Source organism: Nuphar pumila, chromosome 17 (genome assembly GCF_984573655.1).
Source record: "Nuphar pumila chromosome 17, dmNupPumi1.hap1.1, whole genome shotgun sequence".
NCBI lineage: Eukaryota > Viridiplantae > Streptophyta > Magnoliopsida > Nymphaeales > Nymphaeaceae > Nuphar > Nuphar pumila.
In genome coordinates this window covers 13382942-13527120 of record NC_143265.1, presented here as the reverse complement: position 1 = coordinate 13527120, position 144179 = coordinate 13382942, and the positions used below count along the sequence as shown (strand labels likewise).

The 144179-nt window shown below is 38.1% G+C and overlaps 1 protein-coding gene across 1 annotated transcript; it reads right to left on the bottom strand.

The window, feature by feature from the left end:
- Positions 1–64008: 64008 nt before the first annotated feature.
- LOC149811673 (lysine-specific demethylase JMJ705-like) lies at positions 64009–142573 on the bottom strand. Its single transcript, XM_089992537.1, has 7 exons — positions 141349–142573; positions 141154–141232; positions 140933–141000; positions 106106–106256; positions 96775–97478; positions 86964–87851; positions 64009–65564 (listed from the first exon to the last, which is right to left on the bottom strand). The coding sequence occupies exons 1-7, from the start codon at positions 142187–142189 to the stop codon at positions 64267–64269; spliced, it is 4029 nt and encodes a 1342-aa protein (XP_089848663.1). The 5' UTR covers positions 142190–142573; the 3' UTR covers positions 64009–64266.
- Between the last annotated feature and the right edge of the window lie 1606 nt (positions 142574–144179).

The window sequence follows — 144179 nt, the reverse complement described above, 5'->3', positions numbered from 1 at the left end:
AAACATAGAAAAAAAGGTTTCTTACTTTTCAAAAATTTCAAAAGGGCGGTTCCTTTCTTTTCTGTTAAAATCAGGAAATCTCTTAATTTCGAAAAGGCAATGATTTTTTATAAAATTATAGAAAGAGGATCAAACCTTTTTGTCTAACTCAATAATTTTTATTTTAAGGTTTCTATTTTCAATTTTGCTTAAAAAGACTTTTGCCTTTCTGGAAATTACAAAAAAAAGTGTCTAAACTTTCTAATTAACTCAGAAACTTGCAAAAACAGGTTTCTGTATTTTTGTTTACACAGAACCCCTCTTAAATACTTTCTAGAAATTGTAGGAAAGTAATTTTGAGTTTCAGAAAACCACCTGTTACTTATTTTTGTCAAAAAGTACTTAAATTTAGTAATTTTTGTGAGTTTCTTGCCTACTTAAAGATCATATTGCATGATAAACTAGTTTAGAAGGATTAAAACTAGTTATATTTACAAATATTAGTTGGAATATACTTTATTAATTCTTATATTTGTTTATAATTAGGAAAATGGCAAATCGAATAGTCATGGCCGAGTTGTCCAAAATAGAAAAACTCAATGGGACGAATTTTGGAATGTGGAGAAGAAAAATAGAATATCTATTGACACATGACAAGACCCTATATGTAATTGAACAATGCAAAATCTTCATTAACTGATAAATCAACTGAAGAAGAGAAGAAAGCTTATAACAAGTTTATTGAAGACGATCAACTTGCTCAAGCAACTCTTCTAACATTTATGCAAGATGATCTCATCCGAGTATTTGAAGATTTTGACACTGCGAAGAGAATGATGGAAGATGTCAAGAAAAAGTATGATATGACTTCAGAAACCCATATTCAACTTCTTCTAGAGCAATACAACTTTTACAGAATGAAAGAGACAGATAATGTAGTCGATCATGTGAATCGAATATTGGTAATGGCTAAGGATTTAGCCATAGCAGGAAATGATATTCCTGAGCGCATGCAAATCTTCACCATATTAAATAGTCTTCCTCCAACATGGAACATGTTGTCGATTGCCATGAGGTTAAACCAGAAAAGCCTTACTCTAATAGATCTCCCTTTGCAATTAGCTCTTGAGCAAGAACACATGTCAAAAGACAAAAAGGGAGAAGTTATGAATACTCAAGAATCCTTCCCAGCAAATTCTTATAAGTTCAAGCCCAAAGGCACATTCTTCAAGAAATTTAAGAAGAATAAATTCAATAAGAAGCGTCCAGTGCAAACCAAGAACTCCATGACTGCAATCAGAGGAACATGTTTCTCTTGTGAAAAAGTTGGGCATTTCAAGAATAATTGCCCAAATAGAATCAAGAAAGCGACTCCAGAAAAGCAAGTAAAAGGAGAACGAGAATTAGTATGCACTGTATCTGAATCATTGATCGCAAATAGTGATCTTTCAGGATGATGAATAGATTCAGGAGCGACACTACATGTGTCTAAGACAAAGGAAGGACTTGTGGAAATGAAGGAGTTGAAGCCTGGAGATCATAAGGTGTATATGGAAAATAATTCCTATAGTGATGTGGTCGGGATAGGGACCTATAGGCATCAGGTAGAAGGGGTCAGTCTCGTACTAACAAATGTACTTTATATACTTTCCATGAGAACGAATCTTTTAGTAGTGGGAGATTTTGTTAAAAAAGGCTTCGAAATCCGCTTTCGGGGTGACAAAGTCACTATTGGGAAAGATAGAAAAGTGAAGCTCAGGGGTCGCTAAGATGTTGACCATGGTCTTTTTCGTCTTAATGTAATGCCTTCTACAAGTAATGCAATGAATATTTTTTGTTATATTGATTATGCATTTAATATAGATGCATATTTATGACATTTAAGGTTAGGGCATGTAAATGTCAATAAAATGAAAAGAATAATTCGCATGAGTTTATTACCTTCCCTTAAAAATATAGAATTTGAAAAATGTGAACTATGCATATCAGAAAAAATAATAAGAAAACCTTTTCCTAAGGAAAGTAGGTCATGTGATTTGTTAGTTCTGGTACATACAAATATTTGTGAACCTTTAACCGTAGAAACACATGAAAGAAAATCATATTTTATCACATTTATAGATGCTTACTTTAGATATGGATATGTATACCTAATTTCTATGAAATCAGAAGCTCTAGAAAAGTTTAAGGCATACAAACATGAAGTTGAAGGATTAATAGGAAGAAAAATTCAGGTTATTAGATCTGATAGAGGAGGTGAATATAACTCTGATGAGTTTAAGATCTTCTGCACTGAAATTAATATAACTCTTCATACAACGATGCCTTATACGCCACAACAGAATCATATAGCAAAACAAAGGAATAGAACTTTAATGGATATGACAAGATCTATGTTGGCACATGCAAATCTTTTCAAGAAATTCTAGGGAGAAGCAATTTACACTGCCATGTATATCCTGAATAAGGTTCCTTCTAAAGCTGTAGAGCTTACTCCCCATGAATTATGGACTGGTAGGAAGCCAGACTTGAGTCATTTATGAAAGTGTGGGTCACCTGCTCATGTATTAATTCCTAGTCAAATGAGCGACAAGTTAGATAGTAAAACTATCAAATGTATCTTCATGGGATATACAAAGGGATCAAAGGGATATCGACTAGATAATCCTCAAAAGGGATTTATAGAGAGTAGAGAGGTAGAATTCTTGGAAACTCAAGAAAGTGTTTTTGATCCTAAAGATGATGATGTCTTTCTGAATATCATAAATGATCCTGGGATGCCCATTCAAGACTTAGAGCATAACAATCTAGATGTGAATAATGAATAAACTTTACAACCAGTAACTGGATAGAAAATAACAGGAACTCCTCCACCGTATTTGAATGATTATTATAAATTCTTGGGTGAGAAATTATGTTATTCCATGGATTTAGATGAAACTCTTGATAACTTGAGTTTTGAAGATGCAATTGCTTCTAATGAGTCTGAACTCTGGAAAGAAGCAATGAAAGATGAGTTGGACTCTATAAAAAAGAATGGAGTTAGGAAACTAGCTACCTTGCATAATGGATATAGGGCAATTGGTAGCAAATGGGTTCTCAAGAAAAAACTCAAGGCAGATGGATCTATTGATAGATTCAAGGCCAAATTAGTAGCAAAAGGCTATACTCAACGATAAGGGATTGATTATGAAGAAACTTACTCTCCCGTAGCCAAATTGACATTTATTCGTATTATTTTGGCATTGATAGCTTATTTTGATCTTGACCTATATCAAATGGATGCGAAAATGACCTTCTTAAATGGTAAATTAAATGAAATTATTTTCATGCAACAACCAGAAGGTTTTGAAATTAAAGATCAAGAAGATGAAGTATACAAGTTAAATAAATCCTTGTATGGACTTAAGCAGTCACCAAGACAGTGATATTTGATTTTTCATAATGCTATAACCAAATTAGGTTATGAGGCAAATAGTCTGGATCACTGTGTATATGCCAAGAAAAGTGAGAGTAAGTTTAATGTGTTTTTTCTTTATATTGATAATATATTAATTGCAGGGAATGACATAGACATGATAAATATGACTAAATCATGGTTAAGTTCTCGATTTGAAATGAAGGATATGGGTGATGCTTTATATATTCTTGGAATTAAAATCTACAGAGATAGAAAATCAAGATTGCTATGTCTGAGTCAAAAAAATTATTTTGACTACATTCTAAAAAAAATTAGAATGGAAAGTACCAAGGCAAAAGGTACCCCTATAATAAAAGGCCAAAAGCTAAGTAAGAATGACTGTCCAAATGATGGACAAGAAAGGTTGAATGTTCCCTATGCTCAGGCAATTGGAAGCCTGATGTATGCAATGCGTTGTACTAGACCTGACTTAAGCTTTGCTGTAAGTCTAGTAAGTAGATATCAAAGTAACCCTGGGCTCTCTCACTGGGAAGTAGTGAAGAGAATTTTTCAATATCTAAAGGAAACTAAGGAACTTAAGCTATGCTATCAGTCAGATAGTTTAAAGCTTGTAGGATACTCAGATGCTGACTTTGCTGGTGATAGGGATGAAGCAAAGTCCACCTTTGGTTATGTTTTTTTGTTAGGAGGTGGGGCAATTGCTTGGTCTTGCAAGAAACAAGGGTGTGTGGCACAACATACTCAGGAAGCTGAGTATATAACCTGTAACATGGCGGTCATATTTGGTGTGTAAATAAATCATTTTTTAAATGAGTTGAAATTGGACATTCCAAAAGATCCAGTTCAATTACATTGTGACAATAAAGCTGCTATAAGACTAATACAAACAGAAGCAGATAGCTCTAAAAGTAAGCATATTGAAGTGAAATATTAATATATTCATGATATGCTCATGAAAAATGAAATAGCAGTGCACTATATTTCTTCAAGTGACATGGTAGCAGACCCGCTAACCAAGGCAGTCACTGAAGATGTTTTCACTAGACATGTAAGTCAGATGGGACTCAGATATGTCTAAGTGGTAAATGAGTAAAGATTACTCTGAAAGTGTGTATGTAAGGTTCCAGTTGAGAACAAGCATATAAACACAGGGGTGAGTAAAGATTACTCAGAAAGTGTATATGCAAGGTTTCGGTTGAGAACAAGCATATAAACACAAAAAGTCTCTTATGGCCAAGTGGAAGATGTAAGGCCATATGGCCATAAGTGATTGTTGGAGTGGCTATTCCAACAGTCACATTCCAAGAGAAGTGTCTCTTGAGGTTGGAGGTCATTTCAACAAACATATTTCAATATAAGAGTCTCTTGAGGGATGAAGGGATTTCTCCCAGAGGTTGTGTCCCAAAACTTGAACCCTCTTCGTAGTCTATAAAATGCAAGTGAAACGGTGTATGGAATATACAACACAAGATACACAAGAATTCATAGCATTAAGAGAAGAAGAGAGTTGAGAGTTCGGACTCCCTGGCAATTTCGAGCATAACTGTGAAGCCTTCATCCCGACTGCAAATTCAGCCCCGTGTAAGGTCGCTTCCCAACACTACGACCCAGCACCACCGTCCTTACTGGTGGTGCTGCTACTGACCAGACCACTCCCAGCTTGGTCTGACTAGCTCAACCACCGGGCCACCCTCTTCATTGCACCCACCGAGCTCGGTTCCCTGCTAACCCGCCTGACTCGGTTCCTTTGTTGGCCCAACTTAGTTTGGTCTAGGCCTTGACCATAGTTGGGCCACTTTCCTTACCCAGATCATCCACTTGACCCAATTCAACCCTAGCAATCTGGTTCACTGCTAACCCGGTTCCTCGAGTACCAGGTTTTCTGTTGCACCTTTGAAAACTGGTTCCTTGAGCTATCCTGATCGATTGGACTACGCCCCTCACCGCCTCAATTCGGTTTAGTTTCAGCTGACACCGCCTCAACCCGGTTCGCATGAGTCAACTCCCTCAATCAAGCTCATCGATTCAATTTGTTCTCATTGTGCTCACACGTCGCACCACCTGCATTCGATTCGTTCTCTTGGAAGAAAATTCCAACTGAATATTTTTTGGGAATTTTTCCATCTCTTTTGTCGTGGTCTACGAGATAGTTACATATATCAAATGCTCATAACTTTTAATAGTGGAATACATTCTTTTAATGCATGTGTTTGTCTATGATTAAATTATATATTAATGTCGCATGTGCTCGTTTATAAGTGAGTTATGTTTTAAATAGTTTCACATGAGTTTCACTATGATGAAATTATGTTGTATCTCATATGCCTCGTATTTTGAGTAATTCATATGTTAATATCGCATGTAAATCATATTTTTTGCATGCCTTATGATACGAGAAACATATATATCTTCATATCTCATGTATTCGTCATAGATAAAATAATATTTTATTCACATAGATCGCTTTTGATGATACTTTTGATATTGCTTTTCGATGATATTTTTGATATGGCTTTTCAACGATATTTTTGATATCTCATGTATTCGTCATACATAAAATAATATTTTATTCACATACATCGCTTTCAACAATACTTTTGATATCGCTTTTCAATGATAATTTTTATATCGCTTTTCAACTATATTTTTGATATCGCATGTGTTTTGCTACGCATAAAGTAATTGTTTATCACATGTATTGTTTTTCCTGGTTTCGCATGTGTTTTGATTATGCATAAAAATAATTATTTATCACATGCATCATTTTTCGTAAAAACTCTGGTTTCTCATATGTTCGCTACACATAAAGTAATTGTTTATCACATGCATTATTTTCCCAGGTTTCACATGTGTTTTGCTTATGCATAAAAATATTTATTTATCAGATGCATCATTTTTTGTGAAAACTCTGGTTTGCATGTGTTCGCTATGCATAAAGTAATTATTTATCACATGTATCATTTTCTACAAAAACCCTAGTTTTGCGTGTAATTGTTATTCACATGCATTGCTTCATGTACAAAATGATATTTAAGTCACATGCATTATGATATTTGCATACATCATTCTACATGCAAAATAATATTTGCATGCATCACTTTGGGCATGAAATTATTGGACTCGTGTATAAATGATACACACTCATATAACGGACATACGCAAGCATTCATAAAAGTGCAAATGTACTTATATATGATAAGCATGCATAGGAACTTGCAATTATAGCTCGATGATAGAGCTAGAGTTTTGTGAAACCCTACAGGTGATGAGTTATTCTGACATAGAATAATATTTTGTATGAAACAAACACGTACGGCTCAAAAGAGGCCAAGGAAATTTTTTGGTGCCCTAAGAGCACAGAGGTGTATGACTGCCATTGTACTGTAAGACGTCAAGACATGCTTGTACATTCTGAGCCTGGCTTATGCTTGTCATTGTACTTTAAGACGTTAAGACATGCTTGTACAATCTGAGCATGGCTTATGATTGTCATTGTACTGTAAGACGTCAAGACACGCTTGTATATTCTGTGCATGGCTTATGACTACCATTATATTGTAAGACGTCAAGACACACTTGTACATTCTAAGCATGGCTTATAACGTCATTGTACTGTAAGACGTCAAGACATGCATGTACATTTTGAGTATGACATATAACTGATATTGTAAAGTAAGATGTCAAGGCACACTTGTATATTCTGTGCATGGCTTATGACTACCATTATACTGTAAGACGTCACGACACACTTGTACATTCTAAGCATGGCTTATAACTGTCATTGTACTGTAAGGCGTCAAGACATGCATGTACATTTTGAGTATGACATATAACTGATATTGTAAAGTAAGATGTCAAGGCACACTTGTACATTTTGAAGGTCAATACAAACCCTTCAAGTACAAAATAAAGCACTATTTGATAAGTAAAACATGCCTATACACAAACATAAGTTTTTGGATTCAACTCGCTGACAAAGTGTTCGTGTATATAAAGCAATTATTGATTGAGTCAGATACACAGAACTTTGGCTATCACCCTAAAAATGGGTACTGGGGTTACTAAACACAATTTTGACTTACCAAGTATAAAACACATAAAATAATGATCCATGTAATAAAGATAACCCTTTTAACATATTTTGTTCTCTACCTTGGAGAAGGTAGATGGTGCAACCTTGAGTGATTTTGTTTTGGTTTTTGAGAGCGAGGCATCCCAGTGGTCTCCACTCACTTGTAGGTCTTCAGAGGCCGGGGCTATCTATGAGTCCTAGGTGATAGATCCCCAACTACTACAATAGTCCATGATGCATCTTATTTTCTGTTTTGCCTTAGCGGTGACTTCTCTCGATCACGGACCACCCACTTTGGGTCTGCTCAGTTATGCATCCGGGTTAAAATACTTGAGAATAATATACCCTCGAATGCTTCAGTTGTATGCAATGTTCTGTCACCCCACGTACCAGGGTGGATAAAATATCAAAACAAAGACCTCTAAATCACACAGTTTGAGATGAAAATATGCCTTTATAATATGAAACAACAAAGTATATTCTTTTTGGTGTTTTGGTCTTACCATTCTGTGAATAACTCTAGTCCTAGCTATGGATGAACTCTGACATCAGAGTTGCATAGTAGACCTAAACTATGGCATTTGAATATGTTTTAATATTATGAGTTACTTAGAATTGGTGTATGCACCTACTAGACTGTCACAACTATGATTGTTTTTATGGGCAGATTATTGCAGGTAAAGAATACGATGCAAAGCGGATGCAGATGTTGTGACGCTGTCGATCGAGCCAATTATTTTTCTTTCCCGGGCACTAAATTCAGACACATGACATTGTATTGGGTTTTGTAATATTTTAAATAATACACCATTCTTTTGATTGAAAATATTATATTTGTGTCATGTTATCCTCTTTTGAATTCAGTATAATCATTTTGAGTGAGATGTAACCCGCTCAAGGTTTTTAACCCTTGTTTGAAAATGTTTTCACGGACGATTTAATATATTTTCAATAAAATTTTAAATTTTCATGGGTCTGAGATCCTGGGGCGTTACAATAATTGCAAATGAACACTGGACAATCCATTTTGACCCATTTAGCATATTTCATTTTGTAGGTTTTCATCTCTCTCTCTCTCTCTCTCTCTCTCTCTCTCTCTCTATATATATATATATATATATATATATATATATATATATATATATATATATATATATATATATATATATATATATGAAGGTTCCTGTACCATGATACCATACAGTGGTACACTCTTTTTTGTATGGATCTAGCCACCAAATGTTAAATCTAACCATACAATGTGTTAGCATTATTTATTTATTATGTTAGAAGGTTTTATGATATCTAATAGACCATACTATTCTATTTTTGAGATGGTGAAAATCAAAGGCTCGCAATTCATGAAGATAATGGTGGTTTAAAGTTGGTATAAAACATCATGTTTGAATATTCTTTAGCACATAATCATAGTAAATAAAACATCTAATGGTTAGATTTTGCTTTTGAAGCTTAAATCTTTGTAAACCAACAATAGAACCACCCTTATATATATTGTACATACTTGATTTACATAGACCTTTGAACCATCTTTAACATGTCATATTACTATTTTGCTATGTATGTGTTAAAATTGACTCTAACGGGATGTTTTTATACCATTTTTAAACTGATTTATCTCCATGGATTTTGAGCCATTGGTTTTTGACGATCTGAAAAATCAAAGTATGTTGTGTACCAGACATGATAAAACCTCATAACATAGTAAATAAACCATGTTAAATGCATCCTTATGGTTAGATGTAAATATCTGCTGGCTAAACTCATACAAAACAAGAGTGCGTACCAACTGTATGATATCATGGTATAGAACCCATGTCGTATACTGGTGAAAAAAGTATTTTTTGAGAATTAACCATTGTTATTGGAAGTCAGCTTGAAGCATTAAAGGTAGAAATGACACACACACACACACACACATATATATATATATATATATATATATATATATATATAGAGAGAGAGAGAGAGAGAGAGAGAGAGAGAGAGAGAGAGTAGGTGCTTGAATACATAGTGACAAACATTAAAAATGGCAAAATCTCGTGAGAATTTGAATTTTTTTCATAAATCTCATATTTTTTTTAAGCAAAATCTCGGTAATAAAAAATAATTAAAAAATATATAAAATATTTTTTTATAAGAAAATATTAATAAAATTTATTTTAAAATACAAATACATGGTTTTTATGATAAATAGCCATTTAAAATGTAAATATCATGTTTAAATGATGGTATTTATGTTTTTTAAAACTCTCACGATATTTTGAAAATCTCACAAGAAATTGTCGTTTTAAACTTTCAGGCAATTTCTCGCGAGATTTTCATAAATCTCACACTATTTGTCGCTATGCTTAAACATTAGGTGCTTCTTATACGTGCTTAATGAGTTTTTCTGCTCTTTCGCTTTTTTTTTTGCAGATTCGACCCCATAAATGTGTTGCAAATGGTCCATTTACGAGAAATCTACACCTGGATCATATGTTTTCGATGAAAAATGATATTTGAAGCCTCAAAATTTTACAAAGATTTTGAACCGCTGATTTTTTAAACCTTATAAAAACCCACCCGTGTGTCAGAATCGAACACTTCAAAAGCTGACCTCTATAAAATCATAACATAGATCACATCTGTACGGTCAGAATTTAAAAATAAAATGACAAAAATCTAAAACCCCATCAAGCATGTATCACAAGCACCTACTCTTTCTCTCTCTCTCTCTCTCTCTCTCTATATATATATATATATATATATATATATATATATATAAATGTGTGTGTGTCTCTATAGATATATATATGTGTGTGTGTCATTTCTACGTTTAATGCTTCAAACTGACTTCCAATAACTTTGGTTAATTCTCAAAAAATACCTTTTTTCACCATATACGATATGGGCTTATAGTTTTATTATCATTACGTTGGTGTGCATGTAATTTCATTGATAATCTTCTTTTATAAATAAATGTATATATATTAAAATCCTTAATTAGCTTTTTTCCTTTTCATTTTGATAGCTTTCAAGGGATATTCGTGAGCTCGTTTGAAGAAAAATGGAAGTCCATACATGTATGAAAACTCGGCTCCATAACTTCAGAATTCCCACAATGACAAATTATGAATTAGTTTAATGTACAGCCTCTGAGTTAAAATGGTCCAGTTTCTCTTTATTTTCTTTATCTTTTAAATACAAGTCCTTCAAGAGATAGACCAATACATTGTGCTGGTGAAAAATCATTTAAGAACTTAGTAAAACCTGTGGGGCATTAAAGCCCACAAGGGCTTCACTTCATCAAGTAGTAGCAACTTGTAAACATCACTAAGTTCACAAGTTCGAAACCCATAGGGGCGGATCCTTGTCACAAGGTTCAAGTTTAGTGTACTATAGTGGGTAGGGGTGGCCTCAGGTGTGATGCTCTGAAATTTTATCGAAAATTTTGACTTTTTTTTTAAATATTGACAACAAAAAATGATTTAATATTGAGTTTGGATTTGAAAATTTTGAGCGAGCTACATCGATGAAATAAGACAAAGTTATTATCAGAGTGAAAACCAAAATATTATTTACATCATTTTTGACAAAATATGCAAAAAGTTCAAAACTTGAGAATACAAAATATTATAAACAAAAGTCCCAAGCTGGGCCCCGGATCCTTCAAAGAGTACTAGTCCTCGATGTCGCTCCTACCCCACTACATTCACTGACCTTTACCTGAACAAAACTCATTAAAGGTTCAGACTTCTGACAATCTCGTAAGTCTATATCAATTTCAGTAATTCAGAATATTAAACATATTCAGTCAATTCAGATAAAGCATTTTTACAGAAAAGTAAGACATAATACAGATATAACTATTTTCATAATTAGAGCATATTTTTTATTTTAAACTGTGAAAAAAAGAGTCTTTGTTTCGATAATTAACCATCCACCCTGGTATGTGGGGAAAGACCATCGGAGACAGTTGATGCATTCTAGGGGTGTATTATTCTCAGATGTTTTAATCCCGCGTACCTGACTCTAGTGGACCCAAAGCGGGCAGTTTGTGACTGAAAGAATCACCGCTAAGGCAGAACAAAAAGTAAGATGCATCCTGGACTACTGTAGTAGTTGGAGATTTATCACCTAAGACACGTGGATAGGCCCGACCTCCATAAATCTACGAGTAAGTGGAGAACACTGGGACGCCTCACTACCAAAAATCAGAATAGAATCACTCAAGGTTGTACCATCCATCTTCTCCAAGGTAGAGATCATATTAAAATGGGTCAGCAAAATTATCTTTATTATAGGAATTATTTTAAGTGTCTTACACAATATAGGCCATAATGAAGGTTCAGTAATCCACGTACCCATTTTTTGGGTAATAACCAGAGTCATGTATATGTACCCGACCTAATCAGTATTTGCTCTATATATACGAGTATTTTGCCAATGTGGCAAATCAATATCTTGAGTTTTGTGTGTAGGCATGTTTTATTTATTAGATAGTGCCTTGTTTCACACTTTGAGAGTTAATTTATTTCAAGCTCGTACACGAGCCAATCCCAGAATGAAAGTATTCACTACACACTACTGTATACTAGAAAGGTCTATCAGAATCTTGGCCCCTTTTGGTCAGCAACCTTTTTCTTTTTTTATTCAAAGCAAACTATTCTATTGTCAGTAAGGCTCTCTAAACTCATAGCTCTATTCTTGAGCTAAGCAGAGATGCATGTTGTTCTTTGCATGCTTCAAATATTTTATCTTCACAAACCAAAAAGTATTATTTTATTCAAAATATATGCATGCATCTTTATAATATTTTATTCAAAGTATGAAACGTACCAAGAACTACTATTTTATTTAAAACACAATGCATATGCTTATATTATTTTATTTGATATATTATCATTTTCCTTAAAGTATGGTACATACAAAAACTATTTGAAGTATGATTATTTTATTCCAAGTAGGATATGTACTAAAACTTATTATTTTATTTGAAATATATTTATTTTATTTGAATATTAAAACTACTTTATTTGAAAACCAATGCATATATACATATATATTATATTCATGAGACAAAACAAATATGTCATGCATAACAATTTGAATATAAGCTAACATGTATGTTTCTAAAATATATTTAAATATTCATAATTCACACACATTTGCATATAGCTTACCTCGTATAGTGCTTTGATAAGATACAAAAAAAATCTCAAAAATCTTGGCAGAATTTTCCCTCCAAGTTGAACCTTTGATGTGTGAGAGCGAACCGTGTTTGAAGAGTTCGGTGTTGCAACATGGAAGGAAGGAATACAAGTACATCGTAGTGAGTAATCAAGTTCAAATGAGTAGGGCTCGACTGGGCTGGAGCAGAGATGAACTGAGTTTGGTCTAGGGTGAGCCAAACTCGAGTGGGGGTCGATCTGCACCCAGGTGGGTTAGGTTGTTGGGTCACCTCTAATGGTGGTGGTGACAAGCTGGACAACTTGCTGGATGGATGAGATGAGCAGCACACCACAATCCTTGGTGGTGTGAAAGGGGGCGAAGTAGAGGAGGAAGAAGATGGAAGGGGAGGAATAAATGGAGAGAGGTGAGAATGATTTCCGCAAAGGGGGAGATGACCCTATTTATAGAGCCAAGGAGCTCCCTTGGTGTTGCCAAATGACCCCGAAATCCACCTTCCTATCTTCTAGGATGGCCAATACTCTAAAAACCTTTTTTAATTTTCTGGGTCCATGCATCAACGACCTCGGGAACTATTTTTCCAAAAAATGTTGTGGGACCCAACTTCAAATTTTTTTCGTAAGTAACTATTTTAGGGTTTTGGCATGCTTCTGGAGCATGTTTGGCCTGCGTCTGGTCTTTGCTCGTGGTAGCCAGATTATTGAGGGTCTTCATGAGGAACCCTTTCAAATTGTCATGCTCGTTAGACGGATCCTAATTCCTTCTCATATAGTGAATATCATCCTTTACATTCGAATGACCCAAAAATAAATATTGGATATTTGCGAGAAAATAACAAAATAGTATTCATAATATCCACAATAGTTACAAAATTACTAGCAAGTCTGGTTAATAGTACAAAAAAGGCCATCTAACTATTTGGAGTTTAAGAGGCTGACTCCAAAACAAACCTTCCTATTTCTTCCTAAGGTATCCCTTTGAATTGTGCCATATACTTCCTTGCATTTCCTGTGCATTTTGGGACTGGAGACATAGGATATCTAGGAATTGTCGGTGTGTACGGTGATCCAACCTTAGGTCCAGCTGGTCCAACCAATTGAGTTGGCTGAACTGGTTGGTCAACCACTTAGTTATATTAAGTGAAACTTAGTTAATGTGACTATGTTCATACCTTAAGCATGCTTATATATATATATATATATATATATATATATATTATATCTATTTATGTTTTTATTTATAGAATTATACTTCATTGGCATAGTCAACGGGGGATGAACGAGAATGACCTTATGGTCATAATATCCCAACAACATTTATAAAATGACCATTTTACCCTTAAAAGTTGTTGAGCATGTTCTGAATGTGTTTTTACTCTGATTTCGACGAAATCAAGATCAACTTTCTTAAAATTTTGATACGAATGAAATAATGTGTTCGAAACTTATAAAATAGATCTTAAAATTATGATTTTGTCCTTAGAGTTGTTGAGCATGTTTTGTGAGCATACAAGCTTCGATTTCAACAAAATCACTAGTGTTCTTTTCAGAAATTTGATGCGGTAACAACCGTAGATTCAAAAATCATAAAATAGGTTGCCAAAAACATTCCTTACCTTAGATATTTATATTCATACAAAAATCTTTGAAAATTTGTTGGGTATTACATCAAGGGTTTTATTAATTGGAGGCTTGCTAATATATGGTCAATGATTTTGAAAGAAAAGGGTTTCTTTGGTCCAGCTAAAAATAAAAAAAAAAAAAAATTGGGGGCATGCAAGAGTTAAGTTTATGGAGAGTGAAATAAAATAAATAGACCATCTTAAACCAACAAAATACAAGGCAGAAGGACATAAACACATTGTGGATTAAATAGGGATAAGAGGCAAGAATATTGCAATTTTTTTTAAAACTACTTTACTAATTACTTTTGCAGGCCCCAACAATTAAAGTCAAAATTACACATTGAGTAATTACTGCACAATTTTTTTGGGAATGCAAAAATAACTTAAAGTATAAATATTATACTTTAAATTTGTAAAGTACAATATGAAAAATCAAAATTATTTTTTTGACCTCAAAATAATTACATATTTTAAAAAATGCAATTACTTTTAAATTATTTCAATAAATTGAATGCATAATGTTAAATACACTTTATATATATATATATATATATATATATATATATATAGAGAGAGAGAGAGAGAGAGAGAGATGATCCACCCCTTGTCTTCCCCTTCGAAATCATTGTGTTTAACATAGTTTTTAGCAAATCTGACCATATGTATGTGATCTCCATGGCTGAAAATATATGAATAGACTTTGGGATCAAAGTTTTTTAATATGAAGATAAAATTTTACAAAGGTCCAAAAAATCAATGGTTATGAAATTGTCTATATTATAAAATCTTACGTATACATAAAAAAAAACTTTAATCAAATAGTCTATTTATATGTTTTCAACAATGAAGATCACATTCATATGGTCAGATTTGTCAAAAAATATATGTAACATACAGATTTTGTCGGGGGACAAGGGGTGGATCATTTAATGGGTAGATCATATCTATAGTGTCTGATTAAGTAAAAAAGTTAAAGAAATTTGACAATCTAAAGCTTCTATTAGTTGGGAGTAGGTACTCTGGGAGCACCCTATCATTACCAATATAGAGTAATGATGCGGTGCTCTGGGAGTACCTACTCTCACATACTAGAAATCATGGTTGTAGATTGTATATACTCAATTAAACCTTATGGATATACTCAACATAGTTTATTTGATAGGAATCATGCTTTGGATCATGCTTTTTGACATAAAAATAGGATTTTTTAAGTCATGAAATTTTGATACATTGTGAGCTATTGATTTTTAAAAGTCTTAAAAAACATACATATATGCTATAATCACATGATCCAAAACTTATTTTCTACTAAATAATGCTTATAGATCATATCTGTAGTGTATGATCAAGTAAAAAGTTTAAGAAATTTGACAATCTAAAGCTTTTATTAGGTGAGAGTAGGTACTCGGGGAGCACCCTATCATTACCAATATATATAAGGGGTTAATATTGGCTACTAATGAAGGTACTCTATTAATGAGTAAAAATCATTTTTTTCTTCAAAAAATTTCCAATTTTTTGTAGATCAAATGTTACCCATGTGATCTACATAGTTTGTTTAGTAGGAAACTTGTTTTGAATCATGTGATTATGATAATTAATTAGGTTTTTAAAGGGATCCAAAAATCAACAACCCACAATGTACTAAAATTTTCTAACTCAAAAGATCACATTTTTACATAAAAAAGCATGATCCAAGGCTTGATCCTTAGTAAACAAACCATGCCGATATAGCTTGCACCTATGATTTTTAGCTCATTAGTTTTCTACCTTCATTAGTATATATATATATATATATATATATATATATATATATATATATATATATATATATATATATATGTGTGTGTGTGTGTGTGTGTCTGTGTGGTTTATGCTAAAGAAAGGCCCTCCCTTATCATCATCACCAATTGCTCATTGGCAAGCTTTGGGTTGGTGACACTCTTGAGGTCTCCCTTGTCCACTGAGAGATACACGTAGCTTCAACCTTCCAAATGGTGATATAGCATCCTACTAGGTGAGCAGAGTCAATGTGGTCAAACAAATATACTTCTGCTAAGTTTTAGCTATTATCTTTAATAAGCTTATCTCCACTGATCCCCCAAGCAAAATAAGCAAGAAAATGGACAGAGCTAATGAGCAAGATATTTTTCTTCAAAAATCCTGAAAAAGAAAGAAAGAAAGAAAGAAAGATGAAAGAGAAACCTGGGTGTAGTTCTTACCATTAAAAGTTCAACCTCGGAGCTGGACCTAAACTTGATCCTAAGTAAGCCAGCCTGCTCGGATCTAGACTAGGAGCCCCCATATGAGCATCTAAAAAATAGTGTGTTGAGAAACTCTGTTTTGATGTCACATAATATGATACACTGTCTTATTTAATTTCATATGATATGATAATATGTCTTCTTGAAAAATGTTATATAATGACTGGATATGTTTTGCCATATATCTAACGAGTATTTGATGCAAGGATATCTCACTCAAAAAGGATGGAAACCTCTTGTTCAAGTACAACTATGATGCAATCATACTCCTTGAAGAAAAAGCTTGTTGAGCCATGCACTCCTAAAGACCTTCTAAAGAGATCGGCTTCCTCAAGTTGAAGATTTTTTTCTTCTTTAGAGTCATTTGTAACAGAACCTTCAGAATGATGCATATTGCATATTACATACTCACTCATAAAAGCTATTTCATAAAAGTATACGATAGTTTCAAAAAGCTCCTTTTTTTAAAACAAATAATTGTACCTTCTTACAACCCTTTATGAAAAAGGTATTTTGACATGATTTCAAAATGTAATAATTGTACCTTATATCATATACAAGACAACATGAAAAGAAATGATTTCAAATATAGGAAAAAGACAAAACATGAAATCGGCTACACAAAGAAAACAAATATAATATGTTTTGAAAAGACTCTAGTTACCTTCTTTAAAGAAATGATTTCAAATATAGGAAAAAGACAAAACATGAAATCAACTACACAAAGAAAACAAATATAATATGTTTTGAAAAGACTCTAGTTACCCTCTTTAAAGAAATGATTTCAAATATAGGAAAAAGACAAAACATAAAATCGGCTACACAAAGAAACCAAATATAATATGTTTTGAAAAAGACTCTAGTTACCTTTTTACAAACTCATAGAATGTCGACTTACTTAAAGTCATCATTCTCTTTGTATAGCATTAAATACCTTCTGTAAAGAATCCTTGTTAAATATCATTCTCAAGAATGTCGACTAACTTGTAGTCTTTATTCTCTCTGTAGACTTTGAAAAACACAACATAAAGAAAACACTTGACATGACTATGTACAAATAAATATCTCAAAGCACTCATTGTACTTACACTCATTTAAAGTAAAGAAGTACCTATGTACCACAAATCATTAATTAGGATAAAGACAAAACCACATGACAACCTACAATCCAACATTCAATGTACTATTGTAAGAAATAAACTTTTTACATAAAATATGTATTACCTAAAATATTACAACGACTAGTGTACCCTATATTTTACTTTTATGGAAAGAAGACTTTCTCGAATTTCTCTAAAGATGTTTTTTGAAATGACATGACATTTCACATCTCAAAAAGGCTACGATTTCAAAAAGACCAACAACTATTTTTTTAAGCTATAAAAATACACTAAAATGAACTATTCAAACGCAGAAGGGAATGGAATAAACAAGTGAGCTTACAACGAGAAAAACACCTATTCGATATTTGAAAGAGAGCCTAGAAAAAGAAAGAGAAAAAGTCAAAAATAACTCTTTGACAAAGAGTATCTTCTGAGTGACAAACAGAACATTCTGAGAATCCTTCATTCGTGCATTCATATCATCTTGAAGGTTCTATAGGAAGTATTGTAACTTTCTGTTATTCACTATATTCCTTCTTTGTTGAAAGAAGTAGACCTCTGTGAAAGAGGGTGTTGTCCTTCTCTGTTGAGAGAAGAAGACCTTTGTGGAAGAGGGTGTGCCCCTTCTCTGTTGAGAGAAGAAGACCTCTGTGAAAGAGGGTGTGCCCCTTCTCTGTTGAGAGAAGAAGACCTCTGAGGAAGAGGGTGTTGTACTATTTATCCGGTGACTCAGATGTTATAGTGGAAAGCTCAAGTGGTTTGCTTGGGGACTGGATGTAGGTCAGGGTTTTGACCGAACCAGTATAAATCCTGTGTTTATGGTGTTGTGCCTTATTGCTTTATTTTTTATTATATCAACTTGCATCGTATTTCACTATTCACCCCCCCCCTCTAGTGGAATTTCATTTGGTATCAGAGCAGGTTTGCTGGTTTCGACATAACAAGTCTTCCAACACATATGACATCTACCTCTTATGCTCGTGATATTGAAGGTCAACACGCATCTCGTCCTCCTTTCTTCAACGGCTCCAACTATGGATACTGGAAGTGCAGAATGACTATATTTCTCAAATCCATAGATTTTGCTGTATGGAAAATTGTTGAGCATCCATACACATCTCCTTCCGCAGACTATAACTTATGGTCTGATGAAGAAAAGAAAATGGCAAACCTAAATGCAAAGGCTATGAATGCCTTATATTGTGCCATCGATCAGAATGAATTCAATAGAATATCTATATGTGAATCTGCATATGATATTTGGCATTCTTTCGAGGTTATTCATGAAGGAACCAACAAAGTGAAAGAAGCCAAAATCTCATCTCTTGTCAGAAAATATGAGTTGTTTAAAATGAACAAAGATGAACCCATCACAGAGATGTTCACCAGATTCACCAACATCACCAACGATCTGAAATCTCTGGGTGTAACCCACTCTCAGACAGAAAAGGTGAAGAAAATCTTGAGATCTCTCACAACTGATTAGGAGAAAAAGACTACTGCTATTGAAGAAGCTCAAGATTTATCCAAACTTTCCCTGGACGATCTAATAGGAAATCTTATGGCATATGAAGTCCACATGAAGGGAAGAAGAACAACCTTTGAAGAAAACTCTAGCCTTCCCAGCCCTTTCTGAGGATGAAGACTCAGAAAAAGAAACTGAGATTGCGCTACTCACCAGAAAATTTCAGCGCTTTATGAGAAGGAACCGGCTTCCAAATAAGCACAAAGAAAGAAAAGACCCAAAAAAAGATTCTATGTGCTACCGGTGTAATAAGCCAGGTCACCTGAGACGTGATTGTCCTCTTCTCAAAAGAAAATCTAAGACTGAGGAACCAAAGAAAAGGTTCTTCAAGAAAAAGGCTTTGCATGCTTAATGGGATGATTCAAAACCATCCACCAGTGAAGAGTCAAATGATGATGAAGCAGAAACCACCAACATGTGCTTCATGGCAGAAAGCTCTGTAAGTGAATCTCTTGATTTCTCCTTTGAAGATCTTCAAAATGCTTTTCAGGAACTTTTTGAAGAATCAAGGAAAACGATTCTAAAAAATAAACAATTGAAATATGAGAATCTAGAGCTCCTTTTGAAAAATGAAAAACTCAGTATTGAAAATTCTGAGTTACAAAAGAAAAATCGTCTTATTACTTCTGAAATCTCATCTACTAGCTTCAAGACTAAAAATCTGCAAGTAGAAATTTCAGAATTAAAAAGTAAAACTGAGAACATTATGAAAACGATTTTCAAGTTTACTAAAGGAAAAGAGAACTTGGATAAACTCTTATCCTCTCAAAAAGTCTCTTTCTACAAGAATGGTATTGGCTACTCTCATTTCAACAAGCCTTCTTGTATGAATCAAAAGACCACTTTTGTGAAAAGTTCGTCTGAACCAAATAAGGAGTATTATAATTTTAATTTTTTTAACTTCTCTAAGGCTGTAGACAAACCCAAATCCAAATGAATATGGGTTCCAAAGTCTAACAAAAAGGGACCCGATTGGGTACAAAAAGAAATTTTACTTAATGATTTGCAGGCTCCAAACAAGAAGAACAGATGGATTCTAGACAGTGGATGTTCAAAACACATGACTGGACATTCAGACCTCTATGTTGTTCTTCATAAAAAGGAAGGAGGAACCGTCACCTTTGGAGATAACAACAAAGGTTTGATAATAGGTATTGGTAATATTGGAAATATAGATAAACCTCTTATCAAAGACGTTCTCTTGGTTAAAGGCTTAAAACATAACCTTCTAAGTATTAGTCAAATGTGTGATACAGGTTATAATGTTAGCTTTAATCATAATGCTTGTCTTATAGCAGACACCAACGAAAATATTATCTTAAAAGGTATAAGAAAAAATAATATATATGAACTATACCTAGAAAACATCACAAAACATTGCCTCATAGCTAATAATGACTCTCAACATCTATGGCACATGAGAATGGGTCATGTCAATTCTAAGTACATGTCTAAATTAGCTAAAGATAAGTTAGTACGTGGGTTACCCAAAATATCTTTTAAAAAGGATTACTTTTGTGATGCATGTCAATTAGGAAAACTGTCTAAATCATTCTTTAAATCAAAAAATATCATTTCAAGCAAAAGACCTCTAGAGCTTCTCCACCTGGATCTCTTTGGTCCTTCTAGAGTAGCTAGTCATAATCACAATAAATACATTTTTGTCATTGTAGATGACTACTCAAGATTTACTTGGGTAATATTTTTGAAAAACAAAAGTGATACGTTTTGTCAATTTGAAATTTTATGTAAAAAATTACAAAATGAAAAATCTTGTTCTATTGTTAAAATCCGTAGTGACCATGAAGGAGAATTTGAAAATGAACTTTTTGAAAATTTTTGTAACTTGCATGGTATTTCTCATAACTTTGCCTTTCCTAGAGCTGCACCTCAAAATGGTGTAGTAGAAAGAAAGAATAGAACCCTTCAGGAATCTGCTAGAACTATGCTCCAACACAATAATCTTGCTAAATCTTTTTAGGCAGAAGCTGTTAATACTGCATGCTACATAACAAATAGAGTTCTCATTAGACCCTTATTAAATAAAACTCCCTATGAACTATTTTATGACAGAACTCCAAGAATAGACTATTTCAAAGTCTTTGGTTGTAAATGCTTTATCCTAAACACAAAAGATAGCCTAGATAAATTTGATGCTAAATCTATTGAAGGCATATTTTTAGGATATTTAAGTCATAACAAAGCATACAGGGTTTTCAATAAGAGTTCTAAGTCTATTGAAGAATCTATGCATGTTAGTTTTTGTGAATCTATTGATCAATCTGTTCATAAGCAAACTAACGATGATGATGTTGAAAGTACAAATTTATTTTTAGATAACACAGCTAAGTCTAATGAAGATGATCATCAAAGAACATTCGTCGATATCAAAGATCATCCTCAAAAGCAGATTTTGGAAGAACTGACAAAGGGGGTTCAGACTAGAGCTCAGCTAGAACAGATTGCAAATATGGCATTCATTTCTCAACTTGAACCAAAGAAGATTGATGAAGCCATCATCGATGAGTTCTGGATGCTAGTCATGACTGAAGAACTAAATCAATTCCAAAGGAATGAAGTTTGGGATCTTGTACCAAGACCAAAGGATCATCCGATCATTGGGACAAGATGGATCTTGAGAAACAAGCTAGATGAAACAGGTAATGTTATAAGAAACAAGGCCAGACTAGTATCTCAAGGATACAACCAGGAGGAAGGTATTGATTTTGATGAAACATTTGCTCCTGTTGCTAGACTTGAATCTATTAGAATGTTTTTAGCATATGCAAGCTATATGGATTTCAAATTATATCAAATGGATGTTAAAAGTGCCTTTTTAAATAGTTTTATAAATGAAGAAGTTTATGTAAAACAACCTCCAGGATTTGAAAATGAACAATATCTAGATCATGTTTTCAAACTAAAACGTGCTTTATATGGCCTAAAACAAGCATCTCGTGCTTGGTATGATAGACTCAAAACTTTTTTATTAAAAACTGGTTTTTCTGTAGGTAAAGCAGACTCGACATTATTTGTGAAAATAGTAAATAATCATACCCTAATTGTTCAAATATATATAGACGATATCATCTTTGGATCTACTAACAGCACTCTATGTGAAGAATTTTCTAAGTCCATGCAGAAGGAATTCGAAATGAGTATGATGGGATAACTCAACTACTTTCTTGGACTGCATATTAAGCAAACCAAGGATGGAGTTTTCATCAATCAATCTAAGTATGCTCGTGAACTTCTGAAGAGGTTCAACATGAACTCAACTGCTTCAAAAACCACTCCTATGAGCACTACTACTGTTTTGGACAAAGATGAAGATGGTAAGTCTGTGGATACAAAGGTATACCGAGGTATGATAGGATCACTACTATATTTAACTGCTAGCCGTCCAGATATTATGTTCAGTGTTTGCTTGTGTGCTAGATTTTAGTCAAATCCAAAAGAATCACATCTTAAAGCTGTAAAAAGAATAATGAGATATTTAAAAGACACAGTTGATTTTGGATTATTCTATTAAAAATCTTCTACATTTGATTTAATCTCATACAACGATGCTGACTTTGCTGGAAGTAAATCTGACAGAAAAAGCACAAGTGGAACATGTCATATGCTAGGGCAATCACATGTATCATGGTTCAGTAAGAAACAAAACTGTGTATCCTTATCAACTACTGAAGCCGAATACATTGCTGCTAGCCTAGCTTGTACACAAGTTATCTGGATGAAACAAACCTTAAAAGATTTTGGTTTAAATTTTGAAAATACAACTATTTTCTGTGATAATACTAGTGCTATAAACTTATCTAAGAATCCTATTTTACACTCACGAACTAAGCACATTCAAATAAGACACCACTTCTTAAGAGAACAAGTCTTAAACAACATAATTAAACTCGAATTCATCCCCACTAATCAACAGTTAACAGACATATTCACTAAACCATTGAAACATGAAGACTTTACACGAATTAGAAGAGAACTAGGAATATGCAAACTAAGTGACTTATAAATTAATCAACAACAACAACAACAACAACAACAACTATGCCTTCATCCCAAAACAATTGGGGTCAGCGATATGAACCAAAAAAGAAATTCATTTTGGATCTTCCACATGAATCCTTTTCCTTCAATCATTTCTATCCAATGCCATGTCCTCGGTGAGGTTCAAAGCATTCATATCCTTTCCTATCATCTCCATCCAAGTCTTCCTAGGCCTACCCCGACCTCTTTTAACTAATATATTTTCCCATTTCTCTAACCTTCTAACTGGAGCATCATTAGGCCTTCGCCGAATATTAATACTTATAAATTAATCACACTTATTAAAATTAATACTTCTTATAAGATTAAAATTAATACCTCTTTTAACTAATAATATTTTCCCATAGAAAATTTGTTATATATATAGAAAAAATTATTTCGAAACTATGTCCTTCTTAATATCTTCACTAATATAATACACTATCTTCCGAAATTGATTTGATTTGTCATTCACAAGTCTCTTATTTTACAACTCACGCATTTCCTCTTTCCACTAAAATCTAAAAATCCTTCACTTCCAATATCATTCATTTCTTATCACCATTATTTTTCTTCTTTTATTTATTAGATTGATTCATATCTCTTTCCCACGATGTTCTCTATTCTCTTACAAACCCTTACTCCTTCCAAGATCTTCTCTCTTGCTCGGCTCTTGCAATGGCATTCTCTTGCACATCCGACGTACTCCAAGCTTCGGAGTTGAGATTTCCGGATCTCATTCACACTTATCACTACATAAAATCTTTGACAATTCTACCAGGCAGCTTAGTTCACCTTGAAGCCTTTCCAGCGTTTGACTTACAAACTTCTCTTTCTAAACTTATTCATGTTCTAGCCTTTCCAAAACAAATGCCCATCTATCCTCACCTTATCAAAGTTTTCTACACCAACCTTTCTATCGACCATGATCACTCTTCTATCACTTCCATGGTACATGGAAAAATTTTCTCCTTTAACATATCTCAGTTAGGCAATATTTTGAATATCTCTTCTTACGGTATTGAACTTCCCAACATTGTTCCTCTCGGCCACTCTGTGTTTCAGAAAATCCTCCTCTCCACTCGCTCCACTCACTTCCCATGGCATAAGAGCAATCTCAAACTTCATGCTCTATTGTTATCCAAAATTCTTTCCTCCAATATCGTCCCCAAGTCGCCCTCCAGGGGATTTATTGCAAATGAAGTCTTCTTTCTTCTTTATGCCATCTTCTCTGCCTTTCCCATCAACTGGTCCAGTGTCATATTCCACAACATGATCAACTTTCGTTCTTTTAAGTCTCTTCCCTTCGGATATTTCATCACACTCATTCTTGAATTCTTCCATATTCCTCTTGCAACAGATGTTGTCTACTACTCAAACAATATAATTGATGACTCCTCTCTCCATGAAGAAGAGTCCTCTCCTCTAAACTCTGACGACGAAGGCCCTCACGAAGCAGATCAAGCAGCAACTTCTGACCTTGACATCTTCACAGCTCTTGTCACTGTCCAGAACACCCAGGATCTCCTTCTGCAGAATCAAGCTTCACTACAACTCGGCCAAGATGCATTACTCCGAAAGTTTCACACTTCCTCCGGCTCAAAATAAACTTATTTTTTTTGGGACTGTAATAACTTTAATCACTTTTGGTCTGTAATAACTCTGATACTCTGATCCCTTCCTTTTTGTCTGTGACAAAGGGGGAGAAAACCTGTCTCCATTATTGGAGAAATACTCTCTCTTTAAACATTTTTTTTAATATTTATGATATTATTATTTCTATGCATAATGTCTTTTTGACAAGGGAGCATATTTTGTCATCATCAAAAAGGGGGAGAATGTTGAGAAACTCTGTTTTGATGTCACATAATATGATACACTGTCTTATTTAATTTCATATGATATGATAATATGTCTTCTTGAAAAATGTTATATAATGACTGGATATGTTTTGCCATATATCTAACGAGTATTTGATGCAAGGATATCTCACTCAAAAAGGATGGAAACCTCTTGTTCAAGTACAACTATGATGCAATCATACTCCTTGAAGAAAAAGCTTGTTGAGCCATGCACTCCTAAAGACCTTCTAAAGAGATCGGCTTCCTCAAGTTGAAGATTTTTTTCTTCTTTAGAGTCATTTGTAACAGAACCTTCAGAATGATGCATATTGCATATTACATACTCACTCATAAAAGCTATTTCATAAAAGTATACGATAGTTTCAAAAAGCTCCTTTTTTGAAAACAAATAATTGTACCTTCTTACAACCCTTTATGAAAAAGGTATTTTGACATGATTTCAAAATGTAATAATTATACCTTATATCATATACAAGACAACATGAAAAGAAATGATTTCAAATATAGGAAAAAGACAAAACATGAAATCGGCTACACAAAGAAAACAAATATAATATGTTTTGAAAAGACTCTAGTTACCTTCTTTAAAGAAATGATTTCAAATATAGGAAAAAGACAAAACATGAAATCGACTACACAAAGAAAACAAATATAATATGTTTTGAAAAGACTCTAGTTACCCTCTTTAAAGAAATGATTTCAAATATAGGAAAAAGACAAAACATGAAATCGGCTACACAAAGAAACCAAATATAATATGTTTTGAAAAAGACTCTAGTTACCTTTTTACAAACTCATAGAATGTCGACTTACTTAAAGTCATCATTCTCTTTGTATAGCATTAAATACCTTCTGTAAAGAATCCTTGTTAAATATCCTTCTCAAGAATGTCGACTAACTTGTAGTCTTCATTCTCTCTATAGACTTTGAAAAACACAACATAAAGAAAACACTTGACATGACTATGTACAAATAAATATCTCAAAGCACTCATTGTACTTACACTCATTTAAAATAAAGAAGTACCTATGTACCACAAATCATTAATTAGGATAAAGACAAAACCACATGACAACCTACAATCCAACGTTCAATGTACTATTGTAAGAAATAAACTTTTTACATAAAATATGTATTACCTAAAATATTACAACGACTAGTGTACCCTATATTTTACTTTTATGGAAAGAAGACTTTCTCGAATTCCTCTAAAGATGTTTTTTAAAATGACATGACATTTCACATCTCAAAAAGGCTATGATTTCAAAAAGACCAACGACTATTTTTTTAAGCTATAAAAACACACTAAAATGAACTATTCAAACACAGAAGGGAATGGAATAGACAAGTGAGCTTACAACGAGAAAAATACCTATTCAATATTTGAAAGAGAGCCTAGAAAAAGAAAGAGAAAAAGTCAAATATAACTCTTTGACAAAGAGTATCTTCTGAGTGACAAACATAACATTCTGAGAATCTTTCATTCGTGCATTCATATCATCCTGAAGGTTCTATAGGAAGTATTGTAACTTTCTGTTATTCACTATATTCCTTCTTTGTTGAAAGAAGTAGACCTCTGTGAAAGAGGGTGTTGTCCTTCTCTGTTGAGAGAAGAAGACCTCTGTGGAAGAGGGTGTGCCCCTTCTCTGTTGAGAGAAGAAGACCTCTGTGGAAGAGGATGTGCCCCTTCTCTGTTGAGAGAAGAAGACCTCTGAGGAAGAGGGTGTTGTACTATTTATCCGGTGACTCGGATGTTATAGTGGAAAGCTCAAGTGGTTTGCTTGGGGACTGGATGTAGGTCAGGGTTTTGACCGAACCAGTATAAATCTTGAGTTTATTATGTTGTGCCTTATTGCTTTATTTTTTATTATATCAACTTGCATCGTAATTCACTATTCACCCCCCCTCTAGTGGAATTTCATAGTGATGTCAATGGATCGGATTTAACCCGATATCTGACCAAATCCTATTCCGTTTAGTAGGGTTTGGTTAGGCCAAAACAAAATCCGATTATAACAAGATATGGATTTGATTTTGATTTTGATTTTTTGCTAGGAATCTGGCGAATATTCAGATTTGATGGATATTGGAATACGATTGCATGTAAAAAAAAAAAAATGGTATGAACTTTTTATTATCCAAATCCGAACCCGAATTTGAATCTATTTAGCCCACGTTCAATTAGCTGAATCTGGTATCTGTTATATTCAATCCGAATCCGAATCCGAACCCGAACCCAAACCGTTTACATCCCTCCAAAATGAGGTAGGGTCAGAGTTGGTGGCACTGAATTGGTCTAAACTGAAGGGCATAAACGTAAATGGGCGGCATCAGCCTTCATAGAACAAAATCAACAAAACCATGCGTACGGAAAGATGGGGGACGTTGCACAGTTTGTTTATTTGTGTGTGTGGTGTGCACGCACAAACATGTTACTTATGCAGTCGAGTGAGTGTATAGCGTAGCCTTCCCCTTTTATTTTATTTTATTTGGTTTGGTTTATCATACGCTCTGTTTGTGTAGTTATTTTCTCATCATTCAATTTCGATATAGGATCCTCATCCCATGGTGTTTTCTTTTCTCTCTTTCTTTGGTACGTAAGCCCATTGGGTTCGACCAAGGTGGGTCCGGATGTCAACCTTACACTATCTAAATTCGCTCTCGGCCACGCTAGGCCTTTTTAAGGCATGTCACAAAGACACGTGAACACAAGGACTCGTGATTCCACGTGTTTGACTCGCAAGCTGGATTTTTTTTATAAATTAGAAAGCAAAGACGTGACATCTTTTTAATCTTTTAATCAATAAAAAATTCATTTTTTTGATGTTTTTGTTAAGGAAACTGATTCACCTCACAAGGCAAGTGAGTCGTTTCCAATGAACTCTATCTAAGTTGACAAGGATAGAATACAACGAGAGTCATCCAACACATCAAACATGATTTAAGGAAACAAAAGAGGAAGGGATCATGTTTTCACAATTGATGTCTTTCCTTCTTGTAATTTCTTTATAATTTGCTACTTTGTGTAAAACAGACTCCTTTCCAAACTCATCATGTAATCCACGACTATATATTTATCAAAGTCTCTATTCTCTCGATGTACAAGAGAGTTTGAGAGTTTCCCAAACTGAGTGATCCGCATTCATTGTACAAGAGCCCTCCATCTTCAACGAGTTTTCCATGGCCTCCTCCTCCTTCACAATGACTCAATGGAACGCCATAGCTAGCCTTGTCTCAGTTAAGCTAAACCGAGAAAATTACCTTCTCTAGAGGTCCCAAATTGAGTCTGTTATGCTCAATGAGGATCTCTTCAAGTTCGTTGAGGGGTCATCACGTCAATCCGAGCAATTCATATCAGTTGCGAATGGGAGCAAAACAGAAAATGTAGATTTTCTCACCTGGCATTGTTCTGACCAGCTGACCCTCTGCTGGATCAAAGCAACAAATTTTTAGCTTGTCCTAGGTCAAATTATGAGAACGAGGAAAACACGTGAAACTTAGCTCGTGCTGAAAAAAGCATGAGTCTCAGTCACCACTAAAACTCATGATTTTGAATAAGGATCCTACATTCATAAAGAAAGAAAGTATGAATATGTTATTATACTTAGATCACATTAAGTTCTTAGCTGATTCGCTTGATGCTACCAATCATCTTGTGGAGGATAGTGACTTTGTCCAAATGGCCTTAATCGAGCTTCCTATTGAATATGAGAGTTTTGTCACATCAATCACCACTGGTGCTTCGACTCACAAGTTTGCAGATCTATATAATCTCCTCACCAATCAATAAAAAAGAGTTCTTATGCTTCACCCAAAACCAACCGTAGTGTAGGAAAATACTCACTTTGCCTTCAATGTCTCTAGAACCCGAGGACGGGATCATGGTTTCTACATAGGCCAAGGCAGGGGCCAAGAAAAAAATCCCAGCCAAAATTTGCCTTATTCCAATGAAGGAACAAAAAATCCTCCAAATCAAAGAGGACTTGTTACTTGCCAATATTTCAAGAAATGTGGTCACATAACAAAAAATTGTTGGGATATACCCAAAGCCTTAATGACTACTAGTATCATGACACCAATGCGACAAATCATCTTACCATGGGCGATCAACAATTTTTTAACAAGTCCCAATACCAAACGGGGTGATTCCATCATGATTGGTAATGGTAATAAGCTTCCTATTTTCCACACTGATGATCTAGTTTATCGTCCAATCACTCTAAATTTTATTTAAAAAATGTTCTACATGTTTCTGACATCGCAAAAAATATTTTATCTTTGTGTCAATTTTCAAAAGATAATCACTATATTTTTGAATTTATACCCTCTAAATTCCTTGTTTAGGATCAACATACAGGCATGATACGTCTCAGGGGCCCGAAAACCAGTGTGAGTTAAGGCTTAAGATACTTAGATGATGGTGGCGTATGCATGGAGAAAAACATCCTTTGATGTTTGGCATCAACGTTTCGGGCACACCAACAATAAGATTGTTTCTTTTTTAAATTCTAAACATGATATTTAGTAGGGACAAACAAATAAAAGTGTATAAAAGATGTTTGGTTGGGAAAGCATACAAACTTTCATTTGATTGTTCAATTTCTTGCACGTCTCATCCTCTTGAGCTTCGATACACCGACATTTAGGGACCAACTCCAATGATCTAGCGTGAAGGTATCTTGTACTATCTTCTCATACTAGATGACTTTACACGCTTCTCATGGTTTTTTCTATGTTTTTTAAATCCCAGGTATTTGATTGTTTCAAGAACTTCAAGCAGATAGTTAAAAATCAATTTGAGTTTGTTATTAAATCATCGCAATCAGACAATGGTGGTGAATTTACTGGTTGCGATTTTGAATTTTTTTACACAATCATGGGATCCTCCACATATTCTTATGTTTGCACACACCTGAACATAATGATTAAGTTGAGCATAAACACCGACACATAGTCGAAACCGACTTGAGTATGATGAATGTTGCCTCTCTTTCCTATGATTTTTGGGTAGATGCTTTTCGCACAACAACATATGAGATCAATAGGCTGTCGACTATGGTTCTTGCATGTAAGTTGCCTTATGAGCTGCTTTTTAAACACATACATGATTATTTGGCTCTCTTTGTTACCCGCTTATACCTCCCTATAATACATAAAAGTTTCAACCAGTAACACCGCAAAATATCTACTAAAAAATTTGCATTTTTTTTTTTAAATCACAGTGAAATCATTTAATACAGCTCGGAGTGAATATCTTGGGCGAGTTACAAACATCTGATAAAACCTTTCATCCATAAACAATATAAATATTTTTCTAAATAGTTCTTATAACCCTTAATAATTCATCAAGTCTTAAAATAGCTAAATCAACAATTCGAATAAGAGTTTGACAGGACATCCTCAAGAAGTTATGGTTTCATTTCGCCACCCACAGCGATGCCCGCAATTTCTCTAGGAACTTTCATTCGCTTTCTAAAAAATGGTAATATAGAGAGGGACAGATTACTCATAGTCTTAGTAAGAAACACAATATTTGTATGAGTGTGCATGGTGTCACGTGAACAAATATATGTGCAGAACATCTGAATTTTTCTGTTGAAATACTAAAGTTCATTCAGATCACATGTAATTCATTGTTGCAACTGTCATATTACTTGGCATAAGAAAACGATTTTGACTAATAGGCAACATAAAAATTGAACCATAGCATAATTTAAAATAATCACAACATTAAACTAGTCAGATATCTCAAACAACAAAGATAAATTTAAGTTTTTCTTTTTAACTCGCTTTGTGGGTACGCACAGGCTCAAGCATCATAGCAGACTGAGACCCCACGGGGGTTTGTTATTAATATCTCGTGTGACTAGCCGTACGGGTACCTAGAGGGGATGGTCTGTGACCGAGAGAGTACACTTTAGTGTCAAAACTAGAATAGAATGCATCATGAGAACTTCTGCAGAATACATGGATCTACCACCTAGAACACATTGGTAGTCCTGACCCTCTAACTCCAAGGACTGGGGACCGAGTGAGACACCTAGCTCTCACAAGAATAGAAATATCTCACGGAGTTTGTACCATCTACCCTCTCCAAGTTAAACCATGGGTCCGATAACATACATCATCTTTCAAAAGTACCCATAACCCTGAGAAACTGGTAACATATATCGTCTTTCAGGTATACCCAGAATCTCACAACTTAAGGTAGTCCGATAACATATATTATCCTTCAGGTATACCCAACACCCCATATCTTAGGTTATGTGTGAAAGTATCAGTTTATTTCTTGGTGTGAATTATAGCACCTCAAGGATTTTATCGTAAAACTTAATCTGCATTCGGGTGATTCAGGTATATACACAACATCAAACCTAGTGCACCTAAGCCACCACCCCGATTTTTTTTCAAAACCATAGGCTCACATACGAGCCGAGCACCTGTGCATAAAAACTTAATTTATAAGTTTGGGCTATGCGTATTGTATCCCATTTGCCCTTTATCAGCCGCATACCCAATTTAGGGTAACCACACAGGTATATGCATCAAGATCCAATCGTGGCATATCACACAAAATTTATTTTCATGAGTGATTATATGACACCACAAGGGTTCTGCAGAACCGCGTGTTAGATTTTGTTCTTCGCACAATAATGTCCCTGCAAGTAATTATCAACAATATACATCTATTCATATTTGGTTCATGCATTGAATGATAGTTGGGACATGCACATACATCTAACCAAACCACCTGCGAGACAAGGTACATTAGGGGTATTTCGATCCTCCACCATGTTCATGATCAAGTATTATTCTTTTTATATGTGCATAATCAAGTTTTCACTACTTGAATTTGATAGGTGTACAAGAGTGAATCCTGCGAGAAATTTGTGTGAGTGTCATGACGAGTTTCAGACTTACATTGAACAAATGCACATAATTTTTCTCGTTCTATCTGGCATATATACAACACATGCACAAGAAATGTTTGCTTACCAAAATTTATTTGTTACTTTTTTTTTTAACACAAGGTGAACTGGCTGAAACAATGCAGCAATTGTGCCTATGCATATGCACAACACACGTATTTCAGTGTGCTAGTGCATGTGCATAGAAGAAAGCCAATCCTACCCATCTATACCTCTACCAGTTAATACAACCATATTCTTGGGGTTTGAAACTGCAACGTCCCAATACATGGTGACATGCATTAGCTACTCCCACAGGCAAGTGGTGCTCGCTGCTTGGCCATCTACTATGGTTGTGCTCTACAGAGCGCAATACTTGTTGTGCAGCAAGAGAGGGGCCACCGGTTGGTAGTTAGTAGACTCCAGCCAACCCGCATCCTACCATCCTATTTGTTTATATTATTATTTATTTTTTCAAAATCAGATATGGCAAAGACCTGACATGCTCGACCAGCATGCCGAGGTCCTGCACCCCATAGCCGGCCAGCCAATGGTCCGCTGCCATGAGTTGCCACAACACCCAGCAGGATGTTGCACTACCCGCAAAAATCAGGGCATCTCATGTGCCCAGCTCGGGGTTTGTGAAACCCCCGGCAATGCCAACACAGTCCGACAGTCAAGTATGGACCGACGAACAAAAATTCAGCTTTCGATAGGTAGGCATTTACAATTTCAAATTTAACATGCTTGAAACATGTAAGCATTTGCAGATTCATACATATATGAAAATGTAATTCAGATTTACCTGAATATGCAGACATAGGCATAAACAAACTAATGACTAGATTCACATGAACAAGCACTAGTTTGTATAAGGATACCTACACATGAAACTTATAACTAAAACAGATTCATGTATGCATTTACAGATTCATAAACACACACCCATATGCATTTGCAAATTCCTATATACATACAAATGCATTTGCAGATTCATAATTACACACATATGCATTTGCAGATTCATAAGTACACCCATATGCATTTGCAGATTCATAAACACAACTCCATATACATTTGCAGATTCATTAGTACATGAAAAATCAAACTAGATTCATATGGGTATGCTGCTGCAAAAAATTGGTTTATAAGAACAAACGATTGTATGATTATGTCTATAAGAGTAATTAAATTTTTTCTCATGCTTAATGACAGGCGCATATGTTGTACGATCAGATCTACATGAGTAATTAATTTTTCTCATGCTTAATGACACACATATATGTTGTATGGGCAGATCTACATGAATAATCAATTTTGCACATGCTTAAGACATACGTATACGTAGTATGACCAGATCTACATTAATCAAATTTTTTTTTACAAGCTTAATGACACAAGTATATGATGTATGATCAAATCTACATGCTTAAATAAATTTTTACATGCTTGATGACACATGTATATGTTGTATGATAAAATCTACATGCTTAAATAAGTTTTTACATGCTTGATGACATATGTATATGATGTAATTTATGATCTACATGCTTACATAATTTTTTACATGTTTGATGACACATGTATATGCTGTATGATTAGATCTACATGCTTAAATAAATTTTTACATGCTTGATGATACATGTATACGATGTATGATCAGATCCACATGCTTAAATAAATTTTTACATGTTGTATGACACATATATATGTTGTACGATCATATCTTCATGCTTAAATAAATTTTTACATGCATGATGACACATGTATGTACTGTATGATCAGATCTTCATGCTTAAATAATTTTTTACAGATCTACATGGTTAAATAAAATTTTATATGCTTGATGACACATGTATTTGTTGTATGATCAGATCTACATGCATAAATAATTTTTTACATGCCTAATCTCACACATATATATTATATGATTAGATCTACATGCTTAATCTCACACGTATATGTATGGAAACATTAAAACATACATACATATGTTGGGTCAACCTTAGCTAAGGCTAATGGTTGAACTATACGAATTTGAATTTTTGGTGCCTCTATTCAGATGATCTAACACCTATACATGCATCTATGGCACTATGCACATGCATAGAGAGGTTGTGCCCCTACCTCTTAGGAACAATAAAACTTGAACATGCCTGGTCTAAATTCGTTTTGCTCCCCTCCGGCTTGTACTCAAACCTCCTTCTCCTTGCAATCTTTTTCCTCCCTTGCACGGTCCACAATGGTGGCTTCCCCAAGGTATGAGTGAAAGAGAGAGAAAGTGAGAGAGGAAGATCCAACGTGAGGTAGAGAATGGGGAAGAGAAAGTCCTATCGTGTGGGAGAGAGAATGAGAAAGTAGGAAGGTATGTGGAAAATGGTAAGCTTCATACTATTTTAAAAATATTGTCAAAGGTGAGGGCATCACCTTAGGGAATGACATTAAATTTTGTCAAACCAGCTTATCTAATTCAAGGGGAAGAATTTCTTTCCAAAATCACTCTCTCAAAAATGTGTGGGAGAGATCTACCTTAATTTTCTTTTCATTTATTTTTTATCTCTAATTCACTCTTTCCTAAAGTCCCTCTTATGCTAATTAAGATATATGAGAGGTTAAGTGTAATGGCCCCACAAGAAAAATGAAAATAGTGGGGGTGACACTCCCTTTCCTTTTTGTGTGGGTATAGTTTTTCAAAACCAAATACCCTAATTAAACTCTTTGTCTCTTTCATTTTTTTTTTCTTTTTGACCTCTCTTGTTATACTCATCTTATACATTTTCTTCTTCATTAGTTATCATCTTTAAAAACGTGTGGAATTAATCCACTTGCCAAAACCAGCCCATCTCTCTTTTATTTCCCACATCTCATCAAAAGAGAAAATCGATTTTGATAAGTGGGTCCCACTAGGGAGCGACCCACTAATTTCATATTTAAAATTAACCCTTGGGTTAATTTGGATTCTAACCTAATTTGGATAAACTAACGATCCAATAGAAATCTTGAATTCAACTTTGGATTTCCCCCCAAATCCAATAGAAATCATTGATGATTCCACATATCGCTCGCCAACCTCATACCAATATATTGGTGATCTGCATGGTCATTCGTACAAGGTTTCAAAAGGAGTTATTCTAATGCTTTCATGCTAGCTGTTATTGTATGCAAACTCTGCTAGTACCATGTGAGTATCCCACTAACCCTTCTTGTCCAACATGCAAGTACGTAATATATCCTCTAAGGTTTGTATCATTTTTTTCAACTGACAGTTGGTTTGAGGATGAAAAGGCATTTTAAAATCCAGTTTAGAGCCCAAAGCCTTTTGTAATTGACCCCAAAATTTAGATGTAAATTATGGGTCTTGGTTAGATACAATTGAGACATGAACTCTATGTAGTTGCATGATCTCTTTTATGTATAAATCTGCAAAACTTTCAAGGGATTGTCCCTTTCAAATAGGCAAAAAGTGGGCTGATTTGGTAAGCCAGTCGACCACAACCCAGATGACATCATGGTGTTTATGGGTTCATGGTAAACCCATCACGAAATCTATCATAATATCTTCCTACTTTCACTGGAGAATCTCCATCAACTGTATTGTTCTCCCATGTCTCGGGTGCTCGATCTTGATTTGTTGACAAGTCAAGCATTTCGAGACATATCTAGCAACATCTCGCTTCATGCCATTCCACCAGTACCCACATTGTATGTCCTTAAACATCTTTGTATTGCCTGGGTGGATGGTGTACTTACTCTTGTGTGCCTCTTCTAACAATTTTTCTCTCAATTTTGAGTTATTTGGCACCCAAACTCTCTCTTGCATCCATATACTTACATCCTCTTTAATTCTAAAAGTGGTATTCTTCTATTGGGTAAGCGCCTTTATTTTCCTATACTAAGGGTCTTCTATTTGTCTAGCAATTATCCTGCCTTGTAGTTCTGGTTGGTTTGCCATACTTGATAGCCTCACTGCACCTTTGTCACTTGAAAATGACTTTCACTTAACCAAATATGCTAACAATTTCCACTCTATACTGACCAAACTAGCTCAAGTACCTCCAACCTTATGGTTAAGAGCATCAACTATTATGTTCATCTTTCCTGGGTGATAAGAAATAGTGAATTCATAGTCTTTTATGAATTTCAGCCATCTTCTTTGCCGCATATTTAGTTATCTCTGCGAGAATAGGTACTTCAAACTTTTGTGATGTATGAACACTTCGAATTGTTCACCGTACAAGTAATGTCTTTATATCTTTAAAGCAAAGACTATTGCCGCTAATTCTAGATCATGAGTTAGAGAATTCCTTTCATAAACCTTCAACTGTCGTGACACATAGGCAATAACTTTTCCATGCTGCATTAAAACATAGCCTAGTCCAGTACCAGATGCATATGTATAAACTATAAATATACCACTACCTGATGGTAAGGCTAGTACTAGTGCCATTATGAGTTTTGCCTTTAGTTGCTAGAAACTCTCTTCACATTTTTTATTCCATTAAAATTTTACTCTTTTTCTTAGGAGTTTTGTCATGGGCATAACGATCCGAGAGAAATCCTGTATAAATTGCCTGTAATGACCTCTCAAGCTGAGAGAGCTTCTGATTTCGCTTACGTTCTTTGGGTGTACCCAATTCATTGCTTCAACCTTCGTTGGGTCCATTGAGACTCCATTCTTTGAGATAACATGCCCTAAGAACGTGACTTCATCGAGCCAAAATTCATATTTTGAGAATTTAGCGTACAACCAATGTACTCAAAGGGTTCTCAAAACAATCCTTAGATGTTTTCGTTGTTGCTGGGGTACACCAAGATGTCATCAATAAAAATAATTACAAAGGTATCCAAATAAGGCCTGAATACCCGATTCATCAGATCCATGAAATCAACTAGGGTGTTTGTTAGTCTGAATGGCATCACCACAAATTCGTAATGCTTGTATCTCATTTAAAACATCGTCTTCGGAATATCTTCATCCTTCATTCTAAGCTAATGGTACCCAAATCTTAGGTCAATTTTTTAAAAGACCTTGGCCTTCTGCAGCTGGTCGAATAAGTCTTTTATGCGGGACAAAGGATACTTGTTCTTAACAGTGGCTTAGTTAAGCATCCTGTAATCGATGCATAACCTCATGGATCCGTTCTTTTTGACGAATAATATTGGTGCTCCCTAAGGTGATATACTTGGTTGCACAAATCCTCGTTCCATCAAATCCTGCAGCTAGCTTTTTAGCTCCTTTAGCTCTACTAGTGCCATACGATAAGATGCCCTGGAAATCGGGAACATTCCCGGCATCAACTCGATCTTGAATTCTACCTCACGGTGTGGAGGGAATCCTGAAAGTTCCTATGGGAATATATCTGAAAAATCATGAATGATGTCCAAATCCTCGATCGGTATTAGTTTGGTTTCCATTCCCATGACACTGACTAGGAATGCAATATCTTCTCTCTGTAGGTACTTCTCAGCTTTAAGGGTAGAGATTACTCAATTTTTTAGAACCGATCTCGAAAGTCTGAATTCGACCTCTAGCATACTAGGATGAGACCGGATGACCTTTCCTTCTCTACAAAGAACCCTGGCATAATGTTCTAATAGCCAGTCCATGCCCAATAAGATGTCATACTCAATCATATCGTGTAGGACCAGATTCGCAGGTAAACTTTGTTCTCCTAGTTTTATGTCTACATTAGGCATATAGTTCACACAAATCTCATTAACACCAATCAGATTATATACTATCAATTCATGTTTCAGTGACTCGATATGTACCCTCAATTGTTTAGCAAAATTGATAGCTATAAATGAGTGAGTTGCATCATTGTCAAATAAAATTAGATTCGCCTAACCAGAGATGAACACCGTACCTTGCACCAAGTCACCCTTTTTCAGCTATTCTGTAGAAGTAGCATAAACTATGCCAGCCACCTTCTTCTGTGTTGACCTTGGTTGTTGCTGTTGCGGTTGTGGTTGTTGCCGCGATCCTCTCGTTGTCCATCTCGCTTCATTTGCTTGTTTCTTTCGGCACTCCTTGATGTAGTGTCCCATCTTCCCACAGTAGAGACAGACACCGGTCTCTCGGGAACACTATTATTTGAGGTGGAAGCGATTGCACTTCTAGCGGCATTGACTTTGTACTTGTTGCAGCTTGTTTCTCCCATGTTGTTCATGCTTCTTTGCTGATGGGGTAAACTTGTTTTTGCCAAACCTCTTTTTAAAGGTTGGTTTCTGGACATTGGTCTTACTCTTTTAAGACTTTTGTCCTTCATTTCAATCACCATCCAACAAGGTTGCAACTTGCTCAAAATTGACAAGGGTTTTGATTGTTAAGTTGATGATTTCTATAGTTATTCTAGGATTTATCTGACTTAATTGTATTCATTACCTGAATGGCCTCATTAAATGATTTCAGCCCTCGGTTTCTCAGATCTTCCTTTAAACCATGGGCAAATTTCATTGTCCTATCCTCCTCAGTCGTGTAGACATTCGGACAATATCGTTTCATACTGTGGAACTTGGTGATGTACTCGGCTAAGGTTAAGCTACCATGCTACAGGTCTAAGAACTCGTGTATCTTCTTGGTCTGTTTGTGTTTTGGAAAGTAGGCAGTGTTGAACACCTCCATGAACTCGGCCCAGGTCACTGGTCCATTTTGAAACTGGACCTCGTGAGTGGTCTCCCATCACTTCTCTGCATGCTCCTTGAGTCTATAGGTCCCAAAGTTGACCTGATGGTCCTCTAAAACCTGAAAGATCGGTTTGATCTCTAGTAGCCAGTTCTCTGCCGCCTTTGGATCCATGTTTTCCTTAAAAGCACGTGGATCCATGTCCATAAATTGTTTGAAGGACAGACCACCCTCTGTGTTCAGCTTGTCATGTGCAACTTGTTGTAGATTTGCTCCCATTTGTTGCATAGCAGCAACATGTTGTCCCACAACCTCAATTAGGTTGTTCAGAGTATTCATGAGGTTGCTACAATGATTTGTCAAGGCCATCTATACATGATAACCCAAAGTAAGTTACAATTTTATCCAGAGCATGCATTTGCTACATGTGAAACCCTATTAATATTTCTAGGTTCTCATGTACACAATAAATTTGTTTGATTCCTTTTCAAGCAACAATAACAATTTAATTATTTTATACTTACATAGCTCTTGCAGGGTCGCTGAAAGGGCCATGAACCATTATTTCATATTCTGCTCTGATACCAAAGGTGTACCGCACCAAAATATCTACTAAAAAATTTAAAGATTTTTTTTTAAATCACAACAGAATCATTTAATACAATTCAGAGTGAATATCTTGGGCGAGTTACAAACATCCGATAAAAGCTTTCATCCACAAACAATATAAACATTATTCTAAATAGTTCTTACAACCCTTAATAATTCATCAAGTCTTAAAATAACTAAATCAGCAATTCGAATCAGAGTTTGACAAGACATCCTCAAGAAGTTAAGGTTTCATGGTGTCACCCACAACGAAGCCTGTAATTATTCTAGGAACTTTCATTCACTTCCTGAAAAGCGGTAATATAGAGGGGGGCATATTACTTCCAATCTGAGTAAGAAACAAATATCTGTATGAGTGTGCATGGTGTCACATGAACAGATATATGTGTCGAACATATGAATTTTTCTGTTGAAATACTAAAGTTCATTCATATCACATGTAATTCATCATTGCAATTATCATATTGCTTGGCACAAGAAAACATTTTGGACTAACAGGCAAAATAAAAATTGAACCATAGCATAATTCAACATAATCACAACATTAAACTAGTGAGGTATCTCAAACAACAAAGATAAATTTAAGTTTTTATTTTTAACACACTCTGTGGGTATGCACAGGCTTAAACATCGTAGTGGACGGAGACCACATGAGGGTTTGTTATTAATATCCCATGTGACTATCCATATGAGTACCCAAAGGGACGGTCTGTGATCGAGAGAGTACTCCCCAATGGCAAAACTAAAATAGGATGCATCCCGAGAACTTCTGCAGAAGACATGGATCTACCACCTAAGACACATTGGTAGTCCTGACCCTCTAACTTCGAAGATTGGAGACTGGGTGAGACGCCTATCTCTCATAAGAACAGAAGTGTCCCACATTGTTTGTACCATCTACCCTCTCCAAGGTAGACCACGGGTCTGGTAACATACATTGTCTTTCAGGTGTACTCAGAATCCTGTAAAATCGGTAACATATATTGTCTTTCAGGTATACCCAAAATCCCACGACTTAGGGTAATCTAGTAACATATACTGTCTTTCAGGTATACCCAGCACCCCGTATCTTAGGTTATGTGTGCAAATATTAGTTTATGTGTGCAATTATACCCAACACCTTGTCTTTCAGGTATACAATCTGACAGTCAAGTCTGGACTGACAAACAAAAATTCAGCTTTTGATAAGTAGGCATTTACAATTTCAAATTTAACATGCTTGAACCATGTAAGCATTTGCAGATTCATACTTATATGAAAATCTAATTCAGATTCACCTGAATATACAGACATAGGCATAAACAAACTAAAGACTAGATTCACATGAACAAGCAGTGGTTTGTATAAAGATATCTGCACATGAAACTTATAACTAAAACATATTCATGTATGCATTTACATATTTATAAACACACACCCATATGAATTTGCAAATTTCTATATACATATATATGCATTTGCATATTCATAAGTACATACATATGCATTTGCAGATTCATAAGCACACACCCATATGTATTTGCAGATTCATAAGTACACCCATATGCATTTGCAGATTCATAAACACAACCCCATATGCATTTGCATATTTATAAGTACATGAAAAATCTAACCAGATTCACATGGGTATGTTGCTGCAAAAATTTGATTTATAAGAACAAACGGCAATATGATTAGGTCTAGAGGAGTAATTAATTTTTTTCTCATGCTTAATGACACACATATATGTTGTATGATCAGATCTATATGAGTAACTATTTTTTTTCATGCTTAATCACACACGTATATTTTTTATGGTCAGATCTACATGAATAAGCAATTTTTCACATGCTTAATGACATACATATATGTTATATGATTAAATCTACATTACTATTTTTTTTACATGCTTAATTAAACATGTATATGCTGTATGATAAGATCAATAAGCTTAAATAAACTTTTACATGCTTGACGACACATGTATATGTTGTATGATCAGATCTACAAGCTTTAATAAATTTTTACATTCTTGATGACACATGTATATGTTGTATGATCATATCTACATGGTTAAATAAATTTTTACATACTTGATGACAAATGTATATGTTGTATGATTAGATCTACATGCTTACATAAATTTATACATGCTTGATGACATATGTATATGTTGTATGATTGGATTTACATGCTTACATAAAGTTTTACATGCTTGATGACACATGTATATGTTGTATGATCAGATCTACATGCTTAAATAATTTTTTACATACTTGATGACACATGTATATGTTGTATGATCAGATCTACATGCTTAAATAAATTTTTAGATGCTTAATCTCACATGTATATGTTGTACGATCATATCTACATGCTTAAATAAATTTTTACATGTTTAATCTCACACGCATATTCATGGAAACATTAAAACATACATACATATGTTGGGTCAACCCTTGCTAAGGCTAATGGTCGAATTATATGAATTTTTGGTGCATCTATTCAAATGATTTAGCACCTATACATGGCTCTATGGAACTATGCACACGCATGAAGAGGTTGTGCTCCTACCTCTTAGGACGAATCAAACCCGAACACGCCTGGTATCAATTTGTTTTTCTCCTCTCTGACCTATACTCAAACCTCCTTCTCCTTGCAATCTTCCTCCTCCCTTGCACGGTCCACAATGGTGGCTTCTCCAAGGTGTGAGAGAGAGTATGAGAAGAAGATCCAACGTGAGGTAGAGATTGGGGAATAGAAAGATCTATTGTGTGGGAGAGAGATTGAGAAAGTAGGAAGGTTTGTGGGAAATGGTAATCTTCATACTATTTTAAAAATATTCTCAAAAGTGAGGGCATCATCTTAGGGATTGATATTAAATTTTGTCAAACCAGTTTATCTAATTCAAGGGGAAGAATTTCTTTCCAAAATCACTCTCTCAAAAATGTGTGGGAGAGATCTACCTTAATTTTCTTTTCATTTATTTTTTTATCTCTATTTCACTATTTCCTAAAGTCCCTCCTATGCTAATTAAGATATATGAGAGGTTAAGTGTAATGGCCCCACAAGAAAAATGGAAATAGGGGGAGGTGACACTCCCTTTCCTTTTTTATGGGTATAGTTTTTTAAAACCAAATCCCCTAATTAAACTCTTTGTCTCTTTCCTTTTTTTTTGTTGGCCTATTTTGCTATACTCCTTCTCATATGTGTTTTTTTCTTCATTAGTTATCATCTTAAAAAATGTGTGGAATTAATCCACTTGCCAAAACCAGCCCATCTCTCTTTTATTCCCCACATGTCATTAAAAGAGAAAATCGGTTTTGATAAGTGGATCCCACCAAGGGACCCACTAACTTTAGGTTTAAAATTAACTATTGGGTTAATTTAGACTCTATCCTAATTTGGATCATCCAAAGATCCAATAGAAATCCAGAATTCAATTTTGGATTTTCCCCGGATCCAATGTCTAATTTCATATCCAATGTAATTGGATCAGATCTTATTTAATTGGGTTGGATCAAATACAATTGGATAGGGTCCAAAATAAAAATATTTTATTTACCTAATTTACTGGAATGCCACTAATAAAACAACTTTAATTAAATTTACCTTCTACTTTAAAATTTGAATTCAAACCCTAAATTACTTTGAATTACAATTCTACTAAAAGTAAAGTTACTTTCGCACTGTATGTGTATTTTATTATTTATTATTATTTAAATGTGGATCAAACCACTTAGATTTTTATGTAAGGTTTGGATTATGAACCGAAATCTAGTCCAGTATGGATATGAGATATAAAGAGCCGATCCCACCTTCAGAAATATTGACCTAGACGTGAAATCAACTAAATATTCATATTAAATTAGTGGAAAATTTTCTAAAATTTTATAGATGTTAGACAACCAAAAACAAAAACTTGTTTATTTCTTGGCTATACTTCTCGCCATAAGGAGTACATATGTTTCAATCCTAAATCCCACCGAACCTATATTTCTCATCATGTTTACTTTAATGAGATGTCATTCTTCATAGGTAGATCATCTTTATCACCCTCCCAACCTAACCTTTCTCAATGAGGCCTGTCTTCTCTGGTTGTTCTTCCACCCCTCTATACTGAGTCTAAGGCCCTGCAACCTACCGTTGAATCCCCATCTCATCCATGTTTGGATGCCCCCTATCCCACCCGCACCTGGTCCATCTGAGTTCTTCTCCTCGGCATCACCTGCACCTCCTCCACTCGAGCAAGTCTCGTTGTACAACTTGTCTCCTACTACACCCAACACATCTGATTTTGTCATCCTCTCCTTCTCCAATTTCATCAATCACATTTGATGTTGATCTTTCTCTCTCTCAACCTGTTGATCACATTCACCCCATGGTCACCTGGTCTATGTCCAGTTCTCTCAAGCCATGGTCCTTCCTTAGTACCATTTACTATATCTCCTTCGCTTGTTTTAATACCGTGTTACTTGAACCTGATCCCATAACCTTTAAACACACTAATCTATATCCCAAATGGCAGGCATCAATGGAGGATGAATTTTGAGCCCTTATCCAAAACCGCACCAAGAACCATGTACCTCCTTAGGATTACTATAATGGCATTGGCTCCAAATGGGTGTACCATATTAAGCGTCATGTTGATGGTTTTATAGCTCGCTATATGGCTCATCTTGTCTCCAAAGGTTTTCATCAAGAAGTGAGTTGATTTTTTTGAGACATTAAGTCCAATTATTAAGCCTACCACTATTCGGGTGGTACTTGCTCTTGTTGTCTCCCTGCAATGGCTTGTTCATCAATTGGATTTCAACAATGTCTTCTTAAATGTGTTAGTTTCAAAAGATGTTTACCAAAGATTTTGAAGATGCACACTATCCTCACTATGTGTGCAAATTAGATCGATCCCTCTATGGGCTCAAACAGGCACCTCGTGCTTGGTACCAACATCTCAGCTCTTATCTTCTCTCTCGTGGATTTTTTACATCATTGTCCGAAGCCTCTCTTATTAGTTTTAAAAAAAATGGGCTCAGACTATACTATGTTGATGATATCATCATCACGAGCAGCTCTTCTTTAGCCATCAACAACTGATTACTTGCCTGGGCATAGAGTTTTCTATTAAAGATCTCTGGCGACTTAATTATTTTCTTGACATTGAGGTCACCTACTTTCCCACTGGGCTTCATCTATGTCAGTGTATTTATGCCCTGAACCTCTTGCAGAATGCGTTCATGGCTGACGCAAAGCCCATTTCAACTCCAATGAGCTTAAATGCCAAACTATCTCGTGATTACTCGCCCTTATTTCATGATGCCACCTTATATCACAATATCATTGGGGGTTTACAGTACCTCACTATCAAATGTCACATTTGCCTTCAACAAAGTATGCCAATATATGCATCAGCCCACCGTTGCACATTGGTCTGCTGTTAAATCCATCCTACGCTTTCTCAAGAACGCGCGCTCTTCATCATGTGCTCATGTTCGAAAGATGAGTGTCCCTACAAATCAGTGCTTACTCCGATGCCAACTGGACAGGCTGCACATATGACTGAAAATCTACAAGTGGATTTGTTGTTTTCCTTGTCCCCAACATAGTTTCTTAGTCTTCTCACAAACAGAAAACAATAGCGTGATCCATCACGAACACAAATCCCTAGTTTGTGTTGCCTCTGATCTCATTTGGCTCAAGTCATTGCTTCAGGAACTTGGCTTCGTTGCTCCTGCCTTATCAATTCTTTGGTGTGATAACATTGGTGCACCATACTTAGCCGTCAATCCTGTTTTTCACGCTCGCACCAAACACATGAAAATTGATTTTCACTTTGTTTGGGATCAGCAAAGGCCACTTTCAAGTCTGGTTCATTTCCTCCTCAGATTAACTAGCAGACGACCTCACTAAACTGCTCTCGTTTGACAAGTTTTTAGCTATTTGTGCCGGCTCAACATGAGGGACCCCATGCTGAGCTTGCATGGGGGCATTAAGGAAACTGACTCACCTCACAAGGCAAGTGAATCGTTTCCAATGAACTCTATCAAATGAGGTTCAACCACCTCAACATGATTTCAGGAGATGAAAGAGGAAGGGAACACATTTCCACATTCGATTTCTTTCCTTTTGTAATTTCTTTGCAATCTGCTACTCTGTGTAGAAACTAGAAAGAGCTGGACTCTTTTCCAGATTCATCTTGTAATCCATTACTTTATATATTCTCTCGGTGTACAAGAGAGTTTGAGGGTATCCTCTAGGGGTGGCAATAGTGTCGGGTTGGCGGGTCAGCATACATCAACCCGAACCCGACCCGTTTAATAAACGGGTAACCCGACACGACCCGCCAACCCATTTAATAAATGGGTTGGGTCGGGTAAACGGGTTCTCAGGTTCGCGGGTCGGGTTGACGGGTCAACGGGTTGGCAGGTTGACGGGTCGGGTTGGCGGGTTGGCATTAAACGGGTCAGCCGGGTTGGCGGGTTGGCATACCCCCAACCCGAACCCGATCTGTTTAATAAATGGGTTACGCGGGTCGACCCATTTATTAAATGGGTTGGCTTAAGCCCAACCCGAACCCGCCTAAGAGGCGGTTGGCGGGTCCTGTCAGGTTTTGCCACCCCTAGTATCCTCTTTCAGTTTTAATGTTAAAAATGTATTTTTATTAAAATTATACTTCAAAACATTAAAAATAATAAAATATTATCCGTACGTGTTAGTATCTGAGTTCGCTAGTCTGCTCGTGTGACCAAACACACCTCTAAAATGGTGTGTCCCTATGAGATGGCCTTTAAGTGCATAGATACTCTACTTGGTTGAGTACATTGGATAACAGGGGAACTACTTGAAATTAAATTCGTAGAAAGGTGAACCCATCAAGCGACCCATGTTTCTAGGAAGGTTCCTTGCCATTAAAAAAGAAATAGTGGTGTAAACGAGCCAAACAAAGATCTTGAATGGATATTTTTAAGTTTTTTAGACTTGGTTTGCAAAGAAATATGGTTCACGCTGGAGCTCGAGCTTGCCTCGAGTCTAAGCTTTGATTTGGTTTGTTTAACGAGGAGAAGGGATGGGTCCTAAAGGTAAAGGAGTGGCTATGCTCGTCGGTGGTGGTCAATGTGCACATGGTGCTCTCTGGCAATGCTGCAACAAGCTCAAACATGCCATGGAGAAACTCCTCGAAACTCTGGACTCGATTGAAGAGCAGTAGGACCCTGTTGAGTGCGTGGTCGGGGGTACTTTTATTTATTGCTTGTAGCTAGGGGTGGCAATTGGGTCGGGTCGGTGGGTTGGCGGGTCAGAATACTTCAACCGAAACACGACCCATTTATTAAACGGGTCGGATGTGGCAAACATGAACATGGCCCATTTATTAAACGGATAACCCGACATGACACGGTTAACCCGTTTAATAAATGGGTCGGGTCGACACGACCCGATTACATTTAATTAAAGAGTATAGACTGTCTAGGGCAGCTTAATTAATATGACTTTGTTAACCAACAAATTAAGTGTACAACTAACAGGCAATATTTAATGATACCGTGCTCCCGAGTCCCGGAGCACCTACTCCATCTATACCGTTGGATTATTTTTCAATTCAACGGTTTAAATGAGCCTCAAATTTGTATAGCTTACCATCTTTAATAGCTTTCAAAAAGTAAATGAAAGAGGGGGTGGAGGCATTAATTTCAATTATTTTTCTTTATTAATACATTCTGAAAGCTGAACGAAGGAGGCATGTGTGGTGGTGTGGGCAGATTTCAAAGTTATAAATTAAATGTGATTGACTTATTAATTCTCTCTCTCATAGTTATCAACTTATCTTCACGCACGGTATCATTAAATATTGCATGTTAGTTGTACACCTTTTTTAATTTGTTGGTTAACAAAGTCATATTAATTAAGCTGCCCTAGACAGTCTATACTCTCTAATTAGGTTGACGGGTTCATGTAAACAGGTTGACCCCCCCGCCTAACCCGTTTATTAAACGGGTCAAATGGGTTGGCGGGTTAGCATACCCCTAACACGAACCCGACCCGTTTAATAAACGGGTTAGGCGGGTCAACCCGTTTATGACACGAACCCGTTTTCGGCTAAGAAGCGGGTTGGTGGGCCGGGTCAGATTTTGCCACCCCTACTTGTAGCCAATGAATAAAAATGGTTCTCATAAAAATAACTTTTGGTATTGCTTATAAAAATACTAAGGGTACTTTTGGTTGCTTGTAGGGTGCCGTGCAAATGAGATTCACATTCTAAATCTCACGATCACTCGAATATCATGAGGTCTCATTTGCAAAGGCTTGCTTTTGAGGTGATGTGCACAACTCATTTTTCACTTTTGGTTGAGTGCAAATGAGATTTACTTTGTAAATCTCATGAGATCAAACCAAACATGCCCTAAAAGTGTTTGCAAGTAAGACTCTATAATCTATATGATCTTATGATTAGAGTTTTGCACTAAACTAAGTTACTATCAAAAGACGATATTTGTTAATTAAGTTTGGCTCAACTTATTCAACCAATGTGCACAAACATGATAGCTCCAATCCATCTAGAAGCTTCTATGGATCCTAGCACGAGGAAAGGGAGAGAGAGCATATTTTTTAATAATCCAAAAAAACCTCACCCAGGATGAAGACCTAGCCATGCTAGCTCAGCCTGCCATACCTATAATTGTGAAGCAGGTTATATGTTCCCCGCCGGAACATGCAAGTGTGTGTTCTCGGGTCTGAATGAGCGCCATATATGTAAGCACGTGGGGCTCATTTTCTCGTGTGTGTCGGCATCACTTAGCATTGGAGTCTGGTTTGTTTGCAAAGACTTAAGTACCCTTTCCCGCCATTAGTGCCATGAAACGATGTTTTGAGTAAAGGACAAAAATGTCCTCCTACCATAAGAGAGAAAGGGTTAAAATCATCATCGTTTTTGCCCTAAGGAGTAAACGATTATGCTTTAACAGGAGCTCCTCACAATATGTCACCCTAAACATTCTGTCTCACCCTTTGACGATACACCATCTGCTGTAACAGGAGCTCCCTTTGACGACACAACCTTTGACGTCATCTGTTGCTGCGGGATCACCCTTTATTGTCGTCTGCTGCCGCCGGAGCACCCCTTTTTGTCGTCTATTGTCGTCGAAGTACTCCTTTTCGTCGTCTATTGCCATCAAAGCGTAGTCAGAGCACTGTTGCCACCATCGGCTGCATCTACTTTCTAGGTGTTTCTACTCCACTGTCAGATTAACAAAACTTGTGTCCTTTCGGTGAGTTTTGTGTAAGATTTCGTTATGTAAACAAATCGATTTTCGTTATGTAAATCTGAATGTTAAATCTTATAATTGGTTTGACTATTCATGCTAAATAACACCTATTTTCATACTGAAACAAATCGATTTGTACCTATCCACCTTTTGGGCATCGAAAAACAGTTAGCACGATTTGTTCTTATGAAAGCCAAACATTACAACGATATGTACTTATAAAGGCTAAATTTCTATAATGATTTGTAAGTTAGAATTTAACAATGATTTATACATTTAATGCAGTAGTGATTTGTTTGATGCAGCAACGATTTATACATTTAATGCAGTAGCAATTTATTATTTACAACGATATGTACTTATGAAGGGTTTGATTTCTACAACGATTTACTGTTAAATTTATGTGTTGTGCAGGTTAGCAATGACTATAATTCGTAAGACAAGAAAGCCTTCGCCGTTGGAGGGGATGACTCTTGGAGAAATCATCTGTCAATCTGATATATATGAGGGTTATATAAAGTACCAAAATATAATGAACATTGACCATGAAAAAGATAGGAACAAATTGTTGGATATTTATTATGTGGAGCTTGATCCATCAGCTATTGAAGATGAAAAGCAAATGAAGAAAGATGAGGAAAAACTAAGGATGAAGAAGAAAAATAAAGATGATAAAGACAAGGAAAAGCAAAGGAAGAAGGAGGAGGAGAATGAAAACTAAGCGCACTTATGAGGCAAAAGGATTTCTTCCTGCCGACCATGCAAAATTAAATCTACATGAACATCATTCTTCATGTTATCTGTCATGATCGTCAGTTGCATCGCACTATACTATGCATCAAGTTGTTATTTATTGTGCCAATTAAACAAACGACTTATCCTATATGTGTGTTGACGATAGAGATTCACATGACAGTGATTTAATGACAACTACGATGTTGTGAAGTGATTTCAATTTTAATCGCTAAATGAATAACGATTTGAATACGCAAATTGCCACCGCAATCGTGCAACAATGTAAATGCCGCACGCACATGTTTCAATATCATAATACCAATATCTTATAAATCAACACTAGCAAACACATAATATGTTACAAATTGATATACATGTCGCATAATATATTACAAATTGATACGAAAAATCAGCATAATAGCTTATAAATCGTTATTTGCATTATATTATTCCAATATTTTCTATACAAAGGCAAATCGTTGTGGTTGACATATACGTCATTGCGTAAATCACATAAATCATCAACCAGAGTCCAGGTCTCACAAAGCATATCGATTTTTGACAATGAGCGGGATGTGGAATTACGTTTACTGTTGAAACCCAAATGTTACAATGATATCTACTTATGAAGGATGTGATTTCTATAATGATTTGTACGTTTGAAGCAACAATTTGTATGTTTAAAGTAGGGACAATTTATACGTTTGATAAAATAGCGATGTATACTTGTTGACCATAGCGATTCACGTGACAGCTATTTAATTACAGGTACAAAGCTTTGAAGCAATTTCAATTACATGTTATAATATCTAACAAATCGATACTAGAAAGCACTTAATATTTTGCAAATCAGTACATATATCCCATAATATATTACTATACCTAAACCCATACTCTAAACCCTAAACCCTTAATATCTTACTAAACCCTAACCCTAAACCCTTTAATCGTAAACCCTTTAACACTAAACCCTTTAACCGTAAACCCTATAACACTAAACCCTAAACTCTAAACCCTAAACCATAAACCATAAACATAAACCCTAAACCTAAACCCTAACCTAAACTAAACCCTAATGCCTAAACCCTAAATCCTAAAACCCTAAACCCTCAAAACTCTAAACCCTAAACCCTAAAAACCCTAACCTTAAACCTAAACCCCAAACCATAACTCTAAACCCTTAAGATATTGTTTTGATTATTAATATCGATTTAAGATATTGTTTTGATTCTAAATAGCGTTTTTTAATATATCAATACGAATTTATAAATTGATTTAAGATATTGTTCTGAATCTTAATATCAATTTCTATGTTGATTCTTAATATCGATTTAAGATATTGTTTTGATTATAAATATCGATTGTTAATATATCAATAGGAATTTTCATATCAATTTAAGATGTTGTTTTGATTCTTAATAACGATTTAAGATATTGTTTTGATTCTAAATATAGATTTTAAATATATCAATACAAATTTCCAAATCGATTTAAGATATTGTTCTGAATCTTAGTATCGATTTCTATGTTGATTCTTAATATCAATTTAAGATATTGTTTTGATTCTTAATATCGATTTAAGATATTGTTTTGATTATAAATATCAATTTTTAAGACATCAATAGGAATTTTCATATCAATTTAAGATGTTATGATTCTTAATATCGATTTAAGATATTGTTTTGATTTTAAATATTGATTTTTAAGATATCAATACGAATTTCCAAATCGATTTAAGATATTGTGCTGAATCTTAGTATCGATTTAAGATATTATTTTGATTCTTAATATCGATTTAAGACATTGTTTTAATTCTAAATATCGATTTTTAAGATATCAATACGAATTTCCAAATCAAATTAAGATGTTGTTTTGATTCTTAATATCGATTTAAGATATTGTTTTGATTCTAAATATCGACTTCTATCTTGATTCTGTATATCAATTTATAAGCTATCAACAATAATTTTCATATCGATTTGTATGATATTTGATCATCGAATTGCGTTATACTATGATAATATTTTTTTAACAAAGGCAAATCTTTGTGGTCAACAAAGACGTTATTATAAAATCTTTTATTATAAAACGTGAACTGCCAAAAATGTGAACCGACAAAAAATCTTTGGCAGGTCCCATAAGCATTAAACTTCTTCACTATAAAAGAAGCTCTTTGCAATATTTCCCCTTAAACGTTCCACAAAAAATCTAATGCTTTATCTTCTTTTGTTGGAGCACCCTTTGCCGTCTCAATGAGTTTTTGTGTTGTGCAGGTTACCAATGGCTTACATTCCTAAGAGAAGAAATGCTTCGTTGTCAGCGGGGAAATCTCTTGACGAAATCGTTGAACAATATGCTTTGTATGAGCAATTAGAAGCATACTACAGAATAATGAAGATTGAGAATGCTAAAGAAAGTGAGCAATTGCTGGTAAAGTATAGAGCGAAGCCTAATCCTTCAGATATTGAAGATGATAATCCAACGAAGAATGATGAAGAAAAAGTATAGATGAAAAAGAAGAAGAAGGATGATGAAGAGAAGCAAAATGAAAGGAAGGAGGAGGATAATGAAAAAAAGCAAAGAAAATCAAGGCAAAAGAAGGATGTGAAGGATAGAGGAAAGCAAAGAAATAATAAGGAGAAGGAGGAAGAGAAGTGAAGGTAAAAGGAGGAGGAGGAGGTGAGGGAAAAGCAAAGGAAGAATAAGGAGAAGGAGGAAGAGAAGCGAAGGCAAAAGAAGGAGGAAGAGGAGAGGGAAAAACAAAGGAAGAATAAGGAGGAGGAAGAAAAGTGAAGGCAAAAGAAGGAGGAGAGGGAAAAAGCAAAGAAAGAATAAGGAGAAGGAGGAAAAGAAGCGAAGGCAATTGAAGAAGAAGGAGGAGGAGGAAGAGAAACAAAGACAATTGAACAAGAAGGAAGAGGAAAGGCAAAAGAAGCAAATTCAGGATGAGGAAGAGAAGGAAAGGCAAAGGAAGGAGAAGGAGAGCACGGAAGAGAAGGAAAGACAAAGAAAGGAGAAGGCAGACGAGGAAGAGAATGAAAGGCAAAGGAAGAAGAAGTAGGATGAGGAAGAGAAGGAAAGACAAAGGAAAGAGAAGGATGACGAGAAAGAGAAGGAAAGAGAAAGGAAGAAGCAGGACGAGGAAGAGAAGGAAAAAGAAAGGAAAAAGTAGGAGGAAGAGAAGGAAAGAAAAAGAAAAAAGCAGACGATGGTTGTTAATACCAGAAGGAAGGAAGAAGTACAAAAGCAGAGGAAGAGAGGGGATGAAGAGGAGAAAAGTATGACCAAGGTACGTTAATCGCTATTGTATGTCACGATGTACTATTGTAAGTATTATTATGAATAGTGATTACTATGAATAACAATTACTCTGTATAGCTATTACTGTGATAGTGATTACTATGTATAGCAATTAACTGTGATTTGATATTTTATGTTACAGGCAGGTCAGAAGAGAAGCAAAACAACAGGTGAAAAGCTGAAATGGCGGTGTCAGTGGCCTGTAGTTCTGTCGTGGTTCAGAAAGCTGAGTGAATATCAGAAGGACTGATTACGAAAGATACACTTTGGCGGCCTTCTAGACCAACATTATTTTGAAAATTGCTGAAACACTTTGACCCACCTGGTCAATAAGTGGAACCTTAAGACGAACACATTCCAGTTTGGGGGTTTTGAGATCACCATGACCCTAGAAGATGTGGCACAAATTATGGGTCTTAAGTGTCATGGAAGTGCTGTCCTATCATGAGATTCAAACTATAACCCAAGGGACAATTGCACGAGCCTTCTAGGAAGGACGTGAGTGTATTTCTGGTGGAAGCAATTCCTCATCGATGAAAGTTCATTTTTTTCGTAATAAATAGGAAGGTCGGTCTACTGCATGTGCATCTGAAGTAGCTGACCAAGAGTTGCGTAGCTTCCTTCTTTATTTTTTTGGACTTACTTTATTTTTTGATTGTTCTGGTTCGAGAATAAGTTACTTATGGTTGCAGTTCCTGGAAGACTTAGATGAAGTCGACAACTAGGCATGGGGTGCTGCTATGCTTGCATACTTGTACGATCAACTTTACATTGCAAGTAGGGGTACAAAAACCGTTGGGGGCTTTTGGCCATTTGTTCAGGTATTTGTTTATTACATATTTAGTGCTTATGGACTAAGCTCGTTGAAGATTGTAGTCTTACTAATATATTGTTTTTGTAGGCCTAGACGTGGGAGCATATTATCGTCTTGCATCTTCAATGTGGCCCTGTGGTTTATAGTTTTCCCAAGATCGGCCAGTGAGCTTCAATAAATGTCAAGGAGGAAAATGCTCAGTTTATTTTAGATGGGCTGCAATTAAATGAGGTAAATGGTTTAAAATCGTTATAATGTTTAGCATTCTTAAGTAATCATCGCTTTAGGATTTTGTCTTCCTTAGTACAAATCGTTATCTCCTTAGCATCTACTTTTGATTAGCGTAAATTGTTGTAATATTTAGCATTCTTAAGTAATCATCGCTTTAGATTTTTGTCTTCCTTATTATAAATCATTATCGTATTTGCATCTAACTTTCATTAGCATAAATCGTTATAATGTTTAGCATTCTTGAGTAATTAGCACTTTAGGATTTTGTATTCCTTAGTATAAATCGTTATCGCATTTGCATCTAACTTTCATTAGCGTAAATCATTGTAATGTTTAGCATTCTTAAGTAATCATCACATTCAGCATTTTGTCTTCTTTAGTACAAATCGTTATCGCATTTGCATCTAACTTTCATTAGCGTAAATCATTATAATGTTTAACATTCTTAAGTAATCATCGCATTCAGCATTTTGTCTTTCTTAGTACAAATCGTTATCGCATTCAACATTTTGCATGAATAATTATATCTATATCTAAACCACAATCTTGATTGTACAGGTTGTGTGGAGACCTTATGGGGATGGAGAGGACGCGGATGACGAGGTTATTGCCGAGGTTGTGAGAGTATCTGTCTGCGATATTTGGCGCTTTAGCAAATGTGAAGCCGAGTTGCAGCATGGTAGTTGAGTACTTCTACAAGCTGGCTTGAGACAGTCGATACCAAAATTGCCTGTGGTATTGAAAAGGAAGATGAATAGTGGTGGGGTCAGGAACGTGAATTGGCACGAATGCTTCAGGAAACAATTGGATAGCTAGAACAAAGGAGGTGTTCGTGTCATACCATATTATTATAAATAACGACAATATGACCCCAACTATTTCAAACAATATTGGCAACTCATGTGTGGAAATCGACAGATTGAGGAGAAGCAACCTGAAAGTGAGTTTACTCTTGTCACCGAGCATGTCATCCTCCAGCATAGATGCAACGTCCATCGTGTCCATTTGGCGGATACTACAATTCTCTTTGTTACATTACACGATAAAGAGCAAACATAGCTCCCAAAAGAGAAGGTATCGTCCGACCAAAAGAGCAAACAGGAGACGTTTCATTTAAAGAAGAAAATGAGCCTTTCCTATAACCTACTTCGTGAGCAACAAACAGAAAAACTGACACTTTCTTTAACCTCCTTCGTTGCAAAAGCTATATCAATATCGAAGAAGGACGCTGAGATTCATTTGAACGTCCACAAAAAAGGGTACCTTCGATTCCTATAACCTGCTTCATCTTTTTTATGTCATTTAGAGTTCGTTTACTAAATATAATGCTACAACTCGTTTAGTGAATATTCAGCTAATTTCAGTGCAATATCTACAAAACAGGTGTCAGAAAACTCAGCAAAGTTCTTAAAGAGAACATCGACCGGATGCAAGATGAATTTGTAGAAGGACATACTATCAGTAATTTTATACGTATGAAACCACTATTAGTTATACATTTATGTATGCCATGGGTATGTATATTCACAAGTGCATATTTGTTGTAAACAGACTATACATGATTTCATAATGTATATTCAAAGCAAGGAAACAACCATGTCGGTCTGAGTCGTCACCCCTTATTTTATGGTATATCAGTTATCTTACATGTTTATTTTTTTTTTATTTACTAATGTACCTTCGTATTTTAACCTTACTATTATTATTGTTCCATTCAATAGAGTATTGTTCGTCGAATGCTATATGCGGCTGGATTTCTAGACGGACTACAATATTGGGGTAACGATGACCAAATGACAAACTTTTATTCAAGTGAAAAAATTTGTGACCATATCGATTTGTAAGATGTTAAATCAATTTAAGATCTTGTTTTGATTCTTAATATTGATTTCTATGTTGATTCTAAATATCGATTTTTAAGATATTGTTTAGAGTCTTAATATCGGTTTAAGATATTGTTTTGATTCTTAATATCAATTTTTATGCTTATTCTTAATACCAATTTTTAAGCTATCAACATATCGATTTAAGATATTGTTCTGATTCTTAATATCGATTTCTATGCTGATTCTTAATATCGATTTAAGATATTGTTTTGATTCTTAATATCGACTTAAGATATTGTTTTGATTCTAAATATCGATTTTTAAGATATCAATACAAATTTCGATATTGATTTAAACATTGTTTTGATTCTTAATATCGATTTAGGATATTGTTTTGATTCTTAATATTGATTTTTAAAATATCAATACGAATTTCTAAATCGATTTAAGGTATTTCTCTTAATCTTAATATCGATTTCTATGTTGATTCTTAATATCGATTTAAGATATTGTTTTGATTCTTAATATTAATTTCTATACTAATTTTTAATATCTATTTTTAAGCTATCAATAGGAATTTCTATATCGATTTAAGATGTTGTTCTGATTCTGAATATTGATTTCTATGTTGATTCATAATATTGATTTAAGATATTGGTTTGATTCTTAATGTCGATTTATATGTTGATTCTTAATATCGATTTTTATGGTATCAGTATGCATTTCCATACCCATTTTTTAAGATATTTTATAATCGATTTGCAGATATTGATTTCTATATTGTGGCAATCGGAAAAGCATTGGGTCTTATATGTGTTGGATATACGAGAACAAAAAATATGGTAATACAACTCCTTAAACTATGACATTGGTGTAGACCATAACATTGTGCATTTGGTAAGTTTCTATCTTTAAGATTGTCGTATCTTTTACCGTGGCCTAGAATTTACTTGTTTTTGCATAAACCACAGGTTGAATTTTTCAAAGATATGTTGGGTGTCGATATTGGCTCGTGGAGGCTTCACATCGCAGATGATGCTTCTTTATAAAATAATGGTGTTGATTGTGTCATCTTTGTAATGAAGTATATTGAAGCAATATACTATGAACGAGCACCAGAATTCACTGTTGTATGTTGTACACTTAAAGATGTTTTATTATCCTATATTACTGGTGACTACATTTTTATATTGGTCCGACTTTCAGATTTTTTTTTCAGGATGATATACCTGGATTCCGCACAGAACTGTGCAAAAAAATTGAAGGATTTTCTAGTTATGCAAGATACAAAAATCTAGACTGCAAGATTACTTAGAAAGCTACGAAGGACGCGAGGCCCCCAGGAGTAAGAGAAAGTTCTTTTAAACGTCTACTTGTTCTCAAGGATAATGTGGAGAGGGTTACGTTCTACTGCTGAGAGAGAGCAATTTTTTGTTTGACTTTCAATTTCCATTTTTTTTGTATAGGCATTTGTAACAGATTTTGTAGACTGTGTACAAAATTCATATTGATCCATAAACCAAAATTATGAACCTGGCATACATGTGTTGAATATGCAAATCGCCACCTCAAGCATCCAAATCGCAACAATATAAATTATGCAGGAACATATTGTAAAATCATAATACAAATATCTTACAAATCAACATATCTTATAATTTATAGGATATTATATCGATTTTTGTGAGATATTATTTTGTTTGTTAATATCGATTTGTAATATATTATGATGAATTGCCATATATTGATTTGTAAGATATTATGTGTTTTCTAGTGTCGATTTGTGAGATATTCTTTTGTTTGTTATTATCGATTTGTAATATATTATGTTGAATTATTGTACATCAATTTGTAAGATATTATGTGTTTTTTAGTATCTATTTGTGAGATATTGTTTCGGTTGTTAAAATCGATTTGTAATATATTATGTTGAATTGTTGTATATCGATTTGTAAGATATTATGTGTTTTTTAGTGTCGTTTTGTGAGATATTGTTTTGTTTGTTGATATCGTATTATAATATATTATGTTGAATTGCCGTATATCGATTTGTAGAATATTATGCTGAATTGACGTATACCGATTTGTAATATATTATGCTAAATTGTCATATGTCGATTTGTAAGATAATATGTGTTTTCTTGTATCGATTTGTGAGATATTGTTTTGGTTTTTAATATCAATTTGTAATATATTATGTTGAATTGTCATATATCAATTTCTAAGATATTATGCTGAATTGCTTAATATCAATTTGTAATATATTATGCTAAATTGTTGTATATCGATTTGTAAGATATTATGTATTTTCTAGTGTCATTTTGTGGGATATTATTTTATTTGTTAATACTGATTTGTAATATATTTTGTTGAATTGTCGTATATCGATTTGTAGGCTATTATGTTGAATTGACGTATACTGATTTATAATATATTATGTTGAATTGTCATATATCGATTTGTAAGATAATATGTGTTTTCTAGTATCGATTTATGAGATATTGTTTTGGTTGTTAATATCGATTTATGAGATATTGTTTTGAATTGCCATATCGATTTGTAATATATTATGCTCAATTGTTGTATATTGATTTGTAAGATATTATGTATTTTCTAGTGTCGATTTTTATGATATTTGTAGTATGATTTTTATTGTAGAATTACAACAAAGAATTATAACATTACAACAAAGAATTATCGATTTACTACAAAGAATTATAGAATTACAATAAATAATTATCGATTTACAACAAAGAATTATCGATATGGCAAGTACAAAAGAGATGCTAATGGTGAACGTGGGGGCTCCTGCAATCTCAGAGACCGCCTTCTTGGAGGCTCCTCCAACATGGGTCTCCTCAACAATGAGGCGTCATGGTATGACAATCTTGAAGGAGAAGACTGAAGTGGGGAAGATGGTGGCTCTAATTTTAACTGCAACTGCTTTCTTAGTGGGGTTGGCTCCTTCAACATGGGCTTCTTTGATGATGTTGGTGTGTCGCGATAAGACAACAGTGAAACAGAGGGTAGAGAAGATGGAGGTTCCTCGATTCTTACACGCGATCGCGTCAATGGCACTTCGTATTCAAAATCATCTTCCCTCTGTCTTAAACTGAACATTAGCTAAAGCAAAAGATAAAAAAGGTTGACGAAACACTACAAACTAAAAACCATGCAGATGAACAAATGCATTGAGCAAACTATGTTCTAATTCACTATACCGCACATGCATTGTCATTGTCGTTCTCCTTTTCACCTCACAAGTTAGTTATTGATAAGTTGCACGTAATACAATTTACATGAGAAGCAATATACTCTATTACATACTTGTTCATGCGAAGGGCTTGGTTGCTTAGGGCTTTGTTGTTTGTTAGACATTTTCTTGCAAACCAATTCTAGTACACCCGTATATCGATTTGTAGGATATTATGTTGAATTGTCGTATACCGATTTATAATATATTTTATTGAATTGTCGTATATTGATTTATAAGATATTATATGTTTTCGAGTATTGATTTATGAGGTATGGTTTTGTTTGTTAATAGCAATTTGTAAGCTATTATGTTGAATTTTCATATCGATTTGTAATATATTATGCTCAACTATTGTATATTGATTTGTAAGATATTATGTGTTTTCTAGTATCGATTTTTATGATATTTGTAGTATGATTTCTATTATAAAATTAAAACAAAGAATTATAACATTACAACAAAGAATTATCGATTTACAACAAAGAATTATAGAATTGCAATAAAGAATTATCTATTTACAACAAAGAATTATAGAACTACAACAAAGAATTATAGAATGCTAAACATTACAACGATTTGTAAGATATGAAAGTTAAATGCTACAACTATTTTGTAGCTGAAGAATCCACACATAATTTCTGTGTTGCGTTGCTCACTTTTGAATTGAACTGAGTCTGTCATTAAACAAAACAATATCAGACACTACATTAAGTTCAAAAAGAAATGCAAACATCCTCCCAAAATTGTTACATACCAAAAGACTTGTCAAACTCATGCCTTCGTTCCACTCAAACAGGTCGGGAGGATTGCAGGTTCCAACGTTGTAGTGCATGTCTATGGGGTATTGTTTCATGTCAAAAATTACACAAGTTAGATATTGATAAGTTACACGTAATACAATTTACATGGGAAGCAATATATTGTATTACATACCTTTCATACGAAAGACTTGGTTGTTTCTTAGACATTTTCTTGCCAACCAATTCCAGTGCACCCTTTGTCCTCCGACGACTGTGATTAGAGGCAAGTTTCCTTTTAATATCATTCGCTAGGTGAATATTTCCATCATAATCTACAATGTTTACTCCTGACTTGTCGAAGATAATGTTTACGCTTTAGCGCAACTTCTCATAAGGGTCAGGGGAAGCAAGATTTTCACCGACGTTGTTCGATACCATTTTTTTAGATTGGTTTTCACGAGCTGCAACAAACTCATGGTGAATTAACTGCACTTTTTCAAGTAATTCCCTTGACACTTTTCTTATACATACATAGGCTTCTTCACTTTTCGATGCTAAATCTGCAACATGCATAAGTGACCTACATAGTTGTTGGTAACGGGAGGCTATGTGGCACTTCTCATCAACACTAGATGGATTGACATTATTTGTATCCAGTAGTTCAATCTTTGTTTGTTTCGTCCATCTTCGTATTTTATATGACTTAGGTATTTCTTGTATCTTCTCTTGATTAAGTGCATTTAATGCATGACGACATAAAATACCTTTGAATTCAAACATTTTACATGTATATTCAACTGTTATGTTGTCAACATTGTACGTAACATGTGCTTCTTGCCTTTTTGGATGCTCTTCGCCCTCCTATACAACATGGTATTTGTGCATATTCTCATATTGCATATGTACTTATATGTTGTAATTTGTGACCTGTATAATCTCTTTCTTAGTCCATTCAAATACAATTAGTGTATACAGATCTACAAGTCGCATCAATATTTTAATGCCCAAAGTTACAGAGCGGGTGTTGAAGCATTTCACATCTTGTTCAAGCTCATTCTATCTAAGACCGTCTACAAATAATTCATACTGTTACATGAAGCGAAATATTGTTAAACATGAATATAAGGTTTTTTCAGTGTGGCATGCATAGATTCAGCTCTTTGTATGCTTATCATACCTGCACAAAAGTATTGTCTTCCATATGTCAATGCCCACTTTTTTTTGTCTGCATATAAATATTGTAACCACACACAGTCTTCAAGGTCGTACATCTGAATCATTTGCTTTCAATCAAATATAAAGGTGACATCGTCTATGCTCTCAAGTACACACTGTCTAAACTTTTTATAAAACCCTGTCTTCTGATTAAAAATGTGTCCTATGTTCTTTGCTGCATTTTGAAAGATATGCCACAAACATAGGCGATGATGTGCATATGGCCATACATGAGACACTGCAACCGCAATTGCATGATCACCATCTGTAAGTACATCTCCAGGGTGCTTCCCATTCATTGCATGTATAAATACTCTGAACAACCACTCAAAGATTTTCTTGGTCTGGTCATACAAAAAAGCGTCGCCTAATATGCAACTCCGTGAGTGATGGTTCACTCTGACAAACTACGCAAATAGCCATGGTTCCATATTAATCTTCACTGTCGTATAAAAAACATGCACATCATTGAAGCATTCATAATCTACTCTTGAATTTAAATCTGCCCAAAACATATTCACAGTATACCCATCTTCATCCAATTGTATTGCACTAAAGAAACCAGAGTCATTGCTTGAATGCTTCTATAGGTAATCAACCAAAGAACATATTCCTCCATTCTTCATGTTTTCTGACATCTTCCTTCTCAAGTGGTTTCTTAGATCCATAGGTGTAAATGGTACATTCTCGCGACCACTATCTACGTGCACGCATAAATTGTATGTCTTTCTTGGTGCAATGTCGATGTTATCAGCTATTTCAGCAATTGCAGCATGCGCTTCGGTTACTTTACGATGTGACCTTAACATAGAAGTCATAAATGAAGTGGCTAATTTATGGTTATGATCATTGATTAAAGTACGAACTACATATTTCCCATTCGGAAGTCTTATTAACACCATTCTCGCTGGACAGTCGCATTTTGAATCTGGCTTGCACCTTGTTGGATTTTCACTTGACTTCTTCCAACCTTGCTTAGAACAAACATATGCCTTTCTCACCACGACACCTTGTGCATTTTTTGCCCAAGAATACCTTCTAACACTGAAGCCAAGTGTACTATCATGTAGACTTGAGGTGCTTGCACCTTTGTCAAGTGCACTGTCATGATCATCTACCTCATTATCGAATTACATTTTGTCTGCTGGAATATTCAAGTCAAGAGTGAATCCAATGCTTGCACCCTTCTTATCATGTGCATCATTAGTGCATATATTCAATTCTTCAGGTGCATCGATAGTACGGATGTTCGTTGCTCCATGACTTCCCAATGATTGAGATACACCATCTTCACTACAACTAGTTGATATGTTCAACACTGTCATGAGTAAAATATCAATTTGTGTTAGCCAGCGCATATGTTTACTATAATTTATTCAAGATGCATATAACAACGGCTACCGATTAGTTAAGCAAGTCAAAGAAACGATTGAATGAATCACAGTATCAAAAATTCAACATAATAGCTTACAAATCGATATTAACAAACAAAATCATATCTCACAAATCGACACTAGAAAGCACATAATATCTTACAAATCGATATACAACAATTCAGCATAAGATATTACAAATCGGTATACAACAATTCATCATAATATCTTACAAATCGATATACGATAATTCAGCAAAATATATTACAAATCGATAGTAACAAACAAAACAATATCTCACAAATTGATACTAGAAAACACATAATATTTTACAAATCGATATACGACAATTCAGCATAATATATTACAAATCGATATTAACAAACAAAACAATATCTCATAAATCGATAATAGAAAACACATAATATCTTACAAATCGATATACGACAATGCAGCATAATATATTATAAATCGATATTAACAAATAAAACAATATCTCACAAATTGATATACGACAATTCAACATAATATATTACAAATCGATATTAACAAACAAAACAGTATCTCACAAATCGACACTAAAAAACACATAATATCTTACAAATTGATATACGGTAATTCAACATAATATATTTCAAATCGATATCAACAAAAAAAAATATCTCATAAATTGACTCTAGAAAACACATAACATCTTACAAATTGATATACGATAATTCAGCATAATATATTACAAATCGATATTAACAAAACAATATCTCACAAATCGATATACGTGTTACTACAACCGTAATTTGCGTTATATTGCATATACTGAGTGAATGGACGATACTGGATGTGGTAGAGGCTCTTTCTCGCATCTGTAACCAAGCATTCTTGTCAACAGGTCCCAGCGTCTTACAAATATCTTCAAGTTTTCAACCGTCGAAACGATAAAATCTACCTGCAATAACAAAACAACACCTTAATGACACTCACGACAACATATGTTCATCAACAATATCATGATGACATGGAAAGGTACTCACCACACTTTAATGGCACTTGTTGCAATGTTTGTTCGTCATTGCTTTTTTTCATACTGCCTAACAAAAACGAAGAAGAAGAAAAGACTGTAAAAAGAGATGGCTGACAAATCCCCCTTTGATGCCCACCAATAATTGAACCAGTCATTCGATTTATAGTTATCTCCACGAGGTAGGAACGAACCCAGAAAAGGTTTCTATCTAACACAAAGCAGGAACGAAAAGGCGACCATGTGTTGTAGCACAAGCTAAAAACAAAGACGGAACATGCAAATCTATATACGGGGAGCGGGAGGACATTTTCGTCCAACGCATATCTATCTTACGAGAGGACATTTCCGTCAAAAGCATATCTACCTTTTTTATATGTTATTTTATTATAAAGTCATCGTGGGCAACATTGACATATGAATTATCGCGGGTCCCAAGATATTCCTCCGTACACACCGGAACACGCAAATTTGTGTTCCGGGGAGAACACACAACACCGTCTTGTCGTGCCAGTCTAAAACTCTGAGATTAAGAACCCTGCTCTAGAGGCCTATGCTGGGCATTGGCTTGCACAGAGTGAAGCCCATGGGATCCAAATCTCGACCACCCCATATAGCAGCGAAGGCCCCACCCCACTATGCCAAGGGTTTGGATCAGGCCATATTGAAAATCATCACTAGTGGTGATTCCCTTGGGGCAAGAGAGCAGCTTTATGCACACGCTCTCTCACTCTATCAAACGCAGAAATGGTAAACGAAAAATGTGAAAAATGTTATGCTCTCTCTCTCTCTCTCAAATACAAGAATGAGCTCGCACTCTCGAACGGAGAAACTGTAATATGAAAAAGGTCATGCTTTCTCTCTCTCTCTCAAATACAAGAACGAGCCCCCACTCTCAAACGGAGAAACGGTAAAATTAAAAAGGTCTCTCTCTCTCTCTCTCTCTCTCTCTCTCTCTCTCTCTCTCTCTCTCTCACACACACACACACACACACAGAGAGACAAATGATAAAATGAAAAATGTCATGCACACACACGCACGCAGAATCGAAGGTTGGCTGGTTCATTTTATAAGTAATCGTTGCATGATTACAGGAATCGAATGGGCAAAAGGGACCCTTGCAAAACAATTAGAGGGACGTTCCATAATTTAAAATACAATGAAGAATGTCAAGCCAGGTCATTTGACCACCCCCACATTCCACCCTTCGCGCTCCCAAGGCAGTTTGCTTGCTCATGAGCCTTTCCAAATTTACAATCAGAACCAGTTCCCCTTCAGGTGTAGGCCACCTCTCCTTAGGCTCATCCCTTGCTCTTCTTCAAGGAGTGCCCTGTCTTCCGCTTGTGACGGCTAAAATCTGAAACAAACCTGAACGTCTTACCACAACCTGGTTCCTTACACACATACGGCCGTGCACCTGTGTGCACTCTCATGTGTTCCGTCCTTGCCCATGCCCACTTGAATGTCATCTTGCACCCTTTCCATGGGCACTTCAGTGGCCTATCATCCATGTGAACACGGCGATGCTGTAACAAGTACTTGTGCGAGAAGAAGCGCTTTCCGCAACCTTTGAATGCACAAGTGTTGCGCTTGTGCAGAAGCAGCTCTTGCTTCAGGTTAAAGGTCATGGTGCAGCCTTCTATATCACACTGATATAAGCTGTCATCATCATTCACACTTTTGACCAGCGCTGCTTTCCGCAGCTGCTTACCAGCTTTCTTAGCCCGCTTCTTTTGTTGCTCCTTGTCAATGGATGTGCATCCCTCATTGCGCACAATGGTTTTTGATGGTCTTGTTCTGAGTCTGGTACATGGTCCTCCTTCAGGCACTTCATTTGTCTCCTGTCCAAGACTTGCCTTTGAAATCACATCCGAGATATCTGCTTTCTTCCTGCAACTGTGACGAACTGCAGGCGATTCAATTTTTTCTGGTTTTTCCTTGGCATTGCATTTGGATTCTAGTGCGGTTCTTCCCTGAGAGTGTAATGGTCCAGTGGTTTCCCATTCAGGGCACTTGAGCCTTTTCCTGTGTGCCATTTCAAAGGGCATCCTCCTTTTAGCTGATCTCCTGGAAGGGATTACTTCTGAGAAACTTGTTTCCGTACAGGAGGTCTGCTTGATTAGCTTTGGGCTTTGTTCGGACTCACAATCTTCGCCTTGAGATGGAAACTCATTGCCATATTTTGATGTTTGTTCATCTCTGTAAGCCAAGTATGGATGTACTTGGTTCACCATCCACACTTTGCCACACCATTTTCCCGCAACAACAAGTTTCTTCTGCCTGCTACTCTTTCCCTGCATCTCTAGTCCAGTAGCAGAGGTCTCCAAAAAGTTGCAACCAAAAACTTCATACAGAATAGGATTGTATGGCATTTGCTTGCTGTAGAGTAGAGATCTACTCAAGTTGGCTGTGTGGCAGAGGTTTATGCCCAACTTTACTGCCCAGTCACCATTTCCAGGATGCAAGTCATCGTCCAAAGCAGATTCAATTTTTGCTAAATCTTGCGGGCTAGACTCAGAGAACTGAATATCCTTCCAGACATGGTGAATCACCATCTCTTCAGCAAATAGTTTTGCTCGCTCTTGGACTTTAGGATAATCTGCGAACATCACCATGGTAAAAAAGCAGTTCATCAACATCTTGCAAGAGGATGGTCAAAGGAACAGAAACCATGTCCAACATGCATGTTCCAAAAGAGCGTTTACACTCTGTAAACAGAAGCCAGAAATTAAGTGGTCTAACATTTTAGACAGCCGATATGTACATTTCATGTCAATCAGATTTACATAAATTGAACTTGGAGGTCGGATTGATCAGCTTAAAACTAAAGTCCACAGGATGACTTAATAATACACTAATGGAACTTGAGCTTGACTTAGACAGATAAAAGAACCAATCCTAGGGATGATAAGACGAGACTTGTTATTCTAATGCAGTACATTGAAAAAATAACATCAAAATAAGAATAAAGTTAATGATTTGTGTATCAGCACACAGACATACACATAAAAATTGTTCTGGGATTATGTGTAAAATCCCATTTTAAAAAAAAAAAAAAAAAAAAACTGTTTGGACCCGGGCCGGGTCGGGTCCGGACCCGACCCGGGCCCCTTTTTATTGTTAGGGTTTTGCGTAACCCGACGCAGGGTCCCGAGCGCCGCACTCCCCCCCCCCCCCCCCCTTCTCCCCCTTCTCTTGCGGGAGGATTTGGGAAACCCACCAGGGGTTTCCCCTTCCGGTGCCCCCCTTCGCCTTTAAGAGAGAGGTCGGAGGGCGAGGGGAGTCTCGCCTCCCTCTCGCAAACCTCTCGAGCTTCCTCCCCCGCGCCGGTCTCCTTCCCTGCTGCGCCTGCCGCCGACGCCGGGAACCCCCCCCCCCCCCCCCCCAGGTACGCCGTTCTTCTCTTCTCCTCCCTCTTTTCTTCCTCACCCCCCCCCCTCCTTGTCACCTCGCCGGGAGGCCGGCAGGCTCACAGCCGCTGCCGCAGGCCTCCCACTGCCTCCCTGTACCATCGGGGCCCCGATAGGTGGCTTACGCAGCCCCTGTCGTCCCCTTCTCTCGCTGGGGATCGCCGGGGTGTCGGCAGGGGACCTGAGGCCCCTGCGACCCCCCTCCCTGTCACCTCGCCGGGAGGCCGGCAGGTGGCTCACAGCCACTGCCGCGGCCTCCCACCGCCTCTCTGTGTCGCCATGGCCCCGACAGGTGGCCTACGCGGCCCCTGTCGTCCCCGTCTCCCTCTGCGAATCGCCGGAGTGCCGGCAGGGGACCGGTGGCCCCTGCGGCACCCCTTTTTGCTGCCACTGCGTGCTGTCGGCAGGGGTTGGCCCCTGCCGACCTGTGCCTTCGGCAGGGGCTGGACCCCCTGCCGTCTGGTGCTGTCGGCAGGGGTGGCCCTTGCCGACCTGTATTGTCGGCAGGGGCTCAGCCCCTGCCACTTCGTGCTGTCGGCAGGGGTTGGCCCCTGCCGACCTGTGCCTTCGGCAGGGGCTGGACCCCCTGCCGTCTGGTGCTGTCGGCAGGGCTGGCCCTTGCCGACCTGTGTTGTCGGCAGGGGGCTCAGCCCCTGCCACTTCGTGCTGGCGGCAGGGGTTGGCCCCTGCCGACCTGTGCTTCCGGCAGGGGCTGGCCCCCTGCCATCCTTTGCTGTCGGCAGGGGCTCAGCCCCTGCCACTGTGTGCCGTTGGCAGGGGCTCAGCCCCTGCCACTTGGTGGCCGTCGGCAGGGGCTCAGCCCCTGCCACTTGGTGGCCGTCGGCAGGGGTGACCCCCTGCCACTGCGCTATGTTTAGGCTGGGGCTTGTTCCCCCACCGCTTGTCTGTTTTCGGCCAGCAGGGGCACAACTCTGCTGCCTCTCTTTTTCCTATAGACAGGATTGTCCTTCTTTTGCTCCGCATTATTATTAACATAGCACTGTTGCAGACCTCGCATCGGACCCTCGCTCTGGCTCCGCGGCCCGAGCCTCGTATCATCTACACGCGTAGACGCACGCAGCTGCAAGACATCCCGAGGTAGGGGAAAGTCGCACGAATAGTGTATATGAACTAAATAAAATAAGACTTCTGAGATAGAATAATTATTTTTGCATATTTGCGTATCTGAAGAAGTATGTGTTGATCCATGTTTTACTCCGTGTGATTCTTTTGAAATTGCATAATGTAAATTCTTTGGGTAGACTCATTCTAGAAAAAAATCAAGTAGTTTACTTGGCATGCCTGTTTACGTGTACAATTACTTAACTCATAATTGTCTATTATGCATGCTTGTTCCTTTGAAACTGCATACTTAAGATAGATTTTGTGAAGAGACTCAAAACCACTGCAATTGCCATTATAACCAAACCTTAAGGCAGGTACGGTATGAATTTTATGTAAGATCATGGAGGGTAATTGAAGGGTGAAATCTATACTTTGCTGATTTTTGATATGGTAATATCGGCCTCCACGGGCCAATTGCTCAGAAAAGCAAAACATGTCATATAGGAACCAAAAGAATCATATACCATTATGTTGCCCTTCCATCGTAGTTGTACCTCTAGGAAGGTACGATCGTACTTTTGGACAAGTATGTCCCATGTGGGTTACGATGGTGGGATGATGAAGTTGTGGCAACCTCGATGAATGCTATTAGCAAAATGCTGAGATCACATAAAATGGTGACCATTTCGCCTTCACAGGCAAGATGCTCGAGTGGGTCTAATGGAACAGAGCATATAGGATGGGACGACGGTTAAGAAACCCCCGTCGTACCCATCCGATCTTCACGGTTCATCAAGGGAGAGGATGGATGGTACAAAGACTCCGATGGACAGGTTGTTAACAACCACCCCACGAGCAAAAGACTCGGTTTTCCCCAGTCATCGGAGTTAGGGGAATTGGGATTACCATAAATTATCCTAGGTGGTAACTCCCAGGCACTTCTGCAGAAGTTGGATGCATCCATGGGCCACAAATGCCTTTGGGGATTTACTCTCTTGGTCACTGACCGTCCCCTTAGGAGCGGACTCAGTCAGCCATCCGGGTTAATGAAAACACCTGACATAATAAACCCCCGGATTGGTCTCGGTTGTTTCTACGTTTCGCGTCTGTGCGTACCCACAGGCCAGTTAATATCAGAACTTAAATAAGATATTCATGAATAGATATAGATGACTGAGACTTACACTGCTTCTCTTTGCACTTATTACATTTGCTAGAATAGACTACAACTGCTTTAATTGCTTAAATATCATAATTGCTTATCTCATGAATGTCCTGTTTTATTTTCATTCTACTTATCTGTTCGTGCACCTACTAGTTTGTTATGAAACTGACTCATTTCATGGGCAGGTGAGGAGTAGGACTTCACTGGCGGCCGATGGCGTGGTGCAACGTGGATCAAGATTCATTTTCTTTCTGCTGGCGGCTTGGCTCTGGGACTTTTTGGAGTTTTTCTTAGATTTATTGAACTTTGAAATAAAAGACCCATTTTGTAATAAACTGCAGATTTTAATCGATTGCCTTATTTCTTAAATTCCTTTAAGATGTTGTACATGTGAATGATGGTTTTTCAGCTAACGTACCCAGGATTGTTGACTTGTGTCCCTTTCTAAATGTCTTCCGCTGTTGTTTTTAAATATTAAACTTTAAATCTTTGAAAGGTTTTTCGATAAGGTTTTCGAAATCACAAGTCGAAATTTTGGGGCGTTACATTATGTAAGCAAGGCAATTTCTTGGCAAATTTCCAAGTTTTAAAGAATTCTTGAAAAAATCTCGGTATTGAAAAAGAACACAAATGATAATACCAAAAATAAGAGGATAGATTTTAGCAAAGAAGTATTTGCAGAAACAGTAGAACACAAGTTTTAAACAAAGAAAAAAATCATACTTGTACTGGAAAAAATAAAGACAAAAATTGATCTCGAATTATCATGATATCTGTGACTATACACGCACTGGATTTTGTTTTAATCAATTGACTGGATGTGTAAACTCTTCTTAAAATGAACACTAAATGTATGGAAGACATAGGATGGAGAGGCTCTAGTATATCCAAGAGTATAACCATCCAAAAAAAATGGAAGTAATGGAACAGAGCTGAGAAACATATAATGGCCCCAGATCCATGCATCCAGCAAAATTAAGATATTTTTGGATTTCAAGCAGAACACTTTATACATAAAAATCGTAGCAGAAATTCTGCAAAAGAGATGATTTCCAAGCTCAAATCATCTTGGTCATATATATTATTTGCTTTATGTCATAACAATGAGAAGCTTCCCTGACTATCTCAAGCCCATCAAATATTTAATTTCAGCCCTTGCACTTATATACTGAGAAAAATCTGAAAAACTTGGCAAAAAATCTAAAAAAATCATCACATAAAACAATGATGAATTGCACAAAATACAACCATAAAATTACATATGAAGCATTTAAGTCTTTATGAACTGCATAAGACATCATCAAACACCATCTCACATGAACAATGTAAAATATTAAATATCTTGCAATTAAGAACATGCCACAAGACTCATACTTTCATATTAGATAAACAAAAATATTATGGCAGTAGTTGCACTCAATTTTCAATCAGTTTCCACTGATTACTTGAGTGCCCCATTGCCATGCTGGATCATCTCATGACATCTTTGTTGGAGTGTGTATTGTATCGCAAAATCCAAAAGTAACGATCTGTATCATATGATACGGTACGATAATTACAACGCTGGTCTTCACCACCCAAAAACAATAAAAAAAGACTTAAAAGCCATAGTTGAGGACTATTTTGACCTTTCAAGTCAAATTAGTGGCAAAATGCCATATTTTGAAAACAAAAAAAAATTAAGTTTAAGACACACCACATGGGCTTATGCAAACAATTGAAGGCTATGTTTGAGAGCCATGCATTGGAATGGAAACACGGTTTCCATGTTTTGTCAAAATTGTGCATTGAACCTTCATGGAGTTAGCAACTTCATGATTTGTCAGGGAGCTCTCCACTGTTTTCAGGGGTTTTAGCATTTCAAAAAGTTGGTGATGGCTCCCAAACAAGTCACACTTGTTGGAGTAAGAAACATCTCACTTTTAAGTTCTAGTCAAGACAATGTAGGATTTGGACGTGTTTTGATTGTTTCTTTCTCTATTTTTTTTTGGTAATTGTCATAATAAAAGAGATGATACCTTGATTTTATTGAGATACAAGACGTCTTAAAGTTGTTTACCATTTTATAATATTCTGTATATTTTCATATTCATAAAACTTTCCATACGCCATCATTTTGTCATAAATTTTTCAGAAAACTAAATTATTTAATTATCTTGATATTTACCCTAGTTAATAAAATTGTGATAAACAAGAAGAGAGGAAGGAGTGAACAAGATGCTTGGTTCATATTCATAAAACTTTTGATATGCCATTATTTTGACATAATTTTTTCAGAAAACTAAATTATTTAATTATCTTTATACTAGTTAATAAAATTGTGATAAACAAGAAGAGAGGAAGGAGTGAACAAGATGCTTGGTTCACCCTTTGTCCTTATCATTGGTTAGCAAGATGCTTTCGGGATGATCAAAGCATAGATATGCATGCCTTGGGGAGATTCTCGCTCTCGGAGTCATGGCTGTCAGTCAGCAAGTGATTCTGGGAGGACCGTCGAAGACACTTTATCGAGAGTGGGGAGAGGGGCTTGCAGGCTCCTGGGTGGGTAGCTGCTTAGAGTGATGATTCTCAAAGGCATGACACACTGTTGGATGGGGATGAGGGGAGTGGACGGGAGAGGGGCCATAGAGGAGGAACAGATGTGAAAGCTAAAGATTAGGGTTATAAGGGTGGGTTTCTCTGGCTTGGTACAGAGGTAGAGGGACTCCTTTGGTGAGTAGGCGAGTGAAGAACGAGGCTTCCAATCCATTCGGACTCTCTCTCTCTCTCTCTCTCTCTCTCTCTCTCTCTCTCTCTTGAGTGCTTGCTCAATGGAAACAGGGGAGATCACTCAGCAATGCATTGGAAGGGCGGCAAATTCGGGAGTTGTGAAAAAACACCTTTTTGATGGGTGTTGAATCGTGGTGTTGAGGATGGAGTTTGTGTTATCAAATCTATCCTCATCGCACTGTTTTGGCAAATCAAATGCTCCCAAACATCGAAGGGTGTTGCAGAATCCGCAATACACCTCCAACGCCCTACGATGCAAGGCTCCCAAACAGAGCCTAAATTTTAAAGTCCATGCCAAGCCCAAACACATGGGCGGCATGGATTTCAATGGCCCTACCTTATATAGAAGAGGAAGGGGCCCCTCTCCTACCATTACCATCAATATGGAGCTAAAAGTTGTGAATAGTAACCTTTGTACTTTGGCATATCTATTATGATCTTTTTGTTAGTTTACCATTAAGAAGCCACTATATTACTGAAGGTTACCATACTAACCATCCAAATTTCCTACCTAACATTATCATTATCAATGCAAGCCCTAACATCATCAATCATGTGTTACCGCTCAAATTTACCATGACACTAACTAATATGCTATCATCAACATTTCCAGCATAGTTAAATATCATCATCTTTGTTGCCATCATCATCATTAACATCAGAACCACCTTATCATCACCATACCCCACTACCACCAAGACCATAAACATCTTTATTATCATCATCATTGCCACCACCATCATCACCAAATACATCACCATATTCCTAGTCATCATAATAATCAGCATCACGGTGATCATCATCACAAACACATTACTATCATCAAGATCATCATTAACATACCAATCACCACACCATACCCATTATATGCTTTATAATTCTGTAAATAAAATAAGTAAATATATATATAGAGAGAGAGAGATACACACCCCTTATCTCTAAATCCTATTTTCTGAGAATTATCATTCATACAGCTTGTACCCGAGTCGTATCCCATTTCCATATTTGTATCCATGTGATATAACAATCAAATAACTCCATCAAGATAGTCATGCCTCACATAATGACAAACAATCTTTATATGCTTTGTGCGCTCATGAAATTCAAGATCATTGACAATGTGAATAGTACTCTGATTATCACAATCCAAAGAACCAAAGGACCAAAGGGGAAAGGTACACTCCCATATCTTTAAGAAGTCTCAAAAACGAAGCCAATGTGATCATATGCTCTCTTTGGTGGTGTGAGTCAATGGGATATTCTGTCTCCTTGGTTGATAAAGCAAACCTATATTATTTCTTATTGCACCATAATATCGAAGATCCTCATACAAAACCCTGTAGTAGAAAATCTACTACTAGTTCTTTAAGCTGTTGTTAGTGCAAGGGAGCATTCCAAGCACAAGAATAAATTCTTCTTATTCAATCATTAATAATGATACAATGCCATGCACCCTCTATATAAGGTTCCGATAACAATACATAAAAATGACAAAAATACCTCTAACTATATAATAAACTGGTTGGATATAATTACAATATTGTACAAGACAAAAATATATAATATTGATTGTATTCTTAACTTCCCCTCAAACTTGAGATGGTGTAGTGGAGACCATCACAAGTTTGCAGATAAAGTTGCAAAGCTGAACTATTGGTTGTGCTTTAGTGGCAGTCTGATGTATATAGAACAAACATATATAAAAAAAGATGGCGCCTCTGAGATACACATCACACACATAATGACAAATGATCTAAATATGTTTAGTACGCTCATCAAACTCCAAAATTTTAGCAATATAGATGGCATTTTGATTATCAAAATGTAGAGCTATAGAAGATAATTTGGAACCCATATCTCTAGGAGGTCATTTCAACCAAACTATCTTAGCCATGGTTTGCACCATGGCTCAATAACCTGCTTTTGTACTGGATAGTGAAATCATCTGTTGCTTCTTACTTTTTCAAGAAACCAGAGAATCCCCAACACTAAAGTTTGTAGCAAAATAATGTCTTCTACTGCACCTACAAAGTTCAAATCACAATATGCTTTATGTTTGAGAGAAGTTGATAAAAGGAACAACACATAATGCAGTGTATCGCAAACATGTGAATAATCCTCAACATGATTGCAAGATAAACTATACACGGCACACTCATAAACTAATTGACCAAGCATAGCACATAGGCAATATCCGACCATGAAATGGTTAAACAAAGAAGGCACTCACTAACAAATCATCAGATCTATTGCATATCTATGTTGTGACAACAAATATCCTTTCAACCTCGGCCCCAAAAGTTATGTCGCACTACTGAGACCTTCATCTTGGATAGTATCCAAGCTTTTGCCTCACATTCATTATGTATATGTATATTATTACTAGTAATAATCCCAACATCCACATAAAAAACAACAAGAAATGTGCTTGAGACGAGGAAGAAACAAGCTAGGTTAGATCATGATAACTAAGTAAATCCAAGGCATCTCACTGCTAAACTGAACTTCTTAAACTAGCTCTAGGTGCCTATTGAGACCATACAATGCTCTGAGATGCCCATACCCTTCATCATTTAACACACTAGGTGGAAACTCCATGTAAACCAGGGCTACCGGAAGCGCCTAGCTAAAAGGGGAAGCGCGCTTCGGAAGCGCGAAACGTTGCTCTTCCGAAGCGTGGGGGGAAGCGTCCCCCTTTTTTGGGAAGCGTGCTTCCCTTTAATGGGGGACGTGTTTCCCTTTAATGGGGGGACACGCTTCCCATCACGCTTCCCCCTCGCTTCTGAGACGCTTCCTAGGTCGCTTCCGAGACACTTCCCGAATCGGTCCTAAGTGGCCCCACGCTTCCCCGCTTCCTAAAATTTTGAAAGTGCCTCGCTTCCCGCTCCCGCTTCCTCAACTGGCAACCATGATGTAAACCTCTTCATCATGATCTCCATTGAGTAATAGCAATTACGGCAAGCAAAGTGTGAACGATAGTGACATAAGCTATTGATGCAATATTGTCTTCCTCATTTAATCATTCATTTTCCCTCTGTTTGTCTTCACTATTTGATGAAACCATGATAAGGTTGAGAGGCTAATAGGGCACACAGCAAGTATTTCTTCTTTCTTCTGGGTGCTTTTCCAACTGTGGATTATGGTAAGTTGTTTTTCTTACAACTACGGAATGGTGGGTAACACATACCCTCATTTACAGTTATAAGCTGGGTGGGACCTAGGAGTAGGTAAAGTGGATTGTCCGTTGGGGGGCTTGGCCTCTTTTACTAAATGAAGCCACAAGTGGCATAAATGGAAAAAAAAAATCCTTTTCTTGTGTAAGCATGGTATTGTTGGATGAACACCATACATATAGAAGAACATGGTGATTTATAATGTCCTTTAGTGGTGGACAGTGGATACAGTTTGGGTGGTTGGTTCTGTAAAACCCGTAAAAAATTCAAAAAAAGAAAAAAAAATCAGATCCAGTCGGATCAATCACCCATCCCTCGTAGGGGGGGGGGGGGGGGGGGTCCTTTTACACCAAAGAGGAACCCCCCTGACTTTCTCTCTCTCCCCAATAATCTCACGTTCAACTCCCGCTCCCCCCATCACTCTCTCCCATTTATTTTTCGGGACACTCACCGTCGGCGGCCTCCTCCCTCAAGTAAGTTCCCCGTCTCTCTCTTCTCTTTGTCTCCCTCTATCTCCTCGGTTCATAGGGGAGGGGCGTCGTCTGCTCCCTGCCCTCTGTCTCCTCGGTTCGTAGGGGAGGGGCGCCACCTGCTCCCTGCCCTCTGTCTCGGTTCGCAAGGAGGGGCGTTGCCCCCCTCCCTGTGTTCTCGATGGCGTTGTCCCCATCCCCGCTCCCTTTTCTATCTGTTTGGCACCAACCGAAGGGTACCGGCCCTCCGGTCTCTTTTTTTGGCACCGACCGGAAGGCACCGGCCCTCCGGCCTCCTCCCTTTTCTAACCAGCAGCCCCTTCCCCCTTTCTTTGTTTGTTTCTGGCTAGCGGGCAGGGGCACCCCTGCCCCTTTTTTAAATTTTTGGCTTGTGGGCAAGGGCGTCACCCTTACCCCCCTTTTCTTTTTAGCAGGCGAGCAAGGGCGCAGCCCCTGCCCCCCTTTCCTTTTCTGGACGGCGGGCAAGGGCGCAGTCCCCGTCCTCCCACTTGTTTCTAGCCAACGGGAAGGGGCACAGCCCCTGCCCCCTTCGTCTTTTCCAGCTGGCAGGTAGGGGCGTGGCCCCTGCCCTCCCATTCACTGTCTGGGCCAGGCAACCAAGCTCAGCTGACCACATGAACGTGATATCAGAAACAAACTTTAAAATGTGTTCCTTTGGTCGTATTTGCGTAGTACAACAAAATGCCCTTTAGTGCACCCCATCGGTGCAACGGATTTCGCGCATGCCCCGAGGCACGAGCCACTTATCACCTACGCTTGAAAACGTCAGCAAAACCGACATTCTCCGAGGTAGGGGAAAGTTACACAAAGTACAATGGACGGAAAAATCTTAAAACTTGTAAATTAAATATATATATATATATATATATGCATTTATTTAGCTCGATAAGTGGTTTCACATATCGAGTATTGTTTTATGTCATTTACTTTGCTGTCGCGCTTTTACGTGCACAGGCTTCTGCTTACGCATTTATTTAGCTTAATATGTGGTTTCACATATCGAGCATTGCTTTATGTCATTTACTTTGCTGTCGCGCTTTTACGTGCACAGGCTTCTGCTTACGCATTTATTTAGCTCGATATGTGGTTTCACATATCAGGCACTGCTTTGTCATTTACTTTGCCGCAACGCTATCACGTGCACAGGCTACTGCTTACACATTTATTTAGTCGAGGTACGGTTTCGTACCTCATGCACTGCTTATGCATTTATTTAGCCGAGATATGGTTTCGTACCTCGTGACTACTTAAGCATTTATTTAGCTCGATGTGCGGTTTCGCACATCAAGCCTTGCTTTATACATTGTCGTCGCGCTGAAATGTGCACAGGATTGCATGATGTAATATATGTATTATTGGTACATATATCCAACGTCGTAAGGTACGCAATTGCGTACTCTTTCCTACTTTGTATCATGCTTGCGTTTTTTCAAAAGACACGGATTTACGCATGGGCACTAAAACTTTAAAGAAAAAGTTTTTTTTTTGCAAAAATCTAGCCTTCAAATATGCGTGGTTTTGAAAAGCATATTCAAACACTTGGGGGTTGCCTAGTTGCAACTAAGTTTTTCCCAAACCGATACAATAAGGGAAAGTATTTACAAAATTTCGGTTTATATCCGATATGACCTGGATATCCCCGGTTGGGAGCATGGGAATGTATTTGGTTGGGGTTTCTTCTGAGAAACTCATATTCCTTTTATCGTAAGCGGTATCGCAAGACATGTGTCGCATGTTTGATACTACGATAATTGTATGAGAGATTCGTGGCAATCTCATATCGTGCAAAGTGCACAATGATATAAAAGTGTTTTGAAAGACCAATTCATGTCAAACTAAACTAAAATATTTACATCATTTCTTTCACGAAACAATTGAGTTGGGGTTTCTTTTGAGAAACGGATACCCCTCTCATTGTAACAGTACTATCATACATGCACGGTATGTTAGTACTACAATGATTGGATGAGAGGTTTATATTAACCTCGTAACGTGCAAAATGCATATTGCTGAAATAACATAAATGGTGATGATCGCCTTCATAGGTAAGATGCTCGAACTGGTTTGAAAGACCAGAGCATGTAGAATGGGTCGTCAGTTAAAATAAAACCTGACGTATCCATTCGCCTCTTTGTTTCAGTCAAGAGAGAGAATGAGATGGTACAAAAACTCCGATGGACAGGTTGTTAACAACCACTCCTCGAGCAAATGACTTGTGTCCCCAGTCATCGAAGTTAGGGGACGGGACCACCAAAAATTATCGTAAGTGGTAGATCTCATGGACTTCTGCAGAAGTATGGATGCAACCCCTTGAACAAGTAGCCTATGAAGAATTTTCTCTCGGTCATTGGCCGTCCTCTTAGGAGCGGACTCAGCTAGTTGTTCGGAGTATCAAAAATACATAGCATAACAAACCCCTGAACCATCTCAGTTGTTTCTACCATGGTTGTCAGTTGAGGAAGCGGGAGCGGGAAGCGAGGCACTTTCAAAATTTTAGGAAGCGGGAAGCATGGGACCACTTAGGAGTGAACCGGAAGCGACCTAGAAAGCGAGGGGGAAGCAGCGATGGGGGGAGGGGGAGCGAAAAAAATAAAAATAAAAAATACAAAAAAATTGAAAAAATGGAGGAAGCGTGATGGGAAGCGCGCTTCCCATTTAAAAGTGGCACTTCCCCACGCATTTCGGAAGTGCGATGTTTCGCGCTTCCCCACTTACCTAGGCGCTTCCGTTAACTCTGGTTTCTACGTTTCTCCTATGTGTACCCTCAAGACATACGTTATTTTGACTTGCACACCACGAAAGAAATATATATATATATATTAGTTTGGGTTCTGAATTTTGTTAGCATACTCATTATGCTCATTTTGCTCACTCTTCGAAGACATCTAATAATATTGGAACGATGCAGAAACAAGATTAACATACTTATTTTTACTTATGATAAATTGCATATCATGTATAAAATAAAGCATATGTTAGTTTTGTTCTAAATTGTTATACTTGTGCACCTACCAGTTTTTCATGAAACTGACCCGTCTTATGAGTGCAGGTGATTATTAAGTTGGTACGACAAGCGATGTCACGATAATGTGATGGTATCAAGATGAGACTTTTTCCCCTAACGTTTTGCTCCTGAGGACATTTCTATAATTTTGCATAAGATTTTCTTTTAAAATTACTCTTTTGTATAAACTCTAAATTATTAAGACTGCATATTTTAATCTATTTGATTTTGAATGTACGAAGTTTCAAATCCGTTGTGTAAAGAAAAGGTTTTGCAAGTAATGCGCCCAAGGTTCGTTGACTTGTCATTTCAAAAACATCATTTTCCGTTGAATTACTATTTAAAACTCTAATAAATGATGGATTACAAGGCTCTCAAAATTTTCCTAAAAAGTTACAAGTCTAGGATTTTGGGGGCGTTACATGTTCTTGGTAGGTGAGATGGTTGGTTGGTCCATGGTGGTCTCGGACAATGACTGCAAATGGCTAATATGTGTAACTAAGTCTTAGCCCGCCTAATGGATCTAATTGGCTTTTTGGTTTAATTAGGTTGGTTTGAGCTTGGTATAGTCTCAAGTATCTTTTTCTGGTCGTTCTGCTCTTTCGGATCGATGGTAGTATCAAAGAGAAAACCTACATTTTTGACCTTAGATAAGGTTCCTACTTTCTACCCATAGTTAGCATTATCTCCCAGGGTCTGGAGTCTCACTCACATCGTGGACCCACAACCCAATACTTCTCACTCTCACCGGCCAGCTGTTGGAAATAGACGGACTACCAGAGATATTTGTGTTACTTCGTCTACACTGGTTTGTACACTAATGTGTGAGTTATATCGAGTACTCAGTAAATGATGGACCACTTTAAATCTTCGTTTTCGAGAAGGATGATTAACTCCGCAAATATCGATCAAAACTTGATAATAATTTAGGGAGTGAAGCGACAGAGCAATAAATACAAAGATAACAAATTTAGGGAGCGAAGCAACCGAGCAACAAATACAAAGTGCTAAAAGAAATATTTATAAATTTGGGTGGTCATACGTAATTTAGCAAAATTATGTATGCCTACTTGTAAATTTCCATTTTACTAATCCCTATTTAAATAGGTGATTAGGGTTAATGAAAAACGACTTCTCTCCCTCTCTTTCTTTCTTTCTCTCTCTCTCCTCTCTCTCTCGTCGCTCTAAAATAGATCAAAGGCGGTTAGTCGCAACATGGTATTAGAGCGGGTCTCCCTTCTGGGATGACGTTGTTGCTAATCATGGTGATGATGATGATGATGGTCGTGGAGCGTGAAGAAGGATTGGGTGTCGTAGATCGTGAAGAAGGATCGGATGTCGTGGATCGTGAACTGCTCGTGGATCTTGAAAAAAGATCAGATCATGTCTGATCATCGTGAAGCATAAGGAGAAGCAATCAGATCTGAAGCCAGCGATTGGATCTGAAAATAAATAGATCACGGTTCAGATCTGATTGGTGTTGTCTTGGGTTAAAAAATTTAATGGAGGTTGTTAAACTATGTTGCAGTCGGCGATCAAATCTAAAAATAGTGATATGACCGGAAAAAATAAAACAGATCGTTGTTGAATGTCTACAATCAGATCATTACTGTGGAGATTAAATGGTAGTTGTTCCAGTCTTGAAGTCGATAATCTTTGCTTAAAAAATTCCAGTCTTGAAGTCGATAGTCTTTGCTGGAAAAATTTTGTGGTCGTGGTGATGATCTGATCGCTATTCAGTCCTGGAAGCAAATTATGCAGGAGACTCTTGTTGGGCAGAAATAGCTGGGTTGTTAAAATATTTTTTTTGTGTTTAGTTGTTGTTCTTGGTGAGCAAATTATTTTTTTATGGCTGAGTTACGTGCTTAAGATAATGACCAAAAAGGAGAGGTCATTGGTGAATATAAGGCCTTTGCGAATCCATTTTTGTATGGATTTTCAGTTAAGCTAGATGATACTAATTATGCAAGGTGGTCTTGCACCTTCATGATGTCGGTTTCTGGTCATCGGAAAAAGCACGTCCTGGTGGAATTGGAAGCCACTGAAAGAACCGAAAAATATGTCACCTGGGACGAAGACAATGACATCGTGATGTCATGGATAATAAACAGTGTACGGACTCATATAGATGACAGACTGATTTATTATATACCTCAGCTAAACAAATATGGGACAATCTTCGTGATACATATTCTCATGAAACTAATGTGAGTCGCATTTTACAAGTTGAGCAGGAGATTTACCAGTTGCAACAAGGAGAACAGACTTTGGCTCAATACTATGCCTCTGTTAAATCTGCTTTTGAGAGACTAAAGCACACAGACCCTTAAGTTGCACCAAACAGAAGACCTATCAGGAGCAGACTATGGTTGCCCAGTTTCTTACAGGGTTATCATCTGAATTTTCAGTTGCCAAAGTTCAAATGATAACTAGTTCTGATGTTTCTACTTTTGCAGAAGCCTATAATCATCTGAGTAGGCTTGTCATCACTCTTTCTCAAACCCAATCTGAATCACAGGCATCAGCCCTAGCAATCACCTCAGGTTGTGGAAGAGGTACTTTCTTGAATTTTCGAGGAAGAGGTCATGGTCGCAGTATAGGAGGAAGAGAAAGGCTTCTATGTACATATTGTGGTAAACTTGGACATCTCGAAGATAGGTGCGGGGATAAGACTAGTCGACCTCCTATCCCATCACCTAAACCGAATGTCTCCAAGGCTCAAGTTGCTAAACTCGAGGCAGAGACTCCCACTACCTCCTCCAGTGATTCGATTATCCTCAGTCGTGCAGAGTACGATGAATTGTTGTCTCACCGGCTCCCTAGTTCGAGTGCTCCTATGTCTGTTGCCAATGTTGCATGTTCTACAAGTGATAGCCTGAGTTATCAAGGTAGTAGATGGATTATTGATTCAGGTGCCTCTAGACATCTGTGTGGGACTCCCCATAATTTTTTAAAGTTAAATCCTATTGCTGAACCTCGCAATGTTATACTAGCTGATGGGAGGTTTTCTCTTGTTGTAGGCTAAGGAAACATTTCCATATCCCCCACACTTCAATTGACTGATGTCCTTTATGCTCCTTCATTTCCTCAGAATTTATTGTATGTTAGTCGTATTGCTAAGGAGCATAACTGTAGGGTGATATTTGATCCTGTGTGTTGTATTTTTCAAGACTTGCTGACGGGGAAGAGGATTTGTGGAGGCCCTGAGGAGGGTGGTATCTATTATCTACATCAGCCAATTGAATCCATGAACTCTGTGTTCGAGCCATCTTCCAGTACCTATCAATGGCCATCTCTGTCTTGGTCATGTTCTTTTGCCAAAGCTTCGTAGACTTGTTCCTCAGATTTCTCCGTCTAACTCATTCCAGTGTAACGCCTGTCAATTGGGCAAATATCACAGAAGTTCCTTCCCTTTTAGTAAGAGTCCATCGAGTCAAGAAATGTTTGAGATTTTGCATGTTGATGTATGGGGACCTAGTAGAGTTCCTAGTAGATCTCAGTGTCTTTATTACTTAGTTATTGTTGATGATTTTTCTAGATTGTCATGGGTTTTCTTAATAAAAGAAAGGTCAGAGGTTGCCTAAATTCTTATGTCTTTTGTCATTGAAAAAAAGACTCAGTTTCATTCTCTTGTCAAGATTATCCGCACTGATAATGCTCTCGAGTTCAAGTCTAATGAATTGTTACAATTTTATCGAAATTGTAGCATCCGTTCTCAAACCACTTGTGCCCATACATCTCAGCAAAATAGAGTCGTTGAAAGAAAGCATGGACATCTTCTAGATGTAGCTCGCACCCTTATGTTGCAATCAAATATGCCTCCCTCATATTGGGGGGATGTTATTCTCACTGCTTGTTATCTCATTAATCGTATGCCTTCTTCATCATTGGAAGAACAAATTCCTTTTCAAATTCTATATTCTAATGCTCCATTTTTCCTGATTTCTCCTAAAGTATTTGGATACGTCTCCTTTGTTCATAAACTTGGACCTAACCGTGATAAATTATCTGCCCAAGCCATCAAGTGTGTCTTTATTGGATATCCAAAAAATCAAAAAGGATACCGGTGTTATGATCACATCTCCCGTCGAGAGTATGTTAGTGCAGATGTATCTTTCTTTGAATATGTTCTTTACTTTTCTACCACTGCATCCAGACTACATGTTGAACAAGCTGATGTCATGCCTCTTCCCGTTCCTCCTTTTCCCTTGGAGTCATTTTCACAGACTATTACTCATTCTCAGTCTCCCATAGCTGCTCGGTATCGTGATCCTCCTTTGGTGTACTCTCGCAGATCACCACCTGAATTAGAACCTATATCACCGCCTTCTTCATAAGTAAGTTCTCCTGAAAATATTGAGATTTCTAATGTTGGTGATGACAGGCCTATAGCTATCAGAAAAGGTAAAAGACAGTGCACATCACATCCTATTTCCGAGTTTGTTACTGAGGCAAGGCTTGGGGTTCACATGAAGAATTTTATTTCATCTTTATCTGCCACATTTGTTCTACTTAATCATCATTAGGCGTTGTTAGATCCTAAGTGGAAGCAAGCGATGCAGGTTGAGATGGACGCCTTGCTCTCATGTGACACATGGGAATTTGTTGCTTCACCTACTGATGCAGATATCGTTGGATGTAAGTGGGTCTACACCGTTAAGTACAACTCGGATGACTCCATTGAAAGATACAAGGCCCGGTTGGTGGCAAAAAGGTATACTTAAACATATGAAGTTGACTTCTTTGAGACTTTTTCTCCAGTCGCCCCTCTTGGGACTATTTGTCTTGTCATATTTATAGTTTTTCATTGTAGATGGAGTTTATGTCAATTAGATGTGAAAAATGCCTTCTTGTATGGTGATTTGTCTGAGAATGTGTACATGCAGCAACCTCTCGGGTTTGAGGTTCAGGGGGGAGTGGAGCAAGGTGTGCAAACTAAAGAAGGCCATCTATGTCACATGGGTGCGACACTTTCAAAAAACTTGGGTGCAGGGCTGCGGCAAAAAAAAAACAATATATATATATATATATATATATATATATATATATATATATATATATATATGCTAGCACAAAGTAGCATTCAAGTATTCACACCACACGTGAGCAAAGTGCTTCAAATGCACAGTTTTATTAATGACATAAGGGAGTAAAAACCTTTTTTATAAGATACATTTACAATGGGTTGAAAGCCCTTATTTATAGAGGTAAGCTAAAGATCCAAAGAGAGATAGTCGTTGGGTACAGTCCCAACGTTTCTAATTTAAATAGCAGACTGTGCAGCTGCACAGTCTGAAATAGCAAATTGTGCAGCTGCACAGTCTGTCATTACCTAATTTAAATAGCAGACTGTACAGCAGATGGTCCAGCTGCACAGTCTGTCATTACCTCTGCACAGTCTGCTAATAACAGACTGTGCAAACTGTGCAGCTGCACAGTCTATCATTACTTGACAGACAGAAAACATAAAGTAAAAGAAACAAAAAGTAAAGAAAAAAAATAAAGAAAAAAAAGATTACAAATATATATATGTATGTACTATTTTCTAACAATAAAGTCCAAAAGTTGGACATAAATGACCCTGGGTGCTGTCAATGCACCTAGGGTCAGGTTGACCGCATCGGGTGCCGCACGTGCACCCGCGTTGCGTCGATGTGGGTGCGGCACCCAGTTGGCCGAGTCCCTGTGACATAGAAGGCCATATATGGTCTAAAACAAAGTCCTCGTGCATGGTTTCAGAAGTTATTTGAAATTATGTCTGCATTTGGCTTCAACAGGTCAGCATCAGATCACTCATTGTTTATCAAGAAAACCTTTGTTGGTATTGTGGTTATGGTTGTGTATGTGGATGATATTATTCTTATAAGGAGCAGTGCGAAGGACATCTCAGACACAAAAATTCATCTTCAGAAGCACTTTGTCACAAAAGATCTCGGTTCTCAGATATTTCTTGGGCATAGAGGTGGCCAGAAGCAGTGAGGGATTAGTTCTATCACAGAGAGAGTATGTGCTTGATTTACTGCAGGAAACAGAGATGTTAGGTGCCAAACCAGCCAATATACCAATGAATCCTAAACTTCATATGTATGATGAACAAGCAGAACCGATTGACAGTAGAAGTTTTAGATCCTTGATTGGTAAACTTTTATGTGTTATTGTAACAAGGTCAGATATCTCCTTGGTTGTGAGCAAGATAAGCCAATTCATGGACAAACCAACCCGAGTGCATTGACAGGCAGCTATGATGATTCTCAGGTATTTGAAATCCTCTCCTGGAAAGGGATTGCTATATAAACAAAGCTTCAACCTTGATATAATTGTGTACTCTGATGCAGACTATGCAGGGGCCATCGATGATAGAAAGTCCACCACAGGGTTCTGCGTGCTGAATCAAAATATAGAGCTATGGCTCAAACAGCTGCTGAAATGATGTGGGTTAGGTCCATTATGAGAGATCTACAAGTGATGATTCCATCCCCAATGTTGATGATGTGTGATAATAGAGCAGCCACCTATATAGCTAACAATCCAGTTTTTCATGAAAGGATGAAACACATTGAATTTGATTGCCACTATATACGCGACTTAGTGTAGTCGGGGCATATTTCTACTAGTCATGTGACTTCTGAGGACCAAGTTGCAGATGTCTTCACCAAGCCTATCGCAAGTGCAGGTTTTTCAAGATGTTGCAGCAAGGTGAGCATGATAGATATATATGTTCCAGCTTGAGGGAGAGTGTTAAAAGCAATATTCATAAATTTGGGTGGTCATACATAATTTAGCAAAATTACGTAATGCCTACTTGTAAATTCCCATTTTACTAATCCCTATTTAAATAGGTGATTAGGGTTAATGAAAAGCGACCTCTCCCTCTCTTTCTCTCTCTCTCTCATCTCTCTAAAATAGATCAAAGGTGGTTAGTCGCAACACAAAGAAAACTACTAATTTAGGGAGCGAAGCCACCGAGTAAGGCTGATTTGGAAGGAACGCCTGTAGCAACCTAGAGCACTCAATGGAACTCACACGTGGAGTTGTCTTACCCAACGACGTTACAGGAAGGACGTCGACATTGACCCATTACGAGAGACAGCAGTAGTTGAAAGAGCTGCTCGAAAAGGGTCATGTAAGGCCCAGTACATCATCTTTTGCCTTGTTTGTGGTCTTGGTGCCGAAGAAGGCTAGTGGTGCATGTGCGTGGATTATCGTGCCCTAGCACATAGCCGTAGGAGATAGACCCACCATACACGGCTGACTATACTTCTTGTGGGCCAGGATTCCCATCAATTTTCTAGAGTCAGGCACAGCCTTCTCGTGCAGCACTTTTTAAAGGTTCTGCCAGGGTAAGCATTCTATAAGGAGCAGTGCAGTAAATCAGTAAGAAAGTCAACCAGTAAAAGCTCAATCCCACCTGTCTTCTTATTCAAGTAGTTGCTCACTTTCAACTAATTCATTTTGGATACTTAACAGCTGAGTTTGTATTCAACCTGAGCCAACTTGAATTCACTCATTCCACATGTGAATGATGGAAAAAGAAAAAAAAATATCTCAACCTTTTCCTGAACATGCTTCATATGATATCATGTAATCTTGCACCATCCTCATACATGGCTATTACTAAATATAGTGGAATAAAAATAGTAGACAGTCATTGCAATCAGTCACATTTTAAAGGTTGCTTTGAGCAGTCCAGCTAGCTACACATAAAAGTAATTATAATCTTATTTGGTTATGCATAGAATTAGAATGATAGAAATACCAAAAGTTTAATGAGCTAAGCTTAGCTCTTTTGTTCAATGCAAAAAATTGGTAAGAGGAAAAGACCCACTGTAGGAACATGTTGAACAAGATTCACAACAAGTATTGCAAATATTGCAGGATGAATAGATTAGAATCATTACATGCTTTAAGTTTTATTTATCAAAAGAAGGCAATGATATTAGGTCATGTCCTCAAGTGCCTGATAATGTTCAAGCACCAGCAATGTGTGCTACCAGTGAACTCATGAAGAAAAATCCCAAAAAGGCAAAAACAAAAGCAAGATTAGCTCCTCTGTGGTAACTAATAAAAGAAAAAATGTTAATTCCTACATACACATATGTAGTTATAAAAAAGATACCTTATCGCCTAGTCACAAATAACTGCCTAACTTCTCAATAATTATATTAGGCTATTAGCCAACTATGTTTTTTGGCTTTTCAAAAAGGAAAAAACTGGGCATATTCATGCAGTCGACCATGATCTAGTAAAATAAAATAGCTAAACTTCCAACATTTATTTTACTTGTAAAATACATTGATGAGTTATTCATTAATGAAGAGCAAAAAGGTAATTGCATTCACTAAGCAACCATTTGACACGGACTAGGAAAAAACTTGGCCAGCAAATGAAATAACTGATAGGGTCAGTCATGTGTATATAAACATAATTCACTCATCAACGTGTGGTATGTATGCACATACAACAGTGTGCATGTATGCAATGAAAATTATCAAAAACATCCCTTGGTTAAGGTATAAATATTTCGTGAATTCAATTATCATGCTTCACAAAATTGATGGGCATATTGAAGAAGAAATTCTTATCAGAAAATATTTAGATGAATTATAAATGTCAAAATAGATGCAATCATGTCAAAAGGATGAAATATATCATAAGCAGTAAATCATTAGAATGATATAACAAGAAAATAAAATGTACACAAGTACATCATAGATGTAATTGAAGACCATGCACAAAAGATGAAATAAATTGTAAGCAGCAAAGTTGTTAGAATGATATTACAAGAAAAAAATATATACACAAATGCACCATCAATGTAATTCAACACCACAAAAAAAAGTTAAAATAAATCATAAGCAACAAAGCATTAGAATGATATAAAGGAATAAGAATTTATATAAATACATTATACTATGGGTCACCTGGATGGCACAATAGCACTATGTGTGCTCCACCAATTGGCTCAAGTTGCCTTTGGGCCTCCACAGCATGTTCTAGACAGAAAACATGCATTCTTGAAAACTCGACATTAGGACCCTGAAGGTGTAGCAGTTTTCCTTCACTGCCTTGCATATCAAAGCTCCCAAGTTGTGTTGTTTCAACAGAATTTTCATTTGGTATACGATCAGAATAGCTTCGCGTAAAAGTTGAATCCAAATCTTGAAACACTTCACCATTTGCTGCAGTGTTGAACTCTCCACACAGCTCAGTAGTTAGTTCACCTTCATTGGATGAATTGCCAACTGATTCCTTACATGGCACCTTTTTATCAGATGTCATCATGTTCTGGCATGTTGCTGTCGAGTCATAAATAATAACTGAAGAATTTGACTCAATCTGCACAAAGTTTTCCAAGCCTTCCCTCGAGGAACATTCTGAAGTATCCAGTTTCTCCACCTTGACCTCTGAGATTCCAGTTACCTTCTCTGAATCACCTTTAACTTGAAAATTTTCAGCAGCAACTTTATCTTGAGGAGATTTTAAGGCATCTTGATCGAATTCTGAAGCAGTTTCACCTTGGTGTGGTGGGCTTTTTATAAGTAGATTATCACTGCCAACTGGAATTTCACCAAGAGAATTAGATCTTAAAAACAAAGTATCAGAAGCACTGCCAGATGCTGGGTTTTCAGTATGTACAGCAAACTCAGTTTGGTCAACATCCTCCTCAGAATCTGATGGGTCCCCATAAGCAACAGCCAACAGATCAAGCGCAGACACACGGTTACTGCTTAGGTTCTCAGGAACCAGATCAGCCTTTGGTTTGGTAACAAATTCAGCACAGTGGATCCTGTCATCATCCCCATTGATTCCTGAAACCCACATAAATAATTGTATCATATATTGTGTTTAAGCACAATCAATATACAACATGAAACACCACGCTACGATAAAGAACATTCACAACCAGAAAAGAAAGGCAAAGAAGAAAACTCTTCTGATTTGTGGTGTTGTCTTGCACGTTAAAATTAAAATCTCGCTTATCACTTGTGAAATTGTAACTTCTTATCAATTCTCTGGCATGTCATTAGAGAAGTAAGAATCCAAAAGGTAATAGGAAAACATAAAAATAGAAAAGTAAGAAAAAATACAAGAGAATATCAACTAGTTGGCTTACATTGCAATCGATAAATAGTAAACAAGTCAAGTAGTATGAAAATACCTAATATAATTAAAATTGACAATAAAGAAACAAGCATGAACTCCCAACTCAGACTGTCACTCACACCACTCAGAAAAAAAGTCAAAAGTAATAGCACAAGCAAGTTCACAATTAAACCTTTTGTATGACTTGTTATAGCTATTATAAATTAACCTCAATAAGGGTATAAAAGGTTGGCGCATTCTAAACACACCCCTAGCTTACTTACCTTCACAATTGGTCTGTTCATCTCTAGCCCTTGGCGCCATAGAGCCTAATCAAACAAGCTATATTTCCAGAAGGGAAAACAAAGGAAACAAAATTAATGTTCAATATTATATAACATCCAATTAGTGGATGTTAACGAGTTCACCACATCTTTTGCCCAAAATGTCCTGTGAAGTACCATAGTGACTCCTAAAATTAGCTTTCACCACCAAGGGCATTTGAGTACATCTAAAATGAATATTAAAAGATAAGTTATATTCCACAAGTACAGCAAACACGTGCCTGTTGAAATTTGCTTAACTCTAGAGGTAACGATTGATATTTGGAACCACCATGGTATTTCAAAATATGTAAGAGGAAAAACAAATGTGTGAACTTGTTAACATTGACTAAAGGTCTTGCCAGGTTAACCACATTTTTGTCTCTTAAAAATTTTGAAATACCATAGAGGCCTTATTACAATCTTTTTGTTGTAACAGCCAAGTTTTACACAGCTTAATCATCCTAGGGTGTTTTGGTGTATTCATTAGGTATCTACTTTTCATATCAAATCAGCCTCAAATGTCAAAGTTCAATTCCTAAAAGGGGATGACCTGGGGAAAGAGCTACCGTAATAACGCTAGATACACTAAAAATGGAAAAAGCCATTAGAATTGAGACCAGACTGAAAGTCAACCCAACATGGGCCTCAAAGGATGTCAGCAGCAGAGAGTGCTGTTTTGTTACATCCCAAGTAGTTTAAGTGCCTAGCTTTATGCATCAATCTCCCCAAGACTTTTTGGGGCATTTGTTAGGTACCTCATAAATTACTAATGTTAACCATCACCACTTATTAACAAAATTATAAAGCAACACATATATAGATATTGCTCATATTTCTAAAGTATTAACTAACAAATGTGCCATTTACTTCATATACAATTATTTGGTTAAACTGATATACAGAACCACCATGGTGCTTTAGAATTTTGTGATGAATTTGTCAAACTTGTTAGATACACACATGTATGTATCCACATACACAACTCAGGCATGGCATGAATATTGACAAGGTAAGCCTGCACTTTCAGAAACTAACTAGCTATATATATATGTATGTGTGTGTGCATGACTTTGGTACCCTCAAGTATTTTACCCTCTAGTAAAAATAAATGGTAACAGGAATCATTTAGTCAGCAAGACCTTGTAGATCTGTTTGACATAGTTTGCTTTGCAAGAAGTACTTTTGATGTAAGAAATTGATTTTCTTTTACGTTGTAATTTTTCAGTGCATTGTGGGCCATAATTTTCTAGATTTTTGTAAAATGCTGTCTACACATCAAAATATCTTTAACATATGTCCACTAAAAAATGGATATATCATCTATATGATTAGATTCATAAAACATTCAAGGCTAAGATTTAGAAAATCAGTGGGGGTAAATAGAGAGCACGGTACCCTTGAAGATATCAAAGTTAAGACCCCACCCCTTACACACACGCACATATGCACCCCCCTCCCCACGCACACACCCCACATACACATGCATGCACGAGGGAGAATCAGGTGCAATGTGATTGCACACTTTTAGTGTGCTGCTGCACCTGAGCACCCACCATCTTTGGGATACAGCCTGTCAGCTGTGGGGCCCAACAGCAGATGGTGGGTGATGAGGTGCAGCAGCACACTTAAAGTGTGCAATCACATTGCACCAGATTTTAATTCTGCATGCACAAACCCCACACCCACACTCACCCCCCCCCCCCACCCAACATACACACACATCCATACCCTGATAGGATTCTAACCCTAATTGGAGTGGAAATGGTGGAGAACTTGAAAGAAATTTGGGAAAACAAGGAATCGGCTAGCTTGGAATTGGAATAATGGAAGGCAATGGAGGCTAAGTGAGGTTTATTCTCCTAATCTCTAGGGTGGAAGCTATTAAGAATGTATATGAACATACGGGTCCAGATTTGGACCCGATCTGATCAGTGTATTATATATATATATATATATATATATATATATATATATATATATATATATATATATATATATATATCAAAGAATAGGGCACGATTCTTATTGATTAAGAATCGTGCTTCTCGTGGCTGCCTCCTCTCTTCTCCTCCTCACAGCAGTGATACAGAAGACCAAGATTACAGGTGCATGATTTCTTAGATGGTATCAAAGCAGTGGCAACTCTGGGCGTAACAGGGTCTTCATCGTAACGTGACACGGCTGAGTCTTCCTCCTACTCATCTGATCTCGTCAACCGTGCGTGTCAATCCTCATATGTCTGCTACACAGGTGAAGCCGAGTTCTTGCATCCGAGTTCTTCAGTCGAGCCCTCCTCTTCTTCAGTCAAACCCAAAAGTCGAGTTCTCCTCTAAACAGGTCGAGTTTCTTGTTTTTCCTTGATTCACAATCTCTGAGTTCTTCCTCCCAGTTCTTCCTTCAACTGAGTTCTCTTCTACAATCAGGTCGAGCTCTCTTCGAAGAGACGAGTCTTTCAGTCAAGTTTCCCCTTTTTCACAACGTCAAAATTGAATCTAATCATATACGATCAGTTTTCTAATTTTCTAAATTCTGATTATTCTTCTGCTCTCGTTTTACATCTGTTCTTTTTCAGATTAAAACATACTTGTTCTTTTTCTTACCTACATCATGAGTTGATATTTTCATATTAGACTTGCAATCGTTCCATTTCTAAGACTTTTAAACTTGCAACATCACGACTTCTGCCAAGTCTGTCTGAAGAACTACAGCACGACTGTTCCAAAAAAAAAAGTGGTCGGACAGACTTGTGTTGCTGGGTCAATGAATTGCTGAAGAACTGAACCAAAGTTTTTTCTCTTTATCCCTTAATCAATTCTTTCCTTTTCATCAACTCGTGTATTCTCATTCTTCTCTTTAGTCAACTCGTTCATTTATTATTTTTTTCATGAATTCCCCATCACTTCCGTCCAGTTTTCTTGGCCAATTCATATCTGAGAAATTGAATACCTCTAATTTCTTGACTTGGAAGAGGCAAATTTTGCCTTTTATTCGTAGTTTGGACCTCTCTGGTCACCTCGATGGAACGATTCATGCACCTTCCGAGTTCCTCCTGCAGAAAGAGCAAGACGATAAAGGTGAGGTTTCTAATAAACTAGTTCGCAATCCAGAATTTACAACATGGAAAAGAAACGATCAGGCGGTTGTGGCTTACATTACCTCTATACTTTCTCAAGAGGTATTAATGGCCATTCCAGATAAATGTTCAACTAAAGAACTGTGGGAGATACTAGCGCAGACCTATTCACAAATTTCTGAAGCTAGGATTCTTCATTTAAAGAGAGAGTTTCAGCTCTTAAAGAAAGAGAATTTATCGGTTACAGAATGCATGAACAAAGTCAAGAGCATCACAGACCAATTAGCGATGGTGGGATTTGTTATTCCGGACAAAGAGAAAGTTCAACAGGCGCTGAATGGTCTTGGATCTGACTATCACATGTTGGTCACCTCTCTTTTATGCCTTCCTTCATTGCCTAACTTTGATGATTTGCGCGCGAAACTCCTGCAATATGAAGTTACTATTAGAGGTGAGGAGTTGACATACAATTCCAACAATCATGAGATCCTTGTCACAGGCATGGTGGCAGGACGTGGCCGTGGAGGCTTTCGAGGTGGACGGGGACAGGGAAGAGGTAATCAAGGAGGTCGTGGATTACTTCCCACGCCTAACATGTCACCCAACTCATTCCCAGCTAACCAATCTTCTAGACAGATACCAATGTGTTTTCAGTGTAATAAAAAGGGGCACATTAAGGCAAATTGTTGGCATAATCTGCAAAACAGAGGCAAATTTGGTGGTGTTGGGTCTTCCACTAGAGGACAAGCAAGGGATGAAAAGGAGAATGTGAAGAACCTCTTGATCTCTGCCCTTTCCAAGTTAAGTTTCAAGCAAACTGAGCAGGGGACTTGGTACATTGATTATGGGGTTGTTGCACACGTGACAGGTGACGTTGGTAAGATTTCACAACCCATTCCTTATCGTGATAAATTTAGTATTAAAACTGAAGATGGTGCCCTCCACCCTATATCCCATGTTGGAAACATTTCTCTTCCACTCCTCAATTCTTCACTTCTTTTATCTGATGTTTATCACTCACCCAGTATTGTTAAAAATATTGTTTTTGTTTCTAAACTTGTCGATGATACTAATTCTTGTGTTGAATTCACTCATTCTTCTGTATGTGTCAAGGATCTTCACACGAAGAAGACGCTCGTTGAAGGAGAGCGACAAGGAAATATGTATGTCTTCAAGGAGTCTCTTTCTGCTCGTGCTGCTCCAATAAATCCACAGATAGTGTCATTTAAAGATTGTTTTAGTCTATCTCAGTGTAATAAGTCAGAAATTTGGCATCGTCGTTTAGGTCATTGTAATCGTTCATTCATTGAAAAACTTGTGTCTAGTGGACTTGTTCCACAGTCCAGTTTGAATATTGAGTCTGATATTTCTCTTTGTTCTAGTTGTCATTTATATAAGAGTCATGTTCTTCCATTATACTCAATAAATCAAAGAGCTTCTGTGCCTTTTGAAATTGTCTATTCTGATGTTTGGCGACCTGCCCCGCAATCTTCCTTATCGGGCAATCGCTATTATGTCACTTTTATCGATAGTTATTTCAGATATACTCGGATCTACTTTATGAAACACAAATCTGAAGTGTTCAAGCTTTTCACTCAGTTCTCATCTCAAATCCAACATTTCCAATGTGATGGTGGGGGAGAGTATCTATCAAAGGAATTTACTCAATTTCTCCAGGATAAAGGAATAAGTTGTCGAATATCTTGCCCGCACACACGGCAACAAAATGGTATGGCAGAAAGAAAACACCGGCACATTCTTGAAAGTGCATTGAGCATGATACATGGCACTCACGTTTCTTTAAGCTTATGGACAGAAGCTTTTCATTATGTTGTGTATATCATAAATCGACTACCAATGAAATTACTTGTGAATCAATCTCCTTATTTTACACTCTTTGGGACTCACCCTGATTATAATGAATTGTGAGTGTTTGGTTGCATATGTTATGTTCATATTGACAGTTCCCAACATGACAAGTTCCAAAACAAGGCATGCAAGTGTAAGTTCGTTGGTTATGCTGATTAATACAAAGGTTATCGCTGCTACGATTCCACTACTAATCGCATCAAAATCTCACGGAATGTTGTGTTTGATGAGACTCATATTGAGAGTCCAGGAAGGGTAGAAGAACACAGCGTGAATGATGAAGGTTATCAGTCGTGGCTTGCTGCTGAGGTATTTGATCAAATGGCTACTCGCGATGCTCCCTCATGTCATACAATATCGACTGAACCGAATAAACCTGGTGTGTGTACACAAAGGGAAGAGACGCCGACCACGCAGGATACTATGCCTACCGCTTCAGATATTGCCAAGTTTCAAGGGGTTGTCTATGTACGGCGAAATAAAGACAATGCTCAGCGAACCGATGTGCACCCTAGAAGGCCTGAGAGGATTCTTCATCCTATTGAAAGATGGGTTAGTTATAAAAACTTCTCTACAGACTTGCAGCTATTCATCTCCCAGATTAAAAAACAGGATGAACCTATTAGTTTTTTACAAGCATCTATGTCACTCAAATGGGTTGAAGCCATGAACGAGGAAATGAAAGCCTTACATGAGTGTGGAACTTGGGAGATTGTTCCCAAACTATCCGACAAAAATATTGTAGGGTCTAAATGGGTCTATAAAATAAAGTATAAACTGGATGGATCTATTGAACGCTATAAGGCAAGGTTGGTGGCAAAAGGTTTCACTCAAGAATATGGGCAAGATTATGATGAGACTTTTAGTCCTGTGGTCAAGATGGGAACTATTCGATTAATTTTGTCTTTGTCGGTTCAGTATGGATGCACTCTTAATTAACTTGATGTCAAAAATGCATTTTTGCATGGTAGCCTGAAAGAAGAGGTGTACATGGAGCAACCCGCTGGTTATGCAGAATATAGCCCCAACATACATGTTTGCAAACTACAAAGAGCCATCTATGGATTAAAGCAGGCTTCTCGTTCATGGTTTGACAGTTTTTCCCTCGAAGTTCAGCGATACGGTTTCATTATTCTTATATATGTGGATGACATTATTATTACTGGGAATTCAGATGAACACATAAAATCCACGAAAGACTTACTAAGTCAACAATTTAAGATGAAAGATTTGGGAGTCTTACGTTATTTCTTGGGAGTTGAAGTGGATAGACAGAATGGATCTCTTTCATTAACCTAATACAAATATACCTTGGATCTGTTGGAAAAGGCAGGCATGAAAGATTGTAAACCACTATCCACTCCTAGTGTATTAAACCACAAGCTCAGCTCTCAAGATGGAGAATCATATAAAGACTCCAAGCAATATCGTAGTCTCGTTGGAATGCTTCAATACATCACCTTTACCAGACCAGACATTGTGTATGCAGTGAACCAAGTGTCACAATTCATGCATGATCCATGAAGAGAGCATATGAATGTTGTTAAGAGAATTCTTCGATATTTAAAAGGCACTCTTGAAGATGGTCTAGTCTATCATCAGTCCAAGTTCAAAGGGAAGCGACATCGATTAGATGTTTACACAGATGCAGATTAGGCTGGAGATCCAGATGACAGGCGATCGGTTTCTGAATTTTGTGTTTTTCTGGATGGGAACTTGATAGCGTGGAGTAGCAAGAAACAACGTGTAATTGCACGATCCAGTACAGAAGCTGAGTACCGATCTATGGCGGTCGCTACAGCAGAGGCTACATGGCTGAGACATCTTTTGACTGAGATCGGAGAATCTATTATGCCCACCAATCTCCTTTGCGATAATCAAAGTGTCATACAAATTGCTTTCAATCCCATTCATCACAATGGTACCAAACATATAGAGATTGATCAACACTTCATTCGGCAAAAGATCGAAGATAGAGAAGTTGAGCCAGCTTATGTTCCCACAGCTGATCAAGTGGCGGATTTGTTTACTAAGGGACTTACCAGCGTCCACTTTTGGTTTTTGAAGAACAAGTTGTCCATGGTACGAAACCATGCACAACTTGAGAGAGACTATTAAGAATGTATATGTACATATGGGTCCAGATTTGGACCCTCAGACCTGATCTGATCAGTGTATTATATATATATATATATATATATATATATATATATATATATATATATATATATATATATATATCAAAGAATAGGGCATGATTCTTATTGATTAAGAATCGTGCTTCTCGTGGCTGCCTCCTCTCTTCTCTTCCTCACATCAGTGATACAGAAGACCAAGATTACAGGTAAGCTAAGGATCAAGAGCAAATTCTCCTCAATGAGGATCCTCCCAAAGCTAATCTCAAGAGAGAAAGAGCTCAATTTGATTATGATTCCAAAGGTATGAGCCATACAAGAGCCATCACCTACTTATAGAGTGGTGTGGCTAAGTACATGAGATTGGGATCTCAAAACTCCTAGTAGATCCAATCCAACAAGTATCAAAAGCAAACAATAAGTAAACCCAGTTACAAGTACTTGCAACCCAATCCAATTACTTACAAAGCAATGCCCAAAATCCAAATACAAGCTAGGTCGTCCTTGGAGGTGTGTATGTATCATACCCACACACATGAATACACACATACTTTATCCATTTATTTGTATTTATATTTATATAAAATGATCTGATAACATCCACAACCTTTTGTGGGTGTTAATGAAATGGTATATATATAATGTATACATGCATGTATTAATGTATGTATGTATTAAGGGATAATGTTTGCTACCCTCGTGGGTTCCAAACCATATAGCCGAAAACTCTAAATTTTTTTCTTCTTTTTTTCGTTTTTTTGCATACCTGATAATCCGGATGTGATCTACATGTTTGGTTTAGTAGAAATCAGCTCTTGGATCATGTTTTTCCAACATGTATGCCGGATTTTTTTCAAAGGTTGAAAAATCAATGGCCTACAGTGTACCGAATTTTCAACCCTCAAAAAATCATATTTTTATGTTGAAAAAAAAACAATGACCCAAGGAAGGTTCCTACTATTTTGACCATGGTGAACACATCCATGACGTCAGATTTGGTCAAAACATACTAGGGGATTTAGAATCCATGACAGTGGTCAATATTTTCCCTGTATACAAGTAGTGTTTGTGTGTGAGAGTGAGAGAGAGGTGGAGAAGGCTACTCTTAGGAGACTGAATTAAATTTTATAGCAAATACAGAGTGAATAAGAAATTTGACACAATATGGGAACCTCAAAAAACTAGAGAAACTTGTCAATTAAATTATAAAAATATATAGGACATGAATCTTTAAAGCAAAACTTACCACAATGAGCATTCATATCTAAATTATTCCCATCTTCAACTGCATGTGTACCACTTGTTAATCCAGAACCATCAATCTGCCCATTCAAATGGCTGCAATCACGAGACAGAAGGTTTCTGACAGCTAATTCTGAAGGTTGAATAACAGCCATGCAAGCAAAACCTAAAATTCCACAAGTGACGCAAGAGAAAAATCCTTGATCAAGCAGCAAATCACCAGAAAAGGAGCATTCCTTTCCATAACTTATGCGGAGAGACTCTGAACTTAAAGAGTGCATATCTTGCATTTCACATTGAGCATACTTGACAGCACAGAGCCTATTCCCCTTGCCTATAGGCTCAGATTTTCCTTTCAGCAAATGGGAACCAAAAACTTGCCTGTTAAGCATCATCCTTTCAGGTGTAGTATCACAGGAAATCTTAGTTACTGATTCAGGTGCTTCTTTGGGGCTGCATAAACCAATGGACAGCCTAGATTTTACCTTTCCTTTAGGTCTGTCATGTAATGTTGAGCATACAGAAATGTCTGAATCATTTGCAGGAAGTAGAAGGCACATTGATCCTTTACTATAGAGGATATGAAGCAGTTCATTGGTTTGAATTACATTTTGAACAAATAGCTCTCTAACCATTGATTCTCCTTCGCCTCTTTTCTTATCTTTCAGCCTTGAGCTTCGTGGCTCTACTGGGATGCTTGTTGGAATCCTGCAACCCAAGAATAATGTCATTAACAAATGGTTTCTTGTAAAGATCCTTGTAGAACCTATATTACAATATTTTACCTTATAATTCCACTCGGTTATCAAGAACATCTAAAACTCATAACAGTGCACAAGTGGGAAAATAAGAACAAATATGCCATACAGTTTAAAGATCTGAATCCAGTGATCACAGGTCAAGCACACCAACCAATAATGAGAAAAAGAGGAGAAAATGAGTCACATGAGTTTGTAAAATTTAAGCTAGTTCCAGGCTTCCAGCCACCTCCATAGATGTCTTTCCTATCATGGCATGGCAATTAAGTCGTGTACAAGTGAATCATGCAAAAAATGTGGAAGCCATTTGGGAGAAAAAAAAGTTATATGGTGTTAGCTAGTTAATTGTATCTCTTGATCCGTCAAGTATATCATGGTCATTTTTCCTTCATCATGTATAGCCTAAGTCTGTATAGCATAAAGGTTCATTTATTAATGTTTTCTCAATACCAATGAGATCTAGTCTGTTGTTTTCTCCAATGTAAGACTTGACATCATCGTCACTGATAACATTTCAAGATTTATGCATTTCTTTACAAAATAATAATATCATCTTTAAGCATCAAAAGCTTCTCTAAACAAGTCTTTCATTCTGTTGTCATTACTAGTGCCTTACATTTCAAGCTGCTAGTTCTGAGTGTTTTAAGGTTAGAAAGGATTAGGAAGAAGCTATGGATACACGGACATGCCATATGACCCAGCGTACCCATGTTGGCATGCCCGAACATGGGTACATTTTAGGTCTGTTCAGATCGGGTCCATCTAAGACTCAAACCCGATACCAAGTTTTTTTTCTTCTTTTAATGCAGTTTGACACTCGGTCAAAGGGATCAGAAGGAAGAAGAGGACAGAAAAAGAAGAGAAGAGGAAGAAGGAAAAGAAAAAGAGGAATAAGAAGGAAGAAGAGGAGGAGAAGAGGAAGAACGAAGAGAGAGGTACATTTTAGGTCTGTTCAGATCGGGTCCATCTAAGACCCAAACCCGATACCAAGTTTTTTTTCTTCTTTTAATGCAGTTTGACACTCGGTCAAAGGGATCAGAAGGAAGAAGAGGACAGAAAAAGAAGAGAAGAGGAAGAAGGAAAAGAAAAAGAGGAATAAGAAGGAAGAAGAGGAGGAGAAGAGGAAGAACGAAGAGAGAGGTACCCACCTCCTTATTCTCCTCCTCGTTCTTCTTTCTCTTACTCAGAGAGAGAGAGAGAGAGAGAGAGAGTGGGGTGGGGTAACAAAGAGAGAGAGGCATTGGGGTGGGGGTAACGAAGAAAGAGAAGGAGAGAGAGGCGATGGGGTGGGGGTAACAAAGAAAGGGGAATTACAAAATGTTTGTGCCCTCCCCCCTCCCTTTCTTTTTATAAAGGTAAACACAAAAATATCTCAACACCCCGCTCCCATTCCTCCATTCTTTTCTTCTTTTTTTCTTTCAATTACATGTTAGCCCTTCTTATATTCAAATATCACATTCTTCTTATATATATATATATATATATATATATATATATATATATATATATATATCCCCATGCCCTCTTTAATGAAATACCAAGTGGACAAACACAATGCGACAAAAGAGCTACAAGTGTGCACATCCACAAATATACAAGCCACTTATGGGCCAATTACAAAAAGCCACTAAGGGCTAACACATAAATCTCTCAAAAGAGAGCAATAACTCAAGTAAAAAAATAATCTTTTATTCAAATATGCTTTCAACAAGCATAATGTAATACAAGGGAGGGAGTGCCATTAAATAGGCACTCCAAGACATAAGGGGCTGGTCCAACTGTAAAATCCGTTATTTTTACATGGGTTCTTTAAGAAAAAAAAAAGAGATTGGTATCCAAGTTAGATCCAACCGGATCCGGGTTGGATGTCGACATACCAATCAAAATCTCCCCCCCCCCGTTACTCTATTTAAACCCCCCGCAGGGAGTTTCTTTTTAAAAGCAAAACCATGACTCTCTCTCTCTCTCTCTCTCTCTCTCTCTCTCTCTCTCTCTCTCTCTCTCTCTCTCTCTCTCTCTCTCTCTCTCTCTCTCTCCACCATGAGGAGCTACGACACCCCTCAGTGCTGCCCTCCCTCTTTCCTTTTCATGTGTTTCGCCGGCAACCAAGAGCCACCAACAGCGGTGGCTCTGACTCGCCAGGAGAGAGGGTGCCGAGCACCCTCTCCTTTTTTTAGCAAGATCGGCAGCAAACAGAGGCTGCTGCCATCTTTCCAAGAAGAGGCAGCCGGAGGGAGGGCATGATGCCTCTCCCTCCTGCAAGTTAGGTTAGGCAGCCCCCCCCCCCCCCCCACAGTTACTATTCAACGTACCACTGGGTTCGAACCAGCAACGTTCCACCACAAGGAGACGTGCACTGACAGCTCCTACCAACCACGCAGAGATGTCGGCCTCCCCCTTTCCCTTGCTCTGTCAGAAAGGATGCGGCAGCCAGCCGTCTCACCCTTTTCCTCCCTGTTGGAGAACCGAGCTAGACTCGGTCATATCCCAAGCCAAGTCGGGTGCGACTCAGCCTGACCGTCAAGCCCTCACCCCCCTCTTGCACCCAAGAGGCAGCAGCCTCGAGTCGATCCAAACCAAGCAGAACTCGACTAAAGCAGAGCTCAACATGATTTAGTCCAAGTCCCCCGAGTCAGCTCGGGTGCGCCGAGTTTGACTCAGTTCCAGCAAGCCAGCTCAGTCGATTCCTGTCCCGCTCCTTCAGTTCTCCTTGGCTCAACCCGGCTAGCCGCCGAGATTGGCTCAACCTCTACCAAGCTCGGCTTGATCCAGTAGGTTTGAACTGAGTTTAAGTTCGACCATTGCGACGTGACCATTGCTACTTTCGTCAAAATCTAAGAACTTAACTCAGTACGATAAAAACCATTTGCAGGGTAGCACATCAGGCACGGCAAACGAGACTTCATATTTTTGACACGATTACCAAGGCACTAACAATATTATAACCTACGCTCGAAATCATCAGAGATTCGAACCATCTCCGATGTAGGATAAATTTGCATACAAGAATAATGTTGAAATACTTCTAATTTATATATATATATATATATATATATATATATATATGTGTGTGTGTGTGCGTGCGTGCGTGCTTTTAACTCAATAATGCACTTTTGCATATTCTTGTCCACTTTTAAATTACGTCTTTTACTTTTTTGTCGCGCTATAATGTACACAGACTCCAGCTTTCTGCAATTTATTTAGCTCGATGTGTGGTTTCACACATCGGGTCCTGCTTTATGTTATTTAGTTTGTCGTCGCATTATAATGTGCACAGGCTCCAGCTTTCTACAATTTATTTAGCTCGATGTGTGGTTTCACACATCGGTCTCTGCTTTATGTCATTTACTTTATCGTCGCGCTATAATCTATACAGGCTATTACTTATGCAACTTATTTAGCTTGATATGTGGTTTTCACACATCGGGCCCTACCTTGTGTCGTTTATCTTATCGTCGAGCTTAAATGTACACAGACTTATGTTTTTAACAAGGAATGCAGTTTTGCACACTCCTGTCTGCTTTAAATTACGCTAGCATATATGTATTTAAGGATGCAAATTTACGCATCCTCACCATAATTCAATTTTCTTGAAAGAATCCCCAAGTAAGATTTCAAACTCGCATTTCCCCGATGTCTTGAAAAGTAAAACAGATATTTTACAGTTGCATATTCGCAACACTCGACAGTTTCATACATAGCCTACCCCAAGTTTATGGCAAGACTCCCTTGCATGCTTGAACCAATGATGTCACGTTCATTCTTATCGAACTGACCATCTAGCATTGTAAAGTTTCTCTATAACTCCTTTTCCAAACTGATCTCGACTTAAGGCACGCGATATCGTTGTGGGTGGGGTTTCCTTTTGAGGAAACCCGCATTGTCCCCATCATTTTGGTACTGTTAGACATGCACGACATGTTAGTACAACAATGAATGAACTAAAGGTTTATTATGATCACAATGTACGACATAGCACCAGAGCATGTAGAATGGGTCGTCAGTTAAAATAAGGTCTGATATACCCATTCGTTTCTTTGGTTCTGTCAAGAGAGAGGATAAGATGGTACAAAAACTCTGATAGACAAGTTGTTAACAACTATGCTCCTCGAGTAGCAATGACTCGGAGTCATCCGTCATCAGAATTAGGGGACTAGGCTACCAAATATTATCCTAGGTGGTAGATTCTCATTGACTTCTGCAGAAGTTCGGATGCATACCTTGTTGTTTATGCCTTTGGAGAATTCTCTCTCGATCAATAGGTCATCCCCTTAGGAGCGGACTCAGCTAGTTGTCTGGGGTATCAAAATACATAAAATAATAACCCCACGAACAGTCTCAGTTGTTTCTACGTTTTATCTTGTGCGTACCCACTGGTCAATAATTATCGAAACAAGATTACCATGCTCATTTTACTTATTTTGAAACTACACATCGCGAAAAGAATAACGCACATGTTAGTCTTGTTCTGGCTTTTGATATCTATGCACCTACCAGGCTTTCATAAGTCTGACTCGTTTTATAGGATACAGGTGATGATTAGGTTGATGCGGGAGACGATGGCGCGATGACGTGATGATATCAAGAACCTACTCTCTCTCTCTGTTGTTTCGCTCCTAAGCACGTTTTTTGTAATTTTGCATAAGAGTTTCTTTTATAATACCTCATTTTGTGTAAACTTTAATTATCAAAAACTTTATTTTGAATCTATGTGGTTCCAATGATTGTATGGAGATACAAATCCATTATGTAAAGAAAAGTTCGCCTATAATGAGCCAAAGGTTTGTTGACTTATTCTTTCAAACATTGTTTTCCGTTGAACTGCTATTTTAAACTCTAAAAAAGGGTTGATTGCAAAGTTTCAAATTTTTCTTAAAAAGTTTACAAATTCGGGATTTTGGGGCGTTATACCAACAGCTAGTTGAACCAGCTTCAATAGCTATATTACTTTTAAAGCAGTAATATTTAAAAAAATCAAAAATCAAAAAAGTTATCAGTACCTAGTGGATTGACACCTATTACAAAAGTGAAATGACTGAAATATCCCTAATGGGTATTTCAGTTTATATACACAGAAGTATATCTAAATATACATATATATATATATATATATACATCTTAACAATATATATATTGAATATATATATATATACACAATACATTTTAACATCTCATTTTTTGAAATTGTTGTGCCGTACCCTCCATACCCTTACATGTACCCATACTCGCACTCGTACCCATGTGACATAGGAAAGAAGATGAGGAAGGATGGAGAAAGAAGAAAAAGTGCACGGTCGTCGGGGAGAGAGAGAGAGAGAGAGAGAGAGAGAGCATACTATGGCTTGATACCACTTTTCTATTCCTCATTAGTCTAATATCATGGTATTGGAAGAAATCATCAAAATACCATTTCAATGAAACATAAGGACTGTTCCACTGAAAAAAAAGACACTCAAGTCAAACTTTTGACAATCTCTTTTAACATTCCTCCCATCAAGGTGTGGCAAATATATTTAGCATCACCAACTTGCTAACAATTGCAACAAGTCTTGATCCCCTAACAGCCTTTGTGAAGATATCACCCAACTGTTCAATAGACTTCACTCACAAAGTGACAATCTATGTCAATAAGTTTTTATCCTCCGCATGGAATACTAGTTTGGTAGCTATGTGATGACTACACTATTACCACAATGGGCGAATATAGGTAGAACTACCTTTTCTCCTAACTCTTCAAGGATGTACTTTAACCATGGTGCCAGCAACAGTGGAAGTGGCTATATACTTTGTCTCAGTAATCGATATTGATACTGCATCATGTCTTTTGTTTCTCACGAAACTAAAGTGTCTCCAACTCATACATAATAACCTTGTGGTATACATTTTATCATCTAGAGAACAGGCCTAATCTACATGAGCCTACACTTGTATATGGTTCCTGAGCAATATTCCTCTCCGAAAAATCTGTTTAAAGTACCTAAAACAGGAGATATCCTGCCTAAGAATGGTGAAGTAAATGAGTAATCATGCCCAATGAATGCATAAATTTCTGTAAACTTCAATGCCATGTTGGAGCAAGTGTTAGTGACCTTATTGAGGAAGATGTGCAGATTCTTCAACAGTAGAGGACAAAGTGGCAGTCACTCCAACAGTATATCACCCCCTGCCACTAGGAGGAGCAGCCTCAAGAAGGTGGTTTACAAGACTAGGGTGAGAGATTGGCAGTTTTTTCTCGCCTAGAACAACCTTAGGCAGCCAGCCTGATATACATTCAGACATGCTTGCAAGCAGATGATCGAGCAGGCAGACCTAGGAATTGAGTGATTCTGTTAGACCATGCCACAAATCTGGACCAGATACATATCCAGAATTCAATCCATGACACAGGTCATGAATCCACATAATGAGAGATGTGAGATGTCAGATAAGAGACTATGTTGGACGTGTCATAGTGTGCCTCTATTGTAATTGTCTGCTAGTTTGGTTATGTAACTGATTGATGGGCATATTTGTAAATTGGCACTGCTGCAACTTATTATAAATATGACACTAATAGATTGTCCAACCTTAACATATAAATTCAGAAAGGGTTTTGGATTTGGCTGCTCATATTCCTCTCTTCCTCCTGTCTCTTTCTCATAATATTTTCCTTTCTTTTATGAGACTTGAATGCCATTCAATGCGGCAAATTCCTTTCAGTTTCAGGTTATGGCAGATGCCATTACCAGCATACGAACTGATTATAAGATGCCCTCTTGCCATGCATTGAAGAGAAAGATCTTAAAGTGAAGCAATTCAGAGTCTTGAAGACTAGGAGCTATACCATTATGGAAGATGGATGAATAGACTAACAACAAAATTAGGTCAACTTTTTAGCCTCTCACCCTAAGGGAGTTATGTTCTTAAGATCTATTGATATGTCCAATAGACATATTTCTATAGAAGAGTAGGCCGATATATCGCTCCAATGTTGTGCAACCCATTACTGATAATGCAGCAAATTTTAAGGCTGCTGGGACAGTGGTGGTCCAAAGATTTTGTTTAGTGCCCATGTGCAGCGCATTGTATTGATCTCATACTTGAACACAGTAGAGATGGGATTTTTTAGGAAATTTTCAAATAGCCACCAAACTTTTGGGTCTAATTCATGTGCACACCAAAAGTTTTGGCGTTTTTAATTTCTCACCAAAGATTTTGCATGGATTAAGCAAATGACGCTCAGTTTAATTGCCTCCAATAACTTCTGTTATTTATTTATTAAAATGGCCATCCTACCCATACACCTTTCTCAAATGAGAGAGCCTAGTTATTAGGAAACTTGTCTTGCCTTCATATAAGGCACAACCTCTCTCTCTCTCTCTCTCTCTCTCTCTCTCTCTCTCTCTCTCTCTCTCTCTCTCTCTCTCTCTCTCTCCACTTCGGCTTCCAAAAGTGTGAATGGGCGAACAGACTCTGGAAGGTTCCATGTAAGGCATCTTCTTCTTGGTTGCAGTCAGGCGACATTCATGCGTTTTCACTCTCACATACTACACACATGATATTTTCTTCTTTTATTTTGTTTATGTTATAGCTGCTAGAGCAAGAACAAGGAGCAGGAATCAGAAACAGGAAGCGCCCATTTCAAAACAAGACACGAACATGCACATCCAATTATTTTGCCAGTAAAAAGCAACACACACACACCCATATATATATAGAGAGAGAGAGAGAAAGAGAGAGTGTGTGTTCCAGACCATTTATCAACCAAACCATCCCAGACCTCTTTAGAAAACATATTTGTGCAAGTTTTTTGCTTAATCCAAACCTGTAGACGTGTTTATCATTGTTTATTTACTAAAAACCATGATTTGGATCGAATCAATTTAACAAGAATTCTTGATTTTTAGTTAATCAAGTTTTTTATACAATATATAATTATATACCGTTGATTTTTTCATTGAGCTAAAAACACATCTAAACATCAAAAAATGCTTAAACTAATACATATTTTCTACTAAATAAAGCATAGACGTCACATGTATGGGTTTAGATTAAACAAAAAACACATGCAAGTATGTTTTCTAAAGGGGTCTGGGAGATAAATGGTCTGGAAGATACATCTCTCTCTCTCTCTCTCTCTCTCTCTCTCTCTCTCTCTCTATATATATATATATATATATATATATATATATATATATATATATCAGAAATGCTTCTTCTAAAATCCTATACTCTATCAAATGAATTGCTGCAACTTAACCAAAACATGTAAGATGCAGTCTTATCTTTTCCTCAAGATGATTCACAAAGCCTGGTTAACAACATAATAAACTAAACATTATATACTTTGTACAAATCATAAAATTATATATACTAGTTAGAGAAAAAAAATATTCCAGGAACAACCAATATGCAAGAAATCCATTGTATCTTACTCAATCACACTTGTGAGTCACTGAATGGCATCCATTAAATTTGAATATAACAAAAATTAATGTAACTTGTAAAAGAAAAACGTTACAACTCTGAATCATTTCCATCAGATAACTGTAATGCACATAGAAAACACGAAAAGCATAAAGGAAAAAGCTCAGAAACCTTGATGATGAAGCTAGAGCAAAGGTGTAAAGCAGTTGAAAATGAGACACCATAGGTGGATGATTGATCGAGGCTCTACGAATGGCAGCTTCTTTGGCTACTGTTAACCATTCAGGAGTTGCAATATTTGCAGCCTCTCCACAGTTAAAACCTACACAAAATTAAAATGTTAATTGTTAGAATGCTACTAACTCCAGACTCCAAGTTCAAGCCTCTGAAACTCAGGGGAACATGATAAATCCATCTCAAAAATAAAAAGTTAATTATTAGAATGTTAGCAACTCCATATTCCAAGGACAGGACTCTGAAACTGAAGGAAACATGACAATAACTTGCACCACAGACATCAAATCATTGATAAAAAGGTTAGGTGAGATTTATTCTGTTATCTGCAAAGCCTATGGAAATGCTAAATCTAAAGCAAAGTGTAGTTCAATGAACAAAATTATTAATATAAGAGATAGTTTTTAAAAATCATGATTATTCTGATTAATTTTATTCAACACAACTATGTGTGGCAGAGGCACAGCCTTCTCATGGCAAGTCCATGCGCCTACGTTCTGAGAAGCACGCCTTCAAGCTTTCAGTTTTACAAAGTGATTTCAGGAAGCCAGCCATGCATAGCTTTGAATTCATTTTATTCATGGTAGAGAACAAGGTAGCTCTGATGGAGAATCTTCTGGATATAGCATATGATGATGACATTGGAAAGAGAAAAGCAAGACTGAGGGATACATATCTTTTTCTCAAGATACAGTACCAATGAATTCCCAAAAATAAATCATGTAGGCATTTCATCCTAGTTATCTAAGATAAACTTATCAATTGAATCAACTATCACAAGGGTTCTAAGTGCATCTCACTGTTGAGTCTTATGTAATATAGGTGGTTTACCAGTCTTGTACTACCCTTTGTTATTAAACATTCTTTTGTACATTACCTTATTGTTAAGGGATAGTTTAGTCTTATATTTATTTTGTTTCTCTTTTACTTTGTAACATTGAGTCTTAATGAAACTTCTTCAAGACTTCTCGTCTCATCTCTCTTGCGTGCTTCTTCTTCTCCAGGTTTGATATGGTATCAGAGCCATAATCAAGAGGAGAGAGGGCTGTGTGAGGGTGCATTGGGGAGGAGAGAAGCTTTGTTACAGTTCCGCTACATTGTCATCTTGGTTTGTGTGCCTCGAAAGTGGCATCCGTACAATTTTGGGGATTTCATCAGTTCGAGGTATGCATTTGCTAGAGAATGATTTTAGAAGCCATACAAACCAAAAATCGTGGAGATCGGTTGAGATTTGGAATTTCTGTGATTTTTTCGTATTTTCTGGATTTGGGGGTGAACTGTGTCCAGTTTGAAGAAATATGTCGCTTTCAATCTTATCGAGGGTTCTTAGTGGCTCAGATTTATCATAATCTGATCTTTCTGGGGTGGATAAGCATTGATACCAGTTTTGGGTATTGTTTTAGCGATTTGGCAGAAATTTGGTGAATTTTTTAGACCCTAAAGCTGGCGGTAAACTGTTTTTGGACCCATACTGCTGGTTTGACTGATATATCAGTCTTAGTTTTGGTGCTTTTGATATTCCCTCAGCTCTGGTGTGTAAATCGTGGCATCTGGTCAGTTTATTTTGCAGTTTTGTGCAAGCATAATGATGGTTCTTGGTCATTTGGTCACCATCTAGTTGTGTAGCTTTTGTTGGTGTCTGGTTGGATTGAACCATCTCTATGTTGCTATCGTGATTTGATTAGCATACATATTGGTACTTGTTCTTGTTGCATTGCATCTTTTGTGCAGACATTCAATATATTGTAGTTTGGGGGTTGTGGTGTGAGATGGAGAAAAGAGAAGGAATTCAGATACTTCTTGTGAAACTTGACAGGACAAACTTGCTTATTGGGCGGACTTTATGACTGCAATAATACTAGGAAAAGGGCTTGGAGGATACTTGGATGGCTCAAACGTGAAACCCAAGTCCACTGCTCATTTTGACAAAGCAAGAAGAATGGGTTGTGAATAGTGTAAGGGTCAAGGCTTGGATTCTAGGTTCAGTAGAGCAGAAAATAGCTATGAATCTCTCCAAGTTTCAGGAAGCCAAAGAATCTTTGATGTACCTCAGACAAGTCTACAAGCAAGAGAATTTGGCAAGACACTATTAGTTCACTCAAGAATTGAGGACTATGCGCCAAGAAAATAAGTTAATTGAAAATTTGTATTCGAATATGCAAAGAATTTGAGATGCCCTTGCACTTATAGAGGGCCAAACAAAATGTGAAAAATGTGTGAAGTGTGAGACATGTACTTCATGTCAAACATGTATATGGCTTCTTGACCAACATAAGGAAACTGATAGGGTTATTGAGTTCCTTATGGTGCTTAAATCAGAGTTTGATGGAACAAGGAGTATCATTCTCCATTATTCTCACTTACCCTCTGTCACCAGGATCTTAGCAGAGTTGATTGAAGAAGAGACCAAGATGAAGTCGCTTGGAACCTATTCATCCGGTGACAATGTCATGGCAGCCTCTCGACAACTGAGTGGCAGAGGTGATGAAAGAGTTGAGGGAAGAGGTGATATGAGTTTTAGAGGAAGAGGTGACCTTAGCTCTATTCAATGTCACTACTATAAGAATTTTGGTCATATAAAAAATTATTGTCCAATTCTCAAAAAAAGAAGATGGAGTCTAATGCACCATCTTCTGATAGTGAGGGCATAAAGCCCAAAGATGATCACTGTAACATTGGCACTCAATCTTTTGGTCTATCAGTTGCAAGAGCTTCAAAATCGTTAGGTGGTGGTCAGCTTCAGTTGTTGGAAAATGTGCAACAACAAATGCAATAGCAGATTCAGCAATTGCAACTTCTTGCCCAATCAGTAGCCCCGCTCTCTACTACCCATGCCTCTTCCTTTGTTACTGCTTTCTGAAGTATCTCAGGTTGTTCCTCTAATTGGTTAATAGACTCAGGGGCTTCATATCATATGACAGCCTTGCAGTGACATTTTTTTGCACTGCAAATGGTTCTTTTATGTTTGTCTCAAAAGTAGGTTTTTGTACCATGTTCCATCTCTTGCTATGAATCTTATTTTTGTTGGTCAAATTATCAAGCTTAACTGTAATGTTACATTTTCCTTTTAGTTGTGTGGTGCAGGATCAGTAGTCAGGAAAGAAGATTGGAATTAGCCATACAAGAAGAGACATACTATTTGGACTCGATTTATATGAGTGAGCAGAAGAAGCCTGGGATCAGATTGAGAGCTTCTGTCATAGATGAGTTTGTTTTGTGCACCAGAGACTGGGTCATATTTCCAATTCTAGGTTAGCAAAAGTTGGTTTCTTCAAGAAGTTATGTTCTAGGTTAGCAAAAGTTGGTTTCTTCAAGAAGTTATGGTGAGCCTAAATTAGTGAGCCTAAATTAGTTGCATCAAATCATGTTAAAGACTGTAAAAGTTATAGGTTGGCAAAGGGTCATGAATTTTCATTCGGATCAAATGACAGGAAATCAAAAAGTTTTTTTTGATCTAGTGCATTCTGATGTATGGGGTCCTTGTTAAAATATGATGTATATTTATATATATATATAGAGAGAGAGAGAGATTATGACACATACACATATATATAATATATATATATATGTCTATGTGTCTATCTACATATATAAATATATATATTTATTTTGTAAAACCCGATAAGGGTATTTTTGTCATTTCACCTGTACACGCATATCATTGATATGCTTTCTTTTCTTTCTTTCTTTTTCCTTTATTCTTTTTCCTTTTTGTTTTTTAGTTTTTCTTTTTTCATTTGAGAGGGGTCCACATAGAGTCGTTCCCTCCAACGGTCATAAATATGACCGTTGGAGGGGCTCCAACGACTCTATGGGAGCCCCTCCTTGGGTCCCTTGCTGTGTATAAATAAGGGGCATGTCCCCATGTATTTTCCAAGCTTCTAGTGAAGCATTCAATGAAGTGAAATATATTTTTTTAGCTCTTTTTGTGCTTGACCACTTTTGTGGTTTATTTTGCCCTTTTTGTGGCCTCTTGTGTATGTGCGTGCTTCCGTGCTTTCGCTTGGAGACTTCGCCCTTTTCATTTGGCACTTCATTACATGGTATCAGAGCCAGGTTAAGAAGGCTTCATCGGATCCTCCCTTGACAAGTAATACATCTCCTCTCTCTTGTCTTATAAATTCTTTCTCTAAATGGCCAACAAAGATGCAAAAATCGATCTCTCATTCAAATTGGATGGGACCAATTACCGCATGTGGGCGGCCGCTATGGAGAATAATCTCAAAGGTAAAAAGCTTTGGGGTTACGTATGTGGAACCATTCCGGAACCACAATTGAAGTTAACTAAATTTGAAGGAGGTGAGGAAAAAGCTTTGAACGAAGAAGAAAAGGAAAAGGCTATTCTTGATTACTCTTCTAAAATGGAAGATTGGGAAAGTGAGCATGCTAAAATCTTAGCATGGTTCATAAACAATGTCGAATCGAAGATTTGTGCAAACCTTGCAAAATTCAAAAAGGCTAATGAAGCATGGTTTTTTATGAAAGGCATGTACACCCAAAGAGACCTTGCTAGGCATTTTTTTCTACAAGAAAAGGTAAGAACTACCAAGCAAGGTGATATGAGCATTAGGGACTACTATAGTGCCCTATCCTCTTTATGAGATGAACTTGTCCTTCTCGAACCGCAATGGGAAGGAAGTGTTATTGCCATGAGACAAGAGCAAATGGAAAAAAAAGGTTCTTTCAATTTATTCATGGGCTTCGTCCCGAATTTGAACAACTTAGAGGATCCCTACTTCATAGGGCCTCTACTCCTCTAAGCGATATTTTGGCCGACTTATGTCAAGAAGAAACCTGTTTGGCCTTGAAAAGAGATGTTGATGAAGAGCATGCCGTGTCTAGACCCGGCAACAATGTAAGATCATATAAACCACCACATTTTTGGAAGAATAATGGTGGTGGAGGAAGAAAAATCATTTGTCATAATTGTAATGAACCGAGCCATATTCATCCCGATTGCCCTAGATTCAAAAAGAATGTGGCTTCCGTGGGGAAAACTCCTCCAATCGTCAATGAAGATTCAAAGAAGGATGGTGACATAAAGGAGTCCATCGCTCATCTAACCGAAACTCTTCAACAATTTATAAAGATGAACGCCTCTACATCATCATCTTCACCTTCCACTTCTGGTGCCGCCATCTCCTCTTTTCCAGGTATGACTTCTTGGATTCTTGATTCGGGTGCCTCTTTCCATATGACTCCAAATGCATCACTTTTATCAAAACCAAGTCTCAATAAATTTAAATCATATGTATCTACCGCCGATAGAACATCTTTAAATGTTGAAGGCATTGGAAACCTTGAGAAAACTTATGACCAAAACAAAGAATTTTTTGTCCCCAAAATCCGAATTATTCCAAAACTTAATCTAAATCTCTTTTCCGTCTCTCAAATTACCGATTTTGAATGTAATGTCTCGTTTTCACCAACCCATTGCTATGTGCAGGATCTCCGGTCCGGGAAGCGGATTGGGCAAGGCCATAGAAGAGGGGACCTTTACTATATGGATTTTTTGTCTTTGCCATCCAAATCATTTTGTAATCATGTTCAATCCAAAGATATTGAGACTTGGCATAAGAGACTTGGACACCCTAGTATTTCCAAGTTATACCTTTTTCCGTTTTTGGAAAAATTTTGTAATACAAATACATTTACATGCAATGATTGTATTCTTGGGAAAATTCACTCTCTTCCATATTCTCATAGGAGTTTTGTGTCAAAAAGGCCCTTTGAACTTGTGCATTCCGATGTATGGGGACCGGCACCCGTTATGTCCAAAGGAGGCTTCTCTTTCTATGTGTCTTTTATTGATGATTTTACTAGATACACATGGGTTTACATTATCAAGAATAAATCTGATGTCTTCACTAATTTTAAAGAGTTTCACGCTCTTGTTCAAAATCAATTCCAACACAATATAGCCACTTTTAGATCCGACTCGGGAGGAGAGTACATGTCTAAAGATTTTCAAAATTATTTTAAAACAAATGGAATTTTGCACCAACGATCTTGTCCTAAAACTCCGCAACAAAATGGTCTTGCGGAAAGGAAGCATAGACATTTAATCGAAACCACAAGAACTCTTCTTGTGTCTAAAAATGTTCCTAAAAACTTTTGGGCCGAAACTCTTCTTACCGCAACATATCTTGTAAATCGTATGCCCTCTTCTTCTTTAAAAAATGTTTCGCCCTTTGAAAAATTATTTAAAATTACTCCAGATTTTAATAGACTAAGAATCTTTGGATGCAAATGTTTTGTACTTAGTCAAGGACAAGATAAGTTGTCACCTAAAGCTATTGAATGTGTGTTCATTGGCTATGGTGAGAATCAAAAAGGCTATAGATGCTATGATATTCGAAACAATAAACTATATGTGTCGAGAAATGTAAACTTCATTGAAGAACAAAACGGTTTCGATATCCACACATCTAAGGAAGACATCGATTATTCTTTTTATTCGACTTAGCTCCTAGAATTGAGTCCCCTGAGGCAATTACTTGTGATACTAGTGATGGAATTTTACATTATAATGATATACCACAACATGATAATACTTCTCAAAATGAAAACCTTAATGATATAAATGTATATACCCGGCGGATAGGAAATGAACATCAACCTGCTATTAACAGATACTCTCAAGACTTCTCTTTAGAAGAATCTATTGACAACAATCCACCTAGGAGATCTTCTCGTACTAGTAGGCCACCACAAAAATTTGTGTCTTATGAATCTTTTTCTCCGAATTATAGGGTTTGTCTCATGTTAATACATTTGTATCATGAGCCTACCTCATTTAAGGAAGCTAAAGATCACCCACATTGGATTGAAGCTATGAAAATCGAATTAGAGGCTCTTAACAAGGCCCAAACCTGGAGCATTATTCCTCAACCTTTAGGAAAAAAGGCAATTGAGTGTAGATGGGTATATAAAGTCAAAACCAAATGTGATGGGTCTCTTGAAAGATACAAAGCTCGCTTGGTTGCAAAAGGCTACGCCCAAGAATATGGGATTGATTATGAAGAAACCATTGCTCCTGTAGCCAGAATGACTAGTGTACGAACCCTAATTGCTTTAGCATCCATGAAACAACGGCCGATATATCAACTTGATGTTAAAAATGTGTTCCTAAATGGAACTCTGTGTAAATAAGTTCTTATGGACCCTCCGCCGGGTCTTGAAATTGGGAAAGGCAATATTCTAAGATTAAACAAAGCTCTTTATGGTTTAAAACAAGCACCAAAAGCTTGGTATGATCTTTTTAGCAAAGTAGTTCTTGATAATGGTTTCTCCTCATGTTACACAGATACTGCTTTGTTTGTTAAATCTTCTAATGAATACATAACAATTTTGTTATTATATGTTGATGACATGATTATCACAGGTAATGATAAGAAAGGTATTCATCTTATTAAAAATATTCTTAAGAAAAAATTGATATGTCTGATCTTGGTTTTCTAAGGTATTTCTTAGGAATTGAAGTCGCATACTCCCCCAAGGGGTATGTCCTATCTCAGATGAAACTTGCCTCTGACATTATTGCTAGGTCTGGGCTGACAGATGACAAAAGGGTGGAGACTCCAGAAGTGATCAATGCCAAGATGAGAGCCAATGATGGCACTCCTTTAGCAGACCCCACGCCTTATCGTCAATTGATTGGATCTCTAACATATTTATCTATCACCAGGCCTGACATTTCACATGCAGTTCATAGTGCAAGCCAATTTCAGACTGCTCCTACCACTTCTCACATGGCAGCAGTAACGAGGATTATCAGATACTTAAAAAATTTTATAACTAAGGGAGTATTCTTATCCTCTTCTTCACCTCTTACTTTACTTGCATATACTGACTCTGATTGGGGGGTAACCCCAATTATCGTATTTCTACCACAGGTTATTGCGTGTTTCTTGGTGAGTCGCTTATCTCCTGGAGGTGTAAGAAGCAGCGTAAAGTTTCTCTCTCATCTACTGAAGCAGAATATCGCCCGATGGCCACTACCACAACTGAGATTATATGGTTAAGAAGCTTACTTAAAGATATGGGTGTCTCATTCTCAACTCCTTCAAAGTTGTGTTGTGACAACAAGAGCTCTATTTATATTGCTAGCAATCACACTTTTCATGAACGAACGAAGCATATTGAGATGGACTGTCATTATGTTCGAGATGAGTTCTTACGGGGCACCATTCAACTCCCATATGTTCCTACCGAATATCAGTTGGCGGACTTCTTCACCAAAGCTTTGCCTTCGCCTCGCTTCTACTTCCTTCTTAGCAAACTCTCGGTGATTTCACCGTGTGTTTGAGGGGGGGTGTTAAAATATGATGTATATATATATATATAGATTACGACACATACACATATATATAATATATATATGTCTATGTGTCTATCTGCATATATAAATATATATATTTATTTATTTTGTAAAACCTGATAGGGGTATTTCTGTCATTTCACCTGTACACGCATATCATTGATATGCTTTCTTTTCTTTCTTTTTCCTTTATTCTTTTTCCTTTTTGTTTTTTTAGTTTTTCTTTTTTCATTTGAGAGGGGTCCACATAGAGTCGTTGGACCCCTCCAACGGTCATAAATATGACCGTTGGAGGGGCTCCAACGACTCTATGGGAGCCCCTCCTTGGGTCCCTTGCTGTGTATAAATAAGGGGCATGTCCCCATGTATTTTCCAAGCTTCTAGTGAAGCATTCAATGAAGTGAAATATATTTTTTGACCTCTTTTTGTGCTTGACCACTTTTGTGGTTTATTTTGCCCTTTTTGTGGCCTCTTGTGTATGTGTGTGCTTCCGTGCTTTCGCTTGGAGACTTCGCCCTTTTCATTTGGCACTTCATTACAGTCCTTTGCTTGTTTTGTCAAAAGAAGGATCATTGTATTTTGTTACCTTCATAGATGATTGAACAAGATTTACCTAGTTATATTTTATAAAAAATATAAGTGAACTTTTTGAAATCTTTAAGAGCTTTGTGTTATGATTGAGAATCAATTTGCAGCTAAGATTAAGACACTTCAAACTGATTCTGGTGGTGAATATGTCAGTTGTGCATTTAAAAAGTTCCTTCAGGAAAAAGTTGTAGTCAATCAAAGATCTTGTCCCTACACTCCTGAGCAAAATAAAGTGGTTGAAAGAAAGAATAGACATATCATGAAAACAACAAGAGCTTTTCTTTTGGGGGTAAAGTGCCCAAAGTGTTTTAGGAAGATACGGTTCAACTGAGTATCTATCAGATAAATTGTATGCCCTCAAGTATGCTTAAGGGCATATCTCCCTTTCAAAAATTATACAGACAACTTATAGATATAGAGATAAGTTGTCTCCCAAACTATTAAGTGTTGCTTTCTTGGTTTTGCTAATGGTCAAAAAGGCGACAAGTGTTATGATCCTATTGGAAAGAGGGTGTGGGTATCCTGACATGTTGTCTTTCATGAGGATATGTTATATTTTAGCCAGCATGGAGAAAAGACAAGAAATGAGTCTGACTTGTTCTTCTTGATTCCTTTTTGTGAAAAGGAAGGTGCAAACAAAAGGGTAGAGATTCAAGGAGAGAAGGTTCAGCCTAAAGATAGTCGGTTTAGACAAACCTTGTAATGTTCGCGAAAAAAAAAATCCAAGTCCGACACGTGTCGGACACGCGCTAGGCACGTGTCTCGGTCGACCGACGATACCGGATCCGAGCCAAACCCGGATCCGAGCCCAGCCCGGTGAAAAGAAGGCATTATTATCTTCATTGTGTATGTCTGACCCGATCCATTTGTATAATGGATCGGGTCCAGATCCAGTTCATGTATTGTAAATTATCATTTTGTAAAAGGATATTTTCGTACCCTAATGTTTTACACTTTATTTTAAATAGAATGAGAGGGCAGTCACGATGGACTGAACCCTCCTTCATCTGGAATCTCTCTCTCTCCCTCTCTTCTCTTCTCTCACTGTCGATTAGGGTTTCATTCTTTCATGGTATCAGAGCAAGGCGTGGATCTGCGTGAAGAAAGCCCGGCGTGGATCTGCGTGAATCTGCGTGAAGAAAACCCAGCGTGGATCTGCATCAGCCGTAAATCTGTGTGAGCAAATCCCAGCGTGAGCCCATCAGCGTCAGCAGAGTGGATTTATCAGCCGTGAATCTTGAAGAAAGCTCAGATTCATCAGCCGTGAATCTGTGTGAATCTGGGCGTGAATACTCAGCCGTGAATACCCAGCCGTGAATCGGCGTGATTCTGGAACTTTCATCAGTGTGCCAACCGTGAATCTGCGTGATTCTGGAACCTTCATCAGTGTGTTTCTGGAACTTTCATCAGCCGTGAATCCCCAGCGTGAATCTGCCTGATTCTGATTCTTTCATCAGTCGTGAATACCCAGTTTGAATCTGCCTGATTCTAGTTCTTTCATCAGTGTGTTTCTACCAACAAAATTTGTGTCTAATAAAATCAGGTTCCCCCTTTCCTTTGTGAAAATTCGATCATCTCTCCATCCGTGGTTAATTTCTGCTATTCTCTTGTTGCTTTTCCTACAGTTAATTTCTGCTAATCATTGTCAATCTACCTCTCTTGATCTGTGATTTCCTCCTGCTGTTTTTCTTGTTGTTTTTCCCTGCATTTAATATGTGTTTTCCTGCTACCTGCTAATCACTGTCAATCTGTAATTTCCTTTCTACTACTTTGTATCTTTTGTTGATTCTAAAGAGAACTGTCTACTAGTAGCCATCCTCATCTGAAGAAGTTAGCCGAGTTCATCAAATGGAATTTACTCATGGGCAATCATGCCTGTCCTCAAGTTTTCTTGGTCAACTAGTTTCTGAAAAATTGAATAACTGCAATTTATTAACCTGGAAAAGACAGATTATTCCGTTTATAAAGAGTCAGGACCTCTCTGGTCACTTGGATGGATCGGTCCCACCGCCTCCAGAATTCCTTTCGCAAGAAAAGGCAGATGATAAAGGAGAACAATCTGTTGTTCTTCACAAGAATCCAGAATATGTTGCTTGGATGAAGAGAGATCAATCGCTAGTGGCATACATCACTTCAACTCTTTCACAGGAGGTCCTTATTGCTCTTCCTGATGATTGTTCGGCAAAGGAACTGTGGGATATGTTAGCTCAAACATATTCACAAATTTCTGAGGCAAGAATCATGTTTCTTGAGCGAGAATTTCAAATGCTGAAGAAAGATTCCATGTCTATTATGGAATACCTGAATAAAATGAAAGGCATCACAGATCAGTTGGCGGTTGTTGGGTGTCTTGTCAGTGAAAAAGATAAAGTACAACAAACCTTGAGTGGATTGGGGCCAGACTATCATGTTATGACGACAACCTTACTATGTCTACCAGAACTTCCAAAGTTTGAAGATCTTCGTGCAAAATTATTGCAATATGAGATGAATCTGAAAGGTTCCTCTGAAACCTCTCATGGGAATTCCGGAACACGAGATGTGCTGGCTATGGGAATAAGTTATGGTCGAGGTAGAGGAAGTTCTTTTCGAGGAAAAGGAGGCCAAGGGAAAAATAACTATGGAGGTCGTGGCATTCTTTCAACACCCAATGTCCAGGGACAACGACCCATTCCCACCTGCTTCCTATGCAACAAGAAAGGGCACATTAAAGCGAATTGTTGGTTTAATCCCCAAAACAAAGGGAAAGCTCCACAAGCAAAGACTAAAAGGGATGGAGAAGTAAAAGAGTTACTGTTGGTAGCTTTGGCAGGATTAAATATGAAGCAAAATGACAAAGGAATTTGGTATGTCGACTCCGGAGCAGCTACTCATGTTACAGGTGATGTAGGTAAGCTCTTGACTCTTACACCTTATGTTGGAAAGAATAGCATAGTCACAGGAGATGGATCCCATCATGCCATCTCACACACTGGAAATGCCATTATACACATGTCAAAATCCTCTCTTAAACTTCCAAGTGTCATCCATGCTCCTAATATTCAAAAGAACATTGTTTCTGTCTCAAAACTTGTTGATGATGCTAATGCTTCAGTCGAATTTACTCCCTCTTCTGTTTATGTCAAGGATCTTCGCACGAGGAGGATATTCGCTGAAGGACAACGATGGGGCAACATGTACATCTTCCAAGAAGATCCTTCCTTCATTCATTCCAACTATTCATCCTTGAAGCCTCACCAACGTCAAGTCTTTGATTCTGATTTTATATTTAATGTTTCTGAAAGTAATAAGCCAAGACTTTGGCATAGTCGTCTTGGCCATTGTGGTCGTCATTTCATTGAAAAACTTGTCATGAATAATCTTATTCCTAAGTCCAGCCTGAGTTCAGAAGTCGTTGATACAAAATGTTCTAGTTGTCATCTATGTAAGAGTCATGTTTTACCTTTTGCTTTCATTAATAAAAGAGCTTCAAGGCCATTTGAGGTCATTTGTTCAGATGTCTGGGGTCCTGCTCCAATTACTTCTTTTTCTGGCAGTAAATACTATCTTATTTTCATTGATAGTTACTCACGTTACACTTGGATATTCTTTATGAAGCACAAATCAGAAGTTTTTGGATTGTTCCAGAAATTTCACTCTTTTGTTCAAAATCATTTATCTATCAACATTCTTAATTTCCAGTGTGATGGAGGAGGTGAATTCTCCTCGAGTGATTTTGTTAATTTTCTTCAACATAATGGGATAAAGAGAAGAGTGTCTTGCCCTCATACACCTCAACAAAATGGGATTGCTGAGAGGAAGCATCGACATATTGTTGAGACTGCGATGAGCATGATGCACGGGAGCAATCTCCCATTATCATTATGGACTGAGGCTTTCCACTCCACAGTTCATGTGATAAATCGCTTGCCCATGAATATCTTAGAAAATAAGTCACCATACTTCTCGCTTTTTGGCATACAACCTGATTATCATGAATTACGTGTGTTTGGGTCTGTTTGTTATGTGCACATTGATAGCTCTCTCAGGCACAAGTTCCAAGATAAGGCTTTGAAATGCAGGTTTATAGGATATGCAGAAGATTACAAAGGGTACAGGTGCTATGATCCCCTGAGTAAGCGTGTCAATATATCAAGGAATGTTATTTTCGATGAAATGAACTTTGCCGATCAGGATACTAATTCAACTATGGTAGATACTGATAACTCAAGCTCCAGCATTGAGGTATACTACCCATGGTTAAATTCAGAACTCTTCTCCAACGGTATAGTAGACTGACCAGAAAATTGCAGTCAAAATGAGCCACATGAGGGTTCAGCCAATGAGACTCAAACGAAGGAAACTGTCACATATGACTTGGAGCCAACAAGGTATAAGGGAATTGTGTACACTCGGCTAGAGAAAGAGCCCTCATTCATTCCTTATACGAACACGGATCCATCTGGATCATCCGTTTCGCAGCCAATGGATATCAGAAGATCTTCACGGATTCGACATCCGCTTGACAGGTGGGTAAGTTATAAAAAAATTTCAATGGATTTTCAGTTATTCTTGACATCCATAAGTAAAGAGGATGAGCCTCTTATGTTCTATCAAGCTGCGAGCTCTAGAAGATGGGTAGAAGCAATGAATGAAGAAATGGAGGCCTTACATGAATGTGGCACATGGGAGATTGTGCCTAGACCACTGAACAGAAATGTCGTTGGGTCAAAATGGGTGTACAAGATAAAATATAAACCAGATGGGAGCATCGAAAGGTACAAGGCTCGACTTGTAGCCAAGGAATTCACACAAGAGGAAGGCCAAGACTTTGATGAAACTTTTAGTCATGTTGTTAAGATGGGGACTATTCGTATTGTGTTGAGTCTAGCCATTAAACATGGATGGACATTGAGTCAGCCGGATGTAAAAAATGTTTTTCCGCATGGGAATTTAAAAGAAGAGGTCTACATGGAACAACCCACTGGGTATGCAGAACGAGACACCAAAAAATATGTATGCAAATTAAAGAGAGCACTCTATGGTTTGAAACAAGCTTCTCGTTCCTGGTTCGACAGTTTTTCTCTAGAAATACAACGGCATGGCTTTTCTAGGTCTCTTCTGGATTACTCATTATTCATTCACAATGAACAAGGAGTTACTACTCTTCTGTTGATATATGTAGATGATATCATCATCACAGGGAATTGTAAAAGCCACATTGAGCAGGTGAAGAAGTTATTAAATCAGAGATTTAAGATGAAAGATTTGGGAGAGCTGCGATATTTTCTTGGGGTAGAAGTTGATAACAAGAATGATACACTTACCCTTACTCAACACAAATATACGCTGGACATTCTCGGCAGAGCAGGCATGACAGATTGTAAGCCGTTAACAACTCCAAGTGTCATTCATCAGAAATTGAGTTCGCAAGAAGGGGATATATATGGAGATCCCACTAAGTATCGCAGTTTAGTTGGCATGTTGCAATACCTGACTTTTACTAGACCTGACATAGTATATTCGGTTAATCAGGTATCCCAGTTTATGCATGAACCTCGTGTGTCACATATGGAGGCAGTCAAACGTATACTTCGCTACCTAAAGGGTACAGTGGGTGATGGGCTGGTATACAAAGGCAAGGAAGAATTAGATCCAGGTGGGGGCCATGAGATTATTACTTATGTTGATGCTGATTGGGCTGGGGATCCAGACGAACGACGATCAGTATCCGGTTACTGCAGCTTCATTGGGCCAAACTTGGTATCCTGGAGCAGTAGAAAACAAAAGGTGGTTGCTAGATCGAGCACTGAGGCTGAATACAGATCGATGGCCACTGCCACGGCCGAGGGTACATGGATAAGACATCTTCTGACTGAAATGGGAGAGTCGATTGCTCGATCACTGTTGCTGTGTGACAATCAAAGTGCCATCAACATGCCATTCAATCCCATTCACCATAGTCGAGCAAAGCACATTGAAATAGATCAACATTTTATTAGAAAAAAGGTTGAAGACAAAGAGATTGAGCCTATGTATGTGTCAACTAAAGAACAAGTTGTTGATATCCTCACTAAAGGGTTAACAAAGGATAGATTTTGGTTTTTGAAGAACAAGTTGTTCATGGTCCAACACCATGCACAACTTGAGGGAGGCTGAAAAGAAGGCATTATTATCTTCATTGTGTATGTCTGACCCGATCCATTTGTATAATGGATCGGGTCCAGATCCAGTTCATGTATTGTAAATTATCATTTTGTAAAAGGGTATTTTCGTACCCTAATGTTTTACACTTTATTTTAAATAGGATGAGAGGGCAGTCGCGATGGACTGAACCCTCCTTCATCTGGAATCTCTCTCTCTCTCCCTCTCTTCTCTTCTCTCACTGTCGATTAGGGTTTCATTCTTTCACCCGGATCCGGCTTCTCGAATTTTCGAGAAGCTAGTACACCCCCCCATTTTAAAGGGTTTGGGTGTCTCGGGTGAGGGCATTTGCCCTCGCCCGATTCTCTCTCTTCTCTCTCTCTCTCTGTCCTTCTCCGACTCCGTCGCTTCCACCCGCCGACCGTACGAACGGCCCTCCGGCAGCCATCTTGGTGGCAGTCGACTCCCCCCTCGGTGCAAGCGTCAGAGACCCGCCGTCTTCACCTCCTTCTCCGACAACTCGTCGTCGGTTACTGCAGGTAGGTTCCCCCCCCCCCCCCCTCCTCTCCTCCCGGAGCTCGGGTTGTCGGCAGGGGGCTTGGTCCCTTGTCACCGTCGGTCGGTCGGCAAGGGGTTTGGCCCCCTGTTGTCGACGGTTCGTCGGCAGGGGGCTTGGCCCCCTGTCACCGTCAAAGTGTCGGCAGGGGGATTGCCCCCCTGTCGTCGTCGGTTCGTCGGCAGGGGGTTTGGCCCCCTGTCACCGACGGGGTGTCGGCAGGGGGCTTGGCCCCCTGTCGCTGTCGGTCGGCAGGGGGTTTGGCCCCCCTGTCGCCGACGGTTCGTCGACAGGGGGTTTGGCCCAGTCACCGACAGGGTGTCGGCAGGGGGCTTGGCCCCCTGTCACCGTCGGAGTGTCGGCAGGGGGCTTGGCCCCCTGTCGCCGTCGGTTCGTCGGTAGGGGGTTTGGCCCCCTGTCACCGACGGGGTGTCGGCAGGGGGCTTGGCCCCCTGTCACCGTCGGAGTGTCGGCAGGGGGTTTGCCCCCTGTCGTCGTCGGCAGGGGCCTCTGCCCCCTGTCGCTTTTGTTTGCCGACAGGGGGCTCCGCCCCCTGTCGCCTTTTGGTTGTCACCTGCCACCTGGGTTGTTCATCTGGGATTATGTTTGCATGTCTTTCCTTGGCAGCCAAGCCCTTGTTTCACTTTTATCTTATGCTAACCTCTTTGTGTTTGCAGGTTGCACGACGGAGCGTACACGTGCCTCATGGCCTGAGACTCTTCGCACTTACGCCTGCAGGCGTGCAGGAACTCGCAACTCCCCAAGGTAGGGGAAAGTTGTGTGAAAGGACTTTAAATGAACTAAACTGAACTAAAGAAAAGATAATTAAACAATATACATATATACGTATACATATAAGCTATATGTATGTTCTTTGATTCAAGGACGTGGTTTCGCGATCCTTGTCCTATTTACTTTACAGCACTTTACTTTCTGCTGTCGTCGCGCTATATGTGCCCAGGCTTTACTTTCTGTCTTTTTAACTCAAGGGCGTGGTTTCGCGATCCTTGTCCTATTTACTTTCCAACACTTTACTTTCTGCTGCCGCCACGCTATATGTGCCCAGGCTTTACTTTCTGTCCTTTTAACTAAAAGACGCTGTTTCGCGATCCTTGTCGTGTTTACCTTTCAGCACTTTACTTTTTGCTGCCCCGCGCTTTATGCGCCTTGGCTATTTACGTTTCAGCACCTTACTTATTGTTGCCCTGCTTGCTTATGCTTTTACTGACTCACTTCTTGCCTGCGCCATGTAAATTACGATTATGCTATTGTTCTACCTTACAGGTACCCTCTAGAAATTGTTGTCAGTATTTGAGCTCGTTTTGAGTGCTTTCTGGTGGCTTGTGGCTATAAACCTAGCCACATCTCTTGGCAGTGCTATGCGATGCTATGAGGCGTAGCACGAAGTGAACAGGCCTCATGTTCTGCAAAATATCATAATTTGGATATCTCATTAAATAGTAATCATGCGCCTTCACAGGCAAGATGCTCGAGTGGGTCGAATAGACCAGGGCATATAGAGCAAGGCGATGATGATGAAAAACCCTTCATCGTACTTGTTCGGGTTGGTTCATTAAGAGAGAGGATGGATGGTACAAAACCTCTGATGGACAGGCCATTCATGGCTATTACGGTCAAAGATTCGGCTTCCCCAGTCATCGGAGGTAGGGGAAATGGCGTTACCATAAGTATCATAGGTGGTAGTCGTCCGACACTTCTGCAGAAGTTGGATGCATCCTTAGGCCATTTTTAGCCTTTGGAGACTTACTCTCTCGACCGCTGGTCGTTCCCTTAGGAGAGGACTCAGTCGGTCCTTCGAGGTATAATAAAATACATAGCATAATGAACCCCCGAATGGATCTTGGCTGTTTCTACGCTTTACACATTGTGCATACCCACAATGTCCAGATAATAATCAGATCACATTATGGCATGCTCACAGCTGTTGCTTGTTCTTTCTTCAGATTACATGCTTTTACCTTGCTATCAGTTTGTTAATTGCAATAGTTAGAAGGTATGCATGATAAGTCTGGTTGTGATTGCTTACAGTTGGATTGTTATCACTGTAGTACTAGCTTGCTTGAGCTTGTGATATCTTGGTTAGCTTTGCTGATCACTTGCATATATTGTATCAGTTTTATTTGCTTAGATTTGAGCATGTTTTACATTAGTTCATCTTATTCTTTTTGCGTACCTACCAGTTTTCAGGACTGACCCCATTTTTTATGGGTGTAGGTGACAGGTAGCTCTTCTTACTAGCGGCGGTGCAGATGCTACGTGGTCAAAGCCTCGTCTCTCTCGTCGACACGCTGGCTATTTGGTTTTGTACTTTTTGTTATTTTGGGTGGATACCCTCTTGCTTTGTATAAACTAAACTTTTTTTATGAATAAACTCTTTTCTATCTTTCGCTCACTATTTTGGCTTAGGAAATGGGCTTGTGTTTGCGCTGGATCTTTTTTGCTAACGTACTCAGAAGAATCGACTTGTGCTTTTATTTAAAACCTTTGGCATCTTTAAAAATCTTTGCTGCAAACTCTGATTTTCGAAAGTAATTTTTATTCAAATCCTTGTCTCTCAAGTCGAACTTCTAAGGCGTTACAACTTTTGGTATCAGAGCCAGGACGAGAACGGTTGAGCCTTGATCAACGAGCATTCCACCGCACTGTGAGTAGACGCTTGATTTTTTTTTCTTGCTTTGATAAAATTAATGTATTGAGTCTAGGTTGATTGAGTCTAGGTTGAGGAAGGTTGTCATGGTATCGGAGAATCAATTTGGTTTTATGCCTTGAAGATCAACTATGGAAGCTATACATCTTCTTAGACAACTTATTGAAAGATATAGAGAGAGGAACAAAGATTTGCATATGGTTTTTATTGATTTAGAGAAGGCATACGATAGAGTACCTAGGGACGTTCTCTGGTGGACAATGATGAAGAAAGGTGTTTCTCTCAAGTACATTAGTATAATTAAAGATATGTATGAAGGAGTAGTAACCAATGTCCGCACTTGTGGAGGGGTGACAACCAATTTTCCGATAACGGTTGGGTTACATCAAGGATCTGCTTTAAGCCCTTTCCTATTTGCGATAGTGATGGATGAGCTTACGAGATCAATTCAAGAAAATGTACCGTGGTGTATGTTGTTTGCTGATGATATTGTTTTGATCGATGAGTCTAGAGCTGGGGTTAATGCTAAGTTAGAATTATGGAGACAGACATTGGAAGCTAGAGGTTTTAAGTTGAGTAAGAGTAAGACTGAATATATGGAATGTCGGTTTAGTAAGCAATGAAGTAGTGATGGGAGTGTAGTGAAACTTGGTGAGCAAGATATACCGGTGAATGATTATTTCAAATATTTGGGATCCATCATTCAAAAGTATGGAGAAATTGATGGAGATGTAAATCATAGGATAAAGGTTGGGTGGATGAAATGGAAAAGTGCTACTGGAGTGTTGTGCGATCGTAGAATGCCATTGCGGTTGAAGGGAAAGTTTTATAGGACGACTATTAGACCCGCTTTACTATATGGTACGGAATGTTGGGCTGCCAAGAGACATCATATTCAAAAAATGAGTGTAGCTGAGATGCGGATGCTTAGATGGATGTGTGGAAATACAATAAAAGATAAGATTCGGAACGAAGAGATACGTAAGAAGGTAGGTGTTGCACCCATTGAAAATAAGATGCGAGAGAATCGTTTACGGTGGTTTGGACATATTCGGCGAAGGCCTAATGATGCTCCAGTTAGAAGGTTGGAGAAATGGGAAAATATATTTGTTAAAAGAGGTCGGGGTAGGCCTAGGAAGACTTGGATGGAGATGATAGGAAAGGATATGAATGCTTTGAACCTCACCGAGGACATGGCGTTGGATAGAAATGATTGGAGGAAAAGGATTCATGTGGAAGACCCAAAATGAATTTCTTTTTTGGTTCATATCGCTGACCCCAATTGTTTTGGGATGAAGGCGTAGTTGTTGTTGTTGTTGTTGTTGTTGTTGTTGTTGATAAAATTAATGTATTGCTTTTATTGTGATCAGTACTTGTGTGTGATGGATCCGTCAGCTGGTCCGAGTGGCTATCACGGCAGAGGTGGTCGTAGAATGCGTGCTCGTTCGTTAAGAGGTAGGGGCCTCTTTATAGAAAGAGGAGGACGTAGGGTGTCCAGGGAAGGGTATTGGGCTAATCGCACACCCCCACCGACCTTTACGGATGAGACAGGTAGCCCGCTACCTTCATAATTTCAGATACCTTTCGCAGCGACCTGGTCTTCAGTATATGCTCATGTTGGAGGATTTTTACCCTCGCAAATCCAGGCAAATCGGCATGCTACGCCGGAAGTTTCAGATAGTAGTGGTCCCATCTTAGTACCGATTGAGTGTGTCTTTTGTGGTGAGTCCGGACACGCCCCAGACTTTTGTCTTCTTAAAGAGGAGCACGATAGGGCAATTGCAGCCGAGGATTCTGCTGAAGCCGCCATCCCTGACCTCAATGTGCCAGATTTACCTTTGGCGGTCCTTGAACAACCTTTTCCCCTAGTGGTCTCGGAGGGCCCGGTGCTCCCAATTCCTGGTGTTGATTTTCCAATCAACATTTCAGATTCGTCCACGAGCGGTTCGGTCTCACTTGACTACACACCTTCGACGCCGATATACGATGTGGAGGTTCCCTCTGATGAGCCACTCTCTTTTGTCCCTCGACGCAGGTTTAGGCGTACGGGCAATAAGAGGGAATATCTTCGACAGTTCGATCGTCCCTAGAAGGGGTGTTTGTAATTTTTGTTCAATTTTTGTAAGAGAGGTTGCGAACTCTCGTGCGGATAAGTTCTTTTTGGCTTATATACCAGCATCGCTGGGATTTTGTATATGTAGTGACTTGAGGATTTATAAAGTACTCTTTGTTTCTTATTCGTCTTGGTGTATTCTGACGTGTACCTTATGTTTATTTTTTAAGGATGGCACGGCGACCAGACGAGGATTTGACGGAGGACGGGCTCGAACGCAAGGGATTCATTATGGATTCTCTCAACACGTTGGCCGAAGCAATCCGAAATCAGGGTACTGCACAGAGAAGTCAGGCTCCTGAGCAGGGGGTCTCTTTCGAGAAGTTTCTAAAATTGGATCCTCCGGTTTTCTCCAGTGGAGTGGACCCAGATGCGACAAAATATTGGGTCAGTGAAATCGAGCGAGTCTTCGACGTCCTCACAGTTCTCGAGGAGAAAAAGACTTTATTTGGGTCCTTTCGTTTGAAGGACGAGGCACGCATTTGGTGGGATACCACACGGAAAATACGATTCTCGAGCATAGGCACGGTGCCTTGGAAGACCTTTAAAAATGCATTTCTCGACAATTATTTTCCCCCTCATGCAGGGGAGAAAAAGAAGATCGAGTTCTTGGAGTTGTGTCAGGGCTGCTTGACTTTGACTGAGTACGCGGCAAGGTTTCAGCAGTTGGAGCGACACTGCCCCAACCTCTTCGAAGATGAGCGTGAGCGGGCGAGAAAGCTCGTTAGGGGCCTGAAGGAAGGACTCAGACACCGAGTTCTTACTAGCATGCCTGCAACTTTAGCAGCGACTGTCGAAACAACTACTTTTCTCAATGATGATTGGGAGCGTTCCAAGAGCACGCAGACTCAGAGGCCACCTACGACAGGTGGCGATCGAAAGAGGGTGTGGCCTCGCGGTCAGGCCAAGCAACTGTTGTTGCTCGTCAAAATCGAGGAAGATAAGCAACCAGTTCTGCCCGTGAAGATCGAGGGAGCAAAACCGTCGGGTCCCCCGACCAAGAGGCAGCGGAACCAGTATCGTTCGTCGCGGCGACCTCCTAGTGGAGCTTGCAGTAAGTGTGGGAGGTTGCATGTGGGTCAGCCTTGTCCCCTCGAGACAGGTGGTTGTTTATATTGTGGCAAGACGGGCCACTACATTCGCAATTGCCACAAGAAGGTGGCAGACGAACTTAGGCAGGTCAGTGGTGCGTCACAGCCTTCCCTGCAGCTGCAGGCACCGCAGCCAACACAACCAGAGCAACCGCAAACTAGCGGCGTAAAAAGAGCACCTGCACGAGTCTACAGAGCTACTGTCGAACAGTTGACTAAAGGAAATCTCGTGCAAGGTACGATTTTAGTTGCAGATCATGCAACTTTTGTTCTTTTCGATTGTGGTGCCACTTACACGTTTATTTCTGCAAGTTTTGCTGCACAATTGAAATTGCCTGTATCTCGGTTAGACTCTGCCTTAGATGTTTATAACCCGATTGGGAAGAATACGGTTTGCGTCACCTACTTGCCAGAATTGGACGTAGTCGTGGCCGAGCGGCACATGCCGGCTTATGCCATTTTGCTCGAGATGTCTGAATTCGACGTTGTCCTGGGCATAGATTGGTTGCACAAATACCATGCCAAGGTCTTATGCTGCGAGGGTAGGATTGTTCTGTCTCCCCCAGGTTCTTCGAAGGTGAAATTTCGGATTCCACGATCGGTGAGGGAGACCAAGATAATTTCAGCGTTGAAGGCGCAGAGCTTCTTACAGAAGGGATGTTCTGCTTTTCTAGTGAATCTTATTCATTCGGTTGAGGCACCTGCTTCCCTTGGCGAGTTGGATGCAGTACGTGATTACCCAGACGTTTTCCCCCAGGAGTTACCTGGTCTTCCTCCGCCTCGAGAGGTGGAATTTTGTATCGACTTGCTGCCTGGTACCGCACCCATCTCGAAGGCCCCATATCGTATGGCGCCTGCGGAGCTTGAAGAACTCAAGAAGCAGCTTCAGAAGCTTATGATTCAGGGATTTATTCGCCCTAGTGTATCACCCTGGGGAGCTCCTGTTTTGTTCGTGAAAAAGAAGGATGGATCTTTGAGGTTGTGCATCGACTATCGGATGCTCAACTAGGTCACGATCAAGAATAAATATCTGTTACCCATATTGAGGATCTGTTCGATCAACTGCAGAAAGCTAGGGTCTTCTCCAAGATCGATCTTAGATCCGGATATCATCAGCTTCAGATCAAGGAAGGCGATGTTTCGAAAACAACTTTTTGTACTCGGTACGGGCATTTTGAGTTCACTGTTATGCCTTTTGGACTCACAAATGCTCCAGCGGCTTTTATGGACCTTATGAACCGAGTGTTCAGGTCTTTCTTAGACACTTTTGTGTTCGTATTTATAGACAACATCCTGGTCTACTCGGAAAGTTGGGAGCAGCACCGGGAATATTTGAGCATGGTCTTGGAGACTTTGCGAAGGGAGCACTTGTTTGTTAAGTTCTCCAAATGCGAGTTTTGGCTCGAGAAAGTGATGTTTCTGGGGCACGTCATTTCAAAAGAAGGGGTGTCCGTGGATCCTGCGAAGGTTGATGTTGTGTTGAATTGGCAACAACCAAGAAATGTGCGCGACATTCGAAGCTTTCTTGGGTTAGCTGGATACTACCGCCGGTTTATACAGGATTTCTCTAAGATTGCTCAACCTATGACCAAGTTGCTGAAGAAAGAGACTAAGTTTGTTTGGGACGATAGTTGCAAGGCAAGTTTTCGGTCCTTGAAAGAGCGACTTACCTCTGCTCCTATCCTGGCCTTGCCTTCTGGTCAGGAAGGATTCGTGATTTATACCGATGCCTCGGGCACGGGCCTGGGTGGGGTCCTTATGCAGGATGATCGGGTGATAGTGTATGCCTCTCGCCAGCTCAAACCACACGAGAAGAATTACCCTACGCATGATCTAGAGTGAGTTGTCGTAGTCTTTGCATTAAAGGTGTGGCGACATTACTTGTATGGTGTGCAGTTCGAGGCTTTCACTGACCACCAGAGTCTCAAATACCTTTTTTTCTCAAAAGGATCTAAATATGTGTCAGCGATGATGGCTCGAGTTTCTTAAGGATTATGATTTCTCGCTTTCCTACCACCCAGGAAAGGCGAATGTTGTAGCAGACGCCCTTAGTCGCAAGTCATTTGGGACTTTGGTCAGCACGTTAGCTGCTGAATGGAAAATGATCGAGGATTTTGTCTCGTGGAAACCTTTCATTTCTTCAACAGGCTCGTTGCGTTTATCGAACCTCGTGGTTCTTCCGGATTTGTCTGCCCGGATTATTGTCGGGCAGAGGATTGATCCATGCTACAAAGGGATTAAGGCAGGTGCGGCTCAGGACAATTCTTTGTTCCGTCTAAAGGAGGACGGTAGTGTTTGGTTCAAAGATCGCCTTTGGGTCCCTAGTAACCCTGTCCTGAAGAAGGAAATCTTGACCGAAGCACATGGATCAAAGTATACCATCCATCCCGGGGGTACAAAAATGTTTAAGGATCTGCAGAGAAATTTTTGGTGGAGCGGCATGAAGCGTGAGGTAGCAGAATTCGTGTCTAGATGTTTGACTTGCCAGCAGGTTAAGATCGAACACCAACGACCGGGTGGAGTCATGCAGCAGATGGAGATCTCACTATGGAAGTGGGAGGATATCACTATGGACTTCGTTGTCGGGTTGCCTCGAACGAAGAGAAAGCACGACGCGATATGGGTGATAGTTGATCGACTCACTAAATCAGCGCACTTCTTGCCTTTCCATCTCGGCCAGTCGCTGGACAGCCTTGCAGATTTGTATATTCGGGAGATCGTATGGTTGCACGGAGTGCCAACTTCTATCATATCCCACCATGATCCGAGATTTAACTCGAGATTTTGGGGGCAACTTCAGCAAGCTTTGAGCATTAAACTAAAGTTTAGCACAGCTTTCCACCCCCGACTGATGGGCAGTCAGAACGCACTATTCAGACCCTGAAAGATATGTTGCAAGCTTGTATGATAGATTGGCATGGAGAGTGGGATTCTCACGTATGTTTGGCCGAATTTGCCTACAACAATAGCTACCACGCGAGTATCGGCATGGTTCCTTACGAAGCTTTGTATGGGAGGCTGTGTCGAGCACCGGTTTATTGGGAGGAGGTAGGTGAGCGAAGGCTTGAGTCACCCATCGTACTACAACACTATACCCAACAAGTGCAACGTATTCGGGAACGTCTTCGTATAGCTCAGAGCTGGCAAAAGAGTTGTGTCGACCACCGTCGTCGAGAGCTTTCCTTCGCAGTTGGAGATATGGTGTTTGTTAAAATATCTCTGACAAAGGGTGTCTTTCGTTTCGGAAAGAAGGGAAAGTTGAGTCCCAGATATGTTGGACCTTTCGAGATTTTAGAGCGGATAGGTGAGACAGCCTATCGTGTGGCGTTACCTCCGCAATACGCTCATATTCACAACGTTTTTCATGTGTCTATGTTGCGGAAGTACGTCCATAATCCATCTCATGTTATTTGCTTTGGCGACGTGGATATTCGTGATAACCTAACCTTCGAGGAAAAACCGATAGAGATTCTTGATCGTCGCGAGCGAGTAACGAGATCTAGGACGATACTTTTTGTTAAGGTTCGGTGGCGACATCATGGCATCGATGAGTGTACTTGGGAGCCAGAGGCTGATGTAAGGGATAAATACCCTGAATTGTATGCTTGAGTCTTATCGATAAAATTTCGCGGACGAAATTCTTTTGAGGGAAGGATGTAATGTTCGACAAAAAAAAATTGAGTCTGACACGTGTCGGACACGCGCCAGGCACGTGTCTCGGTCGACCGACGATACCGGATCCGAGCCCAACCCGGATCCGGCTTCTCGAATTTTCGAGAAGCCAGTACACCCCCCTTTTTTAAAGGGTTTGGGTGTCTCAGGCGAGGGCATTTGCCCTCGCCCGATTCTCTATCTTCTCTCTCTCTCTGTCCTCCGACTCCGCCGCTTCCACCCGCCGACCGGCGACCGTACGAACGGCCCTCCGGCAGCCATGTTGGTGGCAGTCGACTCCCCCCTCCGTGCAAGCGTCGGAGACCCGCCGTCTTCACCTCCTTCTTCGGCAACTCGCCGTCGATTACCATCTGTAAGGTCAGAATTTCAAAAAAACACCAAAAATTGATGGTCCCAAGCAATTGGGTACCATCTGGTAGGGATGCAGTAGGGTAGCTTCCCACTACCCTATATGTATAGAATATGAGAAGCCTTATGTGTCTTTCGCATTTTGTACCTTTTTGAGTATTCGACTTTTGTCTTCTTCTTTAAGGTTTTTTGTCCGCAGCTAGCCATTAGACTAGTCCAACAGCTAGCTCAACTAACCGTAAAATTAGTTTGCTTAAAACCTATGTAACATCAACACTTTTAAAAGGGCAATGCACCGTGTTGGTGCGACACTTGGACACGGATTCCTTTGTGTCATGTGAAGTCAACCACACTGATGTTTATTTCTGTCCCAAACTGGATTTAGTTAACCATAACCAAGTCCACTTTTATCTATATTATATACATAAATACATACACACACAAACATATATATATATATATATATTCACCGCGACCCCTATATGCATCCGGACCCACACCTATGTGACATAGCTTAAGACTATATATGGGGTAAATCCCCTCCTGTAAAGTATGTATTTTGCTAATGCATTTAAGTGATTAATAAAAAAAATTTATTATATTTTCTGCACACTTTGGGAGATTTATGAGTGTTGTGTTTGTGCCCTTGTGGCTTCGTGAGCCTTTACGCTTTTGGCCTTATTTTATTACATTGTCAAAATATACATTGTTAAAATAAGAAAGTCTTTTGTGCCACAACTCAATATCATTTTCTTGGACAACATTACAAAAGATTTTTTCGGTGAACATTAAAAAAGTCCTTATGGTATTCCACAATCAGTTTCCTGACCAGCGATTCTGCATGCAACAACCATTTTATGAGGACATGTTACACCTATGGTTTGACATGTGCTTTATGGTAAACATTAAAAAATCAATTTTCACAATCAACTTCCCTAGCTGACGATCCTGAGCACAACAACCATTTTATGAAAAGGAGATGTTGCACCAATGTCCCATGGTCTGAGATTTGAAAAACAGAAGGATCAAGTTTAATTTAGGTACGAATCTAACTTTTGAAACAAAAACAACCTTTAGAGCTTTAATTTCCAATTTTTTTAACTTTTTTTTGGATAGGTAAGCTGGGGTTAGGCAAACCTCTACCAGTTCATTAATAAAAGAAACTAAATTACATCGATCTTCCTCAATAGAAAGCTAATCCAAGAATACACATGATTCATAAGGGAAAAAAAACCTTATTAGTTATCAATGAACGACTACTATACATAAATAAGAAACAATGGCAAACCTATACAGCAAGTCATAAATACAAAACTCATTATCCATTTTTTGGAATAGTTTTGGATCTTAGATTAATTAATCCAAGACCCAGAATAGAATTCTCTAAGATGTCATCCCGAGAAGATTTCAACTTCCTAGGCCAACCAACTTTATTAGGAAAAAGAGATAGAAATCCTTTACTGCCCAAATTAGAAGCTCCTCTATCATCTTTCCTAATAGCATTAGACAACTGCTCTAAATGAGGACTCTTTCTTAATGAAGGATTAGCATCCAATCCAACTGAATCATCCAACATAGAGTCCTTATTAGGAACCACCTCTCCAATATTGCCAATTCCTTTAACTTCCAAAGATGAACCATCAACTGTAGAAACACAAGAAGCATACGACTTGGTGCAACAATCGCATAAAAGAGACTCATTAAGAGTATGAAAGGAGGCCCTTGAATCAAGTAACCAAGACTGAGACCACGACACTAAAAGTTAACAGAGATGCCTTCAGGAATTGTTGGAGTGCTTCTGCCAATCAGGTGATAGACATATTCTTGAGATTGTCTCCTCTCTTATTTGATTCATCAAAAGCTCCAACCGAGGCAACCTTCTTCTTGAGCTTGGGGTACTCCGAGTTGGGCTCACTATAATGATAGCAAATAAGCTTTTCTACCTCACTCATTAAGCAGGCCTAATAAGTCTTGACATTAGTTTCCGATCTAGAAAGGGCGAGAACATTGCCTCCATTCTTGGTCATATTAACCCAAGTTTCTTTAAGGTTCGACTTGGCAAGAGTCTCATGAGGTGGAGGGGCTATGGTATGATGCAACAAAGATGTCCTCACTTGTTTAAAAGTTCATTAAAGAATTGGAAGAAGTGCTCCTCTTCTAATTGTTCTTGCCTCATTTCAATGAGCACACCTTCTCATTTAAGTTCAAGTAAAACCAATTCATCCTACAAAGGAGATAGAGTTGCACGATATCTCTTAAACTCGTCTCTTTGTTTTGTAGTCTGTATTTTTTCATGAAGATAGTTTTTGTGAGGAAGATCTCTTTGAGTGTACATGCCCTTAAGGAACTCCCATGCTTCACTAGCCTTTTTGAATTTGGCTAGGGCGCAAATAGAGATCTCTACACTATTCATGAGCCAAGATAGAATCTTGGCATTCTCCATCTCCCATTAATTAATCTTATTTTGATAGTCATGAACAGCTTACTCCTTTTCTTCTCCATCAAGAATCTAAGCTTGGTTACCTTTTGATTTAGTGAGTTTGAGTTGGGGTTCAAGAGTGGCACCTAATTTACCCCTAAAGACCCCTACTCTGAAGTGATTCTCTATTGCAGCAGCCCATACCAAGTAGTTTGAACCATTAAGTTTGAATGGTTGAACAATGATGGGCTCCTTGTCGGCCATGATGAAAAGAAGAGAGGATTGAAGGAAGAAGAATCAAAAGAGAGATATAGAGACCAATTACTCTAAGACTAACACCACGAACGCAAAAAGAATCATGAACAAATGCCTCAATGATCAAAATTCCAATGACTCTAATACCAAGCAACGAAATAAGTTCAAAAGCACAAAGGCTCACAAAGCCACCAAGGGCACAAACACAACAATCATACATCTCATAGAGTAGGCACAGAATATAATAAAAAATAACTTTATTAATTACTTAAATGTATTAGCAAAAAGCATACTCTACAATAGGGGATTTACCTCATATATACAATCCTAAGTAGCTAGCTGTTTGGACTAGTCTAACGCCTAGCTGCCCAAACAGCTAGTAGAGACTAGTCAAGAAACAAAAAAACTTAAAGAAAAAGAAATACAAAAAGAGAAAAGAAATAAATACAAAATACAAAATAAAGAAGATAAAAGACAAAATACTTCATATTCTAACTATATATATATATATATATTAACACTAACAATCTTAAAAATGGACATAAGGTAAATATGGAGACTCTCAAGTGTCATCTTCCAGGAGAGGTATTTAGCCTTCCAAAGTTGCATCCTTTTTAATGTCCTATCTTCAAATTCCCCCCAATGTGCTTCCATTGAGCACCCCTTTGCCAAAACCGCACCAAGATATTTCATCGGCAGATTACCCAACTAACATCCAAAAATGATGCATATTTTGATGTATAATCATCTTAATTAAAAAAGCAGCAAATGGCACTTTTCCTCATTCACCTTCAAGCCTGAAGCTTTAGCAAAAAAAGCACAAAAGGAACCAATGATGCCATACCTGTTGTATCCTAGCTGAAACTATTAGCAGTAAATTGTCTGCAAAGATAAGGTCGCATATCTTCTTGAATAGGTAGTGCAGTAAAAAATATAAAATAAACAGCTTTGCAAATAAGGGCGAATAGACCTTCTTTTGCAACATTAAATAATAAGGGTATTAAAGGGTCCCTCTACCACAAATGACAAACCCTTACAAAGACTAAAATGATCTTCCTGTTCTCCCATGAACAGAAATTGTCAGTAAAGTAAATTCCAAGAGATTTCCCATCTAGCAGTACCATTTTTCCCCAAAATCCATATCCTTCACAAAATCCAAAATGAACTCTCACACCTAATGGAATCATCGGTTTTCTCCAGTCAATTTAAGAAGAAAAGTTGGAATTAAACTACTCTTAATCGAGTGCAATACATCATTAACCAAAGCACCACACTCCTTTTATAAAAAGCCTGCGGCTTCAAAGATACAATTTTATTTATGGCCAATTTCACACTTGCTCTGCAAAGGTTTTGGAAATTAACTTAAAAATGCAGTTAATAAGTGATATCAGTAGATAATGAGATACATCCCCTACTCCCTCCATTTTAGGAATGGAAATAATGAAAAAATTGCTAAGCTCTATAAAAACCTATAAAAAGAAATTCTTCACCAACTTGATAACATCTTGCTTACACATATCCAAAAGCACCTGTAGAAGTCAACCAGAAAATCGTCCAAGCTCAGACTTCCCTTCCGCCATTCCTCATTGCACTCCTAAGTCCTGACCTCTTCCTCCAAGAACAACATTTTCAACACTTCTCTTTCTTCCTCTAAAATCCTCTTAAAAGGAAGATCAAAGATATTTCTTGGGCTGAAGATGGAGAAAATCTTTCTCTAAAGTAAGCTGCCATATTGAGATCATCTCCCTAAATCCACCTACCTATGATCTTTGTCCCCTGGATGTAGTTGGATCTTTTCCTAGCCAACACTGTAAGGTGGAAGAATCGTGTATTTTGATCTCCTTCTATTTGCCAATTAATCCTCATTGTTGCTTCCACTTTATTTTTTTTTCTTATGTACCATTCATTCATATTATCTAGCAATTCTTTGATCTGCTCCTCAAGTTCCTGAGTCATAGTACACTTCCTGCTCTACTCTGCCTACTTTACAGCTCAACTTCTCAGTTGCTAAATGCATCTTAATCCATTATTAATTTTCTCCTTGGCCCATTCCATTATCCCACCCCTAATATGATCTAATTTTCTCATCAACTTAAATGTCGACCACTTACCCTTTTGTTGTGTTCTCCATTCCCACCAAATAAGCTTCTCAAAGCCTTGAACCCCCTCCTAAAATCTCTCATATACGAATAGTTTTTTTACTCCAGGTATCTCCCAATTTAAGGAGATAACCCCATGGTCAAATATGTTCCTAGTATGAATCCTACCTGTAAGATCATGATGCCTCCCAATTACTTCCTGAGAAACCAGAAACCCATCAAGGGATTTTCAAGTAGGAAGGTTTCTTGTTATTAGACCATAAGTAGACTTTTCCCTTCCCCATCCAACCTTAAAGGAACATCCACGAGGGTGCAATTGCTAATAAATTTCTTAAAGCATCTCACACTCGACCTGGTGCGAATGAGACCATTATTGTCCTCCATCCGTAAGGTCATAAAGAAATCGGCCCCGATTATCCACGTACCTTAAACCACTCTTCAATTAGTCTTAACTCCTCCCAAAGGTGGTTCTTTTGAGAACTACATGTTGGTTTATACACTATCATTAGCCAAATTTTGATCTTCCCCTCTCTCCCCCTTCCTCCCAGTTATAAATTTAATTATGAGAGTAAACTCTCCCATTTTTTTAATACACAGAGAAATCACCCCTAGGATCAGAGACCTAGCCGCGCTGGCTCTGCCTGCCGTAGTTATGGTCACTGTCCTGGCAGCGTAAAACTTCGTGTGGTTACCCCTTGCCCTCAGGGAGTCACCACGCTTCAGCTTGCGCAAGGGGTGGTGCCCATGAGAATTGAACCTAGACCGCCTGCCTAGCGGCCTAGGCCTCCATCACACTATGCCAAACCCCTTTGGAGCGTAAACTCTCCCAATTTCTCATAATGTCACTGAAGCCCCAGTTTGCACATAACCAAGATACTCTCAGCAGTTCCCTTGGACTTCTAAAATATTGCCATTAAGATTTTTTCTTGTTACTAGGTTTTCAAAATTAAGTTTTTACATAAATTAGGTATGGATCAATCTGCATTTGAACCCTTTTATAGATATATATACATACATATATATAAGCAATTTAAAGAGCTTTTTTTTATGAATAATCTAATGAGTGTAGGTTCATAGGATCTAAATTAAGTGGTGATTAGATCCAATTCATATTTAAATTCATCTAAAAAGTACTCAAACTTTGAAAAATGTTGCCATTCGGATTAGAGAACATGGCTCAAAAACCTTCAAGCTCTCCTCCTTGGCCTCCTCCCACCATGTGAGGGTGTTTCCACTAAGGTTGATCCTCCATCTCTCTACCTTTGCAGAGAGGAAATACACAGACAGATCTTAAGGCCTTCAGTTATGGATCTTAAGGTCTTCAAACTATATATTTTTCATCCCATTTGGAGTTATCCCTCTATCGCACAAGGTTCAATCTTCTTCAACATACATCCTACTAAGTTCTCTTCATCTCTTTTGAACTAAAATATATGTACCATATGATTAGAAGAAAAAATGAAACACATTCGAATTTGGTGAAAAATATACCATATCTACATCATATTTCAGATCATTTAGTGATCGACTTCATATGAATAAAATCTGAATGAGTTACTAGTTTAGAGTTATATATCTAAACCATATCTAAACTTGATTTCAAATTGTTATTACATACACTTAGACTCGCATATCATTTGTTCAAATCTGAAGAGATATAACTCTATTCTAACATACACCAAAATATAAAGCAGCTTTTCAAGTATCAATAGGTGTGTCATTAACAATTCATAGAGTGCTTAGTTTATTTTCAAATGTGCATTCAGTTCAGAATTATGGAAAGAAAATATATAATTTGATTTGTTTTACATGGGTTCATCAAAGTTTAGCCATATTGGACTCTTGATTCACATCAAACCATTTCTAATTCATAACTAAATTCAAAACCAAATCCAACTCAGATCCAAGATACATTTGTAGAATGCTAGACTCACTGGCTGGATCCCTACACTCCAATACCCAGTTCATTTACAGTTTGATGCGTTGGAAAGCTATTTTCAAATGCTAAAATTAACAAAGCACAAATCTGTCAATGCTTTGACACATTTAATCATGTAGTCAAAACTAAATCTTGATTAAGATTTTAGTTGAATTTAGAAAGTTTTTCAGAAATGCACCTAAATCTCCGTCATTAATAAAAATGCCACCAAGTTTTCCATTTTTTTGATAAGGCACCTTAATTTTCCCATGGTTAACCAAAAGGACTTAAGGTCGTATTATGCTAAAGTTGTAGTTAAATTTCTTCAATAATTACCATTTTACCCATAACATAGAGTTAAAAATCACAATAATTACTATTTTACCCATAAATAGAGTTAAAACCCACCTCATTGTTTTGTAGATTAATATTATTTTTTGTTAAAAAGTGAGTGGGTTTAGGGTTACAAATATGAATGACTGAGTAGCATTTAGGTAAAGGGAAGAGGAAGGAAAAGAAGAAGCATCAATTTATTACATAGGTAGGTAGACAGCAAGACCTAAGGTAAAATAGTAAACCTAGTTTACTGACATTTGCTTGTCAATTTAGAAAACTTAGGTATGTTTTCTATTATTGATCAAAACTTAGGTGCTTTATTGTCCCTCAAACTTTTTACTAAGTAGGCAGTTATTTCATCTTGAACAATATCAATCAATGTATAACTTCATAAAGTAAGACTAAAACTAAAAAAATGCCAAAAAACTGCCATGCAATAAGAACTTGTAATTATAATGAATGGACTAGCAGTGGAAGGAACTCAAATACACAGACATGAGCACATAATTAACTAGACTAACCTACAACAAGGCTCTGGATAAGGCACATAAAGCAAATAGGATCAAGAGTCCACTTCCTAGAATGGACTTGTTATGACATTGAAACCCACTTTTCTTTATTCTATCATGAGAAAGAGGTCAAAGTCATAACAGAAACAAAAGCAATTGCCTCCAATGTGAAGTTCTAGACTTGCATCTAATGAGCTTGTATTTAAGACAAAGCCATGATTGCTCCAAAAGAAAAATATATTACCAAAAGGTGCAGTATAAACTTTAACTATTATCACACATCCCACATTTATGCATCTCGTAAGATCTCCAGCCTAACCCTGCTAGCACCTATTAAGTGTAAGAGGATAGACAAATCAATCATCTCGTCGTGTATAGAGCATCTGGAAAACAAAGGATACCACAACTAACACCTCTGCACAACTGGCCATTAAGCATCATGTGTACACAGCCAGTTAAAACAACCCATAAAACATTATCTCCAACAATCAACCATTAGCCCATGATGTTTTTGAAAAAATCGTGTTAACATTGCGGATTCACTAGACATGGAATCCCAAGGTTATCCAACAAGTCCAGCCACATTCAGCAGCTTTGCCGGTTGCAGGTTGGAAGTTGCCAAACGCCAAAGTCTCTGATACATTGGGACAGGAACATTTGAACTAAAAGGATTCCAGTATGCCCAGAGTGCCAGTTCGTGAGTTGCAATTCGCTACCTGAATATAGAACCACTAACTATAACTCAAACCACCACTTCCATAACCTCAATTCTCTTCAAGATGAACCCCAGGATGAAGGTCGAGCATGTGTATCTGCCTTATTTGCTTATACCTGGCCTATGTTTCTGTTTTCACACACTTAATGTTCATGAAATTTTACAACCTTGTATTACTTTCACAAGTTTGACAAGCACGAGAACATGCCAATCTGACATTTCCAGTCAATTCAATCTCAAATTGTGAACACATGGTAACAAGAAACCCCTAATCATAGCCATAACAGGACTCATGCCCAGGAATAGGTAGGCGGGCTGGCATGCAAATTTAGATGTTGGACTAATGATGTAACCAATCAGGGAATCATGCCACAAGAAACACAAAACAGTATAGTGACCAGCATGCTATTGGCACAACACAAATTTAACAATCTAATAGTATGCTCTCAAACATATATCATAAATTCATGAAAACAAAGCTTACAGGCAAGAACAAATTGCAATCTTTATAGCAATGATTTTCAATTTGAGCTCTACTTAAAATTCCCTTTGATTTTGGGTTTTGGAATCTACATCATACAAGTATCGGATGTAAAAGATTCATCCCTTTATGTACATATTTCTAGATATGTGAGGTTTTCAAGGCACCACAAGGATGCTAGTATAAAACCTAAACATCTAGTAACCAACCACTTTGGCATAAAGATGTTGAGTTTCGATTCAAACTAATTGATAAATCACGGGAGAAAAAACTGTTGTTCTTGTAGTTTATTCACTTAGGCACAACATGAGGAACCATGAGTATATGAGTGGCAAGCAATAACGTCAAAAGATCAGTGATTGTATCATACATCAGACAGGAATTTCCGCTCATTAAGACACATGATCCATAGTATAAGAGGGGTAGAAAAAACAAACAATTGAAGCAGTGACAGCAATTCTTGTGCGATTTGGAAACCCACATACATGATGTTCAATGTTACTAAGCAGACAAATATCAATCATCAAAAAGCCGTAATCATGTAGATCCTTACCGTGGCTGAACCCTGAGTGGTATGCTCTTGGAAATGTAACAACAAATTCTCCAACATTCTGTACTAATCTGATAGAGCGGGAAAGGGGAAATTAAAAAAAAAATGTAAGCACGTCGGTCCTGTTCTCAACTAAGAATTCATGAATCCACAAGAAAAAAAATGCAGAAAAAGGATGAAGGGGAGAAGTTGGTAGAAATCATGAATTGAAACATATACACGACCTGCAGCATGGAACGCCGGCAGCAATCAGTACTTCCGGTGACATCAAGGTCGTCTTCTCGCCCAGAGTAGCGAAAGCAACTGTCATTGAGTAAAAATCGCGCACACACACACACACACAGACATTATGCGACCTGAAAGAACTGGAAGGCATCTTAGAAACGGAAGCAACAGTAACATGCTGACAGACTACAAACCAAGAGGATTGAGCTCTCCGCCATAGCCATGCACCCGAATGACCTCCTCGAAGGCGAAGGCCGCATCCCTGGGGACGCCGTACCACGTCTTGGGCGCGCCCAGATGGAGGTAGTTCAGGCTGTGGAGGTCATGGTCCTCCACATGCCAGGCGAACCAGCTGAAGAGCATGGCGATGTACACCATGGGCGACGTGACGCCCGGAATCTCCTCCGGCATGAACCGCAGCAGGGAACCCCTGGCCCTCGACACCGCCCGCATGTTCCAGGCTGACCGTCCGACAGCCTCGTCCTGCAATCCAGTGGCGCCCGCCTCAGCGAAAGCTGAGCCGGGGAGGTCGTTGGCGTACTCGACAGAGAAGGGCTTGTCGGCGGTGGCCTTCCAGAAGAGGGACTCGACGGAGAGGGGTGCGTTCTTGGGGGTCTTGCCGTGTGCGTGAGGGAGCCTCGACCTGGCGAACTGCTTGGCCTTGGCCTCGAACTGGCGGACGGTGTAGGTCTCGCCGCTCTGCCAGACGGACTTGCGGACGACGGGGTGGGGCAGCTTCCTGGGGCACCACCCGATCTGCTGCTGCCTGGTAGAGAATGTGGGCTCCGAGTTGGGGTTCAGCGACGCGAGAGAGCGGTTCAGGTTGGAGATGGCCGTCTTCTTAGACAGCGGCGGCAGGGGCGGTATGATCTTGCAGATTCCGTACTGGCTCGCCTCCTTCTCGATCTTGAAAATGTAGGAGATGGGGTCCTGAAACTCGGAGAGAGAAGGCCGGTACTCGGGGGCCAAAGGCAGGGCCTTGAGCCAAGGGGCAACCTCAGCCCCTGTCTCACCAGACACAGACCCACTCCCCATGACCACCACCACCAAATCCTCTCTCTCTCTCTCAGATGCCTCGATTTGTCTAAGATTTCTCTGCAAGGAACGAGTAGCAGCAGTAGCAGCAGCAGCAGCAGAGGTGGTGGGAGTCAACACAGTGACGACACATTTCCTTTTTCTTTCTCTTCTCTTCCTACCCTTTTCCTTTCTCTTCCTTTCTTAAAAGGGTCTACTTTCTTCTTCTTCTTTTTCTTCTTCTTCTTCTTCTTCTTCTTCTTCTTCTTTCTCGGCCAGCTTGTTGGATGAATGCTGCAGGCAGAACAAAAGCTACAGAGCAAAAAGGGAACAAAGGGGGTTCGATTTTCCCTCTCTTCCCCCACCCTCCTTCCTTCCTCCTCCTTGTGGTATGTGCGTGCGCTATATAAATAACACAAGTGTATGATATTTGATCAAATCTGGTTTTGTTGGTTATCTCAACTTTTTTGCTCCCATCTCTCACACTCTAGAGAGAGAGAGAGGGTTGGGTGGGGAATCTTATCGAAATTGCCCCTTTGTGTTTCTAAATTATGAATACGTACAAGTTGTCTCTCTTTTATCTCTGGTAGCATTTTGGCATAACCGACGGAGCAAGCCAACTAACTAACCCCCAACTATGTTTATATGGGGAAAAAAGCCTTTTTTAAGGGGGAAAAAAGCCTTTTTTAAGGGGGAAAAAATGAACTGACTATCTTGAGTCTCCAAATAAGCCATTGTTCTGGATCAATTTCGACCCTGATCAGTGCATAAAATCGTGTTCTACCGCCTCCCACATACTTCCAAGCAACGCCATAGATCGTATTCTCATAAATCATCAACAAGGGGGAAACTTAAGATGTTTTGAAAATAAAATTTTCTTATCGATAATATCTTGAGAGAATATCAGCATATATAAATAAAATCATGTAATATGTAATAATAAACAAAACTAAAATTGACAAATATTGCATTGCTTTAATATCGAATGAAAATGTGACATCTAGAGTAAAACTCTATTTTGAAAATAGTGTGTATTCTATATTAGGATTGCCTTTGAAAATGTTATAGTAACACCATATCGGTGATATTAGGGCTGATAAACATGACAAACGAGCTGAGCTAGGATGTTGGGGCTTGGCTCGTTAAGAGTGAATCCTTCTTATCGGGCTCGGGCTCGGGCTCGAGGCTCGTGAGCTCGTCATGAGTTGAACCAAGTCCGAGCTCGTTACGAGCCAATCACAAGCTAGCTTGTTTTGTAAAAAAATGTTCCTCGAAGTATTCTTTCAATTTTGATAATACATAATATATAATATATGTATTTTTTTAGCAGAAGTTAAAACAGTTCATTAATCTCAAAGAAACAGATTACACATGAGATGAGATCGACAAGCAGTCGATACTCGATGAATAAAAAGAGAGGGGTTGCTGCAGCCAATTAAGCAATTGGAGCCCCACTTTGACCATGCCATGAATAATATATGTCAAAATCAGATTGCATATGTGATTAGATTCAAGCTTTTCATCCGAATGCAGACGAGCGTTTAGTTCTTTCCAGACAAACCACCATGCAGTGGCGATCCAGCATCTCCATACGAAGGCCCACCATTGACCTGTGAGAGATGTTGGGGGGCCTAGCAGTAGATCCCTACTCCAAGATTCGTGATGAACTACGATAAGTGTGGCGCCCCAAGCTAGTACATATAGTTGTTGGAAGAAAGGGCATTCGTAGATCAGGTGTAGACCGAATTCCTCTATTGTGACGCAGTGGTAACTGCGGCTAGGTAGATGAAAAACCCATTTGAACAGTAAGGATGGCAGGGGCGGGGGACAAGGTCGCCACCCCCATCCCGTCTCAAAATTCTGCCCTTCATCCCTGCATAGGTTTTGAATTTAACTTTCATCTTCGTTTCATGTCCTACATCCCTGGTCCAAACGGCGAGAGGCAGGGCGGAGACCTGTTTTCCCCAAGTCCACTACCATCCCTATTGCACAGGTTGGTGTGCGTGAGCGC

Bases quoted from the DNA above. Each gene is read 5' to 3' on its own strand.
- LOC149811673 (XM_089992537.1), bottom strand. From the start codon at position 142,189: ATGGGGAGTGGGTCTGTGTCTGGTGAGACAGGGGCTGAGGTTGCCCCT. The intron at 141,001-141,153 runs GTCGTGTATATG...CCGCTCTATCAG, and splicing joins GCCGGCGTTCCATGCTGCAG to ATTAGTACAGAATGTTGGAG. The intron at 65,565-86,963 runs GTGACCCATAGT...TGATGTTCGCAG, and splicing joins AGTGCTATTGTGCCATCCAG to ATTATCCTAAAGTCCAAGAG.